The sequence below is a fragment of the Symphodus melops genome (genome assembly GCF_947650265.1).
Source record: "Symphodus melops genome assembly, chromosome: 1".
In the NCBI taxonomy this organism is placed as follows: Eukaryota; Metazoa; Chordata; class Actinopteri; order Labriformes; family Labridae; genus Symphodus; species Symphodus melops.
This window is the reverse complement of record NC_136691.1, coordinates 45,103,774-45,247,952: the sequence shown is the minus strand read 5'-3', so window position 1 is coordinate 45,247,952 and position 144,179 is coordinate 45,103,774. Positions and strand designations below refer to the sequence as shown.

General features: G+C 38.4%; 3 protein-coding genes and 1 long non-coding RNA gene across 6 annotated transcripts; 2 read left to right on the top strand and 2 right to left on the bottom strand.

Moving 5' to 3' along the window:
• Nucleotides 1-43,301: 43,301 nt before the first annotated feature.
• srrm4 (serine/arginine repetitive matrix 4) lies at nucleotides 43,302-103,169 on the top strand. Of its 3 annotated transcripts, none has more exons than XM_079340224.1 (13): nucleotides 43,302-44,113; nucleotides 84,245-84,379; nucleotides 90,715-90,801; nucleotides 90,922-91,011; nucleotides 91,439-91,465; nucleotides 91,644-91,694; nucleotides 93,154-93,237; nucleotides 94,269-94,434; nucleotides 97,521-97,843; nucleotides 98,060-98,254; nucleotides 99,013-99,114; nucleotides 99,234-99,377; nucleotides 101,158-103,169. In XM_079340224.1, the coding sequence occupies exons 1-13, from the start codon at nucleotides 43,911-43,913 to the stop codon at nucleotides 101,420-101,422; spliced, it is 1,872 nt and encodes a 623-aa protein (XP_079196350.1). In that variant the 5' UTR covers nucleotides 43,302-43,910; the 3' UTR covers nucleotides 101,423-103,169. The 3 variants fall into 3 exon arrangements, with proteins under 3 accessions (XP_079196350.1, XP_079196352.1, XP_079196351.1); XM_079340226.1 differs by having other exon boundaries at nucleotides 99,234-99,401; nucleotides 101,158-101,228; XM_079340225.1 differs by lacking the exon at nucleotides 43,302-44,113 and adding an exon at nucleotides 44,436-44,856.
• Nucleotides 79,992-90,925, bottom strand: LOC306821834. The gene is made up of 3 exons (XR_013778833.1): nucleotides 90,836-90,925; nucleotides 90,617-90,746; nucleotides 79,992-80,477 (listed from the first exon to the last, which is right to left on the bottom strand). It is a non-coding gene; the product is annotated as an uncharacterized lncRNA (long non-coding RNA).
• Nucleotides 103,170-104,707: 1,538 nt separating the features above from the next.
• hspb8 (heat shock protein b8) lies at nucleotides 104,708-114,965 on the top strand. The gene is made up of 3 exons (XM_079340358.1): nucleotides 104,708-105,443; nucleotides 108,378-108,441; nucleotides 113,186-114,965. The coding sequence occupies exons 1-3, from the start codon at nucleotides 105,008-105,010 to the stop codon at nucleotides 113,358-113,360; spliced, it is 675 nt and encodes a 224-aa protein (XP_079196484.1). The 5' UTR covers nucleotides 104,708-105,007; the 3' UTR covers nucleotides 113,361-114,965.
• LOC306821740 (uncharacterized protein) lies at nucleotides 113,979-121,028 on the bottom strand. Its single transcript, XM_079340314.1, has 4 exons — nucleotides 118,366-121,028; nucleotides 117,912-117,975; nucleotides 117,564-117,684; nucleotides 113,979-116,559 (listed from the first exon to the last, which is right to left on the bottom strand). Exons 1-4 carry the CDS (start codon nucleotides 118,709-118,711, stop codon nucleotides 116,035-116,037), a joined length of 1,056 nt encoding a protein of 351 aa, XP_079196440.1. The 5' UTR covers nucleotides 118,712-121,028; the 3' UTR covers nucleotides 113,979-116,034.
• Nucleotides 121,029-144,179: the final 23,151 nt, after the last annotated feature.

Below are 144,179 nucleotides of genomic sequence, written 5' to 3'. Positions count from 1 at the left end.
GTTGTTTCAATTTGACAGTAGCAGCATTCATGTTGACATTGCCCTTACAAATAACAGTAACTTCATTTTAATCGTTTAAGTTTGTATTGCCAATTTTGTATATCACATTAAAGCAGATTTTAGGTAGTTGTGTGTAGCCTACAGAATAATGAAGTTGTATTCTTAGTTGCACTGATATTATAAGTCTTTAAAATTCTGAATTTAGTTCTATTCTTATCTATAGAGCATATCTATTGTAAACTGTGAAAAGTTGACGTAACATCAAAGTTCTTTAAGTTCACCGCGACCTCCGACCTCCCCGCCGGCCATATACTGTATCATGGGTGTGGGAGGCAGGTGGGTTCAGTGATCAATTTAAACAGGTTATTTTTTAGCAACTGATTTGAGTTATTTTCACTCAACTTTTAACAAAGTAAGAATTAATAATAATGTGTGCAATTTGTTGCTTCAATTTTATTGAGTAGTTAGCGTGTGCCTACAGTGTGAAAACTAATGTTCATTTTACAATGACTTGCCACTGCTACTTGAACAGGGTGTCACTATGTGTGAGCTCAATAAAATTATTATTTTGAACATTAGTAGTCTATTATAGGAGTTGCGGTCTATAATTTAGCATAACACAGTTGCAGCTTCTGCTTTGTGAAATATGCATGTATGGATATGTATCCATATGTTCAATAAAAAAATATAAACGCACTATTCAAGCACTTCATAAAATGTAGTGTTCATTATACAACAAAATACATGGTTTATGATTTATATTACTTAATGAAGAAGAAAACAAATGCATATGAAAAAAAACAAAAGCAGAAGATTTTTATAAAATATGATTATGCGATTATATAAAATCAATTCTTTAAGCTCAACAATGATCACATAAAATAGGAGACTTCTATATCTCTGTTTTGTAACTCCCACAACTACATGTGTGTAATGTGTTTTTCTACAAATTATTTCTTAGCAGAGGGATCATTTTGACTCACCTATTCCATCTAATACCCTGTATGAATAACGTTGACAGTGTGTGGGGACTAGTTTGGATGCAGTGACAAATACAGGGTGTCAAAATGCACAGGGAACAGCTACATCAGCTCCACTTTGACTCAATCCCGTAATATTAAATCTGTCAGGTGTAATTGGTTTCCTACCAGAATAAAACATAAAACTGCAGGGAAGACACTGTTCCCAGCTCACCACCATCTGGGCTCTGAGATGTGACACTGCAGCAACACTTAATGAATTATAAGGTCATTAAATTGAATGTGTTTACTATCAGAGCTCCATATACCACCTTTAACTCTTGGAGTATTCGGTGTTATGCCTCTTTCTGTCTTCTATTCTGCACCCTAATTCACCTGTGACAATCATTGGCATCGTGCCGGCCCACTCCGCTACAGATTAGAGAAACAAATGGTCAACCTGCACCTGCAAAGTGTTCCTCAGGAGCTATCAGCCACAGGACAGCTGTGTTTCCCAGCTACAGCCAAAGTCTGGCAGAAGCCCCAAAGCCCACTTCAAACACTGCTTGGAGGTAGAGACCCCCCCGGCCCCCTGAACCTGCACATGTTCGGATGATCCCAGCTTTAAGCCAGGTGTCACCTCTGCCAGTGACATTGGAGGGAGTGAGTGTTAATGACTGCACTGCTTGTAATAATTTAACTTTTGACTGAGATAAAAAAAAATGTGTCAACCACAAATCATTTGCAAAAGTCTGTTTGACCGAGGTTCATGGTTAAAATAGAAAGTCTTTCACTGTTTTGATTTCAGATGCTGCAGCAGTACACGAGCAGTGTGAAGGCTATATCCTGCTAGCATGCATTTTAAAATAAGCCTCAAGAAGTTGTGTGATTGTGTTGTGCTGGTTGAATGAGAGAATTAGCACCGTAACTGTTTTAGTGTATATGACTTGACAACCTGAAATAAGTGCTCTAAAATGTATTACAGGGGAGGGGAGCAATTACTGCAAATGTTTAATGTTAATTAATTGGGTAACCATTTACAATCTCTGCCTACAATGTCTGTGACTAAACCAGCTAGAATAACCAACAGCTGTGTCGTGTCTGAGAGTCTTTAAAAAGGTTTATCTCACTTGTTCTTATCTGAGATGCAAAGTCAAACAAAAATATATCTTGTTTTACCAGTGCTCTGTTCTTTCATCCCACACTGCATCTTTTTAACCGTGATCACAAACAGCATGTTTTTATTCAGCTTATCTACCTTTCACAAGATTTTGAAAACTAACTACGGTAACTAAATGTAAGCTGGAGGTGACCAGGCATGCGTTTTCAGTGTCTAAGTAAAAATAACATCTATGTCTTGGGCTTCTTGTATAGTTTTTAGGTATTGATGACAGCATTATGCAAGCCCTACTTGAGTAGAAAGAAGAAAACATTTTTAATGCCAAAAGTGACCATGTGTTGGGTCGATTTTCTGGCGCTGAAAAATAAAGATATTTATATAATTTGTCTCTCTTTTGGCTAGTGTGATGATGCCGGCAGCATGAAGGAGCATATGCGTCTGATTAGCTGCCATTACTCCTCTGTGGCGTCAAACAAACAAAAATATTCCCACTTCCTCCCATTGGGACTTGCAGGTCTGACCTTATCTTCTGCCAGTGATTTACACTAGTTGTGTTTTTGTGTTTGCGTCACAGAGTGCTTAACCGGGAGATAAAGACAAAAAGAGAGAAATACATTTAGGATGATAGAGAAGAAGGACTCCATGCCAGAAGGAAGAGAAGAGGTGTCTTACCAGGGCTGGTCAAGCAGACAGGATCCTTTCAAGACCAGTCCAGCAGATTAAAGTGGGGCAGCTGGCCTTAATGCTGGCTCTGCTCTGTGGTGTGTGGAGAGGATCTGCACAGAAACATTGTTGTTCTGCCCAGTACTCAAGCTTCATTTTTCTGGCTGCAGGGATGGCAGCTCTTCCATGGTTTGGAAACAGAACCAGCACTCATGCTCATTTTTATCCATAAGAGCCTGGAATCAGACACAATCTGTCAGATAGTTCCTTACATTATTACACGGATGCACGTGTAAATACATACATATAATGTGATGATGTTGGATGTCCATACAAAATATCTGCAACGTTTTTTTTAAACACAAGACACACAGTTGTTGGCGTAATCCCTGGACGTGGTTTCGTAGTGCTCTGAACAAGAAGTTCCAAGAACTTTGCCATAAGGTTAAAGAGTTGTATACCACATACGCCAAAGTATAAAAGTATTATCTCGTGCTTTTGTGACTTAATCTGTAAAATTACCACTGAAATTCCTTTGTCTTTGCCCCCCAACAGTCTCCGTGCAGGGGGGGACTTAAAGAGACAGGTGAAATGAACCATTTCACGCCATGGCTTAAATGAGAGAGTTTCTTACACCAGTATAAAGAAGGAGGTTTTTGAAATACACATTTTGCAATGCTAGCTGTCCTAGGCTGACATAATTAAAAGTAAAAGTGGGTATAATAGACTTCCTTTAAAATGATAAAGATGATAAAAAACAACAATTGTTTTAGATGTTATTTTAAAACAGAGATGCTCAGTGTTGAGCTGAAGTCCTGTTCCAGCACCTGAGGAAGAGAAAGGGCATTTTAATTGTGTGTGGTACCTTTAAAACCTTTAACACAGAAGGATTTCCAAAAAAACTTTTATCTTTACACATACAAAACATTAAAAGAACTTTTAAACACAAGAACAAAAAAAATTTGAATTCAAGTAAGACTGTAGTTCAAGATGGAGAGCAAGTACATCATTATTTGTACAGTGCGTGGTTCAATCATGTGTCTTTGAACAAGATGGCATAACCTATATGTAATTCTGATATTTTTAGATGTCAGTTATGAGTTTTCAGAAAGAGTTTCAGACGTACAGTTGGAGAGCAGAAGCACCTTCAAAAGCAGGACAGAAGTAGAATGCAACCCTTCAAAAAAACAATGCAAATTTCTTCAGTGTTTTAGTTCTTCAGAAAAAGTCCGTGTTTTATGAGGAACTGTATATGCTCTCAGCATATTGTTTTGACCTCAAGAATACTCACCATGTTTAAAGGATTAAAACTGAATGATAACAGAAAACAACAGGCCGCCTTGAAGGTCAGTGATGTATTTATTTTCTTAAAGTAACAATGAAATTGTTTATTTCAAAACAAATTTAAAATGAGATAAAAAAAGACAGTAGTATTCGAAAAGGAGTCGGAAGGAGTAAAAACTTATATATTCCAATCCCCACATTACGTTTGTTTTATTAGTTGATAGATAATTCCAATCTTGACGACTATTTACAACAAATGTACAAACATTTCCTCGGTTTGTTTGCCTCCTAAATGGTATAACAATCCCAGTGTATCCCAATCCTATTAATCCCTCAATGTTCTAAAATAATAAAGGTCTACCTCTTTTATATACACAAAGAAAGATTCTTTGTGAAGATTTTTTTTGAATCGAACAATATTTTTGCTGTTTTAACTCCTCAGCCAGCCCATTCCACATCTCTACCCTGTACACAGAAATACTCAGCTTCTTCTTTGTTGTATGAACACACTGTTTTTTTTAAATTTAATTAGCCTCTTAACACATAACCTACTCCCTGTCATGAATCAGAGGGGAAGCGACCCAAACGCACGACCCCAGGGCAAAAGGCAGTTTCAAAATCCATTTAATGTAAGCAGGGTTCGGTACACAGGTAGTCAGTCAATCCAGGCAGAGGTACAAAAACGGCAGGCAAAACGGAATCCAAAAACACTCGGGGGTCAGAACAAGAAACACAAGAGAGCATATTGCTGGACCGCTTACTACAATGAGACAAGACAAACTGGCAAGGAATGAGGGGAAACACAGACACTTATATACTGAAAGAGGGTGGGGTTTAACAAGACACAGGTGAGACACATCAGGTAATCAGCAGAGTGGAAAAACACTGGGGAGAAAGACATGCAGCCAACAGAACTGACAGAAAATGGAGGTGGAATTAGATAGATAGATAGATACTTTATTGATCCCGAGGGAAATTCAAGATTCAAGAATTCAATTAACACGGCACAGGTGAGACACATCAGGTGATCAGACAGGAGAGAAACAAGGAACAAAAAGCACAAGACCAGAAACTAAGGACAAGAACAAAGTCAAACACAAACACAGGACATTATACAAGAAACAGAAATAAACTAAAGCTTAAACAGGGAATGTGACACTCCCTGTCACAAAACATTTTTCAATGCTGCCCAGAAGTGAATTATTTCTTGCTTTGTACATGATTATTGCAGTTTTAAATTTGACCAGATCAGACCAGAGCGTGTGACCTTAAAAACAGTGTGTTTGTGTGTTTCCTAAACCCCACCTTGTGTACGATCCCGATTGCTCTCTTTTACAGTATGAACAATGGCTGTAAGGTTCTTTTGTAAGTGTTGCTCCACACCTCCACACAAAATGTGTAAATATGGCAGTACAAGTGAGAAGTACAAAATGTGCAGTGATTTATGGTCCATGTGTGTGTGTATGTGTTTTTTCCCCCCCAGGACAGCGATGCTCTTTGCCAGTTTTGTTTGGCCAAAATTGTGAGGTTTCCAGCTAATTTTGTGGTCTAAGATTACGCCAAGAAATGTGATTTCATGCACTCTTTCGACATTAACATTCTCGATCATCATTTGAGCTTGTTGTTTTAATCCAGTAATAGTTAAAAAGTTGTCTGGCAGGGCTTTTGCCATAAATTATGCATTATGCAGATATCTGCACAGTTGAAGTTCAAAAATGTACAAACAGGTATTTAAGGTGTCCCAAAAAGGGGCTAGTCTTCCAATACAAGCAGTTTAACGTCATAATCATTCCTTTCAATGTTGTTAGTTTAAGATAGGATTTTGCACTATGTTTATGCAAGCGCTGCATGTCACAAGGGCCTTGAAATAGAAATGTCTAGATACTCCATATACTGTACCAAAAGATGTGCTTGAGTCAAATTAGACATGCATGTGATGTAATAGTTATCAACAGTTGCATATGCTGAAAGATTTCCTCTGATTAATGTCTTTGCTAACCCTTAGGAGAAATGTTTCATAACACACCAGAGTGTGACACCACAAGGGGCTGATTCAGATTTTAAAAATTAAGAGATAATTATTCAAATTATTTCATTTGGGCCTGAAATATTTCTCCATGTTTTCTCACTGAATCACTTTGTCAATTCTGTTCTTATTCAGTTCATAATGAGCATTTTTGGATGATTGGATGTTTTGTGCTTGTCAAAGATGATACTTCAAAAATATCAGCTGGATAAATTCATACACTGTCCCTGTGTGAATCAGACACATGGATGAATGATGCTTTGAGGACAATATCACACTCATATGTGTCATGAGCTACTTACGCCTTAGTGATAATAATTACTGTTTTTCCTGATATACGTTTCTTTGGAAAAAAACATCACAAAAAAGAAGGGAAGAAGTAAATGGTCACGAGCGTGACCTCAAAGTATTATTTACACAGGTTCCATATCGTTTAACATACCAGAACATCTTTGTGGGCAACTGAACATATACATTACATTTTTTATACATTACATAGGGCAGGAGCAGTACATTACATGGAGTACTTGTTTCTGGTTGGGTAAGCTGAAAGGATTTTTATTATAATGTGTTTCAGGTTGTACATTGGGAAATTGAAGTTGTCTTTGAAGTTTCAATGACAGAGTACAGCTATCATCAGACAACATAGTACATCTCTTGTAAACTTTTAGCCAATTAGCATTGCCAAGGATTACCATTAGCTAGGAATGTACCTTTGGTATCCTAAAACACATTCAAACGATCATGTTAACGTTCTTTTGACTTAAAAAGGGATAATAGCTCATAAATGGATAAATGCAAAAAAACAGCGATTTAAAAAAAAATCATATAACTTAAAACATAAACCTGAACAACCCCCCGTCTGTTCCCTCACCTTCTTCCTGACTCTTATCCTGTCCCTTTTTCTAGCCTGATGCAGCTTTGGCCGATTGCTGTTTCATCATGAGATCACGAGATTTGCCAAACATTTCTGCCTGTTAAAATGAAGTTCTTTCCTGGCATTATAATTTATATGCTACGCTCATGACAGATTAAGCTGGGTCCTTGTAATAATAATAAGAATTTATACTTTATTAATCCCACAAGGAGAAATTTAATTTACACTCAGTTTAATGGACACACACATAGGCTGAAATACACACTCATGCACAAACAGGATGCTAGTGACATGCATTAATGGAGAGGTCTCAGAGTGAGGGGGCTGCCCACAGCAAGCACTCCACATAGCAATAAGTAAGGTCTTTTACCTGCTTTTTATAACATGCAAATGAGTATGGTCTTTTTACCTGCTTGCTTGTAATATTACATATAAAAGAGTAAGGTATTTTACTTCCTTTCGTTAAGTGTGTCAAGATCACACTTTTACGTTAGATTCATTAATTTTTAAAAGACAGCACAACAACGTTATCTTATCTAGTTTCTTATCTTCAGACTGATGTTGTAAAAAAATGGCCTGCTTGATTGCTCTGAATTGTCGACAGAAATAATCACTCTTTTATTATAAGCTGGGTTTGTTTGTGTGCTATTGCTCTGTTCTGTTGATGATCTTGAGGGGAACTCAAGTCTGAGAAAATTAAGGCCATCTACGCATATGTCATGCAGGGTGGCTGATTGCCGAATTCCCACATCAGGGAGCAAAGTCCATTATCATTAGTTATCCACAGATCCAGTATGTGCTGCTGAGAGTCAAAGATGATAGAGTGAGGGGAAGGAGATACGCTGGTGGAGGTGCTAAAGAAAAGGAAAAAAAGATCTCAGAAAAGGATGAGAGTATAGAGTGTGCGGAGAGTGCTAAAAAAAACAACACACCAGTGTGGGGAATTGGGGATAAAATGCAAAACTATGTCGAAGGTAAGAATGAGAGAGCTTTTGATTGCGGCCTCTGATTCTGCCATACTGAAAGAAAAAAGCATCAGCAAAAGATAAAATCATCATTTAGGGAGAGACTGGCAGGTTCTCTGACTCATCTTGTGCAAAATGACTGCCATCAAACTTTCTTGCCAACATTTATTAAAATTGATGCGATGTGATGTTAAAAAAAACATGCAAAAGAAAAGAGGCATTAAGTGAAATTGAAATGAATTACATTTTTTGTTATTTAATCAGTTGACAAAGGGGAAGTCTGATAGAGTATATCAAGATCGACTCTGTAAATTCTGAGTTGGGAAAGGCCTAATTTAAACCGTGAATTTCTCTAAAATAATAATAGCCTAACAACTTGATTTAAGATATTTAATAAGACTCTGATAGAGAACATTTGAATGCGATGTGAGTTTATTAATGCAGTGGTACAGTGTATAATGACTTGGGCAATGTCACATAGATGTCTACTTGTCATTACTACAGTCGTACAGTCCTAAAGTCACTTTTATCCAAAGCTCTTCAGCTTTTTCCACCATCACTTTGAAGTACCTTACTATGGTGGCACTATCAAAATAAAGGTGCCATTTTGATGTATCAGCACCAATGCAAATGTGTCCTTTTAATCTCTGCACAACTTCAACAGCTTTCTTGACTGATTCTTGACCTTTCTGATCCGTAAAATGTTTAAGGGAGACACGTTCTTGTTTCTGCCTGCACAGCTTTTCTCTGACTACATCACGCTGGGATAGAAAGATAACATATCGGAAGGTTGAGGGTATAATAGGAATCAAACATACCACCTTCCTGCTTCACTTGATTTCAATTTGGTTTCCATTGGAAACAGGCACTGGGCTCTGATAATGGCGCGTACCCTTTTCTGATATCTTGAACAGTAGTAGAAACCACCTTTCATCACATTACTCATTCTCAGCTGCAATTGTGTTCAAGAGAGAAATGTTCAAGAAAGAATTCAAGTTTTTATTTTTTTTAATACAGTTCCCTGCTTTTTGAAAGTGAAAGCAAACACGCTAATTTAGTGACCTCCACTACCTTCTGTGCTTATTCAGTGAAAATGTTTTAAACAACATGCGTAAGGCAGGTAAAATGCTGAGCAGTTTTTATTGCTCAAGTTGTTCTTGGTTGGTGAGATTATTTGTGCTAATCTATATCTATTACATATGGGGGAGTTTTCAGTGACTTCTTCAATGAAAGACAGCTAAATTGGATAATTATGGATGATGTTAAAGTGCATAATGCTCTTCCCCATGTCTGTGGGTTTGACATTTTCTTTAAATACTTTTCTTTTTTTTGTCCTGACCTTTTGTGCAGATTTAGACTGCAGATGTTTTCTGATTTCCTGAAATACTCTGGAATAAATTTCCCATCACATTGGTCCTCACAAAAATCCTCGAGGACTAGATACAGGACAATAAAAAATACTGAGTACTGTCATTTTTTCACAATTTTAGGTTCGCTTTTTTGTCATCCTTCATTTAAAGGACCACGTATGTCCCGGTCCAACTGTTCAGAGTCACAGCACAAATGAAAGTGAGAGATGTTGGCAGGCACAAGGAGTTCTATTCTCATTTAAGAGTACTTGACACCAAGGTGACGGGCTGCATGAAAATGTTGCTGATCAACTTCAAGCTGATCTTTTGGAAAATAATAGCCACATGAAGGTCATTTCAGAGCCAAGGGGTAAGCACAAGCAGCAGGCAGACTTCACAAGATCCTGTTATATAACATTCAGCGAGGGTATGCAGTTCAAATCTGGAGACCTTGGTTTTATTGTTTCATCTTGGTTCATCAGATGTTAAAAAGCACTTAACATTGTTTTCATATAACTTCTATTAGCCTTGTTCTGACAAAGTCTCATAACTAGCAGGATATGAAAAGGTAGAACTGAAATGGACAGCATGCAATAAAAGCTTTCTCATCATTGTTCTATATTTAATCAATGGTTACATTTCTTAAGTCAAAGAACAAGTTATTAAGTTCTAAAAGGCTCTTTTGTAATTTCAGTAAGTCTTTTCAAAATAGCTTCGAAATATCTTTTTATGCAATCACAGGTAGTAACAACCATGTGTTATGTCATTTATAGTGTAAAAAGAAAAGTAATACAATTAAAACAAAGGCATAGGTTTGGCCTCATAGTCACACAGCGATGGACGTCTTCAATTCTATGACCCTAAAACGAACACATGGAGGGGCAGAGTTCTTCCTCTGACAGCAAACCAGCAAACATATTATGTGTAAGACAAAGCAAAGTTAAATTATATCAGCACTGAATACTTAATAGTTCTTTACTCAAGTCTCATGTTTAAAAAAAAAAAAGCCTTATAGAAAGTTTTTAATGTTTGATGTCTATGATTTTTATTGGGAATTAACATTTTAACACTGAATACACATTTGCATTTTTCTATATTGAAATTAGTCTTTAAAATATGTTTACATGCACATTTTAAATGTTTTGTGATTCATCTGCCTGATGTGTTACCAATACTGACCAGATAAGAGGAATCTTTCTCTCAAAATACAACAATATGGTCCCTGATTTTGTTATTGTGATGAGGACCAAAAATTAATTGTTGGATATTTTCATGCTTACTGGGGGACTTGTTAATTTTCATTTCACATTTACAGAGTCTCTACCACATTGTCTTTCTCTCTCTCTATCTTTCTCTCCACAGATGGGAGCTGTCAGTCAGAAGACTTAACTGCAGGGTGAACTGGATCATGAGTCTGAGCTTGAGGTGACACAGCTGACTGGCACATGTCAGCTTTTTTCCCTCTGAAAAAAAGAAAAGAAACGTACGGTATGCCTTCACATACTGCACACACTGAGACTGCACATTTAACAGGAAACAGGAAATACAACCAAATTATGCTGACTATGTGTGTACTACATACTGTTGATGTGTCCCAACTTGAAGCATCCGCTGTGCAGAATTGAAGCACCACACATCGCATGAGAGGGAGCTTATAACAACGTCTTAGCTGCTCAAGTAAAAGGATGGTAAAGGATGGCGTACACAGCTGCATCTTACTCTCACTCTCTGATTGTTCCTCACATAAAAATCCATAAACTAATTTTAAAAGAATCATGTAAATAAAAGGATCCAAAAGAAAACAAAGCTGGCTCAAGCAATTCTAAGCTATGAGACAGTTTGGCAAACAGGTTTCCAATTGCTCATGTAACCAAATGCCAAAAACTGCTAAGAATGAGCACTTTAACACCTGTTTAAACATGATGCCCAGTACCAGGCATTCAAAAACTTTGAGAAAGCATTTTCATTTGAGCTTTGTAATTATCTTTAACTTGGGGCACAAGGCTTTTAGCCTTGGTTTAACATTACCGATATTCAGTCTTCTATGTCATCACTATGTTAGTCTTGTTGTAATGAACAAGTTAAAAATTGAGTGTGTTTATTTATACTGCATAATTTGGTCCCATTTTTACATTACCGGAGGGGTAATGACAATATGTTAGTACAGTATATAGTGTAAGTTCACAGACTGAGATGCAGTATCTGCACAGTCGGGGTTGGAAACATGCTGAGGTTTTTTCATTTAATATGAGGGTGTGTGTACTGTACAGATTGTGAAGTCCATTGAGAGGAACATTGGCATTTGCCATATTTAGCTTTTGTCTTGACTATCACTCATTTTCCATGCAAATAGCTGTATACCCATAAGGTTGTTAAAGCGGTGAAAAGATTTTTCCTCATTAGCTGGTGTTTGTGTGTTTGATTTTGTATTCTTCAGCTTCAGTGTGTTAACATGTTTCTGCCACCACACAGTTCTGCCTCCAGAGGCATCTTTGGACGATGTGCATGGATCCCCAATGCTTCTGAGTGGAGATATTTTTCCCTGACCTCTTGTGACTCTGTTATTGTTTCACTATTGTGCAACTACAGGTGATAATAAAAAAAAAGGAAGGGTTGATGTGAGACTATGGACAAAACCTTGGACCAAAAAATCTTTGCTGCACCTCATTTCAACCCAGAGAGTCTGGCACTCAGAACAATGCATGCTGAGTTGGTGCTAATGTGTTTACACAATATAAATGTTTTTTCAACTGTGCAGTCATCCAGTAGACTAGCTGCAGGGGCTACGGGTGGGTGGAGAGGTGGGGCTCTGGACGGCCATTGATAAGGACGCCCAGTGAGGAGAACCACATGCCACTTGTAGATAAAATAAAAGGGGAAAAAAAGGAACAGAGAGTAAAGGAAGATGGGTTGAGGGAAAAAAAAACTGATTTCGTTACCAGAGCGACTGTCTCTGCAAAATCAAGGTTACACCCGCAGGAGCAGACACATTTCCAGACACTTTAACAGGATTAGTTCTACCATAGAGTCGAGTGTAGTTCTGTGTGTGTTGCAATGTGTGTGACTATTTGTGTTTGCCTGTGCCTGACCCCCTGGGACCCACAAAAACACACATTTTGTAGCCAACACACAGCTGTTATATTGGCAGCTTTTTTCCCTCCTAACTTTACAAATGGCTATATTTAATAAACAGATATTTGGAAGTCATTTTGTATTTGACACTGTGCTTTTACAAGTCACTTTAAAATAGTGTGAAGAAAGAATCCTCTGAGTAAATGCCACATTACCATTCCCTGCAAAACTTCAATTTGCCTTTTCCCTCCTCTGGCTCTGGTGCTGAGAACGATCCTGACCGATGCCAAACAGATTCATACAGCTACAGCAGAAATATGCGGGAATTAATGAAAACATAGCTGGAAGAGAGCCTAAATAGCAGTTACTGTAGGTAATTTAACTCATGAGCTAAATAAAAACAGGCACCTTTTTCTTCTAGTGTTTGTGTGCTTTTTAATGATGTTCCGATTTTGGCATTTCGAAACTTTGAAGCATTGGGTTGGGAATTATTTTGTATTAAGGTACCAAAGTATAAACAAATCACTATCAACAAAACAGAACATCTGTACTTCTAATTATTTTACGTCCAAAGTATCAGTTCTCCATTTCTATTTTCGGGGAATAGTTTGTCATTATGTAAAATATGGTTTCTTTTTCCAGAAAGTAAATGAATAAAAATCTTGTTAAAATAATCAAATCAGCTGCTTAAAAAAAAACACTCCTCATTTCTTATAGGATTATTTAAACCTATATATAGGTATCCCTGAACCCTATATTATCACTTTTACTTCTAATAGAATATTTCTAAGTGTTTCAAATACACATTCATGAGGCTACTATTGTTGTTTGTATTTTTAGAAAGTGATCCTCAAACAGAGCATGTATGTACATCATTCATTCATGAAGATTGTATTCAAAATTATCTTTATGACTGTAATAGTGTGATTTCAGAAAATGTGTGCATGTTCTTGTAATGTCACTGAAACACCACACAAAGCCCCGTGCCTGCATGCCTGCTAAATTCCTGTGTATAACAATTCCTACATTCTTGAACATAAAGTGCATCACTAACAAATCTGTATTTAGCAGCTGTTTCTCTTCTTGTCACAGCTGGATGCACTTTTGTAACATCTGGGATTCTGTTCAGCAGCATCATGAAGGATTTATCTTACAGCCCTGCGCCTGCATTGTTGAATGAGTCGCTTTTGGACAAAAATCTGTTTAATGGACATGTCATGCTTGACCTGTATGACACTGAATGGATTAATAATCAATAATTTAAAGTACCTTACAGACCATTCATAAAGAAAAGAGGGACAAATATTAATGCTGTTTCATTTCACCAACCAAATTCTTAACCTGTTTGAGTCAGCAGAACAGTGTGACACCCTGGGACACAGTAAACTTGCAGATACCAGACTTTGATTCCTGAAGCATATTAAGAAGTTAATATAAAGTGATAAAGATCAAAGAGAAAACCTCAAAATGTACAGGAAACTGCTCCAGGAATAAATGTTCCTTTTGTCTCCAGGTGCAGACTCCAGGTCTTTCTTTGCAGCCATCGAGCACTGATTGAGATTTCTCTCTGGTGATCCACAGGTCCTGTCATTGAGGAGGTGTTAGGAAACGTAATAAGTCTTATCTTCTCCTGAAGATACCGTGAACTCGCTTCTACACACGGGCTTGCCGTCACTCTAAGGACAAATCCTCTGCTGTTTCAATCTTAGACTTTTTCTTCTGCTTTGACAGTGCAAGAAGGGAAAATCTTATTTTTCCTGTGTGTAATATCTTCTTCAGCACGACAGGCCCATTGAGCTCACAGTGGTTGGTAAAAGAACACGGAAAAACTAATCCGAGCGAGGAAATGGAGTAAACGTTTGAAGCAGCATAGAGCTGGCAAACAAATTCAAACGTTTTTTCTTGTTTCATGATGAGCCTGAATGATTAATAGTCTTTTAATGAACAGTTTTATTACAGACTGTGGCATCTTGTGCTCAGTATGAAATTAGCGGTTCTAATGAAAACTGCTCTGGTAAACAGGAAAAGATACTTGTTGTAACTTCAGTTTTAGCCCCAACAGTTTGTTTGGATATACTTCAGTCTTAAACAGAGAAGACTCTATACATTTTATTGACTTTTCCCCCCGTGATAACACAAAATTTCTGGTTGTTTTCTTGTAATTTTGTCAGATTAACCTAATCTCTGGGAAGCTTTGCTTTTTATGTTAACACGGATTTATCTTCCTAGAAATCTCATGCTTTGTTTTCTCGTTATCATAGGATTTTTGGGGTGGCAGTTGCTCAGTTTGTAGGGACTTGGGTTGGGAACCGGAGGGTTAGATTCAAGTCCTGATGCAGACCACCTCTTAGTCCCTATTTTTATGATTATTTTTTTGTGTTTATTTCTTTTCCTCATTCTTGTCACTGTCATTTTTCTCAAGCAGAACAAAAGACAACAAAAAAGGCTTGTATACTTGTGCAAATGTGTATCACAGCCTCAAGTGAGAGCACAGAACTCACCTCACTGTCAGGAACATACTGGAGATTTTCATCCACCACTATCTTCCTCACTCCTTCAAAGCAAACAAAAACAGGGAAAATATTTAACAATCAGGAAACAATCTTTTCTAACAGGCCTTTTAACTTTGTGGAACTGTTTCACACTGTCTATTTGTTTTACTTTATCTTTTACCAATTAGCTTTGTTTACAGAGCACCAAAAAAACAATGCTAAAAAGTTCTTGACAATCCTGACAATAAAAATAAATAACGACTAAATAAGACAAGAAACAAAAACAACAATGTAGCAATAAACATGAATAGGGCTTCTGACACTTGCAGAAAACTTCCGATATTTGCCAGAGAAGCTGAATGTGTGAACGCAAAGGGACACATTTCAGTCAGACTTCTCCTTCAGACCCCTAATATTTTTTTTCTGCAGCAAGTCAAAGTGAGCTAACGTGAGATCGCAGCAGGATATCATCCGGAGAATTCCCCTCAAATCATCCTGTAACAAGAGCTGACTGAAATTAAGCCATCAGACAGAGGGAGCGAGACGCATGTTCGCCTGATGAGGGTCCATCAGTGAGTCAGAAGTTATATGCATCACATATATCACTCTGTGAAGAAAACAGTGCTACACAAATACAAACTAAGAAATACAGGATGGTTTTCATTCTGTCCAACATTTCACTAGATATGAGAGAACGAGAGAGAGTGCAGACGTGCACGTTTTTTGTAGCTGCAGCTTCTTCTCCCTGCTCCTCTCTCCTGTCATGACTGTGAGCATTGTGGGGCATGCTGAGACCATAGTATTTACAGTCTATTGCTGAGACACACCAACCTATAGCCTTCATTTCTACACAAACACACGTGTGCACACGCATTGGAGCGTTAGATACCACAAGGACCTTTTTACTTTTAGTGCAACAGCACACTGTTGATCCTTCGGGACCGAGTTGGGAACACACGTAATTCAGTCAAACAGTTGGTTTGACTTTTTTCCGTTCACTCTCATAATGTCTGCAGCTAATAGAGCAATGCAAATGTCATCTTGCAGCCTGCTGTAGTCTTCGAACATTTCCACTCAGAATAAAGCAGATTAAAGATGTTTACTGCAAGACCACATTTATTTAGAGTGACCAAAAAAACAACAACATATTTGACCTATTTTACCCTAAATGTATCTTCTTTTTTTAAGTATGTCGAAAGTTAATTTCACAGCAGGTGAAATATATAGACAGTTGACCTTCAGGGCCACCGTACAATTGGCTTCCATTGTAATGATTAAATGAAACTCAGTTTATCGTCACTGGAAAACATAGTATTTAAAATGTATGTATGAATGTCTTCAACTTCATGTATGAATGTCTTCACCAACTTAAATGTAGTCAAACTTGTTCATGGTTATATTTCCACTCTGCTTCATCTAAGAGGTAAATGCTGCGCTTCTTAAGCTGCACTTTTTGCTGTTATCCTAAAATAATTTAAACAAGTTATTAATATAGACGACTTACTGATTTTGACTTTTTGTTTTATTTTGCATTATTATCTATTTCAATCCATCTTTCACGTAAATAAAAGCACACATGAGGCTCAAACCAATTTCTAGAGTGGATGGCTTTGTAAGGAAACTGTTCACCATGACTGTTCTTTTGAGAAATTATACTACCACCATGTTTTTACTGATTATTGTTGCCTGTAAGACCAAAAAAGAAGTCAACAAATCTACTGATGACAGCTGATCAATACTAAAGTGTGAGTTACTGTGACGGTGGAGGTGGGAGAGGTCAGATCGATCTGTTTCTACCCTGTGATTGATTTTAATGTTGACCCATCATCAACTTTGCCCTTCACTGAAAATAAACTGAGCGTGAAGTGTGCCAGCAATCGTTTACCCCTCATGACAGATTATTACAGTCTCCATCAGTCTTTCTTACCAATGGCCTCAAAAAAGATTTGGACTATTTTTATTGGTTAATTTTTGTTTACTTTTTCTAATGTGTGTTATACACCTTAAGCTGCTGTTTGATGTTTTTAGTTTAATGCAAACACTTTTAACTCAAGTCGCAAACATGGTCAACATTATAGCTGCACAATCTCGACACATAATAGCCACTTATTTCTGAAAATTTGTTAGAGAATTGTATTTATGTATCTCACAGCACCTCTGTTCCTTCGCATGGCTTCACAGAAGTTAATGATTAACTTTTCTATTTTCTTGTAGTGTTGTTTCACATTACTTTGAAAGGTAAAATCCACCATTAGATCTTTGCAATGTGATTTGTAGTAATAAGTATTGGTTATTCTTAATGAGGCTTTGCCTGCTGTATTTGGTGATTTTCTAAAATTTGTCATGCTCAATGTACCATGACGTATTCTCTTGTGGAGTGGCTGTGAAGAAAGCAATAATAACATGACAAGCGACAGGACAGACTAACAGAGAGAAAGCAAGAAAGAGAGTTCTTCCTCTGAAGGTAAAGTTAATAGCACGCTAAAAGAATTGAATTATATAACACTAGGAAATGAACTTTAAGTAAGCAGGCCAGAACCTTGTTATTTCATCCATCCTCAGTTGCAGCTTAACATCCAATTTCACCTGCTATTTCTAGAGGATACACTTAAACCAGGGAAATGGACAGAGAATATGTTATTAAGCTGCTTCTAACTCTGTATGCGGTTGCATTTACATTGTGCTGTGCTACTAAGGCTTTGTTCAGACTGCCCCGAAATCAAATTTTCCCCAAAATCTGATCAGAATCTGATCTAACTGACTGACTGTCCACATTACAAACTGCAAGTGACCAGATCCGATCTGCCTGTCTATATTGACGTGGTCTGATCCACATTGGTTTCTATGGTAACAGGTAACACCCAGCAAAAACAACAGCAAATTGGAGGACAGAGAAGTGTGATTATTTCTGATGCAAAGAATCTTGTGGAGCAGTCTGTTCGTGGGCTTGATTTACTACGTTTTTTTGATTCTTGCAGTCTTCTTTCACTGACTAAAGTTAACTTCTGGCCTGCCGGATCTACATAATTCCTATTTTTCGATGGTGTCGCGTTGAGAGTGACACAGAAGACACATTGAAGTGACTGAGACGTTCAGATTGAGTCAGATCTGTAGGAATCAGATTTGAATCACATTCGAAACCACCTCTGTATGTGATTTGAATCAGATTTGGAAAAATCTCTTCTCATGTGGCTTTTTGTGTTCAGTCAAAAAAAATAAAAATAATAATCAAACCACATACAATCTGGATGTGTTAAAAATCAGATGTGGAGGTGCAGTGTGAACAAGGCCGATGTGACAACCAAAAGAAAATGACACGGCCAAAGAAAAGTTGTATTTAAAAGAAAATGTTTAGTTTAATAACATAAACTGAAAAAACACAAGGAATGGGTGAGAATTGGACAATGCAGTTGTACCAAATAAATAAACTAATCAAAACAAAACAAAACATGATTGAACTAGTCTTCTACATAATGTAGAAACCTAAACAGAAACCTAAAAAAACACCTAACTTCATTCTCTATAAACTCTTAAGAGAAAACATACAGGTGTGGCACAAACCACTCTTACCTAGTGAGTCTAACACAGATTACTATGTCAGTGCAGGAATGTAGAGGTACCCCAACTTACCTAGTGTAACCTCACCACAAACCTTTGACCATAGTAATGCAGTGATCACAGCAAGTCTGGCAGCCTTATAAGATGCCTCTCCTTGGCTGATTAGCAGTCAGGTGCAGGTGAAGCCCATCCAAATTGACCTGCACAGAGAGAGCAACAAATGAAAGGTGTGGTCTCAGGCTGCCTGCAATGTAAGACCAGAAAGGTAGGATGTGCTTTGTGTTTGATGTGCTGTTTGGTTATGATGAAAGACACACATCCCTCAGTGGGTGCTAGAGCCAAAAAAAAAAAAAGTAAAGAAAAGCAAAACAAGATCTGCACAACAAGAAATTCCCCTTTGACAGATTTATAAAGGTATGTTACGTTTTGCTTTCCTTACCTGCACAAGAATGTGTTTAAAGCATTAAAATAGTAAATGGTCTTTATTTGTCCTTTGTTTCTCAACAGATAGTCCAGGAGAGTTAATTTCTTAAGTTGTCGTCAGATGCGAACCCACGACCGTTCAACTGACTACAGGACAGTAAGTAGTTTGTGTTCACAAGCTCGTTCTCGTTCCCTCGTTCTGACAACCAGTTTAAAAGAAAAACGCCTTTAAAATATTTTTTAAAATATACATTCAACTATAAAGAAATTTTACTTGTTTATTTTTAACAGTGCATTTGCTTTATTGAATAGACATTATTGTCCACTCTGTGAACTTTCTGTGACAAATGTCCCCTTTTCACTGAGGGGACAATGAAGTCTGAAATCTGAAAGTTTATACCCTGAAGAAATAGGACAGTTACCCAATGGTACTGACTGTCCACCCCAGTGCTACTGAACTCTGTTGAAAGCTTTCTATTATATGTCTATCCATTTATGTCCTGCAGCCAAAGAAAATGCACTTTGTTTTGTTACAAGGTAAGTGGTGCATGAATATTGTTGAGTTTTGTATTTTTTTTGTTTGCTTTAATACTTTTTCTTTCTTTTTTATTTCGCCAACGAGGACTTTTTACTTTGACTTTCCTGTCTGCAGATTGTTGAGACTGGAATTGCAAAGTTTCGGTTTGATTATTTTCTTTTTCTTTTCATTTCTTTTTTAAATCATAACCTGTTTTATAACTTAACATTTGATTCCAGTCTCTTCAACAAAGCAGATTATACGTATGTAAATTCACAGGAGTTCAAACTTGCTCAAATTAAAATTCACCATCCTGCAATTTTAATTAAGGAAAGAGACGTCTTATCTCTGCTGTAATTAATAGGAAATAGCACAGTTTCTGCACCACAGAATGAGAATTATGATTGTGTGTGTGTGTGTGTGTGTGTGAGAGAGAGAGAGAGAGAGAGAGAGAGAGAGAGAGAGAGAGAGTGTGTGTGTGTGTGAGCGTGTATATGCGTGTGTGTGAGCGTGTGTGTCCATGTGTGCAATGTGGGTCTGTGTGATGGAATAATAAAACAGACAACTCATCCCTTCAGTCCACTTATCTTCTACTTCCCATTCCAACCCTGAGGCTATTTTGTGAACTAAACATCAGATATTGAAGGCAAATATATTAGAAGTTTATTTCTAAAATATAATACATAAACTTAACAAAAATGGGTATCTATATGATTTTTTAAAAACTTCTGTATGATCTTAAATTGTATTGGTATCTGTGGTAGAACGATATTTTAATCCAGTTGTCTCAGAATCACATTTAATCATTCTGTTTTCTTCAGGTTAATGCTGTTATGGTTGTAATAAGAAGTACATTATCTGATCTGTAAATTATGGTAATTAAATTGTTTTCTTGACCAATCATTTTGTTATACTAAATTGTTAGCTCCAAATAACCTGTTAATGACAAAAAGGTAGCATAGCTTATTAAAGAAAACCTTTGAGCAGTCTTAGATGACAAACTTAAAATGTTTTATTTAAATATATATATATATATATATATATATATATATATACATTTTTTTATGGGCCTTTTTGCGTTTATTAGATAGAATAGCTTAAGAGACAGAGAATGTTGGGAGAGAGCGGGGGAGGACATGCAGCAATAGGCGAAGGTCAGATTATAACCCACAGCCACTGCTGAGGCCTGTGTACATGATGTAAGCATCATAACCACTACGTCATCAGCACCCCGAGGAACTCTGGGTCTTTGTACATAATATAATAAAGAGTAAGGTCTAGACCTGTTTTTTGTGAAATGTCTGGACATCAATTGATTTATTGAGATATATAGTCTTTTAAGGATTTATAGTGTTGTTGTGATTATGTCATGATCAAAACATTATGGATAATTTAAAGAAAAGGGTTTTTGGCTTCCATGGCATTCAGATTTAATTCATTTTTCCTAAATGAATACATTATGTAAAGTTGATACATAGTCTTTGCAGTATGGCAGCAGTCTTTCTAAATAAGGGAATGAATTCTCTGTTTGTCATTGAGTGTACAGTCATTGTGAAGGCTCTGTGAGGCTGCATTTGGTCTGGTGCAATGACGTCAGTAGCTGCAGATTCAGTTAACTTTTTCCCAACAGATATGTTAGAAATAAGATATCTTACATAGTGGGGTCCAGCTCTTCCTGATCTGAGCACCTTATGGCTGTACTTTGGGAGTCAGTATTTCTTTGTTGTGCTGGAGATGTACTCACAACATCATTTCAAACAAGCAAAATTATACATTAAATGGTGAGTGGATATTTTTGTTAGATGCAGCAAAACTTTATGATTAAGAAAAGGCAAAATATAAATATTATTTCTCATCTTTGGACCTAAAACTCCAACACACACTGTGTTTCTCTGGCGCTCCATCCTGCATTGCATAGCATTAAGCCATTAAACTCAATAATATCTCCTCATAGCTCAATAATAATTTCCCCTTCAGTGACAACCACATGACCCCTTCTAGGATGAAGATGAATCGCCAATCCCAGAGTGCAAAATGAATGTATCCTCCCTGTCCTCCTCCTCCTCCTCCCCTTTCCTCCCACAGTTATAATTACAGGTACATGCAGTAAATATTGCACCATGTATACACAACCTCCTTTATAGGTCCTCATATCACCCAATCTTCTCATTTTCGCACACAAACTTCACCACTGCCAGGAAATAATAGGACTGGCCCCTGTGTTAATTGCATTTTGAGATTCAGAATTATACTGCAGTAGAGGTCTGAATTAAGTTATTTCCAGGCAGCTATACTGTGAGGATTCCTTGTGAATATTAAAAGGTGGGTTTGTACAATCTGGGACACCAATGTGATGCATACCGCTGGCAAAGGTAGAAGTGGGGGTGCGAACATTAGCTTAATCTGTCTGCCTTTAAAATAGGGTGATGTTTGTGTTCTCATTTCAGATCAGAGAGGCAGACATATTTGCCTGAAGGAGGAATTTTGAAAAGATTTGATCACTTGTTACCTACTTAATTCAAATTTTCTTTAGATGAAGCTCTTTCCTGCCATGGCTGATCCTGCCTGTGTTAATAAAAAAAGCTATCTGGATGCAACAAAGCTTTGCATATTTCAAAAACTGCTGTCCAGTTGAGTCATCATTGTGTTTTATCTGTCAGGCACAAAATACTTTTTTTTTGTTGCTTGAAAATCAAAGGAAAGGCAATAAAATGAAGAAAACAGTGATTATGAGGTGACCGTTGAGCAGTCAGTAATAGCAGGTCACCAAAAGGGTATTATGAAATACAAAGGCTCTGGTTGTATTGGGCACAAATGAAGATGAAATTACAGAGAAGTTGATCCAGTAGCAGCCCAGTTCTAAATGTTTAAAATATAAGGCTCCTGCCACCTGCTGCCCCAGGTTCCTCAAACACATCACAGAGAGGAGCACTGCAGAGAAAACTGGGCAATGCTGATTTTCTGTCATCTACCATTTACACTTAGAAAACAATGAACTGCTTTTGCAGATTCCACAATTGCAACCAGCCAGTGAGATGTGACAGGGATGGTAATTACCAATAAACCAGAGGATTTCTAAACACAGAAGTTATAAGTGATAGAAGTAACCTGGCATGATCCAAAACATTAAACACTGATAGTATAGGATAAAGTTGATTTCCATCCAAAATGATGCTGTGAGTTAAGTGAAAACACAAACGGTCAGCTAGCATATATAAAGAATATATACTTTCTTAATCCCACGAGGGGAAATTCAATTTTACACTCCATTATTAAGACATCCTGCACAAACATTGAAATATACACAGAGATGCGCGCACAGGATCCAATGGACATGCATTCATGGAGAGATGTGCAAGTATCTTGCCCTTTCTCAAGGGCACCTCAGCAGTGCTCAGGAAGTGAACTGGCACCTCTCCGGCAACCTGACCAAATTCCAGACCCTCCAGTTCCCAACCCAAGTCCTTTCAGGCTGATTGCTGCCCTGTCGTCTGTGTATGTGAAGCTCAAGACTTTGTATTTTATCATTGTGTGTGTGATCCCTATTGGTATAGTCATCATTTAAAACTCCTTGTGTTTTCACTTTCTCAGGCTGACTAGAAATTTAGCAGGACTTTTCTGGGAATAAAACCACATTAATATCATATCAAGTTATTGTTAATTTCATTTTTTTTTAGCTTTTAGATACTGTTCATATCAACATCAAAAATGTAATTGAGATGGAGAAACTGATTTGTTGTCTGAAAGTGGAATAAAATGTGAATCCTGTCCCTCATTTAAGATAATTAACAAGCAATTAAATGGATTACTCAGGGCTGCCTGTGCACAGTAAATTTTAGATCTTTGCAGCCAAACCAGCATCAGACGACATGAAATCCCCAAGTTGTAAACATAGGAGTAGCAGAAACTGTTTCACTGAAAACTGAGGGGGTTTGTGACATTATTGACACGTTATCCTCCTTATATGGAAAAAGGAATGATTAAAATTAGATGAGTAAAATACTGATTTATTTCTCTTTTCTGTGTGCAGTTTAATGTTTCGTTTAACTGATGCTTGATGTCTTGAGCTGGCTGCCTGTAGACTGTTCACATCTTTATGGTAAGGTAAATGTGAGTTGTCCTTTGTTGTGGGTTATGTTGTGGTTATGAGACTCGTTTGCTTTTACACTAACTATCTAACATTGTTGTGCTTTTCGGAGTTGAGTTTTAAAGAGAATTGAAACTCTGTTTCCCCTAATGCTCTTCTTGGTGCAGTTGTCCATTGGCTGTTGTTTTGTTGTTGTAAATGCTGTCAGGTCTCTCATTTTAAGTGTTTTTGAGATGTCTATTCTACTTTTGGAATTGCAGTAATGAGTTAACTTTACTGAAAATACAGTTGACTTTGATGAGTCTCATTAAACACGTGTTTAGTAAGAAATGCAATGCTAATTGTGTGCACAGTTCTGCTTTGGAATAAATGTACACAATTTGTTTTTATAACTGTTAAAGTCATTTTGAAACAGTTTTCTCTATAAAACTGATGGTTTTAATTAGTCAATATCCACTTAAATATTTTACATGCGCTCAGCCATCCTGAAGAGTTCTCTTTTGTTTTAGCATGTCTCTGAGATTATAAGTCAGAGGACATAAAAGGACTGACTGTAATATTTTTTTGTCGACAACAGAATACAGAATCATAAAGTTTCTGATGATTAGAAAAGCATAAGCTCCAGTAAGATCATCCTCTTTACAGCATCAATGTGTTTACTGCTGGCCTTAAAGACTAGAAAACAGGATATAGGATAATATGTGTATCTTTGGAAACAAGATTTGGAGTTTTCATGATCGCATATACAGTAGATACTTTTCAAGGGGCAAATCTTTAGTCTTGAGCAAATGTTTGCTCGTTGTCTCTGCGTGAAGCCAGGAACAAGTACTGAAAATAATGCAAAGCTGTTTTGTGCAGCACAGTTGGGGTTTGCGTCAGGGAGGTTCAATACCTCTACCAGCTCTGTAAGAAATACAGGTCTGTGTGGAGATGTCTCATTCTGCTCTCACTCTGACATGAACATTTTAGTCTTTATCAGGAGTTGTTATTAAAACATGTGCTAAAACACTCAAATCAATGCATCTGGTTTGTCCAATGTCCTCAACAAATAAACTTTAAATAAATAAACACTCTAAGACAAACTGTGCCTCTAAACTGCAATCTGCTGCAGGCCATAGGCTATATAAGAAAATAACCATAGGTGAGTTAAATAATTATATTTTAAATACAAAAACAAGTCTACAAGATAATAATGCTTTAAGTCTTAAATACAACTAGTTTATGCTGAAATCAGGCTGTCCCCTTTCAGAGACAGAGGGACCAACACGCAGTAATACAATAAATAGACATGTGATGATAATGACACATAAATGCATGACTGTGATTAAATAAAACTAAAAAGTAAAGGTGATCAGTGCTCTTTTTTTTCACTTCACTTAACAATCTTATTAGTCACTAACTGGTATTCAAGATGCCCGTGTGACTCTATCGCTATTGTTGTCCAGGCCTAATTAGTCATGTCTTGGCTGCCTGCACTCTGGTCCTGCCAGGTTTGGCTGGGGTGGAATGTCATTGTGGAGTTTGTGTGTGTCTGCCAGTGGAACCACAGCACAGCCATTAAAGACAGAGCAGAGCAATAACAGAAAAAAAGCCCCTGTAACAACAGTCTTCTGCGATGGTGGTTTAGCTTTTTTCACTTCTTCTTCTGCATTTTTAGATGCATTACTTGTACTTTTTCGTGAGACATAGTCTATTATGGATCTGGCTCTCTTCTTGCATACTTAAATTAAGTAACTACAGGCAAAACATCTACTGGATACAAACTGCAGTTCTCCGAAGTGTCCCCGGGGGTGCTCGCGTCCCCATATATGAAACTCTGATCTAGTATGTTGCATTATTGTCCGGTATTGTCATTCAGCTGTCTTTGTTCTATCAAATGAAAATGCGACTTAACGGTCCTGGCATACAAGCCATTCTAAATGGAGAGGAAAAGCAAAAAGGGATATTGATGTCAGAGAAATGAAACTATTGCAGCTACAAGTTAACTACATCTTGATGATAAATAGGGTAACAACTAATGCCCTTTTTATCCCTAGAATGACTTACACCATTGAAGTGTAGATTGTGGATCTCTTCTTGACTCTGCTGAGTTGTTGTACATTTCAAACACACATCAAGCGTTCTTCTACTTCCATTCTCTGAGTAACACATGCTAAGTGCCTGGAACAGGAATATGTATTTCCTTTGAGAAGAAAAGGCCCCCTGCCAGCCTGCTCTATCTGTATTTAGATCGCAAGTCATGCAATTACCCATGTAGATTACAAAGAGCCAAGCAGGCAGGAGATCGGTTTTATTTTCTTTCAAAAAGCTACTTAGGCACAGAGGGAGGTGGCAGTTATTAGTGGAACATAGGAATCATGTAAAAAGTGTTGGATGATTGGAGAATACATTTCTGAACTGTATGCCAGGAGTGGCCAATCACTAACGACGTCTACAGATTTCACCTGCTTGTTCCTGAGCCCAGAGGGGTGCAATGTTTAAAATAATGCAGGACAGACACATCATCTCAATCTACAATATTATCTCTGTGTCAGCATTGACATTAATATATTGGCATACATTTCTGGGTCTAATATAAAAGTTACATTTTTAATTTAAGTCATTTATTTACGGAATGGGGATCACCTGAGGCAAGACATGACATAAAAACACGCACGACAGAGTGAGCTAAGCATTCTTACATTGAGAATGTTTGCCTTAATATCAATACAGGATCACAAAATCAACAAAAGAGTGGAGAAGGAAATAATGACAAACAGAAAACATAATGCAACAGTTTATGTTTGTGCATACAGTCTATGGTCATTCACTGTTCTCAAAAAATACACGTCACCACCCTCTGCCACTTGATCAAGTCACATGGACTTTGTGCAAAAAATAGGTCGCCGGCGAAAGAAACTCTGAATGAAAACCTTCAGGATTTTTGTCTAATTGAGTCTAAAGACAAGAACTTAGACGTGGATTTTTTGTCCTTCCAGTTTCCTCTTCTCATAACTCCATTTGTTGTCTTCTTGACATTGAGCTGTTTGTATGTTTGAACAGTGACAGTTTTTATGTCTCACTGGTTGTAGACAAAGAGAGTGAGGTTTGTGACAACTGGATTGTCCTTCATAGACATGTGCTTTGACAAGCCTTCTCTACACAGTTTCCTTGACTGTTTTGTGTTTGTACAGCACTGCTAGCTCAGCTACTCTTACAGTTAAGCACCACAGTCTGTGTTTTTAATACTTTATTTTTGTTGTTATGAGATATGCCTGAGAAATATCTCGAAATAAGATCACAATATTTTCCCTGCATACTTGAAATGATGACTGATACAGTTAAGACCGAGGTTGAGTTAACCCAATATTTTCTGTCTTTGACCGGATTTTTTTTAACGATGAAGGAAAATCTTTGACAGGTTATAATCAGCTGGTGTCCACCACTCGTTTCTAATTCTCACACAGCACTGTCATTAACCACATTTACACCTTCCAGTCCAGTTGGGGGCGAGTGTGCCTATATTAGTTGTTGTTTTGCCCTGTAGGCTATCTGCCTATACAAAACTAAATTGGGCAGATTAAGATAGATTGTAAGAAAATACTAAGACGCAGTTTAAAGCCGAATGAAAACGATTTTGTTGAGATACTCATCTTCACCTTTCATGTTGTCTGTGGAACCGATAGAGTAGTTTTGCATGTTTTACAGTAAAAAAAAAACCTTCCTCATTTTATCTCATACTGATGTCAATAAAGACCCTAATTTCAGCTTGTGCTTAAAAACTGTTTGTTTCAGTAGCTGTCTCTTTAAAGCAATCTTCTCTATGCCTATTTTCTTCTAATTGTCCAGCACTCTTGAAGCCTTACAGGGGCACAATGCTGCAGGGCTGTCAGGACAGGGATTCTCTTGTGTTGGCATAGAACAGCCAGTGAAAACAGCTCAGTCTAGGCTTGAAGCTTCCTCCTGTAAGTCTAACGGCGCTCTCGTATGTTAACTAGCAGTTAAGCAAACTCTCCATATTTATCTGGAGATTAATCCAACATTCGTTTACCTCATGCACTAAAACTTTGCTCAAGTTATCTTCATCCATGTGTAACACTTTAGGTGAGTTTCAAGTGGGGATCACTACAATATGTCAACTTTGAGAAATAAATGTTCTTTCAAACATTTCCGACAAACAAATAAAAAAAACCCTGTTGTTCCATTGTGTTTAATAACTGATATAGTTGCTTTAAATCAAAGCCTCATGAAAGCAGTAAATGCCTAAGCTACCATTAGTGGAGAAAAGCTCCAAAGTAGCTCAAAACACTCAAGTTCCTTTATACCCTCAGAGAACACGGAAGCAATCTAAAGCTAATTATAATGAACAGCATGCAACAGTGGCATGAGAGTGTTTTTTTTTGGTGAGCCACAGTATATCGTTAATCCCATGGCAACCGACGCAGCGTCAATGTGAGGCTCAGTGTCTATTTAACTCCGAACCAATCATTGCACAACAGTTGAACTCATGTGTATCCCTTTGTGGCACTTCCTTAATAGAAAGTTAACTTTATTGTCTCTAAAAATATCGCACAACACTGCCTGCAGCTCTAAGAAATTGAAATGTGCCTAATAAATATTCAATATGAAAATAAGCGCTGTCTTATCAGAAGGAATTTTTTTGTTTCAATATTAAACAGAAAACAAACAAACAGTACAAATAAGACAAAAATGACATATGACACAACGTGGTAATGAAACATTTCTTTAATAATCCCCTCAATAATGGCTATGATCAGTTTACAATCTACTGATATGTGACTTGTTTAAATAGTTCTGTGACTTTTTTCACTCTTTTTGTAGTGTTGTGGTGAACTTGAGCATTTTTAAAGTACTGTAAAATTTTCATGACAAATGTAAATTGGTATTGAAAGAATAGAGAGTTTTGTTTATTGAATTTAAATGTTAACGGAAGCTTTTCAAATCTTCCTAAATTGGTGGTATACCACCAATAAACCTCAACCAACTCGCGCTGTTCACATCTCTTCCCAAATCCAACGCCATTCTTTTTGTTCAGTAACTAATCAGAAGTGCAATGTGCAGAAGAACAGGCAGTTCTGTTCTAATTTGGCCATTTTATCAAGGGAGACATACTGGAGGTGGAAACTTTGTTTCCTTCAGCGTACAGTTTTGGTCTTAAATCTCCCATGTTAGTATTGACTTTTCTCACCCCTCTGGTCTCAGTGTGCAAGACAGTGTGCAAAAAGAGGATACTCATGTCCTCAGGTGACTGGTCTTTCCAGGTTGTTGCTTCCGAGGCTCTGGAATGAACTTTCGCCATCTTTGCGTTCAATTGAATCAGTTGACACCTTCAAGAGTGAACTGAAGACGCTTTTATTTGTCCAGGTCAGATGTCTTGGGTGCAGTGCTACTGCGCCACCGGTGCCCGCCCGCTTTTCAATCTTAAGAAGACATTTCATATTCAGGACAAAATATTGAAAAAAAAAAAATGCTTCCACGAGACAAAAAAAGCTCCATTTACAACATTTTGTATTTCAAAGGCTGATCAATATGACACATTTGTCATTCAACATTAGTTAACCCTGGCCGCAGAGAAATACTAATGCAATGGAGAAACTGAATGATGAACATTTTTGTGTTACACAAAAAAATGCATATATCCCCAAAGTCTTTTGTGTTTCTATGCATTTTTTTCGAATTTTTTTTTCTTATGCAGCTGGTCTGATTACTCCCAGCTCTTACTTGATTTGCTTGTAATTGAAAGAACATTCTGGACAGTACAATTTTATTAATCGCCTGGAGATCAAATGTAATCTACGAATCACTCAGAGACGCTACAATAATGATACTCTTCTCGTTCTGTTTTATTCCCAAGTTAAAGTTCGCATCTGCATCTGAGAACTCCTCAGGAAGACTGTGTTCTTAAGATCGGTGAATAAAAATAATTTTAAATAGAATTAAAGAAAAATGTCCGCCTTCATTCAAACCTGCAAATGATTTATTGAAAAGCCACACTGTAATGGCAGCCTTCTGAACATATAAGATTATTTCTCTAAATATAACTCTTGTAATCTATAATTTGTTGGTAGTAACTCTATCTGATTTTTACCAATGTCCCTTCAGGAAAATTGTTGAAAATCATAGTTTACAAGTAACATAAAAAAAAATGCAAATTTCTGCTTGTGAGTAACAAGCAGGGCCTCAAATAAGATTTCACTCAAGATATACTGTCAGTACAAACTCACTGTTTGCACTTTGTTCAGACAGTCCAGTGTTTAGGAACATCTATAGTGGGTTAAAGTCCATTTCAAATGGGAACAAAACCCCTCATTGACCGTGATGCATTTCAACGCAAAAACCACACATGAAAGTGATTTGCCTGTAAATGATTTTTCTTACCGGGCAATCTTCTGTGAGAGTCCTCTCCTATTGAGTTCTCCTGGCACAAGAGCTCCATTACAATGATTGAGCCTGCACAGAGCTGGCACACACACATACACAGGCGTACACACAAACACACACACACACACACACACACACACACACACACACACACACACACACACACACACACACATACACACACTAACAAGCAGCCACGCACTCATGCCTCAGGCCAAGGGGAACCATCAATTAGAGTGGGTTCAGTCAAGTCATCATGTTCTTCCTTCCTCAGTACTCTGAAAGGCACAATATGGACTTCCATACCCTCTGAGCACTTTTACATCCAGAGCACTTGTGTAAGAATGCATTTTATGTGCACATAAACAAAAATAATTCCCACACTGTGTCAGGTTACCAAGAATGGATCTAGTTTTATGTCAAGGAGGGAGTGAAAGTCAGAGGGGTATCTTTTAGAAGCAAAGATTAGCAGATTGATGCTGAGGCCATCAGATTGTGTTTGTCTGCTGCTTTCTATTTCGCTCTGTACTTCTGCTGTTCAATGTCCCTGAGATGAAGGCTGTGGCTCTGTCAGGAGGCTACAGTTACCTTGTTCTGTCAGATGTCATCCCAGCACCTTCACCCACTCAAACACACACTCCTCTCTTCCACAGATGTTTTTAATTTCAAGTCATTAAACTCTTTGCAAGCTAAAAACACCACCATGATTTGCAGAGAGGTTTTGACACAGAGATGAATTTCAATATGTTATGGTTTTATGCAGTAAAACCTGATGTTGCATTGTTAAACTGACTTTAAGTACAAAAAGTGACACTGCACTAAGAATTTGGCAATGTGGTTTGTTCTAAATCTTAAGTCAAAATATTGAAAAAAAAAAAAAAAAGATTTGCACATGAGGAAGGAAATGTATTCAACCTGTTTGACTTGAAGGACACATAATAAAGAATAAAGGCACACAACAGTGCCACACATAAACACAACAGGCTAACATGTTGGTGGTTTGGACATGAGGTGCCAAAACAATTTGAAGCGTGCTGTGAAGCAGGAGTAGACTTGTGTCTCTAGATAGTTCTCCCAAATGTCCATGGAACCTTCAACTGTAGAATTTGCAGCTCTTAAAACTTTGTAGATGCATGAATTCAGCATATCTGACTGATTTCATGCAGTTATAAGCAACACCGATGGTTGATATTAAAACAGCTATAACAGAATAGTATGTGAATAGGATGTGGATTGGAAACCCAATCGTATGTCCTCTGGACACAGAGTATATTCTAAGTGATTCTCCTGATGGGCTCCTGCAGCCCCAGGGTCAGAGAGGCGGCCATATTGATTTTGCTGTTTATAAAGACAGTTGCAAACAGGGCAGACTCTGTATGCCAACAGGTGTAACTTTGTGGAAAGGCATATAGCCTGGAGGTACCTCTCTTATTCCCCGTCTCTGTTTGCCTCTCTGTTTACCTCCATTCATTCGTCTCCCCCCTGCCTGTTTCTGCATGAACACCACCACTGACAGCCCTCTGTTTGCCTCTTTGTCTTTCTTTCCCCTCCACATGTTCAATTCTATATAAATGAGTAATGTGGAAGAAGATAAAGAGAAATTATGCTAATCAGACAAACACAGCTGGTATGAAACAGGGGTCCATAAGAGGCCATGTTTGTTGTGGGAATTTTCTCCGTCGTCCAGCTTTGAATTTCTCTGACAAGTGAAAGTAATGCAATTAAATGGACTTCATGCTGCAGAACAGGGATTATTTATTCACTGCTAAAGCTCATTAAAGTTTAGTTACAAAAGCTTCCTCTGAGTCTTTTCTCAGCATGCATGTTTCATTTTATCTCATTTATGTGAACTCCTCAGGGTTATCGGCAGCGCGTGAATTATTGCACGGTGTCTACAGAATACGTTTCAAACTGTTATGAAGGAGGTTATGTCGGCACACATGCACACAAACTCACTTCAAAGTTTTTAAGTTTTTATAGATTTTTACTCCAACTAATCGATAAAATTGTTAAAACAATTTTTTTAGAACTGGTGGTAAAGAATTTGATTATCAATTGGTTGTGTTGTGCTATTGTTAGCTCACTTTCCTCGGTGCATAGCGTTGTACAGTACCCGGCCAACCTGAGCTGTGTTTAAATGTGCTGTATAAAAAAAACGTGACTCTTAAAAAAAGATAAATGCAATGTCTTTGGCGATCATACATGATAACTTTATCCACTCAGAGGGGTAACGAGGCCGTCAGCAGGATATGATACCCCCCTGGAGACTAGACACTGGTGGTCGTGGTGGTGATGAATCTATGATGTGATGAGGAGTGGGTTTCTGAGGTTGTATCTGGACTCTGCAGTGCATTTATGGAGGTGATTGGGCCAGAGGAGGGTCGCTGCAATCTCACTGAAATGACAAACTGACTGTGAAAGACAGAGAACAGGTTTAAAAATTTGACTGTGTCTCGATGATTGGTTGAGAGAGGTGATGGCAGAACCTGGTTGGATTATTACTTAAAGAGTAAACGCCCGAATCAGCTGATCACCATGTCAGGGAGATGGTGAAGTGGTAGAGAGGGAGTGGAATGAAGAAAACTGAAGAAATGTGTGAGAGAATACTTATGACCAGTCTTAATCTTTGAATTTACTCCATGAGTTCCGTTTGTGAAGCTATATTTTCTACATTTTCTGTGAAAAAAAATTTATGATAATTTGTTCCACTCAGTCTCTTTACACCAACTATTGTTTTGGTTAACTGTTTGCCGAATCCCGAGTTAACATCGTGGAACTAAGAAACAAAAAAAATCACTGCATATTAAGAAAAAAGTGATTCTGGAGTCAATCAATTACTCCTTGTTTGTGAGTCCCAGTCTCCTAAAGCTAAGATCCAAAACATAACCTCCAATAAAGTCAATGAAAATTATTAAAAACATTTAAAGCAATCTTAATAAGGTTTTAAGCTAGAGGAAAAAAAAAACAAATCTGTGGCCTATTTAATTTTACACCAGAGAGAGAAAAACCTCTGTTCAAAGTTCTCCCCTGTAGAAAATGAAAATGCTGCCTCAGCCTGTGTCACGGCAGGTCCTCTGAGGGCGGCAGAAAAGTCTCACTTTGCAAATGAACATCAGGCATGAGTTAACACCTACCACCTTGTCTTAATTGCCAACTTTATTTGTAGATAAAGGACTCAGCTGTGAGGTGCTGGAGGGCAGCACTGTAAGTGGAGCGGGGTAACTCTTACATCAGCTGCAGCGTTGGCTTCTGTCAAGTCTGCAACTTTTCAAAGTGAATGTTTCAGACCATGAGGCTCGTGTCTCTATAAAAGTAAAGAAACAGAAAAGATGTCATCTAATCATTTCTATGTATTTTTGGTTGATTTAGATGTCATTCATAATCTCTGATTTTGTGTGATAAAGTATAAGCGCATGCAGGAACATCAACACCTGACTGCAGCAAACAAAATGAACAACTAAATCCTTAGGAAGCACTTTGTAATTCAAATGTCTTCTCTTTCTTTCCTTGTCTTTTTTTTATGATAAGGGCATGAAGACATTTGTTCCTTTACAGGTTTTGTGAATTCTGAGTGGGTCTCACAATATGACATCTCTCTGTTAGGATCAATGTTTCTCAGCTGGTGGGTTGGGGATCCAAAAGTGAGTTGCGGAGCTAATTTTTAGTGGTTCACGAAAGTGTCCAAGAGTCTTTCAAGCACTTTCTAAATGACAGATTCATGTTCATAGTAATCTTGGCTCTGCACATCATTTACTTTTTGATTTAAATCAAAATGGATGTTCTTTACAGTTTTAATTTAGCGACGTGTCAGTCCTTTTCTGAGAGATCATTTTGAAACGAGTCTCATTGCGATTGGCCTGAGCGGTTTGCACAAGCTACAATGGTTGGTTCCTTTGAAGGATGCTACACCTGAAATGAGACACAGCTACTGAGTCCTCCTTCAGCCCCCTGGCTTTATTTACTCTGGTGGTGACTTATAATTAAATTTGGTAAGATGGGGAGTGTTTTCTTCCTCTCACCCTGCAGCTACTGTAGGTCTCAGCTTCTCACAGCTCTCCCTGGACCGCCTCTTCTCCTGCCTGCCTCTTTTACACTGTACTGAGTCACAGATTAATATTTCGCTCTCCACATCTGTTTTGAAATAGAAGGAGCCAGACAGGAGCCAGACTAACAGATATTGCTGAACCTGTTGCGTTCTCTTGTCTTTTGCTGTGACATTTTCAAGAGAGTTATTTCAGTTTAATATCTCATCTTTGCCTCTGAAGGAGGAGCTGATGTTGGCATATTCATGTTCTTATGACTTTATCACCATTTTAAGCTCATTGTGAAGGAGTACAATATTGCTATTAATGCTGTTTTTGTTTCCAATTAAAAGTAACTACAATTCTAGGGTTTTTCTATGTTATTCTAATTCTACGTTTCTTTTTGTCAGACAGCACAATTATCTCAACACTATTCAGTACACCTCTGTCTGTCTGTCTGTCTGTCTGTCTGTCTGTCTGTCTGTCTGTCTGTCTGTCTGTCTGTCTGTCACATAACACGTAATCGAAACTCAGATCTACAATAATCTCTTCTATTGGCGATTATTCAAGCTTTTATGCAAGTCATAATTGACTCATTTACAAACATCTTCATCAACAAATATTATCGCAAGAAGTGTCTTTTATTTACGACAGGATGGCTAACCCAGAGGATACATTCACTTATTGGACAGAGGGGACATGGAGCACACAGCTAACAGAAACCTTCTGTCAATTTAAAGGACCATACCATTAAGTCTGCTAAAATGAAGGCCTCATAATGAATGTAATGTATAAGTTACACAAAATGAAATTTCCACTTCAATCAATCTTTATTTGTATAGCGTCAAGTGTTATCTGGAGACACATTGCAAAAGCAGGGAAAAGAACACATCATTGCCATGGACTGACATTACACTTGACTAAAAAGTTGGGTACTTAAAGGGATACTTCACCCATTTACATGAAGCTGTGTATCATTAGAAACATGGTAGTAGTGTTGAATGGTCGTGAATCCAGCCCTCATTTTGCCCTGAGATGAGAAAAATATGTTTTTCTTTGCTTGAAATTTTTCTTCATGTGATGCAAAAAGCGTCATATTGCATCACATGAAGAAAACTTCCAGGCAAAGAAAAACATATGTTTCTAATGATACACAGCTTTATGTAAATGGGTGAAGTATCCCTTTAACATTTGTCTTTATGGGGTTGGACTTGCTTTCAGAGCGTCTTCTGTAACTTTTGCTCTGGCTTCATTTCTCTGCTGTGGATGTTTCCTCCTGAGAGTCAACACAAGTCAGGTTTCCTGCATTCGTGAGTTCATTTAAAATTCAACTTTGAGGTTTACTTTATCAGTCATGACTTTGCAGCTATCTTGTGTCATCTGAGTGAAACAGTTTGAAGTTGAAAACACTTTTTGTACTGCAGGTGTGCTCATGTCTTACAGCTTGTCATTTCTGGATTCATAGTGTGTGAAGGTCAGTCCAAAGGCATGTATTTACCATCACTGTTAAACGATGGTTATCTGAAGGAGTCTTGTCACTTTGTTTGCCTGTACAGCCTGTCTTTGCTTATCAGGGCAGTAAGATGTATTGATCACTGATTGTGTGAGCAGATGTCAGTCATGGGAGGATTATTTAGAATACTACCTTGAAAAAAAAGCCATCCTCCTGAGGAGTTTTATCGAGCTGTTTTTTTTTTGAAATGATGGAGCCTTATTGAACAAGTTCATCATGTTTGAGGTACCTCTGTGAGCACTTGATGAATAATAATGACTTTATTTAAATACGCACAAAGCTTCAAACAATAGTTCTTGCAGGGTAATTTATTTATCTGCCGTCATAAAGAAAATAACAACCTTTGGACTTCTTACCCTGTTATTTAGATTTTCTCCTATTTGTTAATTGCTCTCCTATTTCTACATTTTAAACTTAAGCTTCTGTGGTGACAAACAGCTAGAGAGGTCAGGCGTGAGAGATTGTTTTTATTTTATCTCAGTGTGCACCTCGAAAGGAGAAAGTGGAGCTATGAGCTGCGCCATGGTGAATAATTACTGCTTTGCTGGTTTTATTCAATGTTTCTAAGGCTTATGCTGTTTTAACATGCATACACTCTTCTCTCTGTGACAGTGCTGACTGTGAGATAGAACTGGAATGGGAATCCATTTATATTCCGTATGATATGCTAATGGTGTTATAAAGCTAAGCAATATATCTCACTACATTTCCAGTCGTGCTGTTATTCGTCTCTTTTGAGATACTCTTTTCATTTAAGGAAACAAACAAAAGTATAAGCCCACTTTACAGCGTTTTCGGATCTTTGTCGATATACTTTTATCAGACATCCTCCTCGCACCTTGCCAACCCCCCCGTTAGTGCCATGTCTCCCCTACAGAGTCTCCACACCAGCTCTATTTGCTTCCTAAAATTGCTGTAGCCTGAAAATGAAATATCTTATCAGCTTTGAGCAGCCTGAACCAAAGTGCCTTGTATTTGGAGTTTCCATGTTAATGAGGGGATTCTGGATAGACTGTCAAACAAATCAAAGCATGTGTGTCTTTGTGGTAACTGTCTTACACCACATTGAAGGTGCATGTCTCGCTTTATTCTGTTACAAAGCCAGCCCTACTTTCAAAAGTCATTTGTAGTTTACAATTGAAAAAGGGGATCTGAAAGGTTGAAGGGAAAATGTCCCTTAGTCAAGTCCAATATTCACATTTGTCATCTAACTCAATCTCTTCAACATTAGTGATAAAACAAGAAGAGTCCTTCAGTTCTCAGGGACTAATCATTTGCTGTTTTCATCTAGGAGCCTGCTGAAGCTAGATGCACTGGATGGAAAGCTGTCAGGAGAGGTTGAACGCCTCATGTTGCTTCTTACTTCTCTGGTGCGTCAGTTTACATTGCATTAAGTTAATATTTTTCTATCCTTTTCTGTAATTTATATCTTAACTGAATTAACCATTTGAGTTCATATTGACTTTTATGCCCTTTTAAATACATTTTCAAAATTCATGCAAAAAGTCATGGTCTACATTTTTCTATCAATCAATCACTCAATCAATCAATTGATCAAACGTTTTTATAACGCCAATTCATAACAAGTGTTATCTTGAAATGCTTTACAAAAGAGCATGTGTGATTTCTCCTTTGCATTCTTCATGTTTCTGTTGTCCACACTTCCTTGCCAATGCAAGGCGAAGCAGGCGGTGCATTGATTTTTGAGAACATTTATGTCAATGCTGGTACATTACATTCAAGCTCTGTACTTGAATGTAATTATTTTTGAGCTTTGTGTTTTCTCAATACCAGATCAATTTTCCCATAATAAATATTCCTACTCAATTTCAATATAAAAACTGTTAACACTAGGCTGGCCTCTATCACAGCTGCACCTTAACATTCATACAAACATTCATGCATCATCAATCATAACCCATTATTATCATAATGTTTTGTGCTTATAAAAATGTTTTTGTTTTTATTTTGATGATACAACTTGTTCTACTTTTACTTAAGAACATTTTACATATCCTACACATCGTATAGCTTCATGTACTTCAGTGAAAGCTCTTCTAAGTATTTTTTTTTTCCCCACTGAGCAATATTGCTCTGATTTTTCCTCCTATTTCTATAAAGCTAAGCAACTGCAGAATTTCTGTAAGAAACATGGGTCATAAAAATGTTTTATTGACATGAACAATTTTGTGAACAACAGTTCAGCCTTTGTGTAAACACTTACACACTTGGAAATTTACCAGAGATGTTTAGAGTTTTTCAGCTGTCTGAAACCTTTTTTAACACAGCTAGAGAAAATAAAGAGAATAATGTTCCATTGTTAGGACAAGTTTGGAGCTGTGGAGTGATCTTTTATCCTACACGTTGTAGAAATACGTCTACAACAAAAATACAACTTGTTACAAGTTTGTAGCACTGAATTTGTACAGATACTTACGTGCTGCGAACAAACCAGGAGGAAAAAAACTCAAGGAAAAGTCCTTTGTGAGCAGTGAGATGGAACAGAATACTTCGATTAATCATCCTGTGACAACAACATGAAGCACAGATGTTCAGAAACTAGAAAATGTCAAACATCAAGCTGCACATTTGTCCTACTTTTCTTTTTTCACTATTCACTGCCAGTTAGCCAAACTATGACGTTTACAACACTATAAACATATTAAACTCAACCTACAGACAAAAAGTTGAACAAAGACACAGTGTTACTGTCACATCTCTACAGAACTTAAAGTAAGTGTGGCTGTGCTAATAGATGCAGTGACATATTATCCTCAAATAACACCAGCAGCTGATTGTACTTAACTTAATATGAAGAGGTGTGCATGCTAAAAGTGAAAATGAAAAGAAAAACATTAATCAGAGTTTCAAAAGAACAGTGAATCTTCACTTCACTGTTTTCAACCAAAACAAAAATAAACAACACATTATGCTGCAGGATCCAAACAAAGGAATGCCCCGACGTGAACCGTTGTTGTCAGAGAGAAAGGAACATTACATTCCTGAACAATCTCGCTTTTCTGTCTGAAGATTTGCAACTTTAAAAATCAATGGAGATGATTCCATCTGCTCTAACAACAGCAATTACAGCCAGCGTTGGATTTTAGCCCGCCAATAATTCTTTATATATTCCCTCTGCTTCTTTTTCAAAAGTCATCAAATTTCAAAGTGCCACTGTGCCTTTATTAGAATTGCAGACATTTCAGTTACTCATTAAAGGTCACATATTATTCTCCTTTTCAACCAGCTTATATGATTCTCAGAGCTCCCAAAAGCATGTCTAAAGTTTCTTGGCATAAATCCACTGTGATCCTGAATTTGATCAAACCTATAAACCCTCTATGTGTCAGCCCTGCTCAGAACAGGCTCGTTCTGTGTCTGTGGCTTTAAATGCAAACAGCTGACAACAGCCCTCTGAAAAGACTTGGTTGGCTCAGGCTTATTGCCCTATTGTTTACAGTGAGGAGGCAGACTCAGAGGGCAGAACAAACACCTAGCTGTGGGAGTGTCACCCTCAATGTACGAGGGGTTACTGCTCTGATGAATATATCAGCACACGGAGAACTTGGAGCACACATTTTCTGAAGACTGAAGCAGGCAAAAGACAGAGAGGATGAACGTTTCTCATGACGAGGGGGTTTGTACACAGACGAGGGACACACTTGTGTTTGGAGTTTTGTTCTTTATTTTGTTCTGTAATTAAAAATAGTGGAATAAACATTGATGCTCTCGACTGATGCTGTGAATTTCCATTGAAGCTTCAACTGATGACTGCAGTGTTCTTGAAGGCAAATAATAAACAAACATTATGATAGCAGTGCAGCTTAAACTAATCACATAAAATATTTGAAATGAGATAGTCAAACTCAAATGACACCGATTTTAATTATGAGTTTAGCTCTTGGTCTACTTGGGAGTGCTATCTTTGGGTCTTTTTGCAAAGCCTCCTGTTCTACACAAATTCAAGCTAATGCATTACAAATTTTACACAATTCGGGAATCACTGAAAAGGATATATTAACTATCCAAATATATATAATATTGAGTAATGATTAAAAATAAACTCAGTTTTTTATGTATTTATTCAATTCGGTCGTTAATACTGTATGTACTTGATGCCATCCAACACTTCAAAACCTGTTACTGTCTCGCATGTCTCTCCATGAAAACACCAAGGCTAAAGCATGACATGATTGTCTTTCGAACGTTTAATGGCTTCTTCCACAACAGCTCTGTGTCCTCCTGCCTCAACTTTCCATATAAAACCAGCGCCAGCAGAAACACTTCATAAAAACACTCAGCAGCAGGAAGTCCAACTCACTGCCCTCAGCACAGCCCTCCAATATAACCCTGACTTCATCTTGCTGCAGAGCAGAAGCTTTTTGATATTCTCTTCCATAAAAGAAACATATTCTGTGTTTTGCTGGAGCAGCTCCTCTCTGCCCTCTGGTTTGATTCAAGAGTGCGTCTCGCCAATCTTTATGCAAAGCACACTGATGAAGCAGCCACTTATCATTAAGTGACTGCGGTTGTTATACATCAAGGTTTCATGTTATCTGTTAATATATTCATTATTAATCCAGACAAGGTAGAGCTGTGTCTTTATGCATACCTATTAGCAGGGAAAGATATTAATTCATGCCCACGCCTCCAACTCCTCATCAGGGGGTAAAAAGTTCACATGACAATGTTTGTCTGCTTTGGACCATTGTGGTGTGGCTTTCCTTCTACACATTAAATATTGTGCAAGCTCTGTGAAGTCGGAAACGAGTTGTGGTGTAGATGCTGTTTGAATTTACACGCTACATTTAAAATTCACCGTTAAAATAAGACTTTATCAATTTTTCCTTGGACAGCAGAAGTCTTTATCTTTCTCTGTGCTTGGTTGTTTATTATTGGCAGAGTCAATACATCACATGCAGTCGAAATGTGTGAACAATCATTTCCCTTAGAAATCCTTATTTTAGCCTGATGTTTTTTATTTAAAATCCACAATTGATCAATGAATCTATCGTTGAAAGATTTAAATATTCAATGTTTTTTACAGTTAATAATCACCTCCTGTATGCATACGGAGTCCTTTAAAGCTCTTATCAAGGTCAGTGTTAAACATCGTTCGTGCTCATAACTGCTCTGCACAAAAAAAAGTGGCCGAGCCCTTGGAGGCCGATTTTACTCGTATTCCTCATCTAATGGAAACCAAGAGTTGTCTTCAAATTTGAAAATCTACCTACAAATGCAGTTAGATTTTAAAGCCAATGTGGGAAAAGAGGGAACACATCTGTGCAATGCGGCAAGCAGTTCTGTTTAGAATAAGAGTGTCAATAAGACATGGTCACCAAATATTTAGAAAAAAAAACATTTGAAAGGTGACAAGAACTGCAAAAAATAAAAAAAATAAAAAATAATAGAAAGCATACACTTGCAATAGTGAAGTTCTGGGATGACCACATATCACATTTAAAGCAATTTCCAACATCTTTTGAACAGTGTCTATCCTGTAAGGTATTACACATGCTGTCAGTTGTAGCCCCCACAGGATGTCATTCCTGTAGTAGTCAATAATCCCTCCAAAGATTTCCTAACAGAGTCCTGTTATACAGCATCCGATGATATGCAGCATTACAGACAGGTGAAGAAGAGAAGATAGCACTGGGGTGGAGATTGTTGAGCTGTTACTCCGTGTTATGTGTCGTGTTGAAGCAGACTAGCGAGGAGAGAAAGAGCGAGTAGGAGGCAGGGAAAAGATGAACTCCCCCAGGGGGAGGTTTGTGTCAGCCACATGCTCCGGCTGGTCCTCACTGAGCCGGGTCTTTTGTTATGCTGATTTCCTCAGCCTTTTGTCCAAGACGCTGATCATGTTTGTGTGTGAGCAAAGAGGAGAAGAAAGAGAGAAAGACTGACCGAGTTTACAAGATTTTGCAGACTAAAAGTAGAGTTAATAATGAATGGGAGATAGTAAGTAATAACAAAGTGAACAATATTTCGTATACAGGACTTGCTCAACACTTTTCAATTAATGATGAGACTGGGTGAGAAAGTTATGGTTTCGACTCTTTGTTAATAATCCAATTTTTTTTTTTAAGTCACAAAATACAAGGAAGAAAACTCAAGGAAAAGTCCTTTGTGAGCAGTGAGATGGAACAGAATACTTCGATTAATCATCCTGTGACAACAACATGAAGCACAGATGTTCAGAAACTAGAAAATGTCAAACATCAAGCTGCACATTTGTCCTACTTTTCTTTTTTCACTTTTCACTGCCAGTTAGCCAAACTATGAAGTTTACAACACTATAAACATATTAAACTCAACCTACAGACAAAAAGTTGAACAAAGACACAGTGTTACTGTCACATCTCTACAGAACTTAAAGTAAGTGTGGCTGTGCTAATAGATGCAGTGACATATTATCCTCAAATAACACCAGCAGCTGATTGTACTTAACTTAATATGAAGAGGTGTGCATGCTAAAAGTGAAAATGAAAAGAAAAACATTAATCAGAGTTTCAAAAGAACAGTGAATCTTCACTTCGCTGTTTTCAACCAAAACAAAAATAAACAACACATTATGCTGCAGGATCCAAACAAATGAATGCCCCGACGTGAACCGTTGTTGTCAGAGAGAAAGGAACATTACATTCCTGAACAATCTCGCTTTTCTGTCTGAAGATTTGCAACTTTAAAAATCAATGGAGATGATTCCATCTGCTCTAACAACAGTAATTACAGCCAGCGTTGGATTTTAGCCCGCCAATAATTCAATATATATTCCCTCTGCTTCTTTTTCAAAAGTCATCAAATTTCTGATCAACTTTAAATGGATGCTTAGATGCTAAACACATTTTAATTAATGATGAGACTGGGTTAGAAAGTTGTGGTTATAACTTTAGTAATAATCCAGATTTTTTTTTTAAATCACAAAATATATTGCAGTTTGATAAAGCTATTGCAATGTAAATTCATTCTTATGAGTTCTGCTACTAGAGAGTGAACAGTTGAACGTACTGTATTGTGCTTGAGTCTAATGTTTTCTAAACTCAAGGCTCTTATTTGAAAATACATTACAAGTTTATTCCTGGGATTCGTGAATTAAAAGGTAGTGGAAGCGTTGCATTCTATAGGTATATTTGTTGGAAAAGCTCTTATGCGCTATTGTTTTCTCTTTTTTTGTAGATAGGCAATCAGCTGTAAAGTACTACTGTTATTTAACTTTTTCTGCAGTTATCCTTTAACATTGGATAACTGTGCAGCTGTTATTTTAGAGCGATGTGTTGTCATCACACACAGCTAAAGGATGATGATGACATTCATTCGCTCCCTGCAGAAAATGTGACTTGTTCACTAGAAGCATCAGTCACGGTGATGCTGACAGTTGGTTCAATATAACAGACACACAAAAAAAAGCCAATACATTTCTGAGCAGTAATGAACAGCAACATAAAACATTACACAAGGGTTCAGTGGAAGATGTAATGGTTTGGAAAAAGCTGCAGGAAGCTGATAGCTCTGTCTGTCACTCTAAAAGCAAGGTGATAAATGGAAGAGTTGAAAATCTTTTTTTTTTCTACTCCCTGTTTTCTCATGTTGTACATATGAGGAAAGAAGTGTAAACGTAAAAACACAATAATTAAAAAAAATACATCGAACAAATCTATTTTCAAAAGGTTTGCTGATTAAAGCATGCATTTATCAAGCTAATATTGTAGTTTTGAACAGGAAAAGGGGGCGCTAGGATAAGGCAGAGAACAAAGACAAAAAAAAGAAGAAAAGAAACAGAAAATAAAGAATCATCCTGTCACATGACAGGATAAGAAGTGAACATAGTCATGGGTGTTGTAAGAACAGACAAGTGTGACACAGAGAGAAAGAGAGAGGATGACAAGAGGACTCCCTCTCTTCTCCGTCCAGCCCCCAATTTTTTTACGTCACAGACTGAGAGACACAAAACAAGCTGCCATCAGCTGAGCTCCTTACTCGCTTTTCCCTGCACGCTCTCCAACCCACACCCATTCCTGCCCTCAGACATGCCGCAGAAACACTTGCCCTGAACCGGTGTATGTAGGCGTCCAATCATCTCTACACCAAAACATTGACCTCCAGCAACAAGAAAGCCACTTGTTCTCTCGCTCCTCAGGACTAAGACATGCTCCGGTTCTTGCGAGCGATGCCTGCTTGTTCTGCGTAAAGCTGCCGATGGGAGCACGCGGGGAGAAAAGGAGCGACTCCCAGCCCTAGACCTAGAGACTCCGTTCCAAAAAGCAGCAGATGTGACAGAAGAGAATAGGCGGAGGGAAAGAAACTAAATCTCCCTCACCCCTCCTTCCTTCATTTGAGAGAACAATACCCAGCCTCCAGTTGGAGAGGGTCAGCTTTTGTCCCTCTCCCCACGCTCCCACCGAAGAGCGCGGGGGTAGACAGACGCGCTGACACATTGACCTGCTGCTGTGAGAGGAGAGGACCGGTGCCGATACACTTGCTGCACTTTACGCTGTTTGATTCAGTACTTGGACAGCTCCTGAGCGACAACCAGTGTGAGTGTTTTTGTGTATTTCCATGAGAGACTCCTCTACCGTTCTGGTTTGGAGACTGAGAACTACAGATGCAGCCCCCATGTTCGCTCCAGCTCGGCACCTGTGGCCCCCCTCCAGCCCTGGGATCACAGCACAGTGTTGCCGGCCTACAGCAGCTGGAGGAGAAGCTGCTCTTTGAGAAGTTTTGGAAGGGGACTTTCAAGGCTGTGGCCACCCCGAGACCAGAGAGTGTCATCGTGGCCAGCATCACCGCCCGCAGGAGGGTGACTGAGTGAGTAGTTTAACAAAAAATATCTTCTGGTTTCCCCCAACCTCTGCTATCAAAGATGTTTACTGTCTCACCTCTTTAATGAATTTTCAAAGACTGGCAAATTTGTGCGAAACAAGTTTTTGTGAAGTTCTTGCTGGGAGGGAGACAGACGCTTTTCTGAATTTCTGAACTCTTAAATGCATTGATTATGTAACATAGAATAATGTGACATGGTATCAACATGCGGTCAAGACATCTCATTTCAAAGACTCTACACTGTAAAATATTTGTGTTAATAGCTGAATGATGAATTAGTCTGGTTAAAAGGTTATATCTTGTTTAATGTCTTGGTGACATTGTTTCAGCCACATTTTACTGATTTTATTTGAAAATCAAACATTTATTGAAACTACAGTTTTATGTCATCTTCAAGTCTTTCAAAAGTTCTCTTAGACATCACTTGACCCATAAATCGAGTCTAATCAGTGCCCTGTACGAGCTCGGAATGTCTTTTGTTGTTGATTAATCACCAAGCACGAATGTGCGTGATCTCTCTGCTCAGTCAGATACGCAAGCCACAGTCAAACACAGCTGGCCTGAGGAGTGCGACGCTCAGTTAATTGTCCCCTGTTTAAGGTCATGTGGCAGCATCGTCATGCCTCCAATGTCAATCTTGTCCCCTCGTCCTCCGGTGACACAGCTTTGTGCCAGAGTCTGCTGAAGGAGCAACATGTCACATGTTTGTCCCCTCACTCCAACCAAAGGTCAGTGGTAGCCTGCACAGCACAGAAAAAGGGAGGAACCAGGTTGATTATCTTCTGGCATTTTCCCTTCTAGTCCCTCGTTTTATCCCATCTTAGCCAATGTGTGCATAATCGACTATCATCTGCTGGATTTGATGACTTTATCCATTTTCTCATGCATGCAATGCTCTGCTTGCTGTGCCTATTTGTCAAACATTATACAACAGCAGCAATGACACTGCTCTGCCTTTGAGATAGACCTGGAGTAAGTGAAACAAAACACTTCACAAATCTTTAAGGAGTTTAAACATTTACACAGGCGCCTTTCAAGAAATAAATATCAGCGCCCGTGTACATGCTGTAGCTTGGTTGGGTGACCTTTGAGTAGTTTTGACACCCACTATCAACTGTCTCTCATGTGAAATTAGCTATGTTAATGAGGATTAGAATGGCCCATTTCATCCTACATCAGCACAGGCAGCGGAAAGACACACTGAACCAGATAATGTGTCTTTAATGGGTTCTATTACAGCGGGATCATAATGCTGCACATAGTCTGGTTATTAAGAATTTTATTAGCTTATAGAAAATGCCAAAAAAAAAAATCCACTTTGCTGCAAGAATATGACCAAATGATGGCTGGGCTAAGCAATCTTACCAAATAACCTCAGCCCTAATTTCCTGTCAATCATCGAAAGCCTGTTTCAGACCATAGATTCAGATCTATTCTGGGTAAATTACTAACACAGCAAATGAACCCACAAGAAAATAAGTATAATAGTGACTGGCTGCAACGAACTGAGCAGCCTTGTTGAAATAGCCCAAGACTCTAGATTCGGGCCCAGCTGTCTCTTCAGCTTCACTTTCTCTGTGGAGGAATCTCTCCTCGAGTGGCTTTAGCCCTCCACGGGCTCCATCCAGGATGACAGTGATGATGATGGTATCATGGTAGGGGCAGGCAAGAGCGACTGTCCCCAGAGAGCAGATGTAATGCCGCTAATTCGCCCAAGTCTGTTTGTGAGCGACGAAGGCAACTTCTCAGACGACCGCTGTTCCTCTCTCTCATCCTGCATCTGTGTTTATTTTCAGCGGGGTGAAATGCAGAGGGACTTCTGGGTGATACAGATTGTAAATAATGAGAGAAACACAACAAACCAACACAACACCCAGAGAATATGGATGCAGGAGGATGCGGCTCATGCATGCACCCTCCTTCCCCTCCCCTCCTTTGTGCTGCACTGTTGATTCTGCCCGAGTCAGAGTGTGACTGGGGAATGCTTAGACCATCAGAATGCATGGCCTCGGGCGTGCTCCCTTTTCCTCTTTCTCTCCAAGAGGAAACATCATTATTTACTGTGGATGACTGAGGGGTGATGAACAATTGCAGTGAAAGTGAGGGGGGTATTATGTACGACAAGCAGAGAGGCAGAGAACATAGGAGGCTGAGGGGGAGCCACGGGGAGATGTTTCATGATCAGCAAGGGTCTTTCTTCTGTTTGCAGCGTCCTCACCTCTCTTCTCCCGCTCTCAACTCCTGAAATAAAAATGCTGGAGGGGGCAGAGAGCCTCGGAGGAGTAATTAGAGTTAGTCGTTCTCCCTCTGTCCTCCCTGCCTCACAGAGGAGGGGAGGAGTGCACTGGCTCTATTCAGTGGGGTGGGGCTCCGCACTAAACCATTATGACCCTGCAAGCTGTTTTGTCACACGGGGGCTCCTCATTAAATATGCAGTCTGGCTAACTTTGGCTTGTGTGGTGTGTGTGTGTGTGTGTGTGTGTGTGTGTGTGTAAGTGAACTGTGTGCATTCATGTGCATCTGCTCTGGAACTGTTTTCCAGCAATTGCAAGGGTTTGAAATGAGGGTCTAAACCTGTGTGTGTGTTTGTGTGTGTGTGTGTGTGTGTGTGTGTGTGTGTGTGTGTGGCTGCCATGTTAGTGGGGTCTTGTCCAACTCTGTGGCAGATGGCAGGCTCAAGAGAATGCAGTGCAAAGGAGGGGGGGAAGTGTGTGTGTGTGAGTGGTAGGGGGTTTCAGGCCTCTTACCTCAGCAGATGCTGGTTTAACGAGGATGAGAGGAAAAAGGGTTTGGAGGGGCTTGTATGCTGACAGCCCCAATGGGAATAAACATCGAGGTGGACAAAATAAAAGGGACAGACTTCAGAAAACAGTGGAATGAAATTGAACCATGGCATGTGAGACCTAAAAGTTACATCAACAAATGTTTGAAATGCTCCCATCAAAATACATCATTATGAGATCCCTTTGAGTAATACTAGCTTTAGGTAGAGAGCACTATTGTAAACAGGGATACAGTAACATCACTTAAAACATCTGGGTAAAGAATAATAATGAGATTTAAATCATATTTTAGAAAGTGGAACACAGAACTTACTAATTAAATGACGGAGAACATAAAAACAAGACTAAGATTTAAATAACTTAAAATGAGTTTGAAAAGAAGAATCTTAAAGACGTCTGAGTTTTTTACTTCAAGATACCTGAGACTAGTCTGTCCATGTCTGCTCGAATAACAAATGAAGAAGATGAACCTACAGACTGATCCTTACATGGGAATCTTAGGCTCAGGGTAAAATCACATCAACAATAAGTACTGCAGGTTCTTCAACGTACAAAACCTTAAAATTTGTAATCAAAATCTTGAAAACAAATTCAATTGATTCAAGTGAGCTGAGAATTTCTTGAACTTTAGTTATTTGGATAATAATAATAAATAATAATAATAATAATAATAATAATAATAATAAAACATTTACATTTGAGAATCTCAAAGTGCTGCACAGTTTAAAAGAATAAAATAGTAGTTGGATGAGCCGCAGGCAAGCGATTGACTTAGGTAGAGGTCAGTTTAGAGAAACAAAGGCATTACTTCCTCAAGATCTGCTTGTAGCTCTTTTTCTCGGCTCAATGAAGCATGATGGTACTGCTCACAATACTTGGAAATGCATTGTTAAATGTTATCAGATACAGGCCGAAAGTTTGGGCTAACATGTACTTTCTACACAGGATAAATGAGTTTACATTGTGGGGGAGTAGATGGAAATGGATGGAACATTTTTATTTTATTTCCAAAAGTTTACACTGGGCTCTTGAGGTAAAAGATGACAGCCAAGCACTTGGGCTATATTTACAGTCAGATGGCAAAAGATGTAAAGAGAGCATACAGTTACTGTATGTGCCATCAGCACATAAAAATCAATGACGTGTTTTTGAAATGTTTGGCCCAGCGGCCTCTAGAAAATGGAATATTAAAGAGGACTTAAATTAGACCCTTGGGGGCCATCAAATCTACAACAGACATGCATGGATCATGTATCTACAATTTCAACCCTGAAACTCGCACAAATACGTTTGGAGCAGAGAATTCAAGAACTGTGTCTTCAACCATTTTTATATAAATGGTAATATATTGGGTGACAGCAGTGTCGTACTAAATCATGCAGGATTAATACATCAGTGGTTTTTTGATTGTGCTGTGAAAGAAACAACGGCATATTGATTTTTTTTTACAGTTCTGGTATTTTTGAAAATATATGGACAGTAAATGTTTTCCCCTAAAAAATTTAAACTGATGTACAAAAAGTGCACTGTTACAGTACTGATGCGTTTTAATACCCATGAAGGCAAGGAAAGACGGCGAGGCTATTTGCTGCCAATAGTTGGCAAAGCACTAGTGGAGGGATAAAGTTGATTCATTAGTCGAATTAAACATTTAGAGAACAGGAGGAGGATTTGATTATTTGATGGACCAATTTCTCTATTTATATTACTACTTAGAGATGTATTGATTTTGACAAATCTGGTAATACATTTTTAAAAACAGAGAAACAGACAGGTCATAAACATATCAAATTGTCTTTATTATAAGTTGAAACAGAATGTGATAGTACCCAAAATGACAGGTATAGAGTAGGAGTAGCTATTTTTGCAGAAGCTGGTTTTGGAAATAAAAGGCTGTTGTATGTGATTGACAGTCGGAGCTCTTCTATGGCGTAGATCTTCATGAAACTGCTCGTTGGATCATCGGTACAAAACAAGAATTAATTTTGGAAAACTTTTGTCTTTTAAAGAATTTTAAAAGTTGAATACGACATTCATTTTAATTCCCAAGATGCATTCCTGTTATAAACTTATGTTTAGAAGTCTGCAGTGACAATGGTTAATGTGTAGTGTAACTTAAGTGAATTGTGTTTGAGATTCTGGATCAATTGATTGATTGATCAGAATTTTTGGAACTGTGATTGTTTTTCAGGTGCAACAAAGAAGCTTTTCACCTTTTTTTGTTATTCATATAGTGTTTAATAATCATTCATTATCATTAAGTCTGTTATATGTCATAAAGAATGACCTTAATAATCACAGTGTGCACACTGCTTCAACACCTGTTTGTTTTGTTGTGCATCCTAAACAGTCTTGTTGGGGTGTCTTAAAATCTCCTCCCTTCTCCAGTCATAACACAAAGAGACCATTCTGGACTGGAATCAAAAATGAGTAGAAGGACACATCTGCTGCTGCATTGTTGTCCTAGAAGCCATGCACTACTTCAGTTTGGTTCAATATTTTACATCTTGCTCCTTTGACTGCCTTTTTTTTTTTACTTACAATAAGATTAACATATTGATTGTCAGACAGCTTGTGTTCCTTTTACACAAATTGTGGTGTTAGTGTTTTTGTGTGAACCACTACGTTATTTAAGTGAAAAGATTTGTCTCAGGTTCAAATTTCGACTGTGGCCCTGCTGTAGATCATCCACAAATACACACAAATGCAGCTTGAAAATGATGTGAGCGTAGGAATAAATGAATACAGAATATAGAGTCTCTGAGACATCAAGGAGCAGCAGTCAGAGCTCCCCCTGGGATGAAGCATCGCTCTCATTTTCACTCGGCAAGAATGACAAACATGATTTAGTGACGGACGAGGAGTTTGTCTGCCATTGTATATATGTCTGCCTCTGCTTCTGCTCTCTTCATCGCCGAGTATCAATCCCCAACTCGCCTCCCTCTCCTCACATCAGAATCTCTCCTCTTCCTCTTCTCAGTATCTTTTCAGTGTGCATTAACTCGCCCTCTCTGTGTCTGTGTCATATTACTCAGAGAGCACAGGATGCAGCCGCTGAGGCGTGCTGACAAGAGAGAAGGAGACAATGCTGAATCCCCAGGCAGGAATCAGACTTATCACAGGAACAGATTCACATTTGATATTGATTCCCACACAGCCATTCCATTTGATTCAAACGAGTGTCACTGAGTCAACGCTTGATGCACCGTTCCAGTGTGTTTCGCAGCAGGATGGTTTTATATGGTATGGAAATTGGAGCCATCACAGAGGGCTAATTTGTGGAGTGGAATTATGTCAATTTTTCTAATCTAATTCTAATTGTCTCTTGTGAAGAAACGTTTCTAGATTATTTTTAGTGCGCAGGTCATGGTTTGTGTTAGTTTCCCATAACAGCTGTAACAATGTTAAGGAATGTATAAGGAATAGGAATGTTGTTCACAAACTATGAAGTTGTGTGTTGTTATAATCTGGTGTTAGCTAACAAAATAAAGGTGTTCATGTTGGAACATGTTTAATTCAGGTGTGACATCATTCCCGGCTCCGAGGTAAATGGAACTAGCATTGTAAAACTACTTTTTTTTTTTTTTTTGTGGTGGAGACCTGTTATGGAAGTAGTTCCCTATCAATAAGTTCAAAATGTTTTTAGCTTTTTTTTTCTATTTACGAGTTGTTTAGAACATCCCTGAGATGGGACGCTAGACTACTGAGCAAAAATCTCAATATGTTTAAAGGTCTTTTAAAATGAAAAAAGCATATTAACATATCACTTGGAAAGAAAAAGAAATTAACTGTCAAAAATAACGATTAAAAAACCCCATTCCACTACATAATGCTCTGTAACATGAGCAAAATAAGTACATTGCCTTTAAATCAGTTCAATGACATGGTATTATCGATTTTTAACTATTTAATGCACCTTATACATATGTCAGTCCAGATCAAGTAGGTGAATGGCAGCAAAAATATTATATACATAATATAAGTTTTTATCTCGTTTCAGAAAACTACCAGATCATTTTCTTCTTTGTAAACTTACACAGACTTGTTTTAATGGAGCAGCAGAAATGAGTTTCTCACAAAGGATTAATAATTCAAAGAAAATCAATCTTTTCTTCTCTCTTCACTTTAGCTCACAAGACAGGCTTTCATAAATACTTTGAGCCAGTTTTTTAAAAGAAAATTAAGTGATTCTGTCTGTTAGTCTACAGACAGTAGCCTGTAAGGCAACCTGCAGAGGCCAACCAGTCCGATTGCTTCTGCCGTACCAATTAAAAACACTACAGAAGCCCATATTTCACTGTACCTGCAGGGAACTATCGTAACAAGTGTAATCCCATCCTACTGTAAAAGTGCTGCAGTGCAGAGAGAGATGAACGTTTCCTTTCTTTACTATATACTCTACTCTAAATCTCATGGAAATAAAATTATTATTATTAAGTAATGGATTTATAGTATTTATTTATCCAAAATCCCAAACATCTAAGGGGGCATAACAGCTTCATGTTAAAGGAACAAAAGAAAGACACAAGACTGCAGTGCATCAGCAAGGGGGGTAAAGGTGTTTCTGATAAATGCCATGATTCAAGTTTTACTTCAAAAGGTGACATGCTGCCCTTTAAAGCTGATTTTGACATTTCCAAATGACATGTTGAAAAAAAGCTGGCACTGCAAGGTATTGGTTTAGCTTTGAAGTGAACATCTTTAAGATTTTCATTCATAAAAAAGTATTTATGGGATTATACCCAAATGTTGTGACACAACAATGGTCAAAAAAAGTTACAAAAATCAAAGTTCAATCAAAGTTAGGGAAGTGTTTACCATTAAGCAGTTCTTGGTCTACTATCGATGGCAAACAACATTTTCGCTTTATTTCACGTACTATACTTGCTCTTTGACTAATTTGTGATGGAATACAAGGCCTTTATTTTCTATTCTTTTAAAGTGGTGTGAATCAAAGGTTTCTATTTTCCTGATCCACATATTTACCTGCAATTACTTATCGCCAGAGGTGCTGCCAAAGAAAACAAAACCATCTCTTAGTATTGAATGAAGACGATCGCGCTCTGGTGGTAGTCCACATGTTTAATATAGCATGATGTAACAATGGTTCTGCCCACAAGCAGCAAGTTTGTGAATGGAAGTGGGATGTGTAAATAAAGAGCAGGGACGCCATATGCAGTGTGAACATACTCAGGCATGAACTTGAACACAGCGCTATTCTCCCCCTGTCTGTTAGGGATCCAGTCTCGACTTTAACACTTCTGTTACCTCCTCCGAGGCGGGCACAGGTGAGACGACTTCATCCCCCTATTAAGCCTCTATGACACTAATATTGAGGTTGAGACATTTAAACAGTCCCTCTGTATAAGGCTTTTGCTATACAGTCAATCTTTCTCTTCTTGTTCCTGTCCACACTTCATGGAAATATGTGGCCATTAATCAGAGGATCGATCCTTCTTGTACACACATACAGAATATTGTAATTAAGCTTTTTTTTTTTTTTAAATATTTGTTTATTTGAGCAGTTGTAATTCTGCTCAAAAGGAGTGGGCCGAAGCAGAAGCTTATAAGTGTCCACCCCCAAAATCATTACAAAAAGAATTTACATCAAAACGGTACAAAAGAACAAGGTTACAAAGTGCGACACACAGGAACACAGAGTGGGGAAGAGAAAAAGAAAATAATAATAATAATAATACAAAATAATAAATAGAGCAGCATGTACACTTAAACACAACATACCTGTTTGGGTTTTAACTTTACATGAATGCAAATTCACGTAAAGAGCTTTATATGTGTACATGACATTTGTTTTTTCATGTTGTTTATTGCTTTTGATGTCAGACATGAAACATTAATAAAATGCAAAAAGGTGCCTGTAACCTCCCAAAATATACAAATAAAACTCTGAGAATAAAAATAACTGCCGCAGTGCAAGCCCGACACAGACAGCTCTGATAAATGTGTGACTTTAGAATGTGTGGTTTGAATCCATCATAAAGACATGGGCAACCTTTAATTTGTTCAACAAGGCATTTTGAAAAATGGATTTATAAATATTACAGTGTAACACAAACAATTGACTAAAAAGAAAGTGGAGATACTTTGTCAGAGAAAAGGCCATCCTCCGTCAAACATGCATTTAGGTCTTTATTCAGCAGCAAGTATTCAACTATTTTCGTTTTGGCAGCAAGTCAACCATCATTGTCACCCAAACCTTAACCCTAAGAACTTTATAATATGATATAACAACCCTAATAATTCTAACCGTGAGATAGCTATGACCTGACTTTGTAAATTCTTCTGAGGATTTTTGTTGCCTTTTGTTCCTAATTACAAATACAGCACAAACGGTTTGGATGGAAATGTCCTATACATAAAGGAATGGACACATACAGTATGGACATATGCACAGTGCATATGAAGACTGACACACATTGTGCCAGAGGGGGGTTCGACATGATAAATCCTCAAGAGCTGAACAGCCACAGCAGCGTTTTTGAAGATGAAAGCAAAGAGCCGGGAGTTAACCCTTTCCTTCCAACATCCGCTCAAAGCTGCTGTGAAATTTCCCCTCACACATCTCAGCCTGTGGTCCTCCTCAGTGAGGGAATAAATGTCCTTTCTCTTGCCACGGCTGTGAAGCCCTGGCTGGAAAATGCTCACGCGCCATTACCTTTTGCAATCCAGGAATCTGAAACTATAATAAACTGTTGGTCAGGTGTATTGGCAATCAGAAGTTTGATGGCTGGGATCTGGCCATTATTTATATGAACAAACATCATTATCATTTCTTTATCATGCACCCTCCAGGTATCTTACCATTACTTTGTACTTCAGGGTTTTTGGGTTGTTTTTTTTTTCAGATTTCAAGTGTAAATAAAGTGAAAGAGTTTAAAGAATAGCAACTTTCAAGGATGTTGAAGATGCACAAAAGGTAAATACCCAAAGTTTCAGTGCTTCTGAACGCTGCTGATGTTGGCTAAACTCAATTTTCCAACTGTGAACATTTTATTCAATCTGTGTTCGTAGATGTATGTTCAATCTGCATCAGTTCAACATAAGGCAAAACCATTTTCTGTCACGCTGTGAGGAGACATTTTCTGCTCCAGTGGAAGAGAAGGGGGACCTGATTCTGTTTGAGCTTGAGTTTTAACGCATGAATTAGTTTTGTTTCGCATTCAAAACAAGAAAACAAAAAAACGAGCAGTGTTTGAAAGTGTGCTGTCTTGTTCATTGAAATATGAGAAGTTTGGGTATTCAAATGCAGCCAGAATTTAACTCATCTGGATCTATTAGGCACCTGGTCGCACTGTCTTAATGTTACAATCCGGTGCACTGACATTTAAAAAGACTGGTGGCATTTACGTTAACACATTAACATAGTAAATGGTACTGCCTGGCCAAAAGAAAGGTTGTTTGTTTGTGTGTGTGCGCGTGTGGGTGGGTGTTTGTTTGTGTGTGTGTTCGTCATTAGTCAGTTTGCCAAGTGCAGACTGCACAAAAAAAAAACAGATAGAGACACAATGGCGCAAAACATCTCTGAAATGTAATGAGACACATTTCTATTGTAAAATGTGAAATATTTGATCGTAGTTTAGTTGATGTTTTTTTTTTTTTTTTTTACAGACACTGTCAAGATTTACTAGTTTGAGTTTTTCTACCATATTTGAGAGGATTGGGGGGGTTTCATGGGCTGAGATGTTATGGCTGCACCACTTTATTTGGGGATGTGATTAACACGTATGGACAGATGTTGCCTCAAATACTTCAGCGCACTTCCAGCTCTGTTTCTTTTGATTTTAGGCTTCAGCTTGGCCTTACCTTGTTCAAGGGCTTTTAAAGAAGAAACTTTTTGGAAAAAAAAGACAAAGACAAAATCAGGAATAAATAATGAGAATGATTCAAAGGAAACTAAAGAGAAGGAGTGACGAAATAAAAGAACGGAAAAGAGAACAAAAGGGGAGAGAATAGAGTAAATGAAAAGAGAGAAAAAGAGACAGCTAAACAAATGCTATGGAAACCCTGTGAGTGACATTTTTAGATTGTCCTTTTCAGGACACTTGGCCAGCTGAGGTTATTACATTATACTGAATATCAGACTCCAGCACTTATATAGAACCTCTTTCTTAGGTCCTGGCCAAAGGGAATTGAATTATATGATGCCTCATAATGTAGGACATTGAATAAAGTCATAATAGGCAGCAAGAAAAAGAGAAGGTGAAAGCCTCTTCGGTCCTCCTCTTGCTCTACATGAAATGGATGTGAGTAAATCTTACAGACAGTCTGAGATGACCTATTCCTCTGAGCGATTCATTACTGATGAGTGCCGTGGCTGAGAGAAAGGGTCGGCTCGCTCATTACGACATATTAGATCCCCACAAAGCAGGGGATGTCTCTGGACATGAACAAGATAATGAGACAACTTTCAACTTTAACTGCTGATCATTTGGTCCGCTGTGAAGAGGCTCCACTCACCACAGCAGAAACAAATTCAAAGAAGATGGGTATGATGAAACATTTTCGCAAATTGTCGGGTTTTTTTAACTTAAAGTAGCAACGATGGGTTGTAATTGCTTTTTATTGACTTCTTTCTGGGGAAATGAATCCTTAAGTCATTAGTAAAAGTTTTTTATCTAAAAGTTTGATAGAGGGCCAGTTTGAATGACAAAATCTTACAAAGAGTGCTAGCTTATAAAAACACATTGTTTTACAGTACTTGCTAGGTGCAAAAATAACTAAATACAGATGAAGAAACATCTTCACCCAGTTAATTAGCACAAGATAAATGATTGTATACCAATTAAACATACATATTATTCGACCATCCTCCTCCTGGCTTCTAAAACTGAACTCAAATTAGAGCGTTTGCTCAGTGGCTTTGGACTGAATTTTGAAACAAACAGTCTCATGTGATCATAGTCCACTTTCCCAACACCCAGCCTTTAGATGAGAAGCTAAAGAATTTTGGAAGATTCAATACTTAAGATTTCTGTTAATTAATCAATGTCTGTTTAATAGCTTTTTAATGTTTTTTTCTGAAAAAAAAAGGAAGACTTTCAAGACCTGTACGTCAGGACTTCATTTTTAAATCCTAAGATATGAGAGTACAGAGAGTGCGCAGTTCTGGCGGGTCAGTGGAGGACTAAAAATATTCAAGGAATGCTTCAAAAATGGAGAATAAAAAAAAGGGACTCGAAAGACTGGACACTGGAGCATTCAAAATAATTGCTCAAAATCAACTGGAGAAAAGTGTGTCGAATCAGCTGTGTGCATGTCCTTGTTCTCTTTTCTGACAGACATGCTGACAATCTGCTCTGCTTCAACACTCTAGCCAGAGCCAAGTCCACACACACTCATTTCGCCATTATTTACACATTATTAACAGCAACCGTTTCCCCAGTTTCACAGCAAAAATGCCAACTTGTAAACCACAAGTCTCAAAATAATCAAGCTTTGAACCACTCGAATACATGGCATCTATTTATATATGTGGGGCGTGCACTCCCCTGTTTACTAGCCAGATGCATTCATCAACATCACTTGTCACTCTTCTAATTCATTATCAACACCACACAGCAGCACAGCAGAGAATAACAATACAAACGTGCTTATTTGTTTATTTGGCCAAAACAGTGAGAAAAAAAAAGTGAACAAAAGTCCTGCCTCAGGCGTCCCTATGACCTGACCGTGAACTGACCTCTAGCTCTGTTCCTGTTTTTTTTTTTTTTTTTTTTTTTAAATATGAAATTTAAAATACTTACAAGTAGAAAATTTTAATTCCAATTAAAAGAATGACACAATAGATAGCAATACATGTCACACTACATGTATTTAGAATTGTTGATAGGGACAAAGGAGATGCTGGATCCAATCAAATGGCCGTCCTGGAGATACAGAATCCTGCAAGATCCGGCACAAATTCAATATGTCAATATTGTCTACATGGTTTTCTGTCAGTAAAAGCAGCACATTTTAGCTCGTCAGAATTTTACCCTGCATCCAAATCCAACAATTTCGATTTGTAGGATTTAAGTTGTGAAGTTCAGTTTTTGTTTTGTCCTTATTGATTATGCCTATGTCTTTAACTCACAGTTTGAACTGTTATTCAAAACCTCCAACGTATTTTTACCCTGTGAAGCGTATGTTCCTGTCCCGTCATAAATGATATGCGACAGGTTATGAATAAACATCTGCAGAAAAGTCATAATCATAATTAGATCAGTGGTGCTTTGGGGGGGAAAGACAGATATTATTGCCACATCCAACAGGAATGTGCCATGAGGAAGTACAATCACTCATAATGACAGCATGCTGAAATCCTTCTCCATCTCCAAACGCACTGAGGCAGAGGCCTTATTAAATATGCATACACACCCCAGAGATGACATATTGGAAAATCTAAAAAAAAAAAAGAAATAAAAAAAAATCCTTCACAATAGGCTGAAGACCCCTTGGCTGCAAATTTAACTCCAGAGTAAAAAAACTCCCAGCAGCTTCTAATTTACTGTAGATTCACACACCCCTACCACCACTCCACACACGCACGCACACACACACACACACACACACACACACACACACACACACACACACACACACACACACACACACACACACACACACACACACACACACACACACACACACACAGGACATTAGACGACAAGTTTCACTCTCAGTTTTGTCTTACATTGACTCTCAGAATCGTTGGCCTGAATATTTTTTTTCTTTGCACGCTGCTGCTTTTGTAACTGGACCCCTGAAGCGGTCACAGTATTCATTATTAAAATGCAAACTTATCAAAGTCAACTCCTCATCACTTAAATTAAATCATTTCAAGGCTGAGTGACTTTCATGTCTCTGCCTCCTTCTTCATTTTTCATTTTCGCTTCTTGCCCATCCTCATTTTAGGAAGACGGGCTGCCATTCACGCGGAATTGCCAACATTTGCATGGTGCATGGGAGAGTGCAAAATGCAGCAATGTTGATGTTGCAAACAAAATCAGAGATGGGATTGGAGGAATTAATTGGCTTGCTGCATTACCTCCTCCCCTCCCACCTCGCTCTCACCTCTGTCGCACTGCTTGGCATGAAATGTCACACTTTGACAAGTGAGGCCAAAACTTTGACACCTTTAATGTGAAGGAAAGATTTATTTAGTGTATATTTTTCTGGTGAAATTTTCTGGTGAAGTTGCATCAGAGAACATTTCAGAGAGCTGAAATGTTTTTAGCTTCTTTGCCCTTTGCAATCAATCTCAGGGAATATTTCGGGAAAGGCACAACATTTCTGCATTAATAATTTATAACACTAAAAATCTTATCATTCCAGTTAAGCAGCCTCAACACTTTAGCTTCATGTTGTTTTATATTCCTGATTCAGTATTAAGTCATAAATAATGAAGCCATTTTGCCTTGTACTTTACCTTTCTTATACGAGCATTAATGTGACCAGCAGTCAGGATACAGCTTTGCTGCAACCATTTTTTTTAACAATTTCTTTTAGCAGTAAAATGACTTTATTATATGTAAGGGGTTGAAAGGGCTGCTAATCAATACCAGAGTCACCACATTTTAAAACCGTCCCAGCACATAACAAGTAGTCATTAAAGCAGTTATAGCCGCTCTGGGGAAGGTTTTAATACTACAAGGACACACAATGTCCAAGACAGTAAAGCAAGCTTCACAGTTTAACTTTATCACAGTGATAAGGTATTTTTAATGAGCCTGATTTAGTCTACTGTTTGTCAGTTAAGAAGATCAGTTATGCAATGACTTGTTTTTAAAATTTGAGCTTAAATCGAGGAGTGTTGAAGTTCTTACTTAGCATTTTTAACGTATGGTTTACCATGAAAAACAACTACTTGGTTACAACAAGGATTAAAATTAAGACATTGTCTGGGTGAGTCACTGTTATCACATAGGGAAAATAACAGAGCTGTGATGAGAAATGAAGAAATCAATCATGACCAAATGGAATAGGAAGATCATTTCACTCCTTGTTCACCCTCAGATTGGCTCAATAATGTAAGAGTAAGAGAGAGTGAGATTTAATACATTAAATGAATATTGGATTTTGTTTCTTTAAACTATTGATGGTGGCAGCTTGTGAATCTTTAGGTTCAGTCAGACTTTTGAAACAGTGAAGCACAACCAATCATTTGAAATGGCAATGAAAGGGCTGTATAATATGGATAAAAGGAAATGTTAATTACTGTATTTTGACCGTAACAATTTAAATGTGTTTCACATTAATGGGAATAAAACCTTTTGCATGATTGTTTTCTTTTTGTGTTTTACCATATTGTTATTGCATTCTGTTTCTTTCAATTTGCAGCTTCAGCCATGATCAGAAGATTTATTGAAAAAAAAAAATCCAAGTAAATCTATAAAGATTTTGCTGTGCTTAATTTATTGTTTTTTTGGGAGAGTTCCTTTGCCATGTTGGAATTGGAAACTACTATTGCTGACATTTTCCTAACTTGCCAATATTTTAAACACGTACAACTCGTTCTGTGAATAGGCCTTATGTCAATACACCTTGATTACTGTCTGTAAATATAGTAAAGTTGGACTCCAACACAGAGGGTCATTAGCACAAACTTCCAAAACAATCTAGTATCAATTTCGGTGTTGCTTAAAGAATAATTTCCATTCATATCTAGGAATTAAGTGAAGCTGCAGGTTGCTAACATTGAAACATCTGATCACCAATGACTGAATTAAAAACCTTTTCTCACCGAATTCATCAGCAAAGTTGAATTAAAAAAGGGTCACAGTTGCATTTTGTTTCATCACACAACAGGATTTTTAAGATGAAATGTGACCTCAAGGCTTTCATTGCCATTTTTCACCAACCAATGTTCAGCTACCAGAGCTTCCAGTCGAACTACAGAGGCACAAGATTGCTAATGCCACATCAGATGGAAATAGATCTGAAAAAAAGCTGATTCTGAGCAGTTTAGAGTGCTCGCTTGTCAAGGTCAGCATCAAGGTCAAATAGTGTCAGTGCAGCAGGTATAGGGCTGTGCAGAGGGTGCAGACTGTTGTTCAAACGCCTATCTTCCAAGTGTGCTGCTTGCAGTATGACTGTTATTCCTGATGACATTCCAGTCGCCGACACATCCCATCCAGAACTGATTAGGACAAATGGAGCTGACAGGTTTGTCCCTGTACCCTAGTGAGACGAGACATGTTAGGAAGAAAGTTAAAATCTCCTATTCACTCAGGGCAGATCACTCAGACGAGAGATTAAAGATATACTATTAAAAGATAAAAATATATATAGATATAAAAGATAGACTATTGAACAAGTTTCTAGTGATTTTTCTGGGGGAAAGAAGTGTATATTAATTGGGGTTATATTGTGAAAACGATACAACATATGTGTTTTCCATAGTCACACAGTGGATGTTTTCTCAAATAACATTGATGTCAGAATGGTATAGATGCATTTGATGCTGGCAAACTCCAGAGAATCATTAAAGAAAGTAAGCAATTTTACACAACATCAGCACACAACCCAAACCCTATTAGATTGATGTTTACTGTTGCCTTGGTTTCAGGAAATGGCTCATTTCTTTCCTTAATGAAGTTCAGTGACAGCTTTGTGAACTGCTCAGTCATTAGATGTGTGTTAAATATAGTTGATGGCTATTCAGTTGCTATGTTGGAAGAAGTAACTTTGCGGATGCAGTTTAGCAAACAGCTTTGCTGAGTCATTGCTTCAGTGACCAGTTTGTTTCATCAGATTTCGTTGGAAAGTACGTTGGAAAGTGTGCTGTATTCATTTGATGTTGGAGTGTTTGATTTGACAAGGAACTAGCTATCAGAATTGAATGAAATCTGGTTGTATGTTACATAACATAATTATGTTATATTAAGAATAACTTGTCCTTTCATGATTTATACTCAAAATAAAGACTAGTTGCATGGTCACAAGGATTGGACCACCTCTTTGTTTCAAAATAACAAAAAGATGAATACAAATGTATCTTATAATTTCCCCTTTCTTCCAATACTTCCAAGAAAATCAAGATGACCACTTCAAATCAAGAAAAACTATCTTACAGAATGTAAGTACGTTAAAAAATAAGTCTCTCGCCCTCATCATACAGGTTTTCCCTTGTACAAGTGACTGTGAAAGTAGAAGTAGACTGTGAATGTTGGCTTATCCTTTTTTCTGTCTACCATGAGTCTGAGTTCATTGCAGCGTTACTCTCAGACAGATTTGATCCTGTTCAGTGAATCAAAATCATAGATGACAATCATTGTGTTCAATTATCCTAATCTCACTAAAATGATCTAGAAGACCACAAGCATTACAACTATTAAACATAAGCATGTTGGCACTACCATTTCCACATGTTGCCATGCTAGCATTAGCCATTCAGTAATTATGTATCTTATAAGATGCTGGTCTTGTATTTACAAATCTTGAGACCACTTTGGAAATAGAAATGTCCTCAAATGACTGTAACACAGTGTCTTGTTTGTCTTGTATATCCATAAATAATCAATCACTCATTCTGTTTTGTCAACAAGGCAAGTTGAGCACAACACGTTTAATTAAGAGTGTAGGCCTTCAAAGTCAGCCTTATTCCTCATCATGGCGAGGTGATCTGTTAAAAACTTAGTGTCAGTATTTCATTACAGGCTACAGGCAGCCTTCATGAAAAAGAATTACAAGCTCATTCAGTCAATGAAAGATTTGGTCTGACAAGCACAGTTCAAGTACAAGTCACAGACTGTAATGGAGTGCTTTGAATATTTAGAAATGTTTTTAGGATGTGTTAGTAAGTGATGATCATATGGTGTCACGTATATTCAAAATGCTATGACTGAACCACATTCTGATTCAGATTGAAAAGCCTAAAGTTACAAAAGGAGCCTTCAAAAACACTGGTGATTAAAAATACATTTAAAAAGCAGCTTTATTTCCTTTGCCGTTTATTTTACCATAACTGTAAAACATTAAAAACAAGGCTGTCTTGTCTGCCTCAGAAGGATAGCTTTATAAAGAAATGGCCACTGCTTTGGCCATCAGATATGGGCACTAATTAAATTTATCTGGCAGTCATCAGGGTGATCTGGGGATATTCGGCCTAATTATAAAGAAATAATCAGAGTCTTTGCTCAATTCAATGTCTTTTGCTCGTGATACTAGTGAGAAGAACTTTTCTTTTCAATTCCCCTTTTGCATCGATGAAAGCATTAGTTATCACGCTGGGTGTGATTCATTTGGAAAACATGAAAGCCTCTCTGATAGCCACATAATTAAACAGTTATTTTGGGGCATTCAATTTAAACTTGGGCTCAGCAGTGCCCTTGCAGGAGTAGGAGAATTTCTTTGTCTCTGCACACTCTTTGACTCTGAAGCCATTTTTAGGGAATCTTGTCACAATAAAACACCAGATCTGAGGCACAAAATTAACGATTTACCTTTGATGTGTCCAGCGCGAAGCACAAGTGCCTTTTGTCCTCATCTAAATTGGTCCCTCAATCTGTAGAAGACTGCTAAATTATTAAGGCTGTTGGAGTTTGTTTTTTTTTGCCATTTCTCTCCCAATATACCGAGGGAACCTTTTGGCAAGGAATCAACCAGTCTAAAATAGAAAGAATGTGAGCCTTGTTTGCAAATGTATGACGCCTCATTGAACAAAAGTTTCAGAACATCTGCCTAATCTCATCAACTTTCAAATTAACCCACATTGTCTCATATTTGTCTATTGATTCACAGCTCACTGCAGCAAAAGCAAAACACACTATCATGTATTAGACGTTGAGCCGCAGGCATTAGTTTGAATGCAGGACGCCCTCATCCTGTGTGATTTATTCAGTTGAGTTGGGAGGGGAAAAGTTGGTCTATCATGCAATGATTTGCGTAAACAAACAGATCTTGACTGGTGGCATAATCCTTCACATGATGGCCAAAGGCAAAAACTTAATGCACTGAGATATCAACGTCAAAGTCAAAGAGCAGAATGGAGGCTATTTTTAATCCACTTATCTGAGTCCTTGATTTTCTGCACATACCCTCGTTATTCAACCTGATGAGAAATGCTTTTGAAATGCAGTACTTTTGAATTATAGGTGTTATAAATGAATCAAAGCCTCTACTTGTGTCTGTGTGTGTTTTGATAAGACAACATTTATATAATCTCATTCTGCATAATAACTTTTTTTATCAGAAATGTATCCTGCAATAATACATCTGAAGACTTTGGACGAAGAGATGTTCTTGACGATGCAAGTTTGCTTGTTGGCTTCTCCTCTCATCCTCTTCATGAAAAACCTCTCAGCATTTCGAGTGATTGACATATTTACTCCTTCTCCAACAAAGTCCTCCACCATCCCTCTCTTCATCTGTCGTGCGACCCTTACGCCACCTCATCCAGTCGGTGTTGAGAGAGGCAGGAGATTAAGGGCTAATATCATATTGGAAAAGAGGCATAATCTTACAGACATCCTATCTTTCCTCATAAACTCCGAGTCGAGAGGACAGTCCTCCAGCCTGACTGACAGCCGCCAAGGTTAGGCTACGTCAGATTGAAGGAGTCAAGTTTAAAAACCCAGTTTGCAAAGAACCGTCTTAGGCTTCAGGTCGTCATTGTGGATGAGTGCCAGTGCTATCAGCTCTAATCCTGGCCTAAAGCTCCATTCCCCATTACTACAGGACCAATATTACTCGAGGACGTGAGTTGATTTTTCAATAGCTTTAAAGATTTCTGAAAAATGTCCGACTGTTGAGAAAAAGGATAAAAGTACATCTATAAGTATCATCATTTCAAATTTTTACAAATGTTCCTATTTTATATCCATGCAGTTGGTTTGTTATAACGCTGTCAATTTGGGATTACATGTCTATTCAATTGACTGCATCAGACAATATTTGTTGATGGCCAGACAGACATAATGGGATTCATTATACTTATTCTTGAAAACTACCAGCGATGAACGTTATGATCCACAGATGTGATAAAAAATATTTTAGAATGTAGCTTTTTTAGGCACTTGTACAGATCATTAAGTAATATATATATATAATTATTTTTATTTATTTTCTTTTACAAAGATTGAGGTTATTAGACTTATCCTATAATTGCACAGAGTTACCAACATACTGAACTAAGCAGCCCCTAAGAATAAGGCTTAAGCCACTTTTATTTTGCCTCCTCTGTTTTTTATAATCAGCTTCACCTCAAACAATGCAGAATCTGACTCACCTTAAAACACCTCCAGTTCCCTTGAGAACTGAGAGTGGACTCCACACTCCTGTGTCTCTTATATGTTCCCCACTCCTCGCTGTTATTTCCTCTTTGAGAAATGGGCTTGTTGGATTTCAGTAACAAAAGGGAGAGACTTTAGTTTACATTAAGTGTACACACTTTCAAGGTGCCGCTGCTTTACTGTTCGCTCAGAGAACGGCTGTTGTTGCCAGAAAAATGACAAAAAAACCTGTCAACACACTGACGGTGTCTAAAGCAGCTGACAGGCTTTCAGCCAGATGCCTCATATACGCCTCGAGGGATTATTCCTGAACATATCTTATTTCCCAATACGGCCTGCATGATGGAGAAGGATATGAAATATGCAATTTTAAATATTACACCTGTTTACCAGTGTAATAAAGCAGTGATGCCTTTCATAGAGCCCCATAATTAGGTCTACTTTCAATATACTCAGCATTCAAATACTTTAAAATTGCATTTATGGGATATGTTTCCAGCTAGAGAGTTAATGAAGTATTGTAAAATGGAATCAATTTACAAGAATGGGGACAAACATTTAAATCTATGGTTGTATTTTTGCACTAAAACATCATTGTTTGTCTGTTTGTCCCAAGAATGACCTTCACAAACCTAAAATAAGAGCGACATGACTCTTAACGTGTCTGATTATGTCTTTAGATCCAACAACAACATATGTAATCAGCTTTTTGTCTGTCAAAGATAAACTTAGTTTAACAGCTGGGCACAGGACAGTAGACTTATTTCATTGTTATACATTCAGTTTTAAAGATATGGTGTTTTAACACCAGTGTATCAACAATCAGTGTATTAATGGACGTTAAAAAAGGCTTTTTAGCTTTAAAGTTGAGTAGGCTTCATTTTAAACAAATGAAATATTGATAGAAATAGTGCTTTTAAATCTAATCTGAATAATGTCAAAGATCAGGTACAATCAACAGAAAGATTTGTTCAGGGTTTACTTTTGAAAAAAAAAAACACCATACTAAACATGAGGCAGTCTTTTTTGTCTATTTGTATTTCTTGTCATTGTTCTCCCTGAAGGCACAGAGGTTACGCAGCTAAATAAATCCCCTCAGGACCTTGACGGCCTCAGACCTCCCACACATTAAAGATAATGGAATAATTCACTTGCCCTTGAGCCCCCTAGCAATGCATCCACACTCATTGGGTCAGCAGCAAATTGAATGAACCCTCCTTTCCATAAAAAGGTAATGGACTCCCTCAGATAGCCCACTAAATAACACATATGGTAGGTGAGGTGAGATGAGCCAGTTTACTATTTAACTTCTACTATAGGACAGTGCGAACAGAGGGGAAGGTCATTCTCTCATTGATCACCCGTTCCTCTATAGGGAAATGGTAATTATGTGTACCAACATGTGTACCTCCAGGGAGGAGGTAGAGATGTGGAAGGTGTTGTGGAACATTGTTGTTTCAGCATCGATTAAAACTGCTGTGCATAACAGAAGTTTGATTTTAAGGTGATGTGAAAGTCTGAAAAAACATGTTGCAACTGATCATGTGCATCTGTTCATTAATGAAAAGACTGTTTAGCGCGTTGTCCCCTGGGTGCTTAAAGGGATACTTAACCCCTTTACATGAAGCTGTGTATCATTAGAAACATGGTAGTAGTGTTGAATGGTCGTGAATCCAACCCTCATTTTGCCCTGAGACAAGAAAAATGTGTTTTTCTTTGCTTGAACGTTTTCTTCATGTGATGCAAAAAGCGTCATATTGCATCACATGAAGAAAACTTCCAGGCAAAGAAAAACATATTTTTCTCGTCTCAGGGCAAAATGAGGGTGAATGATACACAGCTTCATGCAAATGGGTGAAGTATCCCTTTAAAATACTGAAAAGTATTGGTTTTGTATAGAACGTATTGCTTTAAGCTGCTAGTATTGATTTAGGGAGAATCAAGGAGGACAAATAAATATAAAATATGTAATGTCCAGCCTTACTCAAGGTTAAGCCTAACATTATCCTGTATTACCTGTGGGCAAGTAGTTACTGTAATGATCGAAAGCAGTCTTTTAAAAACCACAGTCGTGCCTAAAACAGTAAAACGCTAATGCTCAGAAGATTTTTTTATTTCTTGCTCATCGAATCTTAAGATCCCCAAATCACTGGACCACCATGCTAACTCTGATTATAGTTCTTTGTGAAGGCTGCGCTGCTTATCTTTCACAGGCTAATGTCGCTTCTCTCTCAAAATCAGATCATGTCTCTCAGACAGCCAGCAGCACCCACACTGATTAGTATCGAATGGGTGGAGGAATGGGGAGTCAGCGGGTGTCTTGATTGCTCTCAGCAGTCGTCACATTCTGCACGTCCCTGCTCCAAATTTAAGATGATTATTTTAGTTGTGATAGCCAGGTTGCATAACGCGTGCATATCTTTTGAAATGAGTCTGGCTTGTACTAAACTTCTGTATACCTATACAAACATGCACATCATGAGGAGAGGACAAAATGGCTACGTGTTTACCACACATCCAATGGTGTGTTTCAGTAGTAGACATAATGGAACTTTCACAGGGATAAAGATGATGGAAAGAGACAGCTTTTAAGGGAATATCAGGACACTGGAGTACGATATAAGCAGTGATATCAAACAATCCACTTGAGGACAGAAGAAAAATAAGAGGGACAAAAGCAAAAGGAAGAAGAAAAAGAGATTACACTGAGGATGTGACACCCGTGACCCATATAACAACCCACAGGGTGTAGCAGCAGACGTGGGAGGAGGTTCTGACTTTGATACACACAGACAGCAGGTGGTGCAGGACTACTGCGCACAACTCAAACCAAGACTCAGCTTCTTGGACGAGACTCAAATAAACTGAGACAGAAGGTTAAAGCAGAGGCGAAGACGAAACTTGCCCTGAGGTCTATGGAACAAGCATATGAGAAGACCAGGATGCAGTTGGCTTCGGATTGCGAATGACGGCATCTATTGTGGTACATTTATAGCTGCAAAAATGGTGGGGGTGCTAGAATTGTTGGATGCTGCGCCTCCATCTGCTCCTCCTCCACATCTGATAGGTGACAAAGATGCAGAACGTGAGGAAGAAACCTGGGCATAGTTTAACTGCTCCTGTCTGCGCTCCAAAACCAGCAGGATAGGACACAAGGCATAGTGTGAAAACTGAGACTAGCTCCTTTAAGGGGACAGGGACAGGAGTCGGGTAATTCAAGTTTATTTTGGACCAAGGGAAGTAGAGTTAATGATGGTTTTTATGTTGGACAATGTGAAATTGGGTTTTATACAATTTTGGATCATGGGGCTTTTATTCCTTAAAGTAAAGTTTCCAAAAGAAGTTGCTGAGTTGAAATAGTTGTCATTGCCTTTATTTAACTGTTAGGAGGCTGCTGAATTCTAATTGCTGGTGTTTTAAAGCTTTTTCTTTTTTCTTTTTTTTTTCCTTCTGACACCAATTAAGACACATTGACATAACTCTTGGCCAATACCAAGTACATTTCTGTCACCAGTGCAATAAAAATATTGCGTCATTTTTTTCTAGCTTTGGCTTACTGTTTACACTATGCTAGCACCAAACTATTGTTGTTTGTTATGATCACACTATAATTAAGCTAAATCCGTTTTTTAAGGGGAAGTGGTTATTATGTCGGATCATTGCAATGACTGGCTTCCTCGCAAGCACTTCATGCTTCAGCATCTCAGGCAGTGTTTCAGGCTGTTACTGGTGTCTGTATGTGGATGGCTCTTTTAATTATAATCTATCATTTGATGAATGAATCCAATCATCAACCTCTCTGAAAGCCTTTTCTGTCTGCATGTGATTTATTATGGATATGTTAATAATAGTGTAGACTGACATGTGAAAACCCATCATTATTCGGGATTCAGATGTAACATTTTCAGCCTCAACCCTCCCTGCCAGATTGCACACTGCTCCTATGAGGGTAATTCAATAGAAAGGCCAGGGAAAAAATCCTCTTTATTCTAAATCCTGTTTCACTTTCCATTCCGCTGACATTGATTATCTAATGAGGGAACAGATACTGTGAAACACAGTCACAAGTGAGCCTTCGTGAATTATTCACATGGCTATTTTGTATGGGAAAGGGCGTCTCAGCTGAGGATGAGGTTGAACAAAAAGAAATAACATGCTGGTTTATTCTGAACACTCTTTTATTACCAGCATAGATCAAGATCTTGTCAGGAGTTCTCTCACTCTGCTTCCTGCAACAGTGGTCTTGATTGGCCCATTGAGCTCCATTCTGTCTGTCATGGCCGCCTGCAGACCTGATATGTTTACTGAAACGAATTAGTATGGGACTCTTGCAGCTCATTAAGGCATAAGGGGAGATTGAAATAGCAATTGTAAGGTCCCAATCTGTTTGCCTGTCGCGGTCTCTGCATGCAGACAGGTGTGAGGAGGAACCTGTAATGCTAGAAACGATTCCCGTAGAGCAATTACAAGGAAGTATGATGGTTGATAATTGGAGGTAGAAGTGGGAGAAGGTATCCCAAAAGGTCCTTGACGCACAGATCTGTGGCTGCTGTGTCAGAGCCGATTCCAAATTAGCTTCAGTGTCATGATGAAAGTTATTTACAGTTTTCTTTGCGCATGCTGGAAAATGTCACATGTTTAATTGGCTGAATACATTTCAAGCAGGTGGCAGATTTCTTTTCTGTCTGTTTTCTCAATTAATTGGTGCAAAAAGTGTTTGTTTAGTCTGTCACAAAATATCTGAAAAATATAACAAATGCCCATTCCTGAATCCAACTGTCAGTTGCTGTTTGAGAGAGCAAATTAGAGCTTACATTTCCCTTTTCAAACTTTATTTGAAAGGCTCCAGTCGTTGTCTTCTACTTCGGACAAACCCGTTAGAAACTTGTGCCAATCACTTGCAGTCTTTTTCCTTAGCAGCTTCCTTCTGGCCCGTTCTTCATGTATGGTGCTATAGTTGTGCTAATTAACCTCAGGGTGTGCAATGGTTATTACTCGCTGCACTTCACATACATTAGCATCTGCAGAAGGCTCTTCAGTAATCTCCTTCACACAGGAAGAAGTGCAGTGAGGAAGTGTGCCTCACAAGTAGCCAATTAAACCCAACTATGCCCGCTTCCCTCTTTCCGCCTTCGCACAAAGAACCCTCTAATCACTTCTAACTCGATTTGGAAGCAAGTAATTGATGCACATATAAAGTTTATGATGCGTGAAAGAGGAGAAACACGACCAGTTTAGATGTTAACAGTCTGGGCTAAGAGGACCATGTGACACAACTGTTTTCTTCTAAAGGCTTCATCTTAATGGTGAACCACAAAGGGGATTACTATGATGATGATAGCTGTGTGATGATGATGATGGCAGCAGCACCACAGTCTAACTATTATGAGTTTCCAGACTAATCAAGACTTCAAGTCACTGTCTCGTGGGTGTGCTGTCTATATGCCAATGTAAAAATCTCTTTTCTCTCTCTTTTGCTATTGTGTTGACTTGCTGCCGATTACTGTTGGCTTTGGCTCTGTGTCTTTTACTCGAATAAATTTTGTCAAACAGAAGCGTGTAAAAGAATAACATGTAAAGTAGCAGCTATAGGGAATGGTGCCATTTTTGTTAGGAGAGACTCTGGTTTTACTGTGCAATCTCCAGGGAAGTGATGCTGCCCCTGACTTTAGCATGCAGAAAATACTGACAAATGCACGTGACTGTGTGTGACTTTGACATCTCACCCTCCTATGAGACATTTTTCTATACCCACGGCAGCAGCAGCTTCTAGTATGAAGATGTTATTCAAATTGTGATATTCCCTCCTACAAGTTTTCCACTCCTCTCAGCCTGTAGTGGCTCCTGTAATGAACCGCAGCACTAACAGCTCTTGTGATTTGATTTAAACTCTACAGAGAGCCGGCAAATAGAAAAAGCTTTCATCTGAATCCAGCAGGTTTACCTAAGTCAAAAAGGAAACCTTTAAGCTATGATTTGATGCTGTAAAAAAAAAGTAAATTTATTTTCCAAAAAGGTTCATCCTCAAGTTGATGGATAGAAACATCTAGATTGTTAATATATTTTATAATGGGATGTTCGAAATTCAGTATCAAGCTCGAGGCCTGCATTGGGAATAGAGCCGTCGGATTTCACTGCTGCGCCAATATTTAAGTTTTACATTAACTTTTTTTCCTACGCACGTACCTTACTGTATAACTGAGTCAAATAGTGTTTGTTAGAATGTTATTTTACACCAGACTTTCTGTTTAAAAAATGAACTGGCAGTGAGGTAGCACTGTCATTGCAAGGATTGGGGGAAAGTTTACAAATGCTTTTAATTGTCCACCAGATGGATTTATTTTTCCCATGAAGCTATAACACTGTTTGTTTAAGGATTCTGGAAAACATTATGTTGGGAATTTTCAGGAGCGAATACCTGACCAACGGTTATGTTGGGTTTTATGACGTAAAATTTGATTGTCAAAATAAATTAATAATTAAGTTTATTTAATTATTAATCTAAATCAATAATTGTTATTAAACTGCGTTTAATAAACCTCGGGGCACCACCCTGTAAACAGGGAACAATCAAAATATTACCAATATCAGTCTCAAATTATTTAATTAAATACCAATATCATTAATAATTAATAATCTGTATTTAATTGAAGGTGTGAAATCCGAACACAAAGCCCTTTCACCCAGCCTAAGTCACAAAGCAAATTCACAGTGATCACAAACAACGACTTTTTAAGATATAATAGAATTTATTTAACAAAGCAACATCAAGTACCGTAAATTCCGGACTATAAGCCGCTACTTTTTTCTCACACTTCGAGCACTGCGGCTTCTACTCCGGTGCGGCTAATGCATGGATTTTTTATGGGGGACAATGAGCTTCTGCCGCAAAAACATTTGACTTCGTCACGTCGGATCTTAATATCAGTCATTTTGCGCTTCATGCACGCACCCTCATCATGGAAAACACACAGAGAAATACATATGATGCAGTTTTCAAGTTAAAGGCGATCGACCTCGCTGTCAAAGAAGCTAACAGAGCTGCTGCACGTTAAGATGACACTGACAGCGACAACAGAGACTGAGGAAGTGAGTAATGAAGTCATTCTGAGGCAGTGAATGGATGGACTTTTTCTTGTGAAATATATTACGGTCATCTTTTTCATCAGCCGTGTTACAGACACCGTCGGCTAGGCTTCGTATTGTAACGGTTCATGTTGTAAAGTCAGTAGTTGATAATGTGTTCATAATTCCGATTATGTGGAGAGTCAGTGAATGCACCAGCGAGAAAGTGTTGAGTGGCTGTATGAGAGAACGCTGGGGGAGAGAGTTGGATTGTTACGGCAAGTTATGTGTTGCTCTCTGCTGTAAACGGCGTGGTCACGGCCGACAGTGATCGGGTTATTAAAAGTTATTATTTGAACGCTCTCGTCGTCCTTTAAAGTCCGTACGGACGCTACAGTATTTGCGGATGTTACCGGTAGCCTACGTCTGTGTAAATAGCTCTTGTTATAGCGTGGACACCTGCGGCTTATAATCAAGTGCGGCTTATATATGTACAAATACATTTATTTACTTATTTTTAGCCAGTGCGGCTTATATCCAGGTGCGCTCAATAGTACGGAATTTACGGTAAATCAATGAAACCCAATCAAACAAATAACCATCATAAGCCAAACTACAATTAACAAACAAAACAAACAAGCGTGGCACATGTGTGTGTGTGTGTGTGTGTGTGAGAGAGAGAGAGAGAGAGAAAGGGGGGGGGACAGACAGACAGAGACAGACAAAATGGTAGCGACCACGCGTGGTCACGTGATGGCGGACACAGAACGTGATCTACGTTTCTGCAGCGTCTGGAAAGCCACAGGTCTCTATGTGTGTGCGTCTACCGAAAGGTGTGTGTGTAAAGGCGAGAGAGCGAGAGAAAACAACGCACCTCGGACTCAATCTCGGACTGGAGCTCACCACAACTCAGAGCACAGTTTACGTCGCGTACCAGAAGCTAGTGGCCGGATTTGTATCAGACGGCGTTCACACTAGTCTTTCTGATAGTGAGTCTATTACTCGGTTATGATGCGGGAGTTCACAGATAAACACACGGGACACAGCGGCACAAATAAGGAGAACAAAAGAGATTTTACTCTGGTAAAATCTAAGACACAGTGGTCAAACACCAAGCAAATATTATCACCGTTTCCCAATAATAACTCAGTTATTAAACACATATACCTATATATATATATATAACCTATATCTAACTGCCCAGACCTAGCTAAGCCTCACTTGTAACCGTTTGTCCACGGTTGATGAAAGGAGCAAAGGGGGTCCTGGAACGATCTTCCTGCAGTTGTTTGGTGATGGTAGCGCGTCCCAGAGGGTGAGCAGGGCCGTAGTGTCCTCCGTCGAGCGAGGTGATCTCCGTGGGTGTCCTTTCTTTAAAGGACGGAACGAGACGTAATCCTTACAATCTCTCTCAATACCGTTTCAATACGGGAGAAATAGACGCTCTTCTTTGGAGATGCGTTCAAGTGGATGATCTAAGCTCGGAATTTCGGACGTCGGTGTGCTTCAAGGCCTTTGGATTAGCTGCGCGCCAAAACTTTTAAACAAAGGGAAGCGTGCTGGAAACAGGAACAGAGTTGGGTATCCTCGGACGTCGGCAGACGACGTTTGAAAGAGAGTGAACAATGGGGCATGGCCGGCTTTATACCTCCCAGACTTCACACCTATGTGTTAGGTGTGGCAAGGCATTCTGGGAGTACCTGCAAGGCATGCTGGGATAAAGAGTCTTTTGTCGTAGTTCTCCAAACATACACAGCCTGAACTTTGCCATCCTGGCTGGACCCAACAATTATTTGATAGTAATTCCATTGACCTCCATGACCATTATGAGATTTGTCATTTGACATACTAGCCTCATTACAACTGTAAATTCAGTAAGTCCAAAGACAAATCTCTAGGCCGAGCTATTGACATAATAATCAGGGTATGTCATCATGGGAGTTTGACTTTGTGTCCGCTAATTCTGCCTTGCATTCACAATGAAGAAGTAAGGCCATTTGACTTGTTATAACAGCAATTTGTTCAAGTTGACAGTCCTGTTACTCAGTCGTCAATTTAGTTTCAAATAAAAGTTGTTCGCAAGAAATTAAAGATGTGTAATAGGTGTGATTGCAGGTTGTGGAGTTTCTCATGCATGAGGTGTTGGCATTTGATCACGGTTACAACATTTTTCTGCTCGTTTGAAAAATTCAGACTACAAGATTGTCATGAGCTTTAATGACGGCTTCAGGCTAAAAAAGCCACAGAGTTTCAGCACAGCCTGGCTAACACTGGCAGGACAATTTTGCCAACACAGTTTCTATTAAGATTTCTGACATGTTGTGAAGCTTTCTAATCACCCTGAGTAACCTTTACTTGAAGTTACAGCTCCTAAATAAACACTTCCCTGGCCTGAGGCGGAGGTCTGAGCCAATCGACTCATTTGTTCTGTTCTGGAAGTGATTGCTGCCGAGTGGAGACTGCTTTAATTTGATTGATGTGTAGTTCACCAAGCCGTGGATTTGGTTGTAATTACTCTTTGTGCTCACCGTGATAAGGAAATTAATCAAGCCATTATGTTGCTCCCATTTTATCATCAGGACACAATAATTGAATAAACCAACCTCACTTGTCTTCAAAGTCACTCTGGCTCGCAGCGTACTCAGGCGCAAGAAGGGGGAAGGGTGCACTACTGCTGATCAGCTGACAGATAGTGATACAAGAATGTTCACCTCAGTGTTGTCATTCTAATGGAAATAATCCAGTCAGTTGTTCTCTGAATGTAATCACAGACCACATTATGAACTAAGATGATAGTTTGTTTACAACTCATAACATTCAGTTAACTGATGGTAATCAAGGAAGTGTTCAAATCGTTTACAATGATATTGGCTTTGTATTTAGTTACTGGGAGGTCTCTAGGACCCACATGGACTTTTTTAGTTGATCAAGGGAATCTCAATGTTGTTTTTATAATGAATTTGAGTGAGGTTCTGTTTCAAAAGAAATTCTCAGAGGGATTAACTCTAAAGTTTTATAGTTAAAGGTCTCATATTATACACTTTTTGGGGATCATATATCTAATTTATGTGTCTACTAAAGAACGTTCATAATTATTCATATTAAAAAAAAGTGTCTGTTCTGTTCTTCTATAGATCTACCACTCTAGTGACGTGTCATGTTCAAAAGCTGTGGCTCTGAGAGTCAATGCTATATAGTCAATCAGAAGACTCCCAGTTTTTCCTTTTGCTGCTTAGTTCTGACAGTGGGTTAGCTCCAGCTCTGCTTATGACAGAACTTGTTTTGATTGGCCAGCAAGGCGGCAATGTGAGTGAGACAGCAGATGATTGATTAAAGAGTTCTGCTTCTGTTCTGTGGATTTTTTTTTGCAGTTTTTTAAATTTATTTTGTATTTGCATTTTAAATTGCAATTAAAAGTTTGATTGACATGTTAAACATGAATAAGAATGCTTTTGTAACAGAATAAGTGCACAGAATGAGCAATAAAGGGCTTGAAAACAGTGTATTTTTTTGCAAAGATAAGCAAAAATATGAGGCCACAAAAGAGCCAAAACTAAGAGTCATTTGGAAGTCGAAAGAGCCGGCTCTTCTTTGGGAGCTGAGCCAAAAGAGCTGACTCTCTGAAAAGAGCCAAACTTCCCATCATTATTCCCATCACTATTCCCATCACTCCTGAAGCCAACCTCAGGGAGACACTCGACAAACTGATTTTGCACTTCTATTTTGGCTTCATTTTTTAACATCAGAGGTTGCCGTTTGGTTTTAACAGATCTAAACATAATCTCAAAAATGTCACCAGGCATTAAAAGGACTCACTTAAGTCGTTGGAAGCCCTTTGAAATATTTTTAACTACATTTTAAGCCGTTAAATTGTCATAGCTGAATAATACTTGAGAAAATTCAATTACATTCAATTCAGAGTTTGGAATTGAATCAGAATAATGAATTTAGTCAGTCCTTTATTCTAACCCTAATGTACATCTAAAGTTTAATGCTGATTAGTTACATTGAGAGTACACTAGAAAAAACAGGAAATTGCCTGGAGTCAGTGAAACCTTCTAACTGAAGCTGTACATCCATTTAATCTTTGATGTTGACTTCTATCATTCTGCCTTCCCATCATGCATTGTGAAGAAGACGAGGTGGCCAATTTGGGGCTGATCTCAGCAGCTCAAAAGGATTTGCATCCATCCTTGCAATTTATTCTGGCAGGAGGAATGTCGCCAAAAAATCTATTACCCATCTGCAATCTTTAAGGTGAAAATCACCTTCGCTGGGGAGAGGATACATGAGGTTATTTTCTTTCCCATAAGAAAGAAAACAGCATTTGCACATGAGCAGAACTGTTCCAGTAGCCCTTGAACATTTTTCCCAGGAACTCCAATGGGAAATGTATTAATTTCATGTCAACCAAAATGTTCGGCAGTCAGACATCTGATTACACTTGACTGAAAATACCAGCTCACAGAGGGTCTCATTTAAATGGAAGTATGTTTTGAAATCTCTAAAATGTCATCTTATAAATATCAAGCTTTTAGTACAGTTCTCAAGTTTTAATGGCAGCTTCATTGATCTTTTGCCCTTTGCTTTAATTGATTTTGGATGCTTGATTGCATGCCCATGTTTGTGTAAGTATTCAGCCAATTGATTTCATCAAAGTCTCTGAACATTTAATCAACACTTCCTGCAGAAGTATCCTTGTTTACTTGAACACTTTGGAAAGGTTACAAGTGTGGTAACAGTTTTTTTGTGAGGGATGTGTTTGAGTCCTTTCCCTTTTGGTATAATTCCTTGCACAAGTCGTTTGACTGATGATGATGTTGTTCTTTACTCAAGTCTGAAACTTGTGTAAACACTTATTGGAAATTAAAGCCAGCAACCCCTGGATCATCCTGTTTGTGCTTTAATTGTGGCTCTAGATCATCTCTTTCCCCGGTAATTTTCTCCACTATCATCACTTTAGAATGATAACAATACTCAATTGTTCCCGCTGGCTCTGACAGACATAATAAAACGTTTATTAACCTCACATTGGGTAAGGGATCTCTTCAATCATCTATTGAATCATAGAAAAAAAAAAAAAAAAACATGTTGAAGCACACTTTCCCATTACTTTTACAAAATATTAAAGAGAGGATGATGGTCATGCAAGTCCCTCCACAGTCTCTTCTATCAGCTCTAGCAGCTTTAATATGTTGGCAAGCGTGACTGAAGGCAAAGCTCTTTAAGAGCCACAGTAGTTAGAACGATTTGTAAACCTTTTACTTTGAATTATCAGATGTTTTGATTGTTGGACTGAGTGCCACTGCACTGTATAGATATAAAGTGCTCTGAGAAAATACTTTTTCAAGTGTACTTTGCTCTGAAATAAAGTCCATAAGACTACTTTAGATGACTACTCTTTTAAAGCCATTGCAGATGTAAAAGGGGGGAAAAAAGTCTGTTTTTTTATGACTTAAAGGACTTATTACCTGATACATTTTCTTTGACTTCAAATTCTTCAGTTTCATTTTGAACTTCTTAAAATGGCTTAGCATATATCTCTTGTATTGTTTTCACTGTTTAGCTCCAGGGTTAGCTGTATTGATCCTTCCAGGTATATGCTTAATTTGTGTACACAGTTTGTTATTCACTTGAACTATTAGGCGTGAGTCCAGCACTCAGTGGCCTGGTTAAGCATTGGCATGGCAACCATCACAACAGAGGTTTTTTTTTTTTTTTTAAGAATACAACCTATATCAGTGATTTTAGAGGTGAGGTACTCAGTGTTTTTATTTAGTTTAGAAATGTATAACTTACAATTCAGGTACTAATTTGAAATAGAATGTATCCATGTAAAAATAAACAAGGCTTAATCTAAATATTGAACAGCTGGTTAGTTTCTTAACTGGTTCCCAATGTGGTTCTCCAAAAAGGGTCCTTATAGAAATCTAAGGGAGAACGAGACTATTAAAAAAGGCAGAATTCCTTCTGTTAAACAGTTAGCTTCTTTCCATGTCAGACTTTAAAAATCTCTTTCAAAAAATATGTGAAAAAAACACACACTTTGTAATAAAACTTCTAATGATTAAAGTCTACAATCATTACACACATTCATAATAGGTTACAAAACATTATTATTGTATATAAAAGGACACGTTCTTTTTGTGTTCTTAGGGTAAATAGATGCAAGAAAAGAGTACCAAGGGTTAGCCTGGAGCTATCTTAATATCAAATTATATTTTGTTGGTTTTTCACAACAAAAAGTAGTCAATAAATTTAATTAGTTGGAAAGTGTAGAAAAGTGACATGATAATACAGGATGGCTGTAATTTCTCTGCATGCTCAGCTTATAATACATTTCCCAAAATATAAACTAGCTCCTTCAACATTCACAAGCCAAAAGAGATATGACCCAATGACCCATAATATTTGACAAGATACAATACTATCTTGATCACTATGGAATTAAGAATTTGTGGATATTCCAGTGTACACATTAAATGCATAACATAACTAAATGGACTTCAGAATTAGAGGATGTGAGCGTATATACACTGATCTACTGTTGAGACAGCAAAACACGTCGGAGCCAGAGAGCGTTTGTGTAAGTGCTTTAAGGCAAAATTGAGATCACAGAGAAGAAGAAGATGTACAGCTACCCTCAAGTGTCTCTCAACTCTAAGATCTCATTCTGTCACAGTGTGGTTTATATCCTCATAAGGGTTGGAAGAAAAAGGCTGCATTCAAGTGCTGCATGGTTTGTTTTTTTTGCCTCCCTGTAGATCTTCTTTCAGCTCTGAACACACTCCTACTCCCCAGAAGGCTAGCTGAAGCTCACTGTCTAACTGTTTCTTCTCGCGCTTTGAGTAAACACTTAATTTGAAGTAGCAGAGTGCAGATGTAAACAGTACGACTGGCAGAACGCAGGTGTGTTTGCAGAGTGAATGCAATCTGTGTTAATCGCTGGTGTGATTTTGACACACTTTGAATGCAAACAGCAGAGCTGTAATTCACTGTTTTGCTAGTTTCTTCATTGGCTGACATGCTCTCTGCACACCTGTATCATGTCATCCGATGTGATTATGAAACATTCAACACAGAGCTTCTGTAAAACAGGTAACAGATTAGAGAACAACTATTGGCAGATATTGTAGCAGTTTATCTCAATAATATCCTTATGCGATGTGTACAATAACACTACAAAAACTATAATTATTCTCCTGTGGTTCTGGCAGTGGAGGATGTTTACACAAAATTGTAGCACAGAGCTGAACATGCAACAGACAGGTAGATTATTAGATAGGGAAAAAAAATAAAGATTACATATGCCTTCATCATGCCTTTGCTGCTTCATCAAATGGATCTTATTATTGCACTCTTATATATCCCTCCTAAAAGTTAGATTCATAAGGCTGCAATTAATATCTTATTTAAGAAAGTAATTATAATTGTACATCCCTAATCTCTTCTTTTCAAGACAGACATCTTCAAAAGATTGTTTGACCAATTATCCAATCCTGACTTTGAGGAGAATTATTCAAATAAAGCATTAGAGTAATTCAAAATGAAAACTTTCTGTTGGTTATTTTCCAAACCTTTCCTCAATTGCAGTCACTCAAAATACATTTCGGTAAATTAAAGGGCAACCATTCACATGTGTAGTGTGGTAAGCATGAAATGCATTTTCAATCCAGATGAATAACTGCACACCTCACTTCACTATTAAAAGTATGTGTTTCCTGATAATAAAGCCCTGTGAATAGAACACATTTAACATTGTTCTTTGGAGTATTTAATCTATAAAGTGCTCTTCCTCTTACCTTAAAACACAAGGCATTTCTATTCTTTGTTGACAAAATGTAGGAACCAACAACAGTAGTTCAAGTCTCAAAACTTCACCACTTCAAGCACCTAAAGCACCCCACATCAACTTTTTACCTCTGAACATTTAAATAACAAGTGTTTCAGTTACTTAAAACTAACAACATTTAGGAAGCACGGTTTTCACCTGTTGGTGCTCAAACTGTCAATCCTGACCTCCCTGTGACTTGTGCTTTAAAAGAGTGACCCACTTTCTTGTTTGGAAAAAAACATTGTCCATTAAATTAATCCTGGCAGCACATCGCCATGTAACTTTAGTATGCAAATGAGCTGCATATTGAGGCTTTTTGCAGGAGACAATGTTGGCGCTCTCACACATCCTGTACTGCGACACATCTCTTTGTCCAAGTTTGGAAGCACATAGCGATGAAAATTACATCTTCAACTTTTTTCAATCGATAGGTCAATCAGGCTTTATTTGTACGGTATAGTGCCAATTCAAAACAAATGTTACCCCAAGACACTTTAAAAAAAGAGCAGGTAAAAGACATTACTCTTTGTTATCTACAAAAACCCAACGTAAATCCATCATAAGCATTAAGCAACATTACTGTTGTAAGGAACAAATTCCTTTAGAAGGCAGACACCTTAAACAAAGACAGACTCGTGTTGAACAGCCATTTACTGAAACTGTTGGGCGTTCAAAGTGGGATAGAAGGAGATGCAAGAAGAAGGAGAAGGATCGGGACAAACAACAACAATCAAAAAAGTTAGATTTATAGCTACAATGTCATAATAATGGTAAAAGCATGTGCGGAGCTGTAACAGCTAAATATGTATGATATTAGACTGAACAACCTAAAATTAACATTAGGTTGAAGTTGAGCAGCTCTAAGATTCACTTAAATATTTATAATAATGATAACAGATGTAATGCTAATATGAATAGTTACAGCAGTTGAAGTCAGAAGGGAGGGGCCATAGCAGCAGGTCGTCGCCACCAACAATTCAGAGGAACCCACAGACAAGGGAGCTCAGGAGCTCCCAGGAAGATACAGAACAAATGAGCTTTTAAGATGAAAAAAAGTGCAGTCTTCCTGTTTGCAGTGTGTATTTTTTTCCTGAACCATCTGTCTGTATCTGTTACCCAACCACGTGATGGTGAACAGCAGCGGTGTATGACAGAGTCTAGAGGAGTGAAACGCTCCCTCTGTGACAAAGAGCTGAACATGAGCCAGTCACAGCACGGTCACTCGTCTGATGACAAGAAATACTTGTCACAAAGGAAGGCAAACATGCTGTGTGTGACACATGAGAGAGATAGAGGTTAAAAAGTGATAAAGTGGAGCCTCAAGCTGCAGTTTTTCCGCACACACACAATGGTTTCGACAAGCAGTTCCTCTTCGCCATGCCATATTTCAGCAGGGAATGCCATGGAGCTGATCCCGGCTCATGACTCCATTTTACCTGTGTTAGAGTAAACAAATCCAGTCAGGATTTTGGAGGATTAGTGTCCATGTAATTCTCCATCATGAAGTCCTCAACTTAATCCACAGAGCAGTAATTTCTTTATTTTTTACCCCCATTTGGTGCTTCAGATTGTCCATTTAAATACCTTCAATCATTTGCTGATTACAAACCGGAAAATAAAAAGGGATTATAGCTTAAGAGAAAGTAAACATATATGTGTTTCAGAGAGAGGAAGAGAGAGCGAAGGAGCAGAAGTATCATTTGACAGATACAAACAGCCCACTATAAATATGGGTGCTTATGGCTTGGAAAGTTTGAGACATAAATTGCAGGGCCGGATCATGAGAATGTGCATCAATGACGGCAAATCGATTTAATTTAGAAGTCATCAACCGCGGCTACGAGAGTGACAGAAAATAACAAAGAGGCAGAGATAGGGTGAGCTTTGGACCACTTTTCACTCAGGGACTCACATCAGAGCTTTCAACATCCTGGATATTTCAGACATTTTTGTTTTTTGTAGCATCCATAAAAAACTTGAGTATTGGCTTTGTTGATGTTGCGGTTTGTAAAACAAACGTTTTAACGTATCCATTGAAGCTCTCTGGGATGTAAGCTGTGGGTGTGAAACGTTTGCATGCTTTTCCATTTTATTTAAAATTTCAAATACCCTGGTTGTTTTTTGTATTGCGTTTTTGTTCATTTTAATGGATGTGCAATGAAGAGAAAAGTAAATCAAAAATACATATTAAATGAACCTGGCTACAATGAAAGAAACATTGAATTACATACAAACGCTGATACAAGAGAATAAGGCAGGACATAGCCACAATAGATGTAGCACTTAGACAATTTCTTTTAATGGATTTACTAGAATTTGGGAATAATCTCGATAAGAGATGACTTTTCTTGGGTTGATCACTCATACAAAAAAGATAATCAAAAACTCTCAATCACAGATCAACCAAGACTAAACAAAGTTTAAGTGAGAGAGGTTAAGGGACGATCTTGGTTGTTTAATAGCATCAGAAATCTATTTCCTTCATCACTTTTGATTAGTACAGGCATGACGGCTCAGTGGTCCTACAAACCATTGCAATTTCCAGATTCTCAAATGCCAATGACACATTTTGGCACTAAAAGCACTTGTTAAGTTTTACTATATGTGCACATCAAGTGAAAGTTTTGTATTTTGATGAAGTTTAAATATTTGATAACCTCGGATTGAGAACAGAGCAAAGTTCTGCTTAGATTGTTGAGGATTGGATTGATGTCCCAAATGTTTGATATTCCTCTATGACACACTGAGCAGGATAAACAGTTTTACATCCAAACATATTTTTTCCATTCTCAATACCTCTACTGTCCGATTGACTCAGGTCTAGAGATACTTGAGTAGATGGACGCTGGACTTTATTGATCTCAAACTTGGAAACTGTCGATAAAAAAATTGATGATATGCAGAAATGAACATGGGAATGGTAAATGGCTTCTCAGCCTGAACAACCACAAGGATGTTTTAGTTCATGTGTTACATTTATTGCTTACTATGTTGTATGTATGTATGCCTGAACAGTTTGCTCATTTGCTTCAGAAAGATCAAGGCACCCTCCTTTCATAAAGTCTATAATAATCATTTGCCAAAGAAAATATATGAAGTAAAACATTTGAATTAACTTAAGGGACATGTGGAGGCTTTAGATAGATAGATAGATAGATAGATAGATAGATAGATAGATAGATAGATAGATAGATAGATAGATAGATAGATAGATAGATAGATAGATAGATAGATAGATAGATAGATAGATAGATAGATAGATAGATAGATAGATAGATAGATAGATAGATAGATAGATAGATAGATAGATAGATAGATAGATAGATAGATAGATAGATAGATAGACACTTTAATGATCCCGAGGGAAATTCAAGTTTATAGTTTGTGGTTCTGTTCTGCTGCACTGATACTGACCTTTTGTATTTGTTCTACCAATTTATATACACAACAGTCGTCGAGAAAAAAGAAAAACCTAAGTTTGAGTCTATATTACCCAATTGTTGACAATGATGCAGATCAATTCATTGGCTGGGCCAGACTAGGACACCATTTACAGCACAATTCAATCAGCAGGCAGTTTCGAAGGGTTTCACAAAGAAAAACCCAAACCTAAAAAGAAAGACATTTAAAGAACTTATTACAGACAATGTAATTGTATTTGTTTCAAACAGTGGTTCTCAACAGGTCCCAGGAGTTGGTCGTGGGTCAAAAGTCTACGAAGTGCTAATTATACATTGCTTCGTTCCTTCATTTTGTTCTGACATATTTTGAACCATTCAAGTTTTAAACTGTCCAATGTGTCATTCAATATATCCAATTGGCTGGAAAAAATTGGAAATTCGGGTAGAGATGTTTCATTGAGGTGGTGTCTCATAAGACTGAACCGCTTGAGAACCACTGATTTACTGTAACTCATGAATTAAAAAGATGAGAACAGCATAAATGGGACCTCTTGATATCAATTCTGGAATTTGCTAAATTGATTTTTTTTCAGTTTTTGCATGATGTGGTGACAGCTTAAAGTAACTAAAATCTTAAAAACATATCTAAGCATGCCACAGGTAGAAAAAAAGTGAATGAGTTTTTAATTTGTTCATCTCAAACATTACAAGTTGCACACATCGCTCTGACAATATAAAATGAGACTTTTATTTACATCATTTACATTACAACTAGAAGGGAATTAGGCCCATCACCTTGACATTCAGAGGTTTCTGTTCCACCAGCCTCCTTGATCAGAGTAATCATCCTCACGCTGGCTGTCTTTATCTCCCCTCTCACCCCTCAAACACTCAGTCATGTCGGAGTACCCAGTCTGCCATTTTACATTATTAGTTCCATGCTCAGGGGCCGCTCCCTCTTATGCAGAGAAGCAAAGGAAAAAGGAAGGTGAGAAAGATGGAAAGCGACGGCTCCTGCCTGCTTGTCGCTGGGGGGAGGGGGAGGAGGTGGCGTTGATGGCCTAATCTCTGTCTCTGATTATCTTCTCATTACTATCAGACGGGAGCTACTCGAAGAAGAGGAGAATGTGTAATTACGCTCAAATCTCCCATGACTAAAACAGAGGATAATAAGCAGGGATGGAACTGTGTGCTCACATCTAATTGTTCAGTTTATTTAGTCATTTGTTCTGCCCGAACATTTGACTACGGATGAGGATATTTTGGAGGTTGGATTAGGAAACACCTGACTTAAAGCTGCATTATTTTTTTCGCTTCAAAGTGCAGAAAATATTTAAACATAAGGCTGAAAATTCGATTTTTCTTGGTTTTGCTTTCATGACTATATTAATATATGTTGAAAATTGAAGTTTAATAGGCTTTGAGTTAGTGTAAGGGAAAAAAAGTCAATCTGCATTTTATGTCTTTGCAACTGCAAAGCACAAGATAGAAAACACCATTTACCAAAATGTCAGGCCAACTGGAGCATGTAAATAACTACATTTCAATTGACAACTCGATTTGAATGGTAAATGGCTGACCTCCAATTTTTCCCTGAGAATGGCTTTAAAGAGAGAAATGGAGGGGAATAAAACACATATCCAGCAGACCAGAGGGATTATGGCTAACCAAGCATGCAAAATCCTCCTCCCCATTGTTTGATGGAAGCGTTAACTGTGTGGACAACTCGAAAAAAAAATCACTGAAAAGTTCTCCTGAGAAGTGCAAAAACGAAATAATTTTGTTTTTCTCTATCCACTCAGCTCAGAGACGACAGCCTGCCAGCCACTACAAACTGATGAGAGCAAAGCAGTGGACTCCCGGGTGGACACCGTTGACAGAAATGGCTGCATCAAAGGAAAAGGACGCAAACATCACAGTCATCACAGGGCTCGGAGGTGAACCACTCTTTTTGCTTGCACTTTAAAGCCATCAAGAAAGTTTCCTAATCTCAAATAACAAGCGCTTGTAAAGAAAAGTGTAGAAATCAAATGCTACAAAGTTGATACATTTCAGAAGATAAATGTTTTTGTATTTGTTTCTTTGGTTGCTTTTGTAGATTAAAATGCTTCTGATAAAGCATTTTTAAAGTACAACAAAACTCCTTCAGGGCTTTCCTCTCAGTGAGAAAATAGCACTAATCTCTATATTCAGTCCCAGTGAACGTAAACAGTCTTATCAGGCCAGACCAAGAGGAGAAATACGAACATGTTGTGAGGAATTCCACACTCTGTCATTCAGAAGCTGCCTATTCATCAACACCTACAACCAAAAGTCTGATATAATTCTCCGGCTCCTTCTTCTAAGGTGGGAGAAATCAATTCAGGTATATATATTTATATTTTCCTGAAGAAACCTTTTAATTCATCCGACACCTTCAAAGCCTTTTTTTTTCAACTTCACAGCAGGGAAGCTGTGGGTGATATGTAAAACATGACTGCAGCCACGTCTGAAGCGTTACAGAGGCTCATGCACATGAATCACTCCTCTGTGGATGAACTTCACCCAGCGGCTGCTTGTCTTTTGTTTTCTGAGTTAAACAGTGAGTGGAAAGAACATGCAGGCATGCACGGCTGTGATTATCCTTTTTTTATGCTGGTTTGTGGCACCGGAGAAGATATCTGAAAAGAAAAGGGCAGGGGAAAAGATTTATAGTGTTTTTCATCTCTGCGAGTGAGAATGTATTTTTTTGTGATTTGAATTACACAAGAGGACTGCTCAGTAATTTCAAAAGGCAGAGAGATATAAAAAGTTGTTTGAAATGTAAGTACTAAGGAACCACAAGAGATGAATGAAATAATGTGGACACACCACACTGGTTCATTCAGCATTCATGTCACAAAGCCAGTTCATGGAAATAAATGAAAATAACAGGCGGGCCAGTTGTATTTTATATATTCAGTTTGCCATTTCTAGGCTTTAGATTCAAAACTAATCAGGTGCTGAACACTGTTCAGACCAAAATGTTCCTGGGCCCATAGCTTATAATAGTGGAGCCAGTGATCTTGAAAAGCCATGGCCAACCCCAAAAGGACTGACATGTTTGCTGAATTGGACCTCATGATCAGAGGCCCAAGTGCTTGTCACACTGGTCGCAGATTCAGCTCCTGATCCTGATGCTATTTGGAGCTTGTAGAAGGCCAAAAAAAATCACTAAAAAATTGTGTGGCATCATGATGCAGATTTGTAAAAAGCAAAAATTCCTTCTTTCTCATGTCAGTTTTATATACCCCTCCCTAATTCCCATCACCATGAATTTGGGTCATGCCATTGACTATCTTTGTAAAGTCCCTTTTTTCACTTTTGGTCTTATTCTGGACTCTAAAATAGTTAAAAGCCTTCAATCAGTGCAGTCAAGAAGAAGAGACTCCAACTTTCTTACACTTACAAGCAGCAAAGACAAGGTCCCAAAGACAGTGTTATCTTTGTCGAGATTGTTACCTTGTACCTCACGATCTGATAGTTGAAAGTAATTATCCTCACAAGGCGATTGTTTATCACCTTTGATCACAAGGTCACCAGGCAGGATGAGAGGCAGCAGCTAACTCCAGCTGTGATTGAGCTTCTAGCAGCTATACAAAGGTGCTAGAAGCTCAATCTGCATTACAGACACCAAGGTTCACCTGTTCACCTGCAAGTACTTATCATTACAAATAAATAATGGTTTGGAATTCACACAAAAAAAACACATTCATGCAAAACACTGTTTAATTTATCCATTTCCATTTGGTAAAAAGTGGCTAATGAGGCCAGCACTGTCTCATTTTCAAAGCACTGCAAGTCACTGCCTGAGAAAGTCTTCTCTGTTCAGAGGAACATTTTTCTTTGGATTGTTATCTTGCTAATTGGCTGGCAGCAGCCCAATTTAGTTGAGCATCCAATGTTGATTATAACATAAAACCAAGAGCCATATCTCTCTAGAAAGAGAATGTTCGCTACAGAGATTTTTTTTGTAAGAAACTGTGACCAAAACATTTCAAATAAATTCGTATGGAGTAGTAAAAACATTTGACAACCTGAAAACCCCACAAAGAAAAATATGAAACACATCAGATCACATTTGCACCAGAAACATAAGCATGAACAAGGCCAGTGATCTTTTTGTTATATACAGTATAATCATATATCTATACTTGAGTCACATGTGCATTAATGGCATTCATGCAGATCGGGGCAGGGAGAAAAAGCAACATCATTGGCTGAATTCAGCAATCGAGCGTATTCTCATCAAATGTCCCCAATTTCCTTGTCCATACACATTGTTCCCACAATCACTAGTCCCAATGTAGCTGGCAAATGACTTGCTCTCTCATTCTGCCTTTTATTCTCTCCACCTCATCAAAAGAAACAGTTTCTACTGCTAAGAAAAAAATGCAAACGCTTGCCTTGTGTTCCCTTCTTACAAGGCCAGGACGGTGGAAGTGTTAATGAGTGACAAAGCGTTCTCATTACCAGGAGAGGGTACTTGGGCTCGGTCTGCCTAATCAGCTCTAATGCATTTCAGTTCCTAATGCTCCCAAACTGCCGACTACACCAAGCAGGGTCATTTATTATAGCCAGACAGTCTTCTGCATCCAATCAAAGAGGCACAAAGTCTCCAGAGCTCTGTGGTCACATAAATCACTGAGGAGTGCAGTTTGTCAACGTCCTGATCCGTTCTGATCACGATAGTCTGTTAGCATTGTCATGCTGTTTGAGGAAGGCTATATTTCCGTGAATGATGACATGGAAGACCTCAAATAAAAATGGAGGTGCCTTAAAAATGTTAAGTTGTGATTACTTGTTGATATGTTAATGTCAACTAGTCAAGCTCTGTTAGGGAAAAAAAAGAAATATTTATCATAGACATAGTTCCAAATGTCCCCTTAAACACACCTTCCTATACATCTTTACACTAAATTAGATCATAGTTTACCAATTGAAAAACATCATACTCTAAAGAGTACTTGAAACAAAAAATAGAGTATGTCTGTATGAGAGAGAATAGAAAAATGAAGTCTGCATCAAGCAATTATTGCCGATGTTCATTAGTTATTCTTAAACTTCATATTCTATGAAACAGAATAACAATGCAAATAATGATGTCTGAATCAACAGGCCAAACACAACAATATCAAATCTTCAGCAATCAGAGAGCTTGGAGACTGGCAACTAATTCTAATTTTGCCGAAGAAAATGACATGATTGATGGATTGAATACCATTACAGTTGCAGATGTTGTCCACAACTTGTTTCTTGTACAACGCTTCAGTCACAATCGATATTTCAAAAGAAAGCTTCAAATATAAATATTGTTTATGATGTTAAATAATGTTGGCTTCCTTGGGGAATTTGTTGGAAAGAGTCAAAGCTATGATGCGCCTCTCATGCTTGCCTTGATGCTGGATCAACTAAACAACGATCAAGATCCGGAGAGGCTTGTCAGTAGGTTGGAGTGAACATTAAAGGATGTTTGCTTGACATTTTACAGATGACACACAGCTGTGATCTCTGTGATAAAGCCTTAGATGTGTTGTCTGAAAATGATGTGGATTGGACAGATACAGCCTCCATGTCGACTGCTTTGTTTGTCATTCTATAGTTTACCACATATGTTACATACATGTTTCCTCGTATGGGAGTTGATGAGCATGTTTGTGCATTAACAGTAGTGTCATACATCACCAGGCCAGCTTCCTAATCCTTATTTACTACCCTTTTATTAATGATGTGACTTCCATGAAATTCACATGATCACCAGGTTCTCTGTCTAGTTTGGATCTACATTATCAAATCCAACATAAAGCTGCCACAGCTCTTTAGTTTGACCTTTTTTTCATAATGAGGGATGCATGCTTTAAAGGGACACTGTGTAACATTTAAGGGCCCAGAAAAGACAACATACAACTGGCTCCAAAGACGACTTGTTGGGGAATGTACTTTTTACTACTGTTGTTTCTCCCAAATAACCGCAGAGTGAGGTTCAGCCGCCTTAACATAAGAAGCCACTTCATTTTAAACACTGTTCCTTTAGGAAGACATGCTAGACATGCTGGCATGACCCAGACTAGCATGAGTATATTTTATAGTAAGTTCATTTTTCTTCAGAAAAAATATCTTCTGATTTGTGGTTTCCAGATATATGACATGCACATGGATTTTATTATAAGCTACATTTGACTCTGGCAGTTTCCTGTCCCATTCAGACAAATTCAGTTCAGGCCAGTTCATTTACAAATATAATCTAAGTGTTGTGATTTTTAATGTCTTTTTATAGCAAAACTTTGTCAAATCCGGGCAAATAACTCAATTGATATCCCCTCTGTAATCCCTGTTTGGACTACACATTTGTAGCAGAAATGCTGCATAACAAACCATAGGTAATAACTTTAAAAGATGCAGACATTTCTCTGGCAGGTAGAGTCTAAAAAAAGATGCTTCCTTTCATGTGGAAAATGTAGGTTCCAATTTTTCAGAACCAGATTTTTGCTACTCCCTCTTTTCCGTCTACAGCAAAAAGTATTTCTCATCTCTACAATTAATCCAAAATGCACCCTCCAGGATTTTAACAGGTTCCACAAAATGAGAGCACCTATCCTTTCATCTTTACACCCGCTGATAGTTTTAGAGATTATTTCACATTTCTTACCTCTCACTTTGACAGCCTTGAAACGTTTGGCCCTAAGCTGTTTTTTAACCATGTAACTCACCATGTGTCTCTCCTGGTGGTTCCTAAATCCAGACTAAAAAAGTAAAGAAAACTGAGCTTTTGCCATCAGGTCCCCCAGACTTAAGAACAACCTCCCAAACCAGAGTATAAAATGGCTTCTTCTTGAAAAAAAGCTAGCACACCATATAATTCTTCTCTTTCCTTTCTATACAGTTTTATTCCTTGACGATTTAAGGATTAGATGTATAAATGTGATCTAGTCACAGCACATAGTCATCTCTTCTAACGCTAGGAAGGCTATGTTGCTGTGGCTAATTCTTTTGATGTTTCCAATGTTGCATAAGTCCAGTTTTCAAGTTTAATTGTATGGTATAGTGGAACAAAAAGAAAGTGGAAAGCATAAAATCCGAGGTGCTAACTGACAATAAGCATCCAGAACACCGACTCAGAAGTCACTGAGAGGCACGAGTAGTGGACAGGACATATCACAGATTTGTCTTCCTCTTTTAGTGAGGCCATGTTGTCAAACTCTTGACTCCAGGGAGGCTCGCTTGCATGAGATCTGTTTTGTGTTTTGTACCAGTCTGGATTGGATTTTCCTATTGTGATGGGATCATCTCGTATGGGACATTTGGCTCACAGATAATCTTGCTTATGTGTGTCAGGATCAATCTGGATGCTTTTTGTGCAGTTATGTGATGCCAATGATGAGTCATGTGGATTATTCTACCCAACCCATAGGATTAGATCTATGCAAATCATTTTTTTGGTATACACTCCAGTCATATCTGGACATTTAAATTAATTTAAAATGTCACTGGCAAAGCAACCATTTTTAAACTTCTTTATTGGTATGAGACGTCAATATCCTATGAAAGAGGAACAGATAAGAAATACTTATTTTGATTTCATTTAAATGGGATCAAGCTCTGCTTTTATTTTAAGCATGTTATTCCTATAAAGGGAGGTGAATACAGTGTAGTCATTGGTATTCAAGGACTAAAGATTAACATTTAAAGTCAACAAACCAAACTGTCAACTTTTCTCATGGGTTCGTTTCATTGACAGTTCTACTGAAGACATATTTCAATGGTGAAAAAGTACAAGTGTAAAGAGTGAAAGTAACACTAATTTGAATCCATTGGCTTGAGGTACGATATCTAAATTCACTTTAAACTGACTTGCCCTTCTATCTCAAACAAGGCCGAGGTCTTGGCTCGAGATGTAGGACACTCCATCAGTCTGCTTGGGTGAAGCTGAGGCCAGCAAAATTACACCACTGCAACTTTTCTTTATTTTTTTTAATGCTGAATATTTGGTACTAAACAGACTTGTTCCCCTGTATTGGTGGGAAGCAGAAAGCTCATGGATAGATACCAAAAAACTGTATGAAAGTAACTGAACTTATTTACTACTCTCTGTCTCAGTTTACAAATGCTAAAAGTACCGAAAGTCCAAATAATAGGATCCTAAACATGTATCTCACCCTGCTATTTCGAGGAGCTAAGATTTCTCATTTTGATATCCCATCACTTTAATGAACACCAAAGTAATGTTTCCCCTCTGCACTGTCTCCATCTGCAGCCTCTCTTCTGATGAGGATCTCTCCCCTCGGCCTAAAGGGAAGAAGAAAAAGAGGAGAAAGTCAGAACGGAGGAAGAAGAGGAAAAGGTCAGTTCCCAAAAAGATGTATTATGTTTGTCACCTTTGTAGTGTTCTCTACGATAAACAGAATTGAGAGGTTGCAGGTGTGCTTGGAGTTGATGTGTTTTTTTTCCTCCCCTGCTTTAGATCTCCTTCCTACAGCCTGTCACCCCTGAGGAGGAGGAAGAAGAAGAAGAAGAAGAAGAAGAAGAGCTCCAAGAAAAGCAAGCGGCATAGGTATTTCCTGCTCGAGCAAAAAAAATAAAACTGACATGTATATATATTTTTTAAATATACAGTATATCTATTATTTATTTATATAGGGACAAGTATGAGGAAGGATATGATACCAGACACTAGTGCATCCATAGCTTTACTATGCTGTAATTTGCTATGCCTGTCCCTAGACAGGCTTTTTTTAAATTAAACAAATCCACATCAAATACAGAGGAGACATTACAAAGAAACTCATCGATTAAACATATAACAATACAGGACAGATAATGTCATACAGTTAAACATGGTAAACAGGAAGCACCAGTTTATATGAATGCTTGACTTAGCTCTCATCAAGGTTTCAGTTTGAGTTTCAAATGATCCCAGTCCAGCTCCAGTTTGGGGATCAAGTGACCAAAAGCCTGTATTTTTTTCTTCTTTTTTGCAGGTATACCTCAAAGAGGTCCAAACACGGGTATGTAACTAATTTAAGCAACAAATTCTGCATACATGTAGCATGCAAGAGCATCTTTAAAGGCAAGAAGCCTTCAACTGGATACTTTGAACTTTAGGGCCAATGGCCTTTATGTATCCGTTTGAAAGTAGACTTTGTGCAGACTGGCTCATGATTCTATTCTCCTTCATCCCACTAGCTCTTCAAGTTTAAAACATAAGAGGAAGGATGAGCGCAAGCACAAGAAAAGGTCAGTCTGTGCTTGTTGCATCAGAATCATGTACTCTCCAAATCATACACAACTTTTATGACCCCCGCCACCTCCCACTCCTCCTCTTCCACACTCATGGTAAGCCCAGCACCCCTTTACTGAGCACACATTGGCGAGGAAGAAAGAGAGAGCATTCTCCAGAAGCTCCTCATGTAAGGGCATGATGGGTGAATAAAGAAACGTGAAGCTTTTTATTTATCCGAGCAGAGCGCGAAAAAAGCCTCGCAAAGAGGGAAACAGATTGAAAGCCTGAGCCACAAAGAGAGGGGAAAAAAGGGTGAAAGAGGGTAAGAGAAACCAATTTCATGCTGTGATCTTCTAACATTTTATAATTCGACTTTGGATGAGCGGGCTGTTGTTTGTAAGCACAGAGCCGAGATCAGACACTGCTTACTTCAACAGAAACCACAGCTTTCCGGCTCACTATGACGCTCTCCTCGCTTTCTTTGTGTTCGTCAAGCCTTTTCCTCCTTCTTTACAGTTCTCATCTTTCTGGCTCTGATTTTTTTTTTTTTTTTATTAAAACACGACTTCTATTCATCAAAGGTGGAGACGACACACTTGGAAAAACTTATTTAAATTGCACATCCCTTAAAGTTAAGCTTGATGTTAGTGTATATATTAAATCTTAAAGAGTAGATCTCAGATCACAGGATCAAAAAGTGGTAATGTGGACAGAAATACAAACAGTGTGTGCTTTCTCTATGGTATATCTATCTATATAAAACTATGGTTAACTAACAATGCTTACTTTCTACCTTTAGTTTTGATTTACCTTTTAGAAGAACAAATCATTGAAGGATAATTATAGTGTATTACTCATTAATGCATATATATTTTCTATCAGCTCAGAGTCAGCTGAATCAGCATTAGTTGGAGACTAATAAACTAGTTTGTTTTGTTTCCTTATAGTCACTCATGCAGCCTGATATTTTGTAGATGTTTTTTTGGTTCTTTGTTCAGACGTTTGGTGTAAGGGTAGATGTTGCCCTCACACCGAATGTCTGAACAAAGAACCAAAAAAACGTCTCCAGTAGTAAGAAGACATAAAGAACGTTTTTGAGCTGATTTTTTGTTGATCAGATTGTCCAGTTTCTCATGGTCGTAGCAACCAACTTGGTAAGATTGAATGTTTGTGCCTAAACAGCTGCAATAACACAGACATAGCAGTGACCAAAACCAGGAAATCCATGGCTGGAGTTGTCAGAAATAAATAAATAAAATGTATCACTGTCTCCTAATGTCATGAATACATTATTGTGAAGAAGAGATAGAAGCAACACATCCTCACTTTTTTAAAATGTTGCTTGATGAATAATACTGATGATTGACTGATTATAGAAGTAATTCCTATTGATTGATTGATCGTCGTGCTCGTTGCTCCTTATCCATTCGTGTCCTCTCTCTCCTCCTCCTCCTTCCTCATCATCTCCTTCAGTTCTCGGACTCACTCACGGCGGAAACGACGCCATCGGAGGTCAGAATCAGAGACTTCTTCGTGCCAATCTTCCACAATGGACAGGTAGGAAACCGTCTCCCCCCCTCACCAACACACACATTCAGATTCCTCACCCGGCACTCCTCCCTCACTTAATCTTATCAGCCTGAGGTGTCTGCAGAGTTCCCGGTCACACGGCAGAGATGACTGATAAGACAGAGGTGACTTCCTGATCACAGGCACGACCGGCCCTTATCACAGCTTCACAGGAAATGGCCCTAAATTTACTGAACAGATCGATGGACTCAATTATAATGACAAATCTTAGATAGCATGAAAGATGTTTTTTCATAGCTTTTATGGATTATTGTGAGCAACGTTGGGAGAATAATATTTTCTATGGGTTCGTAGAATAATCATTGATAATTAAGCCTTGATAAAATAATGAGTAAAGAAATCATGCATAGTGGTAGAATGACAGCTCCATGGAAGCTTTGACATAATTCAAACTGAAGTCCAGTTTTTTTAAACTGAAAAGATAATCTGAACCAAAAGAACTGCACAACCTGAATGTTATCATCAAGGCTTTTACAGTTCCTGTTTTGGATCATTGTTAAACCAATTAGACAAACAATTATACAACCATGGTGAGGCTGTTCCCCCTGCACTGTGTTACTCCGTTTTGGAATATACAAACAACACCCTCCCTTAGCCTTCTGCTAAAGGCCTAGTCTATAAGGAAAAGTCTGACTTAAACTCATTTCTGTTAGGTTTAGGTAATCAAAGTTCAAATTAGGTAAGATTGAATTTAAGACTGTTAAAACTGTTATGAGCATGTGCTTATACAGCTCAAACTCAGTCCCTCATCAGCGACATTCCTCATCGAGAGTAATAATTAAGAAATTAACATTTACATTACTATTTTCCATGATAACACACAACAGATTACAGATTGTTTTTTAGGACGTACAGAACTGTCTTGGCGAAGTTTTGGTATATAACTTTTATCAAAGTTGCACATGTCAGAATTTGTTTTGCATACTCTGAAATTCTGAATAGGTTGTAATAGTTAATGTTGCTCTGTCATGAAAACTAAACCCAGTGTTTTCCTGCAGACACCCCCTGCAGAAATCTGTGGTTCATCAGACTTTAGGAGACCTGGCAGCTGTAGTTGATGAAACCAAAAGAGTGCTTGACCACACAGACATGAAATGGAGACCTGCAACCAAATCAGTGTGTAAAACGGCTCCAAAATATCGCTCCATCCTCTCAACCGCTACCGTAAGTACCCTTTAGACCTTTAACAGTGCCGCCGCTGGGACAGTTTGATTTCTCAGTTATGGCCATGTAAGAAATGCTCACAGTCAGGCAGAGGGGATTAGAAAACATTGTTCTCCTTTTGAGATTGGAATCACACATCCTGGTGTTTTTATAACAATTCTTGCCACAAATCTCCACCCAAAAGTTACATTTGTGTTTAATTCTGAAAGTCTGATCCCATTACCCCCCCCCCCCCAAGGTTGTTAATATTCACAACATTAAAAACGTTACTAGGTCCTACTCTGAGCCCTTTTTCTGTACTTCTTATTTGAAGGTAATTTTTGTCAGTTTTAAGTTTTCTGTTTTAAACTTACACCATCATGCAGTCTGTGTAATACGTCCAATGACAGAAACAGAAAGGTGACGTGTTTTTAAAGCTTATTTTGTCTCGCGTTGCGGGAGGTGATATTTTCAACAGCCTTTCACTCCACATATTGGTTTACATCACTTAAGTATTATTAATATGATTTGAAGATTTTGTTCTGGCTGTTTTCAGTGAAAATATCATTTTCAGGCTTTCAATTATTAATGAATAAACTGTGTTCATGGCAGTCATGGTCAAGATAAAGACATTACAGTATTTAAACTACCATTCAGCATCCTCTAATGCACAACACTTATGTGAAGGGTTTCCGCTATGAAGGAAGTGATGATTTTTAATCAACAGTAATGGAACAAACAAAACTCTGGTGTTATCACTCTGCCTTATTATGTCAAATTGGCTGCTACACCTTGAAGGCAACTGCAGGCAAAGCACACTGATTATTCTGCTTTTGACAGACTCTGATTGAAATCAATTCTTATTCTTTTGGACTTCTTGCCTTCATTGATTGACAGCTCAAGAGACAGGAATGGTGGGAAGGACAGAAAGAGAGAGAAAATGAATTCTTGCTAGCAGCTGAATCCAAGAAATGTCCAATTTCTTCTCCAAATCTTACTTCTGTTTAAATCATTGTCTTCCTGCAACAAAACACATCTGGATTGGATAAATGTGTCAGACAATTAGAACATTAATTTGGGCCCATCAATTGCAAAAACGAGCACGGTGAGAGGATGTACTGTAGTTGAGCAGTTTCTTTATGAACAGAAATAAAAGTAATTTTGCGGTTATTTTAGTTTTTAAAATTACAAACCCAACTTGAAGCTGAAGAGCGAACAAGAAACATCCTTAACATTTGATTGACAACCTCCAGAAGCCAGGTTTTTTTATTTTAACGAGGGGCTGTTTATTGCAGCTTGATTTCCCCCTAAGAGCCTCATAAATACAACTCTGTCCTTAAACTCATTGTCTCATGCTCACTGGAGCGTGAAATATGTTTAATTTCTCTCCAGCAATCATTAAATTATGCTAATTGAACAAATGAATGTTTTTAATTACACACCACAGGGTTTTAATTGAAATTCAATAAATTGATCCATATATTGAATTAAGTCTGGAATTCAATATCCTTAAGTCTCTCAGGAGGACTTGACAGTTGGTAACTGAGGGGCTTCAGTGGTGTTTGCATTTATAATTCGTTTTTGAGTTATCGAGTAATACAGACAGATCTTTGTTTTTGGTCCCACACAAAATATACATCTAAAAAAGGGAAGATTGCTTTATTAGTCGTGTTTTGTATGCTGAGTGCACTGAATGTTGTTGTTTATGGTCACAAAGAAACCTGAATTTCATTTTAAACCACAAAAAAGCAGGTATGCACTGAGAGAAAAATACTTTTAAAAAAAATCAATAAATTCTGCAAAATTCTGATGATTTTTTTTTTTTTTTCCCCCTTCGGTGGTGGAAGAATAACAAAGTGTAACAACAAGCAGAAATGCAAGCAGATATTTGCAAAATACTAAGGCAGAGATGAAATTTTAATGTGAAGGCAGTCTTGTTAAATATATCTGGAGCTGACTTTGAAGAATGTCTCAGTTATAAAATGTGTCTTTTGAGTTTGCACAGTTGGCACATAGGCTCAAGTGATAAACATGGATGGTAAAGAAACAAAGATTTTGTTAAATTTCCCTCAGGAGTTACTCCGTTGTGTCGACTTCAGACTTGAGATACTAAATAGGAAACCTTCAGGAGGAGAGACCGATAAACCTCAGTGTCTCAATAAGTAAAGAGAGATCATATTTGTGAGATATACCATGATCCTTGGAGAATGAGTATCTTTTTCCATCTGTGGATGTCTCCAGTGGAGGAAAAAGTATTCTTGTTTAGATATCAAACATGCAACACACACTTGTAAAGGCTTCTTGGCTACCAAGAATCTCCAAAACAACGCTGTAATTAGGAAAGAAAAAGGACATTTCCAGTTAAAGTCTAACTGGCTCTTGGTGTGAAGAGAGGGTTATTGTCTTTTTCTTGCAATTGACGACTCTAATGATGCACTTATGTTGCCCGCTCTTCCCTTTTTCTTACACCTTACCTACTTAAGGAGGAAATCTTGATTGGTAAGTCGATGCTATCCGCAGATTGAGGGATTTACTTGTAGGTCGGTGCAGGCTGATTGTTTACTTCTTACAGGAGAAAGAGTCACAGTCATCTGTCCTATTCTGAGGGCTTTCTTAGTTAGACTGATGGGATCTCTCTTTGTCTGCAATCCTTTTCATTTCTACATAATACCCATTTTGTGACGTTTGTTCAATGTTCTTTAAATGAAGCTTTTCAACGGGGCTATTCTTTACTCTTTTTCTCTTCACTGCAGTTAGAGGCGGTAGATCTTTCCACGCAGTCTTTCTTTCTTCTTCGCTGTTTTGTTGTTCCTTTCATATAATTGTTTTAGTTTAGACTTGATCTCAATTTCCTTCTTGTTGATTTCTTTGACTTTAGTTGAGTTCAGACCTTCTTTTGAGATAAATCGCATGCTTTTAAATTTGCATGATGTCTTTTATCTTCCAAAGTTTTCTGTCCAAAGAAAAAAAAAAAGACATTTATTCTGTGTTTTCAAGGGAATACATTCCTTTTTACTAGTTTATTCACAGTTCATCAAAGCAGATAGCAGGTTCCAGTTATCTACATATGCTTGGCTTTAAGCTGAGGCTTGTTTTTCTGTTTGCAGATTATTTCATCAAAACCTGCAGGGGAGCTCTTACACGGAAACAGGTCTCACGATTTATCGAGCCAAATCGAAGGTCCACATGATTACGATTCTGGGAATGACACATCATCACCGCCGTCAAGCAAAACTGGAGTTTCTCGAGCAAGTGTGAGTGACAACAAGGGCAGCCACTGTCAACGTCTGGCATCACCAGAGAAGCTGAAGTTCCCAGAAAGAGACAATGTCTCTGATTCAGGAAACTCTGTGACCAGCTACGCTTCCCTGTGCAGACCTTACGGCGAGGAAAGCTTGTCTGCAACCCTCTTCAGTGCAAACGGCAAGAGGTAAAGTTTATTTCAAAATGAATTATCCATTAGAATGAAAACTTCCCCGGAAAATCACAAGCTGTTTATCTTTTGTTACCATGCACTGTTTCCTCTTTTGAAATATTCATATTTGTGAGAGAATAAGGGAAAGCAGGTCTTAAAAGCACAACCCAGGATGCAGTTTTGGTGTTATCACTCAAAGCAGTAAAACGTCTTAATGTGTTTCCTTTACAGGGAGCAGATAACCTTGGGGTGTCGGTTGGAAGTGGTGAGATCTCCAAAGACTTCTGGGTGTTCACAGAGGATGAGCAAATCGTCTCGAAGGCGGCTGAAAACTCGGTCCTCCAGCAGCAGGAGCAGGAGCAGATCCTCCGTGAGTTCCAGAAACTCCAGACGCTGCTCCCGAAGCCCGTCACTGTCAACCTGCAGGTTAGTTAACAACTTTGAACTTTAATATTACTAAAATCTACTAGTGGATTAGTAAGACTTATATCCATTTAAATTAAGCTATAAAAAAGTGGAAAAGTAGGACACCTTGGAGGTGTCTTCAAGTTGATGAGTTGGCACAAAGCTGAATGCAGTCAAAGTTGTCAGGCAGTCAAGTCCAATGACTATGATGATTTACTGACTTCCTCTCAGGCCACCATGTGGTTCAAGTTTGTGGTAAGGAGAGAGAAGTGGCACTGACAGTTCACGTTCCCCTCAGGAGGGGTTAAGTTAGATTTGGTAATCCCTTAACTCTTTTCAAATGAAGCCAACATCGAGCGACAATGTCTACTTTGGTATTCTTTCACATTACTTTGTTTCATCTTTTATCGGATCTTTAATCATGGATCCACCATGGATCACTAATTGACTCTAAATATTATTGGCTAATAAACTAGGCAATCTTAACTTACCTTGTAAAGATGAAGAGACTATCGCTTATTAAAAATCAGTATTATAGCTAGTCAGCATGACGCATGTTCATGTTTAACTACAAAAAAGGACGGAAAATATCACTCATTTTTCGACTTAGCAGCTCCAATTACAATACGTCCTGTACTTGTGGTTTATTCGCAAAAGATAGTTAATAGAAACATGCACTATTTCCTGTTTAATTCTACTCAACTTTACCACAAGTTTTTTTCTGCAACTTTCTGCAGCTACAATGTCCAGCAGTCATTATCATTTTTCGTTGTTGACAGCTCATACTCGCGCTCACCAAGTTATTCAGCTGATCCAAGGCGACGAGGCAGCGTGGCCAGCCTGAGCTCCAGAGGAAGCTACTGCAGATACACACCTGACAGGTAGATGTTCAGCTGCTAATGACTCCTCATTAGTGTTTCATCAAGATGAATATATATTTTTACTTTATTGATGATTAAAATGTCATATTGTAATGTCTGCTTCCCCTACTATACAACAGAAAGAGAAAACAGAGCTCCAGAGAGACGGATGTGAAGCATGCACACAAGGTTAGCAGGAAGAGACAAAGACGCAAATCCTACTCCCCCATGAGGAAGAGGAGGAGAGACTCACCAAGCCATCTGGAAGCCCGCCGAATCACAAGGTAGCCTTCAGCTTTCCCAGCCTGGTAATTTATAGCTATAAAATCAAATTTTGTATGCCTAAATGCAGCAAAATGTTCTGCTGGTTCCTCCCTACACCCCCTCAGTTGGACAAATCCCCATCCTGAAGTCACATCGTGTTGATGTGCTGTGCACCTTGAAATGGCTTTTAGCCCAAGGATGAGATAACCGTCAGCTCTGAAGCCACCCCAGGTGCTAAAGAAGCAGATGGTGAACACAGGCAATTTGAAATAAAAAAAAAAAGAACAACGTGTCTGATATTCATTTTTCTAGCAGATCCTCTGCCTCACTGGTGGTGTCACTTTCCTGTTCTTTTTTTAGGCTGCCTTTTCTCTGCAGTGATGACAGCCAGAGATATACTGAAAAACTCATGAAAGTCACAGAGAGATTTAAATATAAAGGAACAGATGTTGAAGTTATTAATCCTTCTATCTGGTTTGCTCTACTTCTGCACCACAGTAATCATTGCAGAATGAGAATGATTCATTAAAAACAGTTTCAGGTAGTCAATCATCTCAAAATGTGTTTTGACTACTCTCAGCTTTTTGACAGGACATGAGGACTTTAATTTTTCAGCAAGTTAAATGTAGTTTAACTAACTACATTAATTAATAAACTAACTACATTAATTAGATGTAGTTTAACTAATGATAGATAAACAGTAGACAGTAACAAAACTCCTCATGATTGTCAAGGTTGTTCTTTTGGCGCTGGAGTTTTTGGTACACTGTAGTTTGGTGACACTCAAACTAGAAATAAGAAAGGTGTGTGTTTGTGCCATTTTCTATTTTTTTGCAATTTGAATTCAGATTTAGATTATTATTATTTTAATTCACATAAAATAATAAAAATAAAAAATTCAGAAGTGCGCGCGAACCAATAGGTGGAGCTCTAGCGCAACTTGTGGCGTCAAATTCTGTATAATGTGTTGGCCCGTTTTCTATCTGTGTTGAAATAAAGACGGGGCGAACGCACTGTTTTCTACCGTCGCTGTTAAACAATACACACACGTAGAGATCTTCTTCCCGTCTGGAGTGGTTGAGTGTATGAACATCTCAAGAAAATTCTACTGATTCTTTGAAGAATATTTAGCCACTCCAGTGTGTATGTTTTCAGGCAGCCAGGTCATGATAAATTCAAAGCTTGATCCAAAGGTATCTGGACTGGTTGGACACCTCTTCACTTCTCCTCTGAAATTCCTCAGTCATCTTCTGAAGGAGCCTTTCAGAGGAGAGGTGAAAGGTCAGTCCAGTTGCCTTAGAAACAAGCTTTAAATTCAGCAATAAGATACACTTTGTTTTATTTGGGTTTTGTTGGGGGGGGGGGGGGTTGTCTTTATTTGGGGTGTTTTTCCCTTACTGTCCCTAGAGATCTTCTTAAATAAAGAGTTGCTTGTATAAATTAACTTTAGCCTTTGAAAATTATCCTTTTAAAAATGTGCAGTTTTCCACATGATTAATATTTTAACAATCAATCAGGGGAATCATTGAAGCCCCCTGTCATTTGCTAAAGGAGTCTATGTAATTCTTTACCATGTTCTGTTTTGGTTGGAAGGTGATGGAAATAGCTCGTCGCTAAGTTTCTCCATCTCTGTGTAGAGTGCTGAGCAGATTGTGTACAATGTAATATTTGGCAGTCTGGTGAGAGTTGTGAAATTCCAGACTTTTGCAGCTTTAATGTTTGGAGAAAAGCACAATAGGCAGCTTAATTTTTTCTTCTGTTTATCTTTTATAAACCAATTACCTTTCTGGCTCTCCACAGTGCCAGGAAGCGACCCATCCCTTATTTCCGACCAAGCCCTTCCTCCAGCAGTAGGTCCACCAGCGTGTCGTCTTGGAGCAGCCTCTTCAGCCGCAGTCGAAGCCTAATCCACAGCCTCAGTCGGAGCAGAAGCCGGAGCAGAAGCCACAGTTACTCCTCCTACAGGACCTACAGTCGCAGCTCATCCTGGAACTCAATCTTTGGAACCCGGAGTCGCAGCAGGAGTCGTGGTTCATTGCACAAACGCAACAAAAACAGGCATTAGGGTGTCTCAGAGAACATTAAGGGACTGAGGCATTGGTCGTGTTTCCAGTTGAGAACGGGATGGCGCTGTATGTCTGAGCAATCGACTGTGAGCTTCAGTTTTGGCGCTTGAGTGGAAATGACCCAGCAGGGGTCTGAGCACGTCTTTCATCGATGCAGTCTTGTTCTTTCTGCCCACAAAAACCACTGGAGACTGAATGTCTTTTTGTTTGTTTTGTTCTTGTGCTGCATCCTCCTTCTTGCATCAGCATTCACACATCCTGAGACTGTTCATCTCTTAGATACTTACAGAAGAAACTGCACAGATTCCTGAATTTGATTAACTACTGCTGTCATTTGTTTTTATGTTCGTGAGCTTTTGATATGATTTCTACTTTAAGCTTGATATGAGTTTTAAGACATTCTATTTATTTTAAAATCAACTTTAAAATAGTAAAGGTCTGAGTGTAGAAAGACATGTTGTAATTGCTTTGTTCCATTGATTTTGGGCGTTTAATATACAAAACATTTTAGTTGATGGAAGTGCAGATGCTCCGAGTGAAACCTTTTCAAGTTTTTAAAGGAGATGAGATATTAACTGTCCCTTTTCAAGTCTCCATGTATTAGATCTAGAGCAGCGATGTGAAGTATTGAAGTAACATTTGAGCCGTTTGATCCAAGTGTTTACAAATGGCTTCAGAGGGATCATTATCAGGGATACGGAAAAGGTTCATAGCTCTGATCTTGACACATCACAAGGCTGCAGGGGGAAAAAAATAAAACTCTGAAAAATGAAACAGGCAACAGCAAGGGTGGCCTGACATCGAGCAAACTGCCTGTCAGCTCAAATGTCAAATTAATTTATCCTCTGATCAGGTGGGAAACAATTGAAATGTCAGTCCATGTAGTATAACAGTGAGCGACTGAAACATTGTGCAGGGAAGAAGAGGGATGGGGATTTCTTTTGATAAAATAAGGTAATTAAAGAGGATGAAGCTTTTTGGGAAAAGGTATTAAGACTTCACTATAACAGACTTTTGAGCATACATTGTCATCTGGTGGAGTCTGTGTGTGCACATATGTCAGTCTTAGTTTTTAACGTGTAGTTTTGATTTCAAAACTTGACAAAGTCAAAGTAGTACCTCATATTGTTCCTACATTTAAAATCGTTTAAATAGCATTGACTGACCTCAATTTAACAATGTTTTCAACACTGGAACCAGACACATACACTGGATGTCAACCATGCTTTATTCTTGAAGTACACTTAATGGTAAAGTTATGTTTTCTGCTGCATCATGTTACTTATTTAATATTTATTATTGTTGTCTTGTTTATCTCAGTAGCACCCAGTCTTTCTATGCAACACTGTTTACTTTAATAATTTACTTTTGTTTTGTATGCGTTATTTTAGTTATGTGTATGTAATACTTCACACCTTTTCTGACTCACAAACCTCCAGTAAAAGCAGGTGATCAAATGATGGAGAAGCAAAAGGAGGAATGCATTAAATATTCACCCTTTACCTCAATACAATACAGGATATGTGTCAAGAGGTAAATGATGCCACTGTTTATATCACTCTCATATTTGTCTGTTAAACATGAAGCTACAGCAGCAGGCTAACTTAGGTTAGTATACAAAAACAAAACAAAGGGAGAGCCAAAACAGTGATGTGACATTTAACTACTAAAATTGTTTTTTAAATGTCAAGCCCCCCAATCGACTAGCCAGAGTATCTTCTCCCTCCAAGTCTGCTTGACTTTTGTTGCAAACTCACATGTCTCCTGTTCTCTAATTGTTATGGTAGCTATGCTAACCGGCTGCTATTTATGACTTCATGTTTGTCATTAAGATATCGGGGTGATCAATTGTTTCATTTTACTCTTTGCAAGGAAGCAAATAGGCTTTGTTTGCTAAATGTGAAAATATACCAATAAGGTTATATACAAACTTCTCAGACTTCAGAGTTTGAATCTGCTAAAAAAAATCAGTTTGAAACTGCCTGTCCATATAATTAAGACAGTTATATTTCTCAATCATTTCAAATCCATCATCCTGTCGGTGGAACTGCTCCAGGCCTGACAGACTGCTCTCTATGCATTCAACACTTTCAGATTATTTCCCTGAATGTCAAGTAAATTGGACAAATGAGGGGAACATGATGCTGGAGGAGGAAGGAACTTGGCACAAAAGTCATTCATAAACTCTTAACCGATGATGAGTCATGTCAGCCCGTGTTGACAATGTGCCCAGGAAAGATTTGTGCAGTCAAGCTGATACATTTTCAAGATGGGGGCCCAGGCCAATCGCCCTTTCCCTCCCTCACAATGTAAAATTTACATAAGCTCTTGTGAAAAAAAAAAAAAAAGATTTTGATTATTTAACTGCTGTGGTGTAAATATGCATCTGCATTGTATATATTATTCAAAAAGTGTGATTATTTAATTTTCAGAATGTGATTAAGGCCTAGTTGGATGTTAAAATGTTGGATATTGTACGATGGAAAAGAAATGTGCCACGAAGGCCTCAATCAATGGACCCTTGCTGTCTTTGTACTGAAGATCCCTCTGATCATGTCTTTGTTCTTTTACAAATCCACAATAACAAGCTCATATAGCAATAGTGATCCAGTGTTTCAGTGTCCAATAACGCATATCCTCACTCAGTTTTCCATCTGAAGGAGCAAACGTTTTTCATATGGTCATATTTTATCTTGTGTCAGTGCAAAGTCCTCCAATGTAATAATGTGTCACCTGAAAATTGAATAACCCCATGAATTCTACTTCCCCTTTGTGTTTAGAATAAGCTATATTAAAGTAAGAAAGAAAAAAAAAGCTCTACATAAGATCACCTCCGACATGTTGTTTTATGTTCAGAAAACCCACACCAAACACATGCTACATTTGCACAAAGTTGACTTCTGAGCGGTGTGTTTTATCAGTACCGTGACATCATCATGTTTGACCTGGAGCTCTGCATTACTTTCTAATAAAACTCCAGTGAGTCATACAGAGGAGGGGGCTCCAGCTCTACATTAGAGACATGTGGACAGTATTTTGGGAAAAGGAGGCTGGTCTTTGGTCAGCTGTTGCGACTGCACACTGCAAAAAATATCAGCGTTTGCAAAGAATTTGTACTTAATTTAAGACGTACATTTTTCTTTGACATTAACAACATGTTGGTAAAGTTGAATTGTATTAAATTAAGCAATTTATTTATCAAGTGTTCACTTCTTTAAAGATTTAACGTTATATAGAACTTTTTATGGGTTGTTGTTTTTTTGCAGTGTGCATCTCTCTCCAGATCCTCCCAGCACTTTCCGGACACTTGCTCGGTACTGGTTCATCGTCTGGGAAATCACTGACCAGTATAAAAACCAGAGCCAGGGGGGGATTCACTTTAAGGAAAAGCTGTGAATCTTCAAGAGTTAGTGTTGAATCAACTGGAGACTGATTGCGTAACGGTGATGTGCGTAAACCAAAAGAGATCAAGTTTTACCACGGATAGATAATAGTATACTTTTGATTTTCAACTTAGAAGTTCAGTTCGAGAGTTTTGAAGCACAAATATCAGAACTTTGACTGGTTTGAGCTTCACAAAGGACATGGCAGAGGGAGACTTCTACACTATGGGAAACCGGCAAAGGTTTCCAAGGGATCCGTTTGGAGAGTCGCCGTTCAGAGATCAGTCTCCGTTCAGGGATCAGCTCGGGCCTCGGTTTATGGAGGAAGACTTTGGGATGCCACATTTTTCGGATGAACTGGCGATGGACTGGCCAGGATGGGCACGGCCGGGCCGGCTAAGCACGCGCCTAACTCCGTCGCCTTTTAGTAGCAGTTTACGCACAGGTTTCCCCGCGCGACAGTCCACGGGTGGAGGCCCCGCGCTGTACACCAGCAGGTATGGAGAGCCCTCCTCCTCTTCACGGGGCTCACCCATCACCACTGGGGGGGAGCCTTGGAAAGTGTGTGTGAACGTGCACAGCTTCAAACCAGAGGAACTAAACGTCAAAACGAGAGACGGATTTGTCGAGGTGTCAGGTGAGTTGGGTGCTGACTCCGAGGTCTGAACTAAAAAATAACTCTTTCAGGGGGATACATGTCTTTTCAACCAAATTAAGTTGGAATATGGCCCTTCACAGGAAGGAACTGTTACTTGACTCCTTTAAAGTGCAGCGGCTGTCATGTAATAGGCTAAATGAGTGGAGGTCACTATAAAACCACCTGATGATTTCCTACTGCTACAGCCAGCAGTTCAGATAACAGTGGGAAACTGTCTCATAAAGTGCTTTTAGTTCATGGTGCCCAGAGTGCATTTGAATGAGGATTTAATCAACGCACAATAATAATACACAGAAAGGGGGAAAAAAAGTGTATGTATATATATATATATGAAGAATATTGTGAAAATAATATCCTCTGCAGAAACACTCATTTTAAGGCTGTATTTAACATAAAGGACATGGAGGCCGTGCCAACAGTGCTACTAATAGTAATGTCATGGTTTAAATACTTAGATTTAATTAAACGCATGAACTTTTAGCATCTAAATGTGGCATTTTAGACAAAGATTTCAATATTTTAATTAAGTTTGTTATTCCCTGCTGACATTTGTCTCTGGCTTCGTGGAAAAGCACAGGAACAGCTTTCAGCTGTTCATGTGTGGATATAAAAGTTAAAAGAAAATAGATTAACTGTGCGAAATTTTATTTTAACAAACACAAATGCATATTTGCATTTGACCACAAACTTTTTGACTCCTGACCTCAATATTTTTAAAATCAATATTACAATCTTTTACTTGTTTTATGTAAGACACACTTAATTATATGTAAAACACAATACATAAACGCCCTCTTTTAAATATCACAAAGGATAATTAACACATTAAAGAGAGTCTCTCAAGACCCTCACTCAACCTGGCCAGGCAGTATAGCTCTTGTCCTTTTGCAGCAGTTTGAAGCTTTATAATGAAAGCCTCAGAGGTATAACATGCTCTCCACTTTAATGAGTCTTGATATGGAAGAGGCTGACAGATTTTGGGGACTGGGACTTGAACGTTGGCAGGCAGATCCTCAAGCTCAGACACCTGTTTCAGATTCCTAGAGAATCACTCTGAGCTCAATTTAGATTTAAAGCACGGCAAGGCCCGTGACAACAGTTTCTGTTTACAATAAGACATGCTGCTCACTGCCATAAAACACCAGGGAGAATGTTCTGGAAATAGGATCACGTGGTTACCCTGCAGTCCACATGTAGGTTTTGTTTCTGCTAGCTCCATCTTTTAGCCATCGATTTATAGGAAAAATTGCTTCTTCATATCAGTGCTTCAAAGATCAAATGAATTGTAGGGATACCCTGGGTTGGAGGAGGCACAGAGGACAGCAGCTCCCTCCCTAGATTAAAGTTTTTTATAAACACAATGTTGGTATGCCAGTTGGGTACTTCAATCACCACCATGTTGGGCTGGCTAGTCAAAGTGACTCAACCCAGATCTAAAAGTGTGGCAGGCTGTGTGATACACGCATGTTTGCAGTGTTCAGTACATGAAACTACAAATACTTAACAGAAAATAACTAAGAGTACTCGTGATCGTTGTCACTCTGTGAATCAGTTACTTTTTGCATTCAGTGATGCATGTGTTTTTCTTCCTGGTAATATTAACTAAAAAAAAAGTGAGGCTGTTACTCACAATTGAAAGTTGATTGAATCTGACTCAGGATTTTAAAATCATTTTTAATGACAATGAAAGTTAATTTTGGACAAAAATGGAAATACATATTTTCTGCAATTGTAACACTTAAAGAAATGCTTTTCTCCGCCTCGATTTGAACTAGGCTGAGCTAAACGAAAACAGACTAAACTGACAGATTTTCTTTCACTGAAATCAACAATCACAGTCACCCCTGTAATATTACAGCACTGACAGCTTATAGCTGCATTTATGAAGCTCATTTTCAGCCATTTCTTTGTTTAACGTTGCTCACTGTAAAGCCAAAACATTTAGCTGAAAGACACCAATATGTTGAGAACACCTTTGAATTTAGACATTAGACACAATTTTAAATACATAAATAAATACATTTTTGTATGATATGTTAAGAAACAGTGCAAGACTTCCCCCTCAGCACAGATGTATATTTGTTTGTATATTATGTTATACAGCACATCTTGAATTTGCGATCTCTGTCAAAAAAGACTTAAAAACAAGGAGAGATTGGGTTGTGAGACTACTCTCTGACCACACCTTCATTATTGATGACATGTTTAGGGGACTAATCAGAGAACCAGTTTCAAGTCATGATGAGGTTTTATTTCAAACTCATGACTCATTTCACTGGTGATCTTAGCTCAATGTCTCTGGAGTTTTTTTATTCCAACCTTGTTCTCTGGTGGAGTCCAGCACTTGCGGTGGGCCGTGACGTCACCGTGTGGGTGTTGGGTTGCACATAGCCGAGCCTTGAGGCTCGAATGGGGGTCCAGGGGTGGGGCAGGCCACACTTCAGGCTGACAGGGATATTTAGTCGCCTCAGAGCAGCTGCTAGCTAACTCTAGAGAGCGAGAGAGAGAGAGAATGAGAGAGAGACTGTGAACAGAATGTGTGTTTCCTGTCATGACAGCGGTTGTTGTCTTGGAAGAAAGTTAAGAAAAAAAAGAAATTGTTTTATCATTTCAACATTCATTGTAACCCAGAGATCCCAAAAGAAAAACGCAGCATCTATGGAGCAATGGAAAACTCTGTGTGCCAAATGATGTCATTAGGAATGTGTTTGTTCAGTTACACTCTGATTTCTATGGTTAGTTGTTGAGGTTTAAAGTGTTAAGACATGCGTTTACAACCAATGTTGACTTAACTGATCAGAAGGACATTTACCATCAATAGTTGAAAAATTAATGATCATGTATTGCACAATGTCAAACCTTGAAAAATTATCTGGAAGTCAATCTTACTCAAGCTGATGTTTTTATTAACAGGAAAACATGAAGAGAAGCAGGAAGAAGGCGGTATAGTGACAAAGAACTTCACAAAGAAGATTCAGTGAGTATCATTTCAGAGGATTCAGTATCACAGTGATAGCAGCCTCACTTCTTGTTTTCTACTGTCTTTCTATGGTATGGGCACAAGGGGATCGTAACATCTAGATCTTCTATTTTTAGTTGTGTGTCCACTCTCTGTTTTGATTTTTTACAGTGGCAGTGTAAAATGAAACCTGGTAACATAACTCCCCTCACATTTAATGGCTTCAATGTGTTAGAGTTTTCATTTAAACTGGTTACATTTGAGTTTGTGTTATTCACCAAAATACAACAAGTGTATCCTTGAACACTACAAAACAATGTTTTCCATTGTCATAAAACGATTCTGGAACTTTAAAAAAACTTACTTACATTGCTGTGTTTCTTGGTTTATAACGACATTTCTCTTGCAAAGCTGGAATATAAGTGTACAACGACGCAATTCACACTCAAAACAGGACCCATACGGAAAGCATTGACTCACAGCACTACCAGTGGTCACAAACTACTATTATTGTATGATAGATAGATAGATAGATAGATAGATAGATAGATAGATAGATAGATAGATAGATAGATAGATAGATGTTGTTTGTTGTTACTGAAGAAAACAAGAAGTTGCGTTGGAAAAAATCAAATCCATTTAATCAGTAGCTTAACTTGACAGCTATATTTTGTATTAAAGCAACTGGCTTTTATGCCGTCAGTGTTTGCTTACTAACTAAAGTACAACTGTACCCGTCTTACGCACTGTAGACCTATCACATTCTAATTCTTACAAACAAGCCAAAGAAGTTTTCGAGAAGGCGCTTGGATCTTTTTTCGTTTAATTGGCCAGTTTGAAGACTTCAAACAGCAGCGCTAATCGCTGGTGCGAATAACCGTCTGGCTGGCGCGTCACTCAAAGTTCAGCTGATTTCCGGTTAGCTAATTAGTAAGCAGTAGTGCTAGCCACGCACCGTTCATATCACATGTCTTTTAATTGGAAGCTCCCGGATCCAACCAGCCAAGCAAACCTAAAACCACTGACACACTGAATATCTAGAGGAAGTTGGGGGTTGAGGGGTTCTGGTGTTGTGGGGAGTGAAGAGAGGGTCATGTATAAATAACTGAGCTGGATATCTATATCCTCTAGTGACATTAAAAGCAGAGATAGCACAGAGAGGTCACAATATTGTAGATGAGGTACGTGAGAATTTTCTTTTAATTGCAATACCGCTACTACTTTTTTAAATCTTTTGTGTTGTTATTGCATTAAAGCTGACTTTTTATAGTTACAGCTGCAGGCGGTGATCTGACCAAAATATAATAATGCTATGAAACCAAACACACAGAGGAGACCAGTGAGTTCTAACCTTTTTAGCTTTTGATCTTTCACTCAACAAAATAGTGCTTATTGATTAAAACTACTTAATCTTTTCTGGTCCATCAAGCTTGAATAATCCAATATCTCATAGCCAAACGTTCTTGAAAAGCATTTGACCCTTATTCACTCATCATTTGAGTCGATGTCTCATGTGAGACACATGTTAAGGATCGAAATGTTTTGATAGTAGCTGCTGTTGTACTTTGATTTTACTTATTTAACATCTAACCAAAAAATGGGGGATTAGGAGTTCACGCAATTTAGACAAATTACATAAAATATTCCATTTATTCCACTTAAGTCTTCATTTTGAGGAATAGTTTTGTGTGATATATTATAATTATCTACAGTCATGTGCTACTTAATGTTACAGCTGGTTAAGGTAGGACTTTAACTTGTGCATTTATGACCATATAAACCTCACTTTATTTATCTTAAATCCTGCTTTAAAAAAGCTGTTGGTGCATAAATCTGTGAAATTGCTCCAGCAACACTTGAAGTCAGAAGATCAACTTTATTAACAAATGTGACGTCTTCTAAGCCTTTCACTCCTCGTGCACCTTGTCAGTTGGTGGAGTTTATGCCACTCTTCTTTTCAGAGTTTGCATGTAAAAGTTTAGAGGTTACAAGTTGTGTGGAACCAGAAACATTTATTTTGAAATACAGGATCACTTGACGTTTGGTAAATGTAGCTTGCAACTCCTGTTTGTATCATCTTTGATTCCCTATAGGCTGGGAAGATAGAGGGTTAAAAGGGCAGATACCAGCTGTTAATTACACAAATTAAAGATAGAAATGACTGATGTTAAACAAGTTCAAAAGGACCCAAGGTTAGATTTTTCTTTTTAAACAAGTTATGTCAGTTATGAACTGGTGTTGTCACATCAGCTCTGAGGACAAAGGTAGCTTTTAATCTCCAGGTCATGTAGCCCGACAGCAACACAAGAACTCCCACCTGCTAACATGTGAGAGTCTGAAGTGTGAGCACTTTGTTATTTATGTATCTCTTGTTCTGCCTCTGTTTCTATCCTGATGAGACACATGATACTACCAGGACTGACTCAGGCCACGTGCTCTGTCTGTTGTGCAGGGAGGAGGGGTTCATTGGTTACGCACCGTGTTTTACACATCACAGACACTCAGTGGGCACGCACTCACCTCTCGTTCTGCGTCTGCTAAATGAATTGTAGAATTCTTCAATCTCAGTGCTTAGACTCTCTCTGCCTCAGCAGCATTGGCAGTGGGTTTTGGGGGGTGGGGGGGTGCAGATAGCTTTTGGCAGGTTTACAGAATCAATGCGTAAGATAAAAAGTGTATTTACCAGATGTACTGTAAATAAACTCAAGAGCTGGTCAGGTTAGGTTTCTGATGGAGTTGTACTCAATGAGCAGGCGGAGCAACTTTTCTTCACAGCTATTGGCTGTTTGAAAGAAGGTGGGGGCCTACGGAAACATGATTAGCTCTGCGTATGTATGGCAAGAGCTGGAAATAAAAAGAAACATTTTTATATTTGTAATCTCTAACTCTAAATTCAGATATTTAAAATAGCTTTTTTCTTTCTTAAATATCTTCATGGCTCACTACGTCACAATTACATGGCAGTTATCTTCTTCTGATGTCAATGGCTATGGATGCTATAATTGTGTACTGATTTAATCCTATTGCAAGTTATACTATACATTATGATCATTCAGAACACCACTTGAGAAAATGTTCTCTTACAGACCCCTCTTTTTTCAAACTGAATGTCCTTCATTTAGAAGATCAGTAACTTTGTCTGTTAAATAAGAATAGAGTTGCTGGTTTCCTCTGAAGCGTCTCAACAACTATTGCATTAGTTTCCCATAATATTTACTTTAGGCATTAAAGGCCTTGAAAGACTGAGAATAACTTTACATAGAACCACTTACCACAACTTTTTGACATAATACACTGGCCATGTTCTATCTACTTTTCATTTACTTTGATCCTATTGTTGGACTAATTTTTTATTTTTTTATTTATACTCATAATTTAAAAAATAAAACCATTATCTGTTTTCCCACTAACTTTATCATTCTCCACTATTTCTTACTTTGGGCTGGGTCTAGAGGATGTTGTTGTGAGAGTGTTCTTGTATAGCTCAATGGTACACCGTGATGTGATATTTGTCTTCTGAAATAGAGCTGACATAACCTCTTAGTCCGCTTAATATTCTATGAGGCAAACTGTTTAGTCGCTTCTGACTTGTATTTCTCAGTGAAGTGAGAAGCCATGCAGTAGAGGTTCCTCTCTAATTAAATGGAGGATAACTCCTCTGTCTGCTCCTCTGAACAGGGCAGCCTGATGTTTATATTAAATCCCAGAGACACTTGGCTGCTCACACAAAAAACCTACAATACCCATATTTGGCCACGCTGTCCGACAAAGAACAGCCTTGATCTCGGTTCTGCCTTTACAGCTGCTTTTGAAGGGCAGTCTTTCCAGGGGGAGAAACTAAACCTGACATTCCTTTTATAATAAAATAACAACCAGTTTAATCACTTATGATCATTTAATATCATGTGCCCTAAACTGTAGTCATGGTTTAATAAAGGTGAAGACTTACATCATTAATCACTGGCATTTTTTCTTTGCCCTTTGTATTTCTTTCAGGTTTTGGTCAACAGTTATCTACTTTTCCTTCAAAGATAATTGGCATTGTTAGCAACATTGTTAAAAAAAAAAGATTAGTGTGATAAGTGTCAAAAACTAAGCAGAGTTAATAAATAAATAAATAAATCCAGTGACAAATTTAGCTTAACTTTACTTTCCAGGGTTGATAAGTATGCAACAAGAAATTAAAAGGTGTTCAATCTATGCAGTAGACGACACTCCTAATTATTTAAATCGCCTTTCTCCGTATTTTTGAAACCTCACACCTGGATCCTATCCCCTTCCCTTGTTGCAGTGCTTTTAATTAAAAACTTTTAGGTCATCTCCCTGGTGTGAGGTGTTTTTTGTTAGTTTGGAAGGAGTGCTAGCCGAGGAGAAGATGGTGAGATTTTTTTTCATAACATTCAAAATCCAGAGCTAAGTTCATTTTTTCCCTCTCCTGTGGATATACAGCACTAGAATTATCTGACTGCAGGCTGTTTATGGGTATTGACAAAGTGTCAGTGAAGAATCCGAGTGCTTAACAATGTTCGCAGAGCAGCTCTTATGTAGGAAAATGTCATAGAGTTTTGTATGACCTCTAAGCAGGAACTGAACTGTATCTGTGGGCTGTTTCTCTTCCTTATTTCATTCCTCCCACTCACGCTTTTAAATATGTGGAACACACACAGGGAAAGTAAACTTTTGCCACTCTTAACATCTAAACTATCTGAGAACTATAAAAACACACTCAAACCACTTTTTCCTCTCACTTTTTTTCTGTCAGGATTCCCATAGATGTGGACCCGCTCACCGTTTTTGCCTCCCTGTCCCCTGAGGGCGTCCTCATCATCGAAGCCCGGCAGACACCCCCCTATTCCCTCTTCAGCAATGAGGGCTCACAGGGAGCTGAATCACTTGAGTTTGAGTCGCCCAAGCCTCAGGAGGGCCCTGTAGTCTAAACCCCAGAAACCATACAAACAACCAAACATGCACATTGCACAAGTGATAACAAGTTTGATATGAAATGTTTGGCCTTCTGCTTTATAGTGTTTGACACCTGGAATGCTAATATCTAAAATGTGCAGAAAATAAGCCCTTTGTGATACCATTTTCAAAGTTGCAAAGGCAAACTGTTTTGTATAAAAGTTGGATAATTAAGAGACAAATATCAACAAGAGACAAAAACTTAAAATGAATTTTCTCCTTTGTCTTCATTTTGTCATCTATAAGATGATAACAGACCAGCTGGTATCCCATGTTTGTACATTTAAAATTCAGTAACAGTTACACATTGGATTAAATTAAACATAAAATCCTGCCTGCATGTTGAAAATTGTTTATCCAGATTCAGCCCTTTAAAGGTATGAGATCCTTAAAAATGAACCACTTACATATTAATCCACTTAGTATTTTATCAACCAACTCTTCTGGATATGTTCATGAAAATCATACAAGCATATTAAAAAAAAGACAATATACCGGGCTGCCGATTTTAACAGCTGATAGAATTTAAACATTTGACTAGTGCAATGTGAATTTCAATAGTGTAATGACATTTGTTTGAAATTCTATTTAAATTTCATTGTTGAGTCATTAAAGAATTGAAAGTATCTTTTAGAACAGAAGTACAGATACTAAATTACATTCTGAGTTACTCTGTTAATTTCTAAAAGGAAATTATGAATCCGTTCTCCATTTAATATGCGATGAATCCAGTGGAACAGTATTTATATCAAACTTTATTGTATTTGATTTTTTTAAACAGTAATGTGCCTTAATTGTCTTGAGTGCCTTGACGTCTTGTGTCACAGTTGTTACTCTTTTGAGTTAATGAATGTCACTTAAAGCAGCAATATGAATACATTTGGTTAGTAGAGCTTTAGTGCTCGCTGAAAGTTTCTGAGTTTAACTGCACAGTCGTAAGTAAACATGTTGTGAGAAGCTATGGAAGAGAACCATGCTGACTGACATTTTTTGCCCAAATAGGACTCTGCAAGCATTTTCAGCCAGTTGTTTGCAGACTGTTTGTATGTGGAGTATTGCGTTGTCATGAAATCTAAAGGCTGTAGCTATATGGCTACATTGGAGAGGGTAATTAGCTAAGGGTTAGTAAGGTCCCAAACTTTTATCGCTAAAATGTTTGTCGTAAGATGGATTTATTTATTTGTTTGCGAACCTGAGACATAACTTGGGTCAGATGACTTTCTTTACCCGATAGAGCTGACAAACACGAGGCCTGTCTATGAACTAGTGCTTTAAAGCTGTATGCACTTACAATATTGCATCATGACTTCAGCACGCGGCAAAAATAGCATACAGCAGAAACAAGCGATCAGGCAACACAGTGGGCCCTGTTGAAAGTTATTGTACAAATAAATTGATGTTTGAAACTTGTAGTTGAAGGTGCCAAAGTTTCATATTGTTGCTTTAAACTGACAAGAAACAAAAGTCTTTTGTGTCTTCATTAGAGGGTGAATTGTGTGCATTAATACGTTATCTACCATGTCTATTGTAAATATACTGTAATATGTGCCATATCATTATAAATATTAATCTGAAGTGTTCATGGTTTTAAAATGGGGTTTTAATTTTCTTTTCTATTTGATTATTCAGAAGGACAGCTGCATGACTGTTGGAGAGGACAGACTCATTTTTATGCCAAAGACGTTTATTCCCTTCCCTCCTCTTCTACTGATGTCTTTGTATTGGCTGATGCAATAAAACTGTCCAGCCAATCTTGCAGTGTGTTTTAACATCTGTGTCTTTTCATTGAGAACCTTGCCACTCACAGGCCTGGTTCCAGGGATCCTGTAGTGTTATTGTTGGGTAACAGTAGGAATTGGGCAGCAGATTAACAAAGGGTTTAGTGCGGGGTGAGATTGGACCAAAAGAAGCCAACACTGCCAGAGCTTTTGTTTATGAGCGCAAAAATTGGGGTGGTTCCATTACATGTCATGTGATGCAAATAATGTAATCTTCTCTGTGTATTGAATCAAAAGCGATGATCAGTTTAATTTAAGTTTCCAGACTGGAGTTACTCGATGAAAACAACAAAGGGCTTCCACAGTTCTTGGCTTTACAAAGGCACCGCATTGTGTGATATTCCCGCTCATATAAAGTGTTGTATCAATTGGTATTAGATGGTAAGTGTGGATTCGTGCTGCCATGGCAACAGCATTATTGGAGTCAGGCCAGTTTCTCCTTGGGCAAGTTACTCATGTAGAAGTGACTAATGCACAGCTGTGCAAACGTATAGTATCTGATTAATGTCAAAACCTCTTAGCTGAAACAGCAGGGAAATTAATCTCTTTTTTAATTTTGCTCTCTCATATTTTCAAAGGTAATTATGAATAGGGTGCTCCTGAATGTGATTGCTTATTCATTACAACAACAGTTGCAACCACAATGCATTGTAATTAAGAGGGGAGGTAAAAGCATGAGGAAATAACGAGTCCCACTGACACAATATTTAACATTTTCAGTTGCTTTTGCTTTATTGGAGCTCCAAAGACAGCTTGATTAGTATTTCTATAAACTTAATGCATTTGTAGAAATAGCACAAGGTAACAAAGCAGGCCATGCAATTAGTTATCAGTATGAGATCTGAATTTGTTCAATTTTTTGTTCACATTTCTACATAGTCTGTTCTTGTTTTATGCCAGGTGCCTCCAGCTCCTGGCTCAGGACCTTGTTCGGTGGACTCTTGCCCAGCTCTGGTTCTTCGGGATGAATCATTTCCACAGCAGACTCAGCTGTGCCTGCCATTATCTGGATCTCTTCATCCAGGTCTGGCTCTTTGAGTTCTTGCTGTTTGGATTTGTCTTTGTCTGGACACTCTGGGCTTTCAGGGTCTTCATGGTGCTTTAAAGACTCTGGAACACTCTCTGTGCCTTCGCCATATGCAGCCTCTGAAGGGTGGGATATTCCATCTGGCTTTTCATGGGTCTCTTCCTCTTGTTCCTTCCTCTTATTATGCTGTTGAAATCCAGCAGCAGAGCTGTCTGGGTGGGTCTCATCAACACGTCCATGTACTGGAGACTCATCCCCATAATCTTTTGCACATGTACTATCTGGGTCATCTGGTCCACTGCTGCTATCTGGGTTTATATCATGATCTTCATGAGGCTTCTTTTCATCTCCATTTGCCTCCATCTCTACCTGTGTTAGAACATTAATGTGTAGAAAATGTCATCAATGGAATAATTTATTATGCATAATTAAAGGTTAGCTACCTCCTCTGTCATGCCCTACCTAATTACTGAAATTGTTTGGCTGTCCTTTCATTGGTAGGATCTTAAAAATGGTAACAATCAGGAGGAGGATTGTCCACAGTGTGACTTGAGAACCTTGGCCTTAGAATAAAATGGTTGGCATTTTGGAAAATGTGCGTACTTGTTTTGGTGGGTTAAATAATAAATACCATTCACATGCCTATCTGATAAGTATAGCAGAATGCTTAGCTAAAGACTGGAAATAGGCGGAGGCACAAGTCTGGCTCATTGCAGATAAAATTAAAAAACACCTGTAGCACACGAATAACATTTAACTTAGGATGTTCAGAACAAACAAATTCCATGCTGTTGCAGAGAGGCCAAGAAATAGTCCAGCACATAATCCCCAGTTTCACAAAATTTGATTTTTATCATACCCTGTATGAATGAAGGATGGATGTAGCCTTATGTTTCAAAAAACAGACAGAGGAGTTTAAACAGATGGGCCTGACATTTGCATTATTTCAATAGGCCAGTAGGGAGCAGCTACACTAAAAATGATTCCTATTAATTGAAACTTCTAAGATGATGTATACATTTTAAGCTGAGTTTTTGGATTTAATTACGAGTTTTAAATCTGTGCAAGTTTTAACTCCTTGAGAAAAAAAAACAAAAAACAACCTGGTGCATAAAGTCATTCTTTAACGAATGGATGATGCAGTGCAGATGTGTCTGCTTTTTGTTAGATATTCAATGAAAATAAGGTGTTAATAAGGTCTAATGGTCCTATAGAGAAGATGTTTTTCCTTTAAATAAATTACAGCTATGCTATGCTAATTTGTTTCATGTATATCGATAAACATTTACATTCATTTAACTCTAAAAGAAAGCAAGTGAAGCTATATATGAAAGTGATATTCCTTTAAAAATATATTTTTCAGGTTTGGTTACCTTTATGGGTATGACGATGATAGCAGGAACAGAGGATTCAGGAACTGGAGCTTCCACAGTCAGGATTCCATCAAAAGAAAGTGTGGATGCAATTTTGGAAACATCAACCTCAGCTGGGAGCCTGAAAAAGACAGAACCCTGTTCATCATGTCTTTACATGCAATGTGGCAGTGTTTTGAAATACTGACACTGATGTACATGATATCTAATTTTTCAGCTCAGTGAGCACATTACAAATTGGAAACTGTTTAAAGTAATTACCGTGAGTGCTGCATTTTCCACTGCTGACTAGTGTTTGTAAAGAAAATTTCATTTTCTTTATTTGGATCAGTGTTTACTTTTGCATACCTGTATTTCCTTGTAAAACACCTGGCAATAAATCCATGCTCGTCTGGCCTCTCCTCATGTTTCCCTGGGGATGGATTACCGTTTATGGGGAGGAATGTGAGGACACACAGAGGAATCAGGAAACACAGTGAAAACCACTCAACGCAGAAATTAATTTCTGCCACAGAGCAATGATTTCCCAGGGCACATTATTTAAGCAGTGTTCTAATTTTGTTACATTCAGCTTCCTCTCCATCCTCGTTTAGTTTCAAGGGATTTATTCTCTGAACTGTGGTAGAAGTCTATTTAGATAACTGTGTTACTCTTTGGGATAATAATATTAGATAAACCAGATTATGAATACTTCAATACAAGAAGAAACTATCAAGTGTATAAAAGTAATTAGGAGTCTTAATAAAGTGAACTTTAGGAGATGTTTAATTAACAGAGCCACGAGCAAATTAGTGTTCTGTACCTCCGACCTCCAGGAATCCGTCACTGACGCTGAGACTAATCTCCGAGGGAGAGAAGTGAGCCACGTCCAGGCTGACCTGCCACATGTACTGCTCCTTACTCATCTTCTGCCTGAGATGATGCATCGCAGAAGAGATGTAGGGCACAAACAGCGGAGCGGGTATGTACCCCGGCCAGGAAGAGGCTGCCAAACTCCTCTGGAGCAGCTCTCGAGGCTCCAGGAAAGGAGGCAGGCCAACATCCTGACTGAAAAGACGGCTGGACTGCCACCATTTTCTATTGGGGTACCAGGGGGTGTCACTGCTGTACAGCTCACATGACTGCTCCGTTTTGGCTTGTCCGCTCATTTCTCTAGAAAAAACAAAAAAAAACAGGAAAAGAAAACCAATTGAGTCATTTGAAGAATGACAGCTCTTTTTTGATTACAGTAAGCAAACAACTTTTGGACTATTCAACGTTGACTCACTTACATTTCTGAAATTAAAGCCTAAGCATGCATTAGGTAAGATTGTTGTACTCTAAAGCTAAGAATGATGAGACAGAGTTTTCCTGGCGGCTTTATATACTGCTGCAGTCTGTTTAGCACTTACGTCGATGAGAAGGGTGTGTGGGCATGGGGTGATGGGTGTGAATCCGAGGCCTTTACCTCTTGCTGGCCTGAAATTCTTACCAAACTAATTAGTTGTATTTATAACTTTTTAGCTCACAATGGCAAATAGCGAAGCAGTGGGCCAAAGCTTTGGTGTGTGAACTGTTGCATCTTTTCCCTGAAGACGGTTCCTCTCACATCCCAGTGAACAGTATTCTGTCAGCAGTGACTCGACTCCTCAGCCTTGTCATGAGTCAGTGATGATGTCCCTTCCCTTCTGTGTTTCACCCCTCAAAAGACACACAGTGGAAGCCGTTTGTATGGAGCATGAAATACTTCTACTACATGCTGAGGAGGACCCAAAATGGGTTTTTTTTTGTTTGTGTTATCTGAGAGTGTCAGTGGTATGTGTGTACAGAGTGTGCAAAGCTCTCTTCCACTCCATTTTTTGTTCGCTGTGCAGTTTCAACAGGATTATTATTGTTCCCTCTTTTATCAAGTGTGACAGACTTGTCACTGTTTCATTTTTAGAGTAGTGTGCCCTGAGATTTTAGTGTACTGTCCACTGGAGCACAAAACAGATTTAACCGATGTTTCTGACTTGCTGTGTCAATCGTCAGCCACAGATTCAGTCCATGCTGTGAGAGGTTACATTTGGGATTCTTTGCTACTGCTTTAGTTGCCCCAAATATTAGTTGGTTCCACTGTTTAATCCATCCATCAAAGTTACAAGTAAGGTATATCAATGGTGCACTACAATGTTTATGTTCTTCAAACAGCAAGACCTGCTTCAAACTTTGCTGGGAAAGAAGACATATTTGCTCATGTTTATGCTCATGTGAAAACATCTGATTCAGTATTGAACAGAACAATAGTCCAATTAAACACAAGTTGTCTGCCACAATCTCATTCTATACATTTTTGTTTTATTTTGATTGTGGAACAAAGAAAATGGCCTCACAGCTTTGTTTTGTTCTAATGATTGCTGTTTTATCCTGAGGGATTATGGCCTGTCCCCTAACAAGTACAGCCCTTGGAAATACTACATGACCATGTAGGAGTTATAATACTTTTGCTTTTATAAACAATAATATTTCGAGAACAAAAATGCCATGTTTATTCATCCCAATGCCTCCTAAAACAATGTGATTGTCTTGCTCTTGTCCTATGAATGCGTATGAATGGCATTAGTTTCTTCTGATGGTTTCACAACAACCACATCAGTGTGTGAATGGATAAGTGTGACTTGGTGTAAAAGCGCATTGAATAGTCAGACTACAAAAGTGCTATATAAGCTCAAGTCCATTTACCTTTTACCTATAGCCAATATATTCTCTATAATAATTGCCAATGATCTAATATAAAGTTTATTACATCACTGTTGGAGAGTCAGTGGGGGAGAAGTTAGCCACACCCAGGCTGACCTGCCTCTACTGCTCCTTACTCATCTTCTGCCTGATATGATGCATCGCAGCGGAGATATAGCCTTTTTTTTTTGTTTAAACAAAACAAGACTATCTACTCTGATAACGGCTCCAACCCCTATAAACACAAGATCAACAAAAAGTTTTGAGGATTTGAGTTAGGAAAACCTTTTCAAGTTAAAATTGTCCTTTAATTCATATTAAAAAATAAAATGAAATAGAAAGTTTTGAAGGAACTCAAACTCTCTCTCTCTCTCTCCTTCTCTCTCTACACTGTTATCTTGTATTCGTAATTCATCCTCATCTCATCTGGCAGCTGCTAAAGATCAGAAAGTCTTCCTCCCTGGTCTCTCTTGCTTTTCCTCCTTGAACTGCTAATGTCCCTCTCAAACGATACTTCCATGTCTTCCTGTTTATGTGTGATCCCTTTCATTTCATGGCACGGCTTTTATCTCACCCTCCTTTCCACCCACACCAACCCACACGTCCGGCCACATCTTCACTTTGTTAATCGGCACTGACCCTTCTCTGCACTCATGCTCATCAAGTGTGTCTTAAATACAATTTTCCAGCCAAGATGAGACATTTTGAACTCAAAGTCATAGAGATGGGAAGCACAATCTTGACCTAGTTTACTTTTACCATCAGTAAGATTTCAGTTTCGTTAATCAACTACTCAGATGTTCCATGTGTGCCTGTTCCTGCTAACAAACGCATCTGAAGCAAGTTGTTGCCATTTGCAAGATGATTGCAGTCATATACGTATCCACAGGGAAGGGTTCAGCAAAGTCACAACAAATCCCAAGACTTCAAACAGCCTGCCGAAAATCTGCGCAATATTAGCAGCTCATGCATCAAGGGGGATGAAGTGTCAAATGGCTGGTTTGTCCCTGTGGACACTGCATTCATCATAGTTATTGTGAGGCTGGCTCAGATGCTGAGGCAGGCTGTCTGGTCGGTGAATAGATGTGTGGTGCATATCAAAACTGACACATCAGGATTGAGTGTCTTATCTATGGAAATTGTGAAATGTTACAAGTTATTGCAGCCAACAAACGGTCTGAAACAATTTAAAGTGATGCTAGAAGTTAGATCTAGCATTTGAAAATGCTATTGATATAAGCTATACATTTTCTAAATTTGTTTAGTTGTTCCTGTTGCCAGAAACTTATCTCTGACTACAGTGAACAAGAATAACCTCCTATACTGTAAATCAGTGGGGAGGGAAAACAAGGCAATCAAATCTCTTGCAGTTTCCATGTTATTGCATTAACAATACTTTAAGTTGAGCTCTCTGTGGTGCTGTTAAGACAAATGCAGTACTGACAACATTGTTTGGTGTGTAATTTCTCCTGGGTGCTTGTTAAAATACAAAGGCTAAAAAACCCTTTAAAGACTAAGGGCCTGATTTACTAAGATCCAAATTAAAGAATACTAAATTACTGTTCACTCCATAAGATTGCACCTTTGGTTTGTGGGTGTTTTTTACTAAGAATATTTGCGTGAATGATAACAGGTGCAAACCTTGTGGAGGCGTTAGTATTTAGGTCAGGCTTTTGAGTGTTCTACTGGTTTACGTCACAGACAGTTTGGACGGAAAGCAATGGGTATCGAAGTACCGAAGACGTTGGTACAAGCAGTGGTGGTGTTTCACATAGTAGTAGGAGAGGGAGGAGCGCAATAGGGAGAGGAGCGCAACCGGGAAAAAAGGAAATGCCCAGTTAAAAATGTAATGTTGTTGAAAAGGGGGAAATAGGAAGCCATAAATGTTCAGTTATTCAATCAAATTGTTTCTGTTTAATAACTATTAGTGAAGCAAAATCAAAAATAAATGCATTCATTTTTCTGTCGCTCAAAACATTTTAACAAGTGTGAGTGTGAGTGTGTGTGTGTGGGGGGGGGGGGGGGGGGGGGATTAGCATGTTCCTTTCAAAGGTATTAAATTTAGGTACTGTCACAATCACTGCAATTTTTGCATGGCTTAGTAAATCGCATTGCTTGTACCAACTTATTTGCATTTTCTCCTCTCAGTATTTTACACGCTGGGGCAGAAACACCCCATATTGCATATTGATTAAAGCAAACATACTAAATGGACAACACGTGTTGTTTTGCTCATATAAAAGATGCAAACTCACAGAGCACTGTTAGTGGATTGGATAGCACATGTTTTGCGGGTGGGATCAAGTTTGCACACCTTTTAGGACACGGAAGCCTTTACTAAATAATTTCTCAAATGATGTGCACACAAGAAGTATGTACTGTATCTGCTGAGGTGTCTGTTCTGTGTGTCCGCTGAAGTTGCAGAAAAAACTACAACAGTGTCCCGGTTTGACTCGAAAGAGATTTGCAGCAAATGAGCTCATCCATCAGCAGAAGTACGTGGGGGCAAGGGGATGATGATGATGAGGAGGAGGGTGAAAGGGGAAGATGAAGAGAGACGGTGGGGCTGAGCAGAGGGGGGAGGCCTCAGGGTGAAATATGACGACCGTGGCATTTCCATGCTCTCGGCACCTTCTCTTGTCCTTTGGACGTTTCACCTCACAGATTTTAGCTCAGCTCCGTGGTTGTCCAGTACATCTGTTGCTTCGCCACAAATCTGAAAAAGGCATGACATTTTGTGGAGAAGCATTTTGAACTGCATTAACCACCAAAGGTTCAGTATTAAATGTAACTTAATGTGCGTTAACCTCTCCATATGCAGTTTCTCCATTTTTTTTTTTTTTATGGCTTCATGGATAAAAATAACTTCTAATAGAAACATTTATATTTGTATGAAGCTCTTCTAGTCCTTCTGTAAAGATGTATTTATACTGCATCTTTTCATTGCCACCCACATCCTTGCTCATTTAGGGACATTAAAGTGCAATAATTAGACAGAGTTTTCCTCAAAAGCAACAGCATTTGGTGTCTGAAAACCTTTGAATCTTACAGTTAACATAAAGCTGCACAGCATGACCTCTTATCAACTCACCTTTGACAGGATCAAGACAGTTAAATAGATAAATTTTGATTGGCTAGAGTGGACCTGCGATCTCCCTTAGACACCTTGACATTTAATTTGGTTGAATTTTTTTGATAATGGGTTTATGTAGATGGCTAAATATCGACAAGGCAACAAATCTGAAGATGAAATAAATCCACATGAATATCCAGACTGAGCTGATGTTACCTCCTGACTCACGGTCTGGAGGCAACTACAGATAACCCACCAAAGATAGTCCAACAATCCATTAACAGCAAACCTCCAGATTCCACAGGATGAAGTGAGGTGTGACGGTTAATCATCAAATACATATTTATATTCCTCACACTCTGTTATCCAATTTATGCTGAAACATCATCATATCTCACATATGGAGCTTTTATTAGTCATTGTAGTTTATTATGTTTGTCATACTCTGAGCTCCAAAGAGAAAAAAGATAGAACACTTGCTTGTTCTTGTGCTTTTATGTCTATATTTTGTTGCACATATTTATTCCATAGAGTTTGCAAGTTGGTCGTTCCCCAGGCTGGAAAAAGAGTCAACTTCACCCCCCTAACAGGGCAGCTAAGCTACACCAAGAAAGAGTCAAGCAAACAGAATGAATCCTCTCTGTAAATAAATGTGATGGCTATAGCTGCAATTTCCGATTAGAGCTTCAGAAGTTGCTATTTATGGCAAAAATCCCATTTAACAGTAACCTAAATGACGAAAAAAATAAATTCTTCAACTGTTTGCTCGCCGCAGGTGTGTTCATCTCTCAGTGAGACTGTGTCCTGCAGGCATTGGAGTCCTGGTTTTAAAAAAGCCATGGCATTTGGTCCTATGTGAGTGTTGGTAGTGTGTGTGTGTGCACAACCCCCTAACTCCACCACAGGGTGTAGAGACAACATCCTCTGGGGGCAGCCAAGGGTACTTCCAAATGGCTGACATTTCTGACAGCCTCTGATAGAGCGCAGAGTGTTGAATTATTCATTCAGGTGTTGTGGGGAAAGGTTGCCATTTTCACAGTAGAGACTAACCCCCAGATGAATTGGGGCTGTTTATCCTGCCAAGTGAATACAGTAGTAATGATTTGAGGTTGTGATGCCTTATAGGGCAAATGGCAGGCCTATGTTTTGTCAGCTCACATGTCCAGCGTTCATGCATCCCACTGCTTCTGTTCTCAGAGCAAAAACCTCTTGAATCAGCTGGGCTTTGTTTTTGGGCTTGTGCAGAAAACTGGAAATATTTAATATGACACATGTTTTTCAGCTAGTCCAAGCTAGATTTACTCTTTAAGACTTAAATAAACATAAATAAAAAATATAATGATTAATAATAAGAAAATCATATATTTTACCAAGTAAAAAATATTTATTTAGTTTTCATAAGAGGTTGTATTGAAGAGCATTGTCATGGAAATTGAAGGGTTATTCAGGGAAAAGGATCATGATTCTCACATCAAAAAAAAATCTGAAAAATAAATAAGTTGTTATATAATATTGTAAAATGTCCAAATGGCCTTAATCCTTTTTAAGACAGGGATTTGTCCCATAATTTAGGCAGACACAAAATCCAAAAAAAGCAGCTGTAATAAGTCTCTTGTCTATTTAAAGATGAGTTGGAAATTGGGACACAAATTTAAGCTTTTACTTGATTTTTCTTTGTTCTTAAACTGCACATAGGATATGATTAAATGTGTTATTAACAAGCACTGTATGCTTCAGTATCCTCCACGGTTGGAGTTCTTGATGTTATATATTTCCTACCACAGTTTAATCACAAATAAAATATATAATAAAATATTTGTCTACTGTTGTCAAAAAAAAAGTAATAACCTGCTATTGAACATTCCTGGTACCAACTAAGATTCTGTTACTTGCGGTGATTGTGACGGTGTCTGATAGTTCTCTCCTTGATGTAAAACATGCAAAAAGCTTAAAAATACTACCGCCTCCACAAGGTTTGCACCTAACATCATTCATGCAATTTTTCTTAGTTGATCACCTGCTAATCACGCAATGTTTTGGAGTGCATACACAATGCAGTACTCTTTAATTGGGATCTGAGTAAATCAGGCCCTTAGTATGTGTGACATAACAACTTATATACTGTTGACTTATCAGGGGGCAGACCAATCTTCTATGTTGCAAGGACCAGCCTGTCCTCCACAGATCGCGGGTGTCTTTTGTGAACAACTTCAAGAAAAGTGAAGGTCTTCATGTCCTGGTGTACCCTCACCTGTTTCCAGTCTTTCTGCCTAACAAGCGAACCATCAGGGTGCATCTGTGGGTGTGTAGCTTGCATTTAGTTTTAGTTGCTTTTAGTTACTATATGCACCAAACACCTGGAATTTGCTTCAGAGACATAGAGACATTTTAAGATGAACCCACATCCCACCCACACACACACACACACACACATATATATATATATATATAGTATTTTCTTGCCTTTTTTTAAAAAACTGATTGCACTTCCTGCAGTTTTTTTTTTTAAACTGATTTAAACCTGTTTTATTTCTTGCTGTTACCCATTTTATCTGTATCTTGTACTGTACCTCGGCACCATTGCAAGTGAGGGTTCTCCCTCAATGTGTTTTCCCATGATTTAAATAAAATAAATGATGAAATTAACTGAAAAAAACGTTCCTATTTTGTCTCAGTAGACACTACAAAGCCCAGTCATTGTTTTGGCTCATACCCTTGCCTGTGGTACTCTGTCACTTATGACTGTGCCAGCTTGTGAAGTCGCAGTCTGCCATTTGTCTCTCGTGATGTTGATGTGAAACAACCTGCTCTGTCTTGTCAACACTCATGGATTCCTATTGCTCATCACATTGGTGCTAGCAGATAATTCTTCCCAGCTCGTCTTATTCTGCATTACCAAACTTTCATAAAGGAATTTATGCGGATGTTACTTCAAGGACATTGTAGAGTACATTTACAATAGAGCCACAACGTCATGGTTTGTTTAATCACTGTCAAGATTCCAACAACCCTTTTTTCTGTTGTTGCCAAGAAACAAGCTGCCCCCCAGGGACTACCATAATATGAAATGTGAAGTGAAAACCTGTCTCCTCAAATGTCTATATTTCAAACCACCAATTAAGTCCTTTCGTCCAAGCATTGTCATCTTTAACAATTTTTTCAAGCCACCCCCTCGGTTGTGGTCATGATTCATCCCCACAATGAAAAATAGCTTGTTATTGACAGGACAGATTGCGGTGATGAAAAAGAAGGCGTTATGGGGTTTCACTATAGAACTTCTATAGGCTTTCCAACACAAAAGTTTCATCATGTGTTTGCGTATTGAGGGTACATTTGTTCTTCACAATGCCTTTTTTTTTCTTGCCACACCAAATATTGCAGCCTGTCACTGAATCAGCAGTTTTCTTCTATCTGCCCCTCCACCCGTTTTTCTTCAAAATAATATTGTACAGCTTTCATGTTACACTCTGTGTTAACAAAGATGTGTGCATATGACGCATTTCACATAAGGAGAGAGACACCCACTTGCCTGCCACTTAGAAGATCGATATAAATAACTTTAAAAAAAGAACTAAAGAAAAGAGTCACAAACACAAAGAGCTAGAGAAATTAGTCACGTCTTAGGCAAGGTCACTGAGACGCCTCCCACACTCTTGGCAGCCTGCAGCCACTCCAGGGAAAAGACGTTTGCACATTTGAAGCTACGAGTCATTAGCGATGCTGATAGAAACACACTTTAATTAAGAATGCTGCATTTTGGACTTAGATGTCACAACTAAAGATTAATAAGTAATATCAAGGGTGTGGTGGTATGCAAATGGAACAGACATGCCTCCCAGCTAAACTGGTGCACTCGGTGTATCTCTGATATCTGAGCCAAATTAACATGCTGGAACACAAATGCCCCATGCCCCCCTCCTAGGCTGAAGCAGTGGGTGTGGACTGTAGCTGTTTCCATTCAACGTTCGTGAAGCTTTTTTACGGCCCTCATGGGCGCTTTCATCTTGGAATTTTGACGTCATTTGCAACCAGAGTCTGCGCAGTAGGGTCTGGCAGGAGGAGCCCTGGCAACACGCCCCGCCCATTTAGCGTACCGCTCTGATGGCTTACGAACAACGACATAAGAATCTTTACGGAGGGAAACCGGGAACCGCCCATAGAGGTGAGTACAAAATCACCATATATTTTATGTCAAATATCTAAACGTAGTTAATTCAAAAATTAAGAAAATCACGCTTTTTATATTAAGATATAGAGCAGAGGTTACCAGACATTTCAGCTTTGGACCGCCACAATAACTGTGCTAGAGACCGGGGACCCCAACTGTTTCTATTTCAGCAGAGTAATGTAAGAAATGCTGTATAATAATATTATGTATAAACAGTAGGACTTTGTGGACATTCACCAGTTCCTTAACAGACACTCAGTTTATGTATGTGTCAAATCTCATTCATAGGGAGCAGCAGACACCTGCATTGTTTCAGTTATGGGAAGCATAAATTACTTTGCCACTGTTAACCATTTTTTAATTGGTTCATTAATTCATTAGTTAAAATTCAACTAATATTTGAATGGTTTTTTTCCAACATAATGGGTAAGATATTAAATTTTGGATCATTCAACTTTTGTATTTGGTGATGGAAAGCATCTCGCGACCCCCCTCTCAGTGTCTCACAAGCCCTCAGGGGGTCCCAATCCCCACTTTAAGAACAGTAGAGTGTGAAGAAAGCTCAGACCTGGACCCATAATATATTAAGCAATGTGGTGCAGTATATTTTTTAACTAGTATTCGAGATAATAAAATCAACATATAAAGCTACTGTAAATGTACATGTAAAAGTGGGCGTGGCTATTTCTCCACCAAGGAGTGGATTTTTTGGAAAACAAATGTTTGCAATGGATTCAGAATCCTAAAGAAACCCTAGATTGACCCCTCACAAGCTACCAAAAGCAAAGGTTAACATTTTCAAATGTTCTATATTCTGTGGGTTATTTAACCCTTTGTTTTTGGCAAAAAATGAACTAAACAAACTATTTTAAGCTAAGTTAGCAACATAAGCTGTGTAGTGATCTAACAGATGCTGGTTATATGATAGAAAGTAGTGGTAAAATATGCACATGGTACTAAAGTCATATCTGGTAACACTAGTTACTTCAGTTGTATCTATAGTTAGATGAACATTTATGTAAACATTGTGGGAGAGCATATATGCCTCTGTGCATTACTGTGGAGCTGGTAAATGAATCTGTTTCACTAAGGTTTGTATGGACCTTTTCTCTGGTTCTTTTCCTTGTCTAAGATGTTGTGTATCTCATTATAATTGATTGTTTTTTATTATCCTCATTTTAGACACAAGGAAGAAGAACCATGGCAGTTAAGTTAAGTTACTTTCTTTGACTTGATTGTTCAGTTAGATGGAGGTAGTATTTAAGTTAGGTTTCTGTGGGTTATACAGGTTTGAAAGAGGCAAATGAATGCACAGTTTTTTAAAGTTATAGCACATAAATCTAAATATAACAAAAAGAAAACGTGGCTTATAAGGAAAAACCTCGGTATTAAACAGCCTCTCTTTTCTTCCCTTCATCTTTTGAATGAATTGTCAAACATTGCTCAGGAGATGCGAGCTGCGTCCTCTGTGGCTCAGGTGTGACACTCTGGCCACTGTTTCGCATCAGACTGCTTTCCAGTTCTGTGTATGATCAGACATAAACCAAACGCCCTGGTAAGATAAGCAGTGGTCAGGTCCTCCAATACGTCCTGTCCTACAGAGCACCAGAGAGGATGAGCTGGGAGAGAGAGACAACACGAGAAAAAGGAAATCCTCAGTTAAATGTAAAATATAATGTTGGTGAAAAGAGGTAAATACCAATTAAAAGACATAAAATCTTCATCAATGATTATAGAAGGAAAATAAAAAACATTAACTTGATTTTGGGAGAAATGTCATCTTTATGCCTTCTTTTATTGAGCCTGTATGTCTCCTCCCAACGATCATAACAGCAGCCTGTTTTTGTAGTCTGTGTCAGGTTTTGTCAAGTGATAATACAATTTCTCAATAAGCGTCATTAAATGTACAATATAATCAACTTGTGTCTGTTGAAATGGTAGTGTGTGGAAGCCAAAGCAGAATATTTGGCAGATTTAAGCAGCATGATGCTCGGTTAATATTTCACCACCGCTGATTGTTGATGTTTGTGTTCACGTTTCTGTTAGTCTCTTAAATCAGACAGAAGTTATATTAGATCAGAGCTTACTTTAGTTTTATCCTGATATCTAGAGAAATATTCTACCTTATTATACAGTATTATAAATATCAGCCTGCATGGTGACATGTTACTCTCTGTGTAACACACTCTTCACACAGACTGTAAACATTAGTAATGATACAGGCCAGATTTATATTATTTAGCTTTGTTTTTGTCCTAGATACTTTTATTTAAACTAAAAACTTACCAGACCTTTTTTTTTTTTTTTTTAATGAAACATAACTGTACAGTCAATGAACCGCATTTATGCAGTTTGTGCTTTGCATTTCTGCTTTAACTCTTTGAACCCCATAAGTCAATTTTACTGACCGTAGTAGGTCTTTAATGTCAATCAAGATTGTTTGTCATGATCCCATCATGGCAGGTCCCTCCTTTCCCGTTGTGTGTTGTTTGTATTCCCTGTCTGTGATCCTCATGTTTCTTTCCCCTTTTAGTCTCTGTGTGTGGCTGTATGCGTGGCTACCTGGGTGCAGGCTGCACCAGGTGTACCTCATCTCCTCATCAACCCTGGCTGTACATAAACCTGGATTTCCTCTGCGCCAGATCGTTTCGTCATACCAGTGTGGTAGTGGTGTTTTGTTGATCACGGCCTTTGTATTTTTATCTAGCTTGGTTAAGATGGGTACTAACTCCTCTGTGCTTCTCCACTTCAGATCATCGTTGTTCTTGGACTCTTGTGTTAATTTCACTACCTGCTCACTGCCTGCTGCAACTACGCAGGAGGAACTTCACCACGGGATTGTTTGGAACTCACGCCACACTCGGACCGAGTGTACACCTCACCTTTGGGACCCCTGGATTCATCATCCCCTCTCCCTCACTGTCACTTACTTGTTTCATTAAATTGACACTTGCTTGAACCTGGTTTGCGAGTTGTGCTTTTGGGTCCGATCCAGTACGGGATCGTAACGTTATTTTTTTATTTCAACAATTCTATAGTTCCATGACATCACCGGTGAGATAATCATGTTTTCAGAACTCGATGACATCAGATAGATACTTTATTGATCCTGAGGGAAATTCAAGCGTTTGGAATTGATGTTGGAAACCCCTCGTTTCCACCACTACCCCACTAGTAGCAGTTACAAGTGGTGGGACGAGCTTATGGACAGTGACTGTAGTAGCTACAGTGATAGCGATGTCTGCAGCATCACTTATAAAAGTGATGTCAGCCTTGAACACGATACTTTCCAGGAAGAAGAGGAGGCGGACCAACTTTCAGAAGTTTCAAAGAAAAGAAAACGAGATGAAGATATTGTCGAAGAAGACAATGTTCCAAAAAACGGATGAGGAAAAATATTGACCTGGACCCAATTAACAGAGAGATCAAGGAAAGGAGGAGAAGGAGAAGAAGATTATAGAGCTGGGAGATGCTTTAAAAAATTAGATGTAACACATCGAGAATCATAACAAAAACCTTTCTCAACTTACCCATCCTCGTAAAATTTCTGAGCCCCCAAATAATCACCATCTCCCAAGATGTTTTATAAAAGACAATATGAGTAAAAGTCACAGGAATCAGGGCTATCTTCAAAATAATTTAACCAGCAACCCACTCCAAATACCAAGAGGAGGATCCCTATACAGGCTCTCCCAAATTTACTTTTAATGTAGTTTATTTTTCCTTGTAAGCATCTGGAGCACTTAAAAGCAACTTTTTAAAAAGATACAATTTAAATTGACGTTCCTGGTTAGAATTCTGTTCATATGGGGTTTTTCTCCAGGTGCTCTGGTTTCCTCCCACAGACCAAATGCATGTTCATTAGGTGAATTGGCTACTCTAAATAGTTCCCATAGAAAAATGTTGTTGCATGAAGGGATGGTTGATATGGCTAAATACAAACATAGATCATAATTGCATTTCTGTTACTTATTTATCAGTTACTTAAACTCCCCTTGTTGTCTCCAGTGTAAGACAACCCATATTTCCTGTTAATATTCTCTGTAGCCAACGTCAATCTATGTCCACTGCTTTGCTGTAAAAACTATCAAACTTTTCAGTTAACCCATCTGATACATAACCATGCACATAATGTAATTATCATGTTAATTTCAGCATTTTTTTTTGCACAACTCAAAACTGCACCATTACGTCATATAGGCTTGTATATTAGTTTTGATATGTATGTTTAATGTTTGGACACAGAAATCACAGTTTACTGGATTCATATTCTTCTTTATCAATAAATTTTGTAGATATAGCCTTTTAAATATAACGTGATGACTCAACTCTTAATGACTGCATATCTACCTCAGCATAATGAGCATTTACATAAGCAAAATCGTAGCCTTCATTCATATCATGTGGTAGCGCTTAGAGCCCTGATATATTTCTTTAGAATCCCCCCAGATTCCAAGCACAGAGAATCAAAATTCACATAATTAACCAGGCTGAGCTAATCAATCAGAAGACAAATGTGAATCACCTCGACCCAACCATCCAGCTCATAATAATGAGCTTTGAGGTAGTGTGCTCTCTGACCTGTTTTTATCTCTGCCTCGATTTCCCACACACTCCTCATGAAGCAAAATAATTAAGAAACACAGAGGTGAGCTACCTCACCTGCTCTCCTGACAAAGTCACCTCGACATGCTATGAGTGTCTTTTAATTTTCCACCCCAGAATTAATGCAAAGGTAATTACTCATGCAGCATGAGAAAAGTAAGCAAACCGTATTTGAGGAAAGGTTACGGTTGAAAGCTAAACCATCTTAATTAAGCCATTAATCTGGCCAGACGTAACACATTTTCCCCATAATGTTCTAGTGCGATGTCATTTGTCCCCGTGTGCTACTTTGGTGTACTCTGATTTTGATGATTTACAGTTCATGTGTGTGTGTGTGTGTGTGTGTGTGTGTGCATGATTGCGAAGGATTATTGCACAGCACATTTGAATGAAACTCATCAGCTTTGATGTTTTTTGCACATCTCTGACAAAGCCAGGAAATAGATTGACTTTTTCTTTTCTCCTTCCTTTAATTTTAATGGTTGGAAAGGAAAAATACAATAAGGCTTTGCTTTTATGACATCCACTTGTGTCTCTCTGATCAGGTGTTTGGCATCAGCAATTAAGCAAGGCCAGAGCTTCTTCCTCCTCCTGAGGGAAGGGGAAGAGGAATTTTCAAAAGGGCTTGCTATACTTCCTAAGAAAGTTCTCATTTTGAGGTACTGTGCCAGAAGAAGTGGTTACATTTACCACGATGCATTTCACTCTGGCAGCTCAGCCTCGACACACATCCAAGCATTTATTCAGCCTTTTACTTGCAAAGGTTGAAGGTTATCGCAAATAAAACATATACACTTTTGAATAGTTCTCTGCACTAATTTTAAATTGAAGTTTGAAGAACAGATTTGATGTCTTGTCTTGTTCTTACTGTAAGGATAGATTTGATCTTTCCCTGATAATCATTGTTGGACAACTTCTTCATTTGGTATGTGCCTACTTTTTCTGCAGTTTTGGACAATATATTCATTCAAATGTTTTTTTTTTTTTTTTTAAATATGCAAATACTGTTTATTCCCAATCCTCCTGTCATTCCCACAGAATGACAGGGTATTGGCTAGCTGGTATACGAGGGTAAAGCCAAAAATTATGTCTGTGGCTAAAATTGCCTACGCCATTTCATGCATTTTAATATTTTCATCAGCATTTCGCTTACATGGCTTACAAAACATTATCATACCAAACATTTTTTGTGGTAACAAATGTAGGCAGTTTTTCAGAAACCCACTCCACATCCTCTAACAGCAGCAGCCTGCACGTTGTTATTTTCTGAGAAATGAGAGGAAGGCAGCTGCTTTACTTTGTCCTGCAGTACATGACCTTCAGATGTACAGTGCTCATACCATTCTAAACTGCACTTAACAAGTTAAAGATGTTGTTGTGTAGATATTGTGAATCGCTTTTCCTTTGTAAAATAATGTCATGCAAAAACGTCTTCACAGTATGAAGATAACAAAGTTCATGAACTGTGTTGAAGCAGAGTTTAAAATAAGCACATTTTACAGCAAAGCTCGGACAGCCAATCAGTAGCTCTTTCCCATCTTATGTAGTCAGATCTAACAACAGGAGTATGTGCCCTTAAGATTTTGATCCTGACCTTCACTCCTGTTTAAGTAAGTGCCAAGGTTAACATATATTTTCCCCACACCCTGTAAGCACCCTAAAAGAAAAGGTGAAGTGAAAGCATTTGATTTCCGAGATTTTCTGCACTTATTCCTCCCTCTTCTGTCAGTCAGTGTTCATCCATTTGATTCATGTCAAACATATGTGATTCTACACCTCAGCAAACATCAAACGTAGAAAAACAAACACAGCAGAAGGCTGAATGTTTAATGCAGAAAATCTGACATTTTGTATTTCTCTCAAATGGCTGATTTCTTTGAAGCCGTGTGAACCAGAGGTAACCTTTACCACGAAACGTATCAGAAAAACTTTTAGCTGACAAATTTGCTTTGTTAGAAACCCACAGGTTAGCAAAAAAAAAAAAAAACGAACCTATAATAGCCTCCACAGAACTCGGATTCATAGAAGAAAATGTAGTGGGAGCAGTGTTTTTTTCAGTCCGTTTCTGTAGGTCAACTCCTCCCTTGGTCCATCCCCTTAATTAGCTGAACCTTATATAGACTGGTGTAGTTTTGAGTCCTAAAACCAGGAAGTGAGTTAGCATTTTAGTGCCATGGGTTCCTAACTCTAAAAGTCAATGGGGATTTTGAACGGGTTTGTGTTTAGACACCTGAAATAAGGTCTGTAGTTAACACAAGCCGAAGAGATGTAGACGTTTTGTTAGATGAGATAAACTACGTTAGCTAAGACCCCTCTTGTGAATTTTAAAGTTTTTACGCAAACTTTAGCTAACTGAAACTACAGTGGTTGTTGCAGACGTTACACGTCATCACACCGGGAACTCTCTCCCTAATCATCCTTACAGCCTCTAGTCATATTTTTCAGTGTTCTTGCAAATATTAGGTTAATAAACAACTTATTTTGCTAACGTTTAACTAACTTTTCAAATCCAATGATTAGATCGATGAAGCATAACGGTCGTGATGTCATTACAAACCGACCGCAGTGTAGTTCGCTAGAGCATAACGTTAGCTTTTTACTTCTCTCGGCTGCATTAACTCTTCAAACTTCATCAAAATGATGTTCATCTGTAAAGATATCCCGCTGAACAAAACAACTACGCATCAGAAATGTGTGACACAGAGTTTATTTTCTGCAATGATCCAAAATCCAATGCAAAAATCCCATAGGCGAATTTTCGAAGGAACCTCTGGTGCCATTTTTTCGGGTTGGCCTACAAAAATACGTCATTACTACACCAGTCTATAAGGCACCTGTGACAACATGGCTGCCCTATTGGTCTGTCTGCGTGTTGGTGCCACATGTTCCTTGCTCTGAGGTAGGTTATGCTTTCATGAGTGTGAGTAATTTTTTCATATGCTTAAAGTGACAACTTAAATTTGTCTTAAACAACCTGCATGTCTGCCTCGTGGGTTTGCGGAGTGCCTCTGAGTCCCCCTCTGTTGACTTACCTGAAGGCCTGGCTGCTGTTACCTTTTGTAAGTGTAATGGTGAAGCCGGTTAAGTGGCTTTTTATCGGCTGCTGTTTTGCCGATTTGACGGTTTTTGCCAGTTTCCTGATGTGTTTGGCCTAGTATGGCTGTTTAAGTGCTGTTAAATTGTCTCAAGTGTTTTTAGACTGAACCAACTGGTACAGTAACTTTTCCTTTGCTTAATTCTTGTTATTTCCTCTTTCGTGACGTGGTCGTTGGCTGCTGGTGGAGTCTAGGCACTCTAGGTGGTTCCCTGCACTGTTCTGGTAAACGCATGGGACAATGTCTGTGCACAGTTACATATCTACACCCAGTGTTTATGACGCACTATTGCCAACTGCACATGCATTTTCCTTTGACACTGCGTTGGTTTCCAGAAAGAATACAGTCTTGTTTTCTGGTGAGACTTGTGGACAATAACAACGTTCAAAAGCTTTTACCTGACATCTGACAGATCCTAATCGAGCAGACGATCTGCCTGGCAGACAAATGGCCCGCTCGATAATGAAAAGGGCTTGTAGCAACCCGGGGCTGCAACGTTTGTGTGCAGAGGGGAGCCAGGCAGAGAAAAGGGGCAGAATTCATATTGTGTTTGATGTGTTCATGCGTTCATGGGAATGGATGTGGTCGTAAAGCCTCGGAGCGTGCAAGTGTTGGGCTGACGGATGACAGTGCTTGACTGCAAGTGACATAAAGCTTTTAGAGAGATGGTACAGTTTGCATTTGTTCCCAGGAAAGCAGCCATTGTATTGAAGAGTTGGACCTCTTAAAGGGATAGTTTATTTTTAAAGTGGGGTTGAATGAAGTACTTCATTGTAAGCAATTTTAAAAGCAAAGTTAGCTTACTTTTATATCTAAAACAGTTCAGAACTGCATTGTGGGACGCTCTCCGTGAAGCAACAGGACAAAGGTCCTGAACAGTTTGAGTTTTAATGACAGGACACTACAGTATGTAGTGTAGTGTAGTCTACAGTATATTGAAGAAGTGGGTGCTGCATGGAGATCTTGGAGCGTGGTTAGTAATGTGGTACATTAAGCTTTAAGTCTTTTGTTTGTTTCTAAAAATATGCTACTGCTCATTTTTCTTAGGTAGTTTTCTTAATTAAAATACCCAAAGCCATCAACTGCTGAATGGAGAAGTTTCAGCAGTTTTCAGAGAAGGTCACACAATATGGAGGACATGTGCAACCCATCATCACATCAAGACCTGTTTCAAAATGTATCTGAAGTTGAAACTACAAATTAGACAAAATCTTTAATCAAATCTCTATTTATTTGCAGAGGATGTTTGAGACAAAAAGATCCTTAGTCACACTAACTTGTCTAGCTAATGATTTTAACATGTAATTTATGAGTGAGGCTTAGATTTAAATAGTCTACAAATATAACTTCTGGGCAGCTTTTGTTGTATAAAGGTTAAAATTAGTACAGCCGAATGGTAATTTATCACAAAGGGGTCAAGGCAGGGGGAGGAAATCATAAAGACCTAGCCTCACAACACTTTTACACCTAGACTGCTGGTAATTGATTGATTTAAACCAAACTGAAGTAAAGTCATTAGAATTAGGTGGGAAGACAGGATCCCTGAAGTGAATTTTCCAACGTGCATCCATAAAGGGAAACGGACCTTCATAAAGCAGTGATCATATGGCTCTGGGATTTAACAATATCACATCCTTAAGTACAGTCTAAAAATCAAGACTCAAAGACAGCCTAAGCTTGGAGCAATAGATTATTATAAATTGATATAATGGATGTGCTCAAGTAAGAGAAGCTGATACAAAACCAACTAGATGACAAGCTTGCACATATTATTATAATATTGTTAGTCCTCCCTACTTGTTTAATGTACGTAGTTTGACAGTCAGCCAAACTCCATTTAATGATAAGTGAGCCAGGTAGTTAGTTGGTCTAAGACAGGGGTGCTCAATACGTCGATCGCGAAGGCTGTGTGGGTAGATCGCAAAGCATTATAAAGTACACGTCAGCCCATCGTCCGTCCTCACTATGAAAAAAAAACAAGTGAACTTAAGTTTAGTTTCATTAAAACCGAAAGTAAAGACGGTCGCGATGTGACTGTATTTGCTGAACAAATATTAAAATATGTTATGTTGTGTTAAAAGGCTGCATCAATCAAGTTATCATTTGTTGCAGCAAGAAAGGCAGAGGATCATCAGGCAAAGAGGAGGAAAGGCGAGAACTGTAATAAGCTAAGAGAATGAGAAACATAGTGAAGGAGCCTACAGATGAAACGGATAAAAAAAAATAGAGATGTAAATGTAGCCTAGGCTGGAAAACTAAAGGACATGCAATGAATCAGAATATTTCAAGGCCATGTTCAGTCGCAGTATGAATTATCCATCAATAATATTATTTGGATGGATAAGTAGTAATGTGACTAAACATGGCATTACAGTTAAAGTAATCAGTAATCATGACTCAGTAGTATACTTGGACTTTTGATTTTAAAAATTCAACAGAGAATGAGACAGGAGAGAGACATGAAGACCAGGACCCAGTTACATACAAAGGCCAGAGTCATTCTCTCTCTCTCTCACCATAACCTATACCAAACACTTACAGTGTGCAGAATATACAGGTACAAAGCTAAGATCTAAGTAAATGTGTTTTGCATGTTTATATTAGGTAGATCATTTTGACTTGGTCATTTTATAAGTAGCTCCCATGCCGATAAAGTGTGAGCACCCCTGGTCTAAGAAAATGCACAAAGGGATATAAAAAAACCCCGATAAACTAAATGAGTTGTGCTGATGCACTGCAAATATAACAAAAAGAATACTTATTGGTGGTTAATGCTAAGCTACATGCTAATGCTATGCTACATGCTAAAGCTGTGTTCCATGTTAATACTGTGCTACAGCAGAAGCTCAGAAGAAATCCATGACGCGTAATAGCTACTATTACGCAAGGCTAATGCTAACGCTACACATACTTCCAATAAATTATGCAACTACATGCTAACAAAATGAACAAACAATTTGAGATGCATGCGTTAATGTTAGCTTAGCATAACTAGCAATGAGTCCTTGACTTCAAACATTGCATCTGCTGAAGGTTTCTGTTTACTCCACTCCATGAAATTTGTTTTGTACCCATTGTAAACATTGTGTCAAATTCAATGTAAAAATTTCTTTTTAAAATATTGACACGTTTGTTGTCTCTTTTGAGGCCCGTAAAAAGAAACAGCTGATCATTGCACTCCAGGTAAAGCAGCACGCATGTGGAGCACTGAAGTAGTGCTAAAGAAAGAAAAAAAAAGGTGTTTGCTGTGACTGTTTTTCATCATAGCGTAAAATTACCCAAATAGTGTTTCTTAGCCAATTTTTTTTCTTCTTTCAAGCAAAGGAAAACATATTTTTCTCATCTCAGGGCAAAATGAGGGTTGGATTCACGACCCTTCAACACTACTACCATGTTTCTAATGATATAAAGCTTCATGCAAATGGTTGAAGTATCCCTTTAATGCCACGCTCAACATCAATGCAAACCTCATGTGTATACCACCCATTGGCACAATGGAGTTTTCCATAATGTCCCATATTTTATGATTCTTAAAATAAAATCGATCGTGATCGTTGTTAAATTTTATGTCTTTGTGTTTCTTTTAAAGGTCATCTTCTGCCAGCACTGCTGTCTCCATTGGCTGCTGGAGGCTTTGGCCTTGGATGGCAAGATATTGTTAGGTCAAAGTTCATTATCCAAGCACTGACATGAGGCCAGGTATAGTGTGGAAGCAAATGCAGACCTGGGTGGAGAGTTTAATAATCAGTCCTTTATTGTAAGCAGATTCGGTGCACGGGTAGTCAGATGAGATGAGATCAAGAACAAGGAAACACTAGGGCTCGGTAACACGGGAAAACACTACGAACTGGCAACATGAAGGAGGAAACACTGGGTGCATTCGGATTGTCCCTCCTATCTACTTTCACTATTGTTGGGTCCAGCCAGGATGACAAAGTTCAGGCTGTGTCCCTTTGGAGAAGCATGACAAAAGACTCTTTATCCCAGCAGGCCTTGCAGGTACTCCCAGAATGCTTTGCCACACCTAACACAAAAACTTGAAACACTCTTAAAGAGTAAGGAACGGGATGCCTGCTGGTCTCTTCACGTAGCAATTTGTTATCAAGGCAAATCCGTCTGAACGGGAACAGAATAAATGCTGGTCATTCATTTGTTTGGCTCGCACACGGGCAGCACACATGGCACGTCTCTCCAAAATGGTACAAACTTATAAAAACATTTGTACAAAAATATAATGTACCTGAACAGGAACAGAATAAATGCTGGTCATTCATTTGTTTGGCTCGCACACGGGCATCACACTATAAAACAAATTCAACACGAGGCGAGTTAGCTAGCCCGTTGTCATGGTAACTCGTTATCTCAAAGAAAATACCTTTAACAAACAATAATCTAATGAAAAAAAATACATATATCACATGACAATTTTATGAAACCACAAGTGCTACTAACGACCTTATACAAAATATTTGTATAGTGTGCTGCGCTCAGCCACTTACCATGGCACGTCTCTCCAAAATGGTACCCGCTACGGTTACCACTGTGCATTTATACTGCACCTGAGAGAGGGCGCTATTGAGCCGATAATAACAAAAAAATATACAATCAAATAAGCAAGTGGAATAACAATAAAAACTCTGTTACAACAGCACGCTTCTCTTTGTTCAAAAGTTTTGGCGCACAGCTAACCCAAGGCCTTGAAGCATACCGACATCCTGAATTCCGAGCCCAGATTATTCATTTGAACACATCTCCAAGAAGAGCGTCTTATTTCTCCCGTATTAAAAAGGTATTGAGAGAGATCGTAAAGATTACGTCTCGTTCCGTCCTGTAAAGAAAGGACATCCACGGAGATCACCTCGCTCGACGGAGGACACCACGGCCCTGCTCAACCCCTTGGACGCGCTGCCATCACCATACAACTGCAGGGAGACGGCTCGAGACCATCCCAAGGACCCCTTTTGCTTCATCAACCACGGACAAACGGTTACAAGTGAGGCTTAGCTAGGTCTGGGCAGTTAGATATAGAGAGTGTGTTTAATAACTGAGTTATTATTGTGAAACTGTAATAATACTTGCTTGGTATTTGACCACTTCGTCTTGGGTTTTACAAAAGTAAAATCTCTTTTGTTTTTTTTATTTGGGCCGCTGCGTCCCGTGTGTTTCTCTGTGAACTCTAGCGTCATAACCGGGTAATAGAACTCTTCATCAGAAAGACTAGTGTGAACGCCGTCTAATACAAATTCGGCCACTGGCTTCTGGTAGTGAAGTAAACTATGCTCTGAGTTGTGCGTAAGTTCTGCTTAGGCTGCGATCAGGCTCTCCGGGTGCGTCGCTCTATCTCTCTCTCTCTCCCTTTATGCACACGCACCTTTCAGCAGACACACACGTAGAGATCTGTGGCTTTCCAGACGCTGCAGAGACATAGATCAGGTAGAGACGGAGTTTAACTCCATCTCTAGACAATAGACCTGGTTAGCCTGTGTTTAGTGTCCGCCATCACGTGACCACACATGGTCACGCCGCCATCTGCTTTCTCTCTCTCTCTCTCTCTCTCACACACGCGCACACACACGTGCCACGCTCGTTTGTTTATGTTTGTCTCTGTAGTTTAGTTTATAATAGTTGTTTGTTTGATTGAGTTTCATTGATTAACTTGATTAACTTCTTTGTTGAATGAATTCTGTTATACTTTAAAGAGCAGTTGTTTGTGATTACTGTGTATTTGCATTGTGACTTAGGCTGGGTGAAAGGGCTTTGTGTTCGGATTTCACGCCTTCAATTAAATACAGATTGTTAATTATTAATGCTATTAGTATTTAAATAAGTAATTTGAGACTGATATATTTTGGTTCTCTGATTTCAAAGTGGTGCCTCGAGGTTTATTAAACTCAGTTTAATAATAATTATTTATTTACATTACTAATTAAATAAAGTTAATTATGAATATTAATTTGACAACTAAAATTTACATCATAAAACCCAACCTAATATAGACTGGTGTAGTTTTGAGTCCTAAAACCAGGAAGTGAGTTAGCATTTTAGCGCCATGGGTTCCTAACTCTAAAAGTCAATGGGGATTTTGAATGGGTTTGTGTTTAGACTCCTGAAATAAGGTCTGTGGTTAACACAAGCTGAAGAGATGTTGACGTTTTGTTAGATGAGAAAAACTACGTTAGTTAAGACCCCACTTGTGACTTTTAAAGTTTTTACGCGAACTTTAAACGGCGGTTGCTAACGAGTAGCTAACTGAAACTACAGTGGTTGTCACAGACATTAAACGTCATCACGCCGGGAACTCTCTCCCTAATCCTCCTTACAGCCTCTAGTCATGTTTTTCAGTGCTCTTGCAAATATTAGGTTAATAAACAACTTATTATGCTAACGTTTAACTAACTTTTCAAATCCAATGATTAGATCGATGAAGCATAACGGTCGTGATGTCATTACAAACCGACCGCAGTGTAGTTCGCTAGAGCATAACGTTAGCTTTTTACTTCTCTCGGCTGCATTAACTCTTCAAACTTCATATAAATGATGTTCATCTGTAAAGATTATCCCGCTAAACAAAACAACAACCTGTCAGAAACGTGTGTTTGACACAGAGCTTATTTTCTGCAATGATCCAAAATCCAATGCAAAAATCCCATAGACAAATTTACGTAGGAACCACCGGCGCCATTTTTTCAGGTTGGCCTACAAAAATACGTCATTACTATACCAGTCTATTGTTGGTCAGGTACTCGCTCCTGAAAACCTCAACACTATCCACTTTACCTTAACCCCGTGAAAACGTCACAGGGTTAAGGAGAATTCATAAAGGACTTAGGAAAAGGCGATCGCGATGTTTTGACAATCCAACCACACTTTCACTAGGTGATGTCATAATAGTGTAACAGCGGCGGAGGTTAGTGACGCAAGTCTGCCTTGGTGGAACTACAGTTTTCAGAAAATGGACTATAAAAAGCTAATCTAAAAGTGTTTCCCTTGTGCCTTCTTACCGGTGAAATGATCCTAAAAACCACGGGGTGGGAATAAAAGTAAAAGGTAGGCTTTATTAGATACCAGGAAACTTCACTTTGATGGTTTTATAACATCACATTCAGAGTTTAACTCTGGATTTAAGATAGTTTAAAGTTAAGGTAAATTATTACAGTGCTAACCTCTCTTTTCCATTTTTTAAAACAAGGTTTTATAGGCCTATTACAATTTCACGTATTATATCATCATCAAATAACAGCAAATCATCTCCACAAACATGATACAAGAATGTATAAAAGCTATGTTCACCTTCTTCACACACACACACACACACACACACACAAAGAAATAAAATAAATACAAAGGCTGTAAATAATTCTAAGTCAAATCAATATGCAGATTGTCTTCACATTTCTCCTCTGACAGATCGTTAGTTTTCGTGAATGCTCGGATATGGGTCCGATGCGCGAGTCGCTTTAAAAGTTGCGGCCGCAATGAATTGTGGGGCGGCACTTTCTTATCTCCTTTCGTAAAGGATGGTCCAGTGTTTCCTATGCTAAAAGAGGTTATAAAGGAAGCATTGAGCCACCTTTCCTTAACTTTTAAAGAATTTGAACGTCTCTTATCATGGACGCCACTTAACTGCTTCCAGGGTAAAGGAAAAAACGCTAGTGAAAGTGGATAGGAGGGACAATCCGAACGCACCCAGTGTTTAAGTGACACAGACAATCATGGAGCAACGAGACACAGGTGCGGGTAATCAGGGGCGGAGATCGACACACAAGGTGAAGATGAGAGGAGGATCTGTAACACAAACAATGGTAAGTAACACATGAGGAACATAAATCTGAATAAATGAAAAATACAAATTGTTTTGCTTTAATTTTGATTTTTTGTTCTGTCTTAAGCTGATTCCATTTTTCTTGCTGCTTGAATTCAACCCTGCGAGGTTGAAGGTTACAACATTAATTTTGCCACAGAAAATGGAACTTGCTCTAGATCAAAACCTAAAGGAAAACAGCTAAAAGTAACTAGAAGTCATATCTTTCTTTCTTTTCCATCCCTGTGACTAAAGGGAAACACTGCCGAGGATAGTGCGTCTCAAGGGACAAGATAGCATGTGATTTATTGCAATCGAAATAATTGAATGCATTCCTTTCAGACTTTAATTAATCGCAATTAAATGGTTAATACTGACAGCCCAACTATTTAGCTGCTCTCCTGATTTACATCAAGACTGGTGTAAAATGTTTTCTTTGCACTGATCCTCAAGGCTCAAAAAGTGAAACTCAATAATATACATATTATCATGAGCACTTCCCTAACCCTAACCCTAACCCAAAACCTCACAGTCACATTTGTTGGAAAGACAGAAAGGTCAGAACATTAAGGGCAGAATAACAGACATTCCACACGGGTCATAAAGACAACAACAGAAAGGTACAGCGACAGATAAACAGAACACACATCACAATCATACATTAAAAGCTTGTTTGAAGAGACATGTTTTGATCAGTGATTTGAATGTAGAAGGATCAGTGCAGTGTTGAATGTGTTTGGGTAATGAGTTCCAGTGGGAGGGGGCAGCTATAGAAAAGACTCTGTCCCCACAGGTTGGGTGCTTGGTTCTAGGTAATTGTGGGAGAGGGGAGGTTGAAGAACGGAGGCTGCATGCCGGAGTGTGAGGGTGAAGGATATCCTTGAGGTTGGAGGGGGCCTGGTGGTTCAGGGCTTGTGTGTAAGGAGAAGGATTTTGAATTGGATATGGAACGTCACAGAGAGCCAGAGATTTTGAAGTGTGAAATGTTTTTTCTCTTTCGTTCTTTTTGTAAGTGTTAGTTGAATTTTTGAAAACTGTGGCTGACTTGCGTAGCCTATGTTTATAAATTAATAATCCTTCGGTTGTTTCAGACTGATCATATTTTGACAGGATAATGGTACGCTCAAATTAAGATATGAGACATAACCGCACACAGACATGGACTCTTTTCCTATAC

Coding starts and splice junctions, on each gene's coding strand:
- srrm4 (XM_079340224.1), top strand. CDS start 43,911: ATGCAGCCCCCATGTTCGCTCCAGCTCGGCACCTGTGGCCCCCCTCCA. Junction 91,012..91,438: donor AAGAAAAGCAAGCGGCATAG/GTATTTCCTGCT, acceptor TCTTTTTTGCAG/GTATACCTCAAAGAGGTCCA. Junction 98,255..99,012: donor CCGTCACTGTCAACCTGCAG/GTTAGTTAACAA, acceptor CGTTGTTGACAG/CTCATACTCGCGCTCACCAA.
- hspb8 (XM_079340358.1), top strand. CDS start 105,008: ATGGCAGAGGGAGACTTCTACACTATGGGAAACCGGCAAAGGTTTCCA. Junction 105,444..108,377: donor CGGATTTGTCGAGGTGTCAG/GTGAGTTGGGTG, acceptor TTTTATTAACAG/GAAAACATGAAGAGAAGCAG. Junction 108,442..113,185: donor AACTTCACAAAGAAGATTCA/GTGAGTATCATT, acceptor TTTTTCTGTCAG/GATTCCCATAGATGTGGACC.
- LOC306821740 (XM_079340314.1), bottom strand. CDS start 118,711: ATGAGCGGACAAGCCAAAACGGAGCAGTCATGTGAGCTGTACAGCAGT. Junction 117,976..118,365: donor CGGATTCCTGGAGGTCGGAG/GTACAGAACACT, acceptor ATCCATCCCCAG/GGAAACATGAGGAGAGGCCA. Junction 116,560..117,563: donor TCATCGTCATACCCATAAAG/GTAACCAAACCT, acceptor GTTCTAACACAG/GTAGAGATGGAGGCAAATGG.